This window comes from Rana temporaria, chromosome 2, assembly GCF_905171775.1.
Source record: "Rana temporaria chromosome 2, aRanTem1.1, whole genome shotgun sequence".
NCBI classification, from domain to species: domain Eukaryota; kingdom Metazoa; phylum Chordata; class Amphibia; order Anura; family Ranidae; genus Rana; species Rana temporaria.
This window is the reverse complement of record NC_053490.1, coordinates 261,728,332-261,872,510: the sequence shown is the minus strand read 5'-3', so window position 1 is coordinate 261,872,510 and position 144,179 is coordinate 261,728,332. Positions and strand designations below refer to the sequence as shown.

The following is a 144,179-nucleotide window of genomic DNA, read 5'->3' as shown; positions in this document are numbered from 1 at the left end:
AATGGCTGGTGCTATCTATTCACAAATATCACATCAAACATGCAGCACTACAGAAGGTTTTTCACCTTAATGCATTAAGGTAAAAAACCATGAGGGTTTACAACCCATTTAACCACTAATCAGCCAAGATGCTGCTAAAAATTAGAATCAGGTTATAATTTCTATAACCATAATAATAAGGGCTTAAGTAATAGTCCAAAACAAACGGCTAAGAGGTTATTAAAAATTATCCGAAACTCAGCGCAAAGGTTACAAAATAGAAATTGTGTAAAAAAAATACAATCATGAATCCTACACCCTGTAAATCTATGAATGGGAAGCGGTTTCACATGGGGGCATTAGAAAGAGGAGGGGCCAGCAGTACCAGCTGGGGACCCTAGAAGAGGAGGCTCATAGCCGCTTGTAAGTATAGAGATGTTTGCTATTATTTAATTTTTTTATTTACCTTTACAAACGCTTTAAATAAACAGTGGCTGCTATACTGTAGGTGAAGCCACACTAGCCAGCCATATTTTCTAACCGCCTGCACTGATGCAGGCATTATACCAACATCAGCTGACACCAGGTATTTTTACGGTGGTAGGAGTGGCTAGGAAGTTAGTACAATGTTGGGGATGGAATTGAAACAGACCCTGTCACTTTGCCCTAAACAGGCAAAGTGATGGAGTCTCTTTAGAAACATAGCAGGTAGAGCTGCACAATTAATCGTTAAAAAAATCGCAATCTCAATTCAACCTCCCCTCACAATCATAATGCACCATTTCCATGATTCATGTAACAAGTGCACAGCTGTTCTCTGCTGACAGCTGACAACTGTCAAAAAAAAAAAAGCAGCCGATATTCTGTAAATTTTTGCCCTCTGTCGAAAAGTGGCCACGCATGCGAAGAACGGAAGGGCACTCCAGCTGATTTCCCGATCAGCTGGCGTGATGTACCCATAGCGCATGCGCACATCGTAGGAGACTTTATTCAAGAGATACTATTTCACAGGCACAATTGAATGCTATGCAAAGAGCGGAGGGAGACTGTATTTATCATATTGTGCCTCACTGTTGCGGGGCAGGTTTACAGTGTGCTCAAGGTCCAGTTTTGTCTCTGTTGCAGGGCGGGTTTGGTGTGTTGAACAGTGGGTTTTGCCTGTGTCTAAACAGCGAGGCTCAATCTGACAAATACAGTCCCCCTCAGTTCTTCAATTCTGCCTGTGAAATGGTATCTCCGGTCGAAAAAAGCCTCCTAGGGTTTGTGCATGTGCTATTGTGACATCATGACAGCTGATCGGGAAATCAAATGGAGTGCCCTTCCGTTCTGCACATTCGTCGACAGGCACTATTCGATAAAACACCGGCAAAGTTTACCTCAACATTGCTCAGCGATGAGAGATAAAAAGAAACATTGTATCATTTGGTTCTTTTAGATTAAAGGAATTAACTTTGGTCTGTAAATGAGGGCAGTTTAACTACTTAAAGACTAAACTTTTATCTGACACGCGTTGCTTACAAGTTCAAGTCAGCATTTTTTGCAAGAAAATTACTTAGAACCCCCAAACATATATATATATATATATATATATATATATATATATATATATATATATATATATATATTTTGCAGAGACCCTAGACAATAAAATGGCGGCCATTGCAATATTTTACTTCACACTGTATTTGCGCAGCGGTCTTTCAAAAGCAATTTTTGGGGAAAAAATACACTTCATTAAATAAAAAAACAAAAAACGAAAAAAAAAACAATAGTGTTAGCCAAATTTTCTTGTATAATTTGAAAGATGATGTTACTCCGAGAATCGTGATCTTTATTCTAAGCAAGAAAATAGTGATTCTCATTTTATCCAGAATCATGCAGATCTAGTAGCAGGGTGATGACAGAAACAAACTAAATGATCTATCAAGTCTCTAATTTTTTTCTAAAAAATTGTTGTATAATTTGAAAGATGATGTTACTCCGAGAATCATGATCTTTATTCTAAGCAATAAAATAGTGATTCTCATTTTATCCAGAATCATGCAGATCTAGTAGCAGGGTGATGACAGAAACAAACTTAATGATCTATCAAGTCTCCAATTTTTTGCTAAGATGGTGCCCCCCCCCTGCACCTTGGGGGAAGCAGGGAGAGGCTAACGGAAGCTTCTAGCCTAATGGCACATAAACAGTGTGCCCTGAACAGTGATTGGCATGTCACTACAGCATCCTCCTGTGAATTGTGCTACATATTGATAAGACTTCACCTCTAAACTATATTTTACACCTTAGGTATTTCAATTATTTCCTCCCTAAAGGCTAGATATACAGAATGAAGTTATTCCAGTCTCTCCTGTTTTATCCCTCAGACGTTTCACCATGTTTGTTACCTAGACTAACTCTATTATATTGCAAAAAAGTTTTAACAGCGCTACAGATGTATATGTAACAACTAAACTAACCGAACCGTAGCTTTATCAATATTGATATTAATCAATGATGGTTGAATGAGAGTCTAGATTAGCGCAGGTTCATAATATTCTACAACATCATATATAATTTTGTAAATAGTTATATGTCTTATTGTGCAAGTACTTAAAATTACCAGTGCAAAAAATTCCAGTAAATAAAGTGCAAAACATTTTTGAAATTTAACAATGTATAAATTGTGAAAGATCAAAATTATGTATGAGAAAAAGTAATTAGTAATAATAGTCTACTATATAGATAACAAATAAAGTGTGCAAAAAAACAATATTATATATAGATGACAAAATGTGAAAATAAGCATTTACAAAGTGCTAAAATTGCAATGCAATCATGAAAGTGCTGAAGTTGTGCAAATCTGCAAAATAAAATCACAACTATATACAGCAATGTAACAATATTCAAGCAATTTTTTTAAAAAAATCCCCAAAATAGTGAGTGAAATAGTGAAATGTCTCAATAATGTAAAGGCTTGCCAAGCCACCAAACACCCAGTGTTCAAATAGTGAATCCTTCACCAATCTCACCAAAAGGACCTTAACAGCTGCGATCGTGAGACTTCCAATAAGCTCTGCTGTGCTCCGCTGCGTTCAATCAATCTGATGTATGTCTCGCTATGGAACACATGATCAATGAGGAAGAAAAATGCTTCTTATAGCGCACCACGATTCAGGCAGGCATTCATAAAACAAAAATAGGAAACCCACTCACATATTTCCACTCATAGGTGGCACTGATGGGTGACACTGATAGGCAACACTGATCAGAAGCGCTGGCAGGCATCACTGATGGGCACAGTGTGCCGTCCCTAATGGGCAATAATTGCCATCCCTGGTGGGCTTAAGTGGGTTTGCCTGGTGGTCATGGGTGGGCATCCCCAGGGGGGCTGCACTGATAATCAACCAGTGCAGACCCCCCCCCTTGACAGGAGAGCAGCCAATCGGCTCTCCTCTACTCGCGTCTGTCAGCGCGAGTAGAGGAAAAGCCGATAAACGACTTTTCATTATTACACTGTGATCAGTTGTGATTGGACACAGCTGATCACGTGGTAAAGAGCCTCCATCATTGGATTGGAGATGCGGTGTGTCAGACTGGCACACCACATCGCCGTGCTGTGTGCCCCCATGGGCGCACGATCACGGCTTATCCTGCTGGACATCATATGACACCCAGTCAGGATAACTGAACCACTTCCTGGTCGTCATTCTGCTATAGGCCAGGCTATTGGCCGGGCAGGAAGTGGTTAGTAAACAACCGATAAATCATCAGCTGTCAGCGGGGTTCCCCAGTGGGGATGTCAGCTCAATGTAAAAAAAAAAATGCTGGCAATGAAAAATGAAGAAAAAAAAGTTGTGGTGTCCCCCTCCAAAATCCATACCAGACTCTTATTCAAGCATGAAGCCTGGTAGGTCAGAAAAGGGGGGAGAAAAGCGAGCACCACCCCCCTGAACTGTACCAGGCCACATTCCCACAACATGGGGGGTGCTCTGGGGTAGGGGGGCTCTGCTCCCCAAAGCACCTTGCCCCCATTTTGATGCCCCCTTCCCTTTTCATGACCTGCCAGGCTGCATGCTCACATAAGGGTCTGGTATGGATTTTAAGGGGGACCCCACTGCATTTGTTTTTTACATTTTGGCATATGTTTTCTCCTTAAAAGCCATACCAGACCAATTTTTCACTGCTGGCATTTATTTTTTAACATTCGGCTGTCAGCGAGGAACCTTGCTGACAGCTGATGATGCGGTTGTTAAGAATTCCAGGACCATTAATTTACTACATGCATTTTTTTTTCTTTTTTCTGTATTGACTTTCACTCCTGTTCAAATAATTCATCAATACCCAATGCCGGTTTTTATTACAGAAGTCTGCTGTTCGGCTTAGCCATTTCACATCACAATTGTGTTCTCAGAGTGTATCTGTCAGAGCAGTTTGTACATTTTCAATTAAAAAAAAAGTTCTATATACAACACAAATGTACTTAAAAAAAAAAAAGATAAGGAAAGTTTTTGGTTTAGATGGGGAAATTTTAAACTGCGTAAGGTACTATTTCATGGAATATAAGAGGAACATTCATGACTGTGACAACAGAAATCTGAAAAGCCTAGTAATTGAGTGCCCTCGTGTGGTGTATGAGCAACATCAAACATTGATTTTTGGTGATACAAGTGGATCTAGTCCAAACATTTACAGTAAAAACCTAATCAGTTTGGGGTGAGTGCTACAAATGCATGTATATTGTTTATCAAGTTACATTCTCTTCTTAAAAAAAAAAAGTTACATAGTTCGTCAGGTTGGAAAAGTCCAGCCAGTTCAACCAAAAAAAAAAATTCCCATATACACAATTCCTCACCCACAGTTGATCCAGAGGAAGGCAAAAAAAAAACAGCAAAGCATGATCCAATTTTCTCTAGCAGGGGGGAAAAAATTCCTTCCTGATCCTCAAGAGGCAATCGTGTTTTCCCTGGATCAACTTTACCTATAAATGTTAGTACCCAGTTAAAGTGATATTAAAGGCAGTTCGTTTTGCACAGAATGGCCCTGAATGCCATTTTCTGGGGTCCCCCGGAGGCTCTCTCGGCTTCTCCCAGCATCAGATAACCCCCTCTGAGAAGCGCTCCCCCAATGGGGTTCCCTTGCGGGCGCGCTCCCGTGTCCAGCATTCGGCGTCCATAGCCGCCGAATGCAGGACTCAGCCCTGCCCCCCAGCGCCAACGCTTAATTGAACAGGTTGAGGTTAGAAGCAGGTTGGTTTCTATGCAGAAATGTGACTCATTTACGCTTTAGTAAATAAACCCCATATTGGTCTGGAGCACTGTAGCCTGGAATTTCATTATATGCATCAATGCTGACATCTAGTTTCAATTTAGTGTTACTACAACTTATTCTTGCTATATTTATTAAAGCGGGAGTTCACCCATAAAACATTTTTTTCAAAGAATCCCCTTAGATGGATGCTCGTTTTGTCTAGGGGAATCGGCTAGTTGTTTTAAAATATGAGCTGTACTTACCGTTTTCGCGATGCAGCTTCTCCGTCGCTTCCGGGTATAGGTCTTCGGGAGCGGGCGTTCCTTCTTGATTGACAGTCTTCCGAGAGGCTTCCGACGGTCGCATCCATCCGAACGTCGGTGCGGCTCTATACTGCGCCTGTGCACCGACGTTCGGCTTCTTTCGGAAAATCGTGACGCGATGGATGCGACCGTCGGAAGCATCTCGGAAGACTGTCAATCAAAATAGGAACGCCCAGTCCCGCAGCCCATACCCGGAAGCGACGGAGAAGATGCATCTCGTAAACGGTAAGTACAGCTCATATTTTAAAACAACTAGCCGATTCCCCTAGACAAAACGAGCATCCATCTAAGGGGAAAAAGTATTATGTACGGGTGAACCCCCGCTTTAACCACTTCCGGACCACCGAATGCCGATATACGCTGGCTGTTCGAAGAGGGATATCTTTGTTATGGCAGCAGCTAGCTGGGATGAGGCAGACCAATAAACACTGGCAGGCGTGTGTAAGGCTACATGTACAGTAGTACTCCCCTAGATGTTAACTCTCCTGGCTGCAGAAAAAAAAGCTAAATGTGGCAAAAACGCATGGGAATGTGGTAGCACATTTACCCGTGTTTAGCGCTTGGGTGTTTATTTATTTCATTAGCCAGAGTACTGCCCAAACGCTAAACATGGCTAGCACCTACTGTAGGTGTGTTTGTTCTGCGTTTGTGTTTTTTTGCCAAAACTTTTCTCTCCTGAATGCAGTGTTTCTGTGTGCAGGAGAGGGACGTTTAACTGCCACTAAGCCCTGCTGCTCCTAAACTCTGGTAAAAGCTTAGGCCCAGATTCTCAAAGGGCTTACGACGGCGCAACGCCATGTACGCCGTCGTAAGTCCTAATCTGGGCCATCGTATCTACGCGACTGATTCTTAGAATCAGTTACGCATAGATATCCATTAGATCCGACAGGCGTAAGGCTCTTACGCTGTCTGATCTTAAATACGCGGTCGGCGCAGTGAAGTTACGACATTTACGTTAGGTTTGCGCTGCGTAAAGTTGCCCCAGCTATATGAGGGGCAACCAATGTTAACTATGGCCTTCGTTCCCGCGTCGAAATTAGTAAATTTACGTCGTTTGCGTAAGTCGTCCGTGAATGGGGCTGGACGCCATTTACGTTCACGTCGAAACCAATGACGTCCTTGTGACGTTATTTGGAGCAATGCACCCTGGGATATTATTCAGACGGCGCATGCGCAGTACGTTCGGCACGGGAACGCGCTTAATTTAAATGCTACACGCCCCCTACCCGGCTAATTTGAATTAGGTGGGCTTGCGCCGGGTGATTTACGCTACGCCGCCACAACTTTACAGGCAAGTTCTTTGTGAATAAAGCACTTGCCTGTAAAACTTGCGGCGGCGTAACGTAAATGAGATGCGTTATGCTCGCAGAGTTTTACGCCCATCTACGAGAATATGGGCCTTAGTGTGCATGGACATGTAGGCTTGTATTAACCATACAATACAGGGCATTTTCACTCCCTTCCTGCCCAGACCAATTTTTAGTTTTCAGCGCTGTTGCAATTTGAATGACAATTGCGCGGTCATGCAACACTGTACCCAAATTAGATCTTTATGTTTTTTTCCCCCCACAAATAGAGCTTTCTTTTGGTGGTATTTGATCAGGGCAAAAAAGTTACCAAAAAATAAAAAAACAATACAGCCACCACATCTAATGTTTGGTAAGCTGCATTATATTACATTTTGGGTTTAATATCGCTTTAAATAGATCCCTACCTTCTTTCTCATGTTTCCTCAGTATACTGCCAGCTTTAAAAGCCGGCATAAGGCCGAGAAGATTATTGTCTCTTTACCAGTGGCGTAGCATGTCAGCACCCGGGGCAAGGAAAGTAATTTGTGTCCCCCCCTAACCTGCATAATTTAAGTACTCCCCGAGTCCAGGGCTCAAGTCCTGCGGGAACGCGTGGGAACGGAGTTCCTGCACTTTTTTCACAGCAGGAACGTAGTTCCCTTTGCAGGACTAGAGCAGCCGAGCCGCCCGAGCCAATCCTTCACTAAGTGGCGATGCCCAGCTCGAGTCACTGTCAGGGGCAGGCGAACCTTAGTAATCCTTTATGTTACTGGCTGCTCCCTGTATATGGATTCATCGGGTAGTGTGTGGGTATTCAGCCACTTCCTCGATGCCGCAATGTCTCCTGGGAGCTTTTGTCATTGTTCCCAGGAGACATTGCGGAGGTCTGCCGCGAGTTATCGCGGGATTTAGAAAGAACTTGCTTGCTCCTGGGAACAATGACAAAAGCTCCCAGGAAACATTGCGTCATCGAGGAAGTGACGGAATACCCGCACACTACCCGATGAATCCATATACAGGAAGCGGTCAGTAACATAAAGGTTTACTAAGGTACAGTGGATCGAAAAATAAAAAAAACATGTGGTTTAGTAATTATGCATATGAGCGTATCATTTTTTTTTTGGTGGGGGAGTGGATCTTGGGTGGGAGTTCTCACACTTTTTTCCCCAGGACTTGACCCCTGCCCGAGTCCCTTCAAATACAATAGTAATGACCTACCTGATTCCTATACAAACCACTACACTAACCTACTTGATTTCAACACTGACCAACCTGATTCCTTTACTGACCATTATACACTACACCGACCACTATACTATATTGACCACTATTAGAACTACACTGACCACTATACTGTCCACTACACTTCAAATACCACTATACTGACCACTACACTACACTGACCACTATACTGTCCACTACACTACACTGACCACTACACTACACTGACCACTATACTGTCCACTACACTACACTGAGAACTACACTGTCCACTACAATGAGAACTACACTGACCACTATACTACACTGACTATTATACTGTCCACTACACTACACTGACCACTACACTACACTGTCCACCACATTACACTGAGAACTACACTGACCACTATACAATCCATTACACTACACTGTGAACTACACTGACCACTATACTATACTGTTCACTACACTACACTGAGAACTACACTGACCCAGGGCCGGCCTTTGCGGTGTGCGGGTTGTGCGGTCGCTCAGGGCGCCATAGCAACATGGGCGCCTGACGACATGCACAGACTCCGATGGTCACAGTCAGATTCGGCGGCGCGGCGCCCCCCCCCTGCGTGACTGAATACGACTTAGCGCCGTTAGCGGGCGCCGAGTGGCATGCTTGGTGACAGCCGGGAGGCAGTGGCAGACACACAGCAGGCATGGAGGGTGCAAGTCGCACCCGAGCAAGCCGTCAGCACACCCGGGACCCGGCAGCAATAATCCCCCTTCCCTTTGCAGCGCCGCGGGTCTGATGAGTCTCAGCTGCCTGTGACTGTCTGTCTCAGTCACAGGCAGCCCAGCACAGTGCACTGAGTGCAGCCGCCTCCCCCTTTTCCTGTGCTGTGTGTGTGCAGCACGTGGCTCAGATGATCCTATAGTGTTCGTGTGTGAGGGGGGGGGGGTTCTGCATTGTGGGGGGGTCTGTATTGTGGGGGGGGGGTTCTGCATTGTGGGGGGTCTGTATTGTGTGTGGTTCTGCATTGTGGTGGGGTCTGTATTGTGTGTGTGGGGGGGGGGGGTTCTGCATTGTGGGGGGTCTGTATTGTGTGTGGTTCTGCATTGTGGGGGGTCTGTATTGTGTGGGGGGGTTTCTGCATTGTGGGGGGGTCTGTATTGTGTGGGGGGGGGGGGTTCTGCATTGTGGGGGGTCTGTATTGTGTGTGGTTCTGCATTGTAGGGGGGTCTTTATTGTGTGGGGGGGTTCTGCATTGTGGGGGGGTCTGTATTGTGTGGGGGTCTGCATTGTGGGGGGGTCTGTATTGTGTGTGGTTCTGCATTGTGGGGGGGTCTGTATTGTGTGTGGTTCTGCATTGTGGAGGGGTCTGTATTGTGTGTGTGTGGGGGGGGGGTCTGTATTGTGTGTGGTTCTGCATTGTGGGGGGGGTCTGTATTGTGTGTGTGTGGGGGGGGGGGTTCTGCATTGTGGGGGGGTCTGTATTGTGTGGGGGGGGTTCTGCATTGTGGGGGGGTCTGTATTGTGTGTGGTTCTGCATTGTGGGGGGGTCTGTATTGTGTGTGGGGGGGTTCTGCATTGTGGGGGGGTCTGTATTGTGGGGGGGTCTGTATTGTGTGGGGGGGTTCTGCATTGTGGCGGGGGTCTGTATTGTGTGGGGGGGGTTCTGCATTGTGGGGGGGGGAGGGGTTCTGCATTGTGGGGAGGTCTGTATTGTGTGTGGGGGGGGGGGTTCTGCATTGTGGGGGGATCTGTATTGTGTGTGGGGGGGGTTCTGCATTGTGGGGGGGATCTGTATTGTGTGTGTGGGGGGGGGGGTTCTGCATTGTGGGGGGGTCTGTATTGTGTGTGGGGGGGTTCTGCATTGTGGGGGGGTCTGTATTGTGTGTGGGGGGGTTCTGCATTGTGGGGGGTCTGTATTGTGTGTGGGGGGGGTTCTGCATTGTGGGGGGATCTGTATTGTGTGTGGGGGGGGGGGTTCTGCATTGTGGGGGGGATCTGAATTGTGTGTGGGGGGGGGGGTTCTGCATTGTGGGGGGATCTGTATTGTGTGTGGGGGGGGTTCTGCATTGTGGGGGGATCTGTATTGTGTGGGGGGGTTCTGCATTGTGGGGGGGTCTGTATTGTGTGTGGGGGGTTCTGCATTGTGGGGGGGTCTGTATTGTGGGGGGGTTCTGCATTGTGGGGGGGTCTGTATTGTGTGGGGGGGGTTCTGCATTGTGGGGGGGTCTGTATTGTGTGTGGTTCTGCATTGTGGGGGGGTCTGTATTGTGTGTGTGGGGGGGTTCTGCATTGTGGGGGGGGTCTGTATTGTGTGTGGGGGGGGGTCTGCATTGTGGGGGGGGGTCTGTATTGTGTGTGGGGGGGGGGGGTTCTGCATTGTGGGGGGGGGGTCTGTATTGTGTGGGGGGGGGGGTTCTGCATTGTGGCGGGGGTCTGTATTGTGTGGGGGGGTTCTGCATTGTGGGGGGTCTGTATTGTGGGGGGGAGGGGTTCTGCATTGTGGGGAGGTCTGTATTGTGTGTGGGGGGGGGGGTTCTGCATTGTGGGGGGATCTGTATTGTGTGTGTGGGGGGGTTCTGCATTGTGGGGGGGATCTGTATTGTGTGTGGGGGGGTTCTGCATTGTGGGGGGGTCTGTATTGTGTGTGGGGGGTTCTGCATTGTGGGGGGGTCTGTATTGTGTGTGGGGGGGTTCTGCATTGTGGGGGGTCTGTATTGTGTGTGGGGGGGGTTCTGCATTGTGGGGGGATCTGTATTGTGTGTGGGGGGGGGGTTCTGCATTGTGGGGGGGATCTGTATTGTGTGGGGGGGGGTTCTGCATTGTGGGGGGGTCTGTATTGTGTGTGGGGGGGTTCTGCATTGTGGGGGGGTCTGTATTGTGTGTGGGGGGTTCTGCATTGTGGGGGGGGTCTGTATTGTGTGTGGGGGGGTTCTGCATTGTGGGGGGCGGATTCTGCAGGAATGACAGCGTGGGCGGCTGTCCCTGCCTTGTTAGGAGTCGGAGATCACTGTCACTGGCAGTCTGTGGGTTATTCATTAAGATTGCCGCCGCTCGGCAACAGTGCGGCGGCCATCTTTAAAACTGGACAAAGTTCTGGCAGGCCACAGGCATATTCTGCCGGAAAGACGGCGTGGGCGGCTGTCCTTGCCTTGCTATGAGGAGCTCATATGCCATGCGCACTGAGAAGACAAAGGAGCGTAAGAATCCACAGAAGCAGGCAGCGGATGTAAAAACTTTTTTCTGTAAGTAAATTATTTTTATTTATTTTTTTTTTTTATGGGGCGTGTCCAAGATGGCGACGTGAGCGGTCGCATCCTCCGTGAGCTCCGCCGGCTTCTCGCTACTTACCCGCTTCCAAGCCCTGCAGCCGCCTGATCACCCGCTCGCTACCAGCTGGATGAGGCGGGGGACCCCCCGGGCGCAGTCCGGAAAAGGCAAGAGGCTCAAATTCCCTCCGCAGCCGGAGATATCACCGCCCGCTTCTCCGGCCTTCCACGTGGAGCCGCGCGCCACGCGCTCTTCCCGCATGGCGGCCCAGCCGCCTATGGACGCCTCGGATCCTCGGCCGTCCTGGCTCCCGGAGGTGATGGCGGCTATAGCCACATGCCAGTCCACCCTGACGACGAAAATTGAGGAGGTACAGATGGACGTAGGCCTTATCCGGCAGGATATGGATAAGCTCCGATCCAGGGTCACAGAGACGGAACAGCGCATCGGGCTGCTGGAGGATGACTCTATGGAGCAATCGGCGTCCCTCCGCACCCTCCATACTAAAGTTAAGGCCTTGGAATCCAGGGCGGAGGACGCCGAGAATAGGAACCGGAGAAATAATCTCCGCATCATCGGCCTCCCGGAGGGGGTCGAGGGCAAGGATCCGACGGCCTACGTGGAGGACCTGCTGCGCTCCGTCCTCCCGGACGCGCGCTTCTCCCCCCATTACACCGCAGAGAGAGCGCATCGGGTCCCCCCTAAGCAGGGACCCCCGGGAGCCCCCCCGAGGACATTCATACTGCGGCTGCTTAACTTTAGGGACAGAGACGAAGTCCTCCGCGCGGCCAGGCAGCAGGGGGAGATCCGCTTTGAGAACACCAGGCTGATGTGAAAATGGGGGGGAACTAATGCGCAATTCACCAGGCTGATGATATTCCCCGACTACTCCGTCGAAACCCAGAGGCAGCGCAAGTCCTTCGACCAGGTCAAGGGAGCGATGAGGGCCCGGAACATCAAGTATAGTGTCCTCTTCCCGGCCAGACTCCGAGTGCAGGATGGTGAGTCCCTCCGTTTTTTCAACACCCCGAGGGAGGCCTCTGCCTGGCTTGACACCCTACCTCCGCATGGCTGATGAGGCACCCGTGAGTATTTGCCTTCTCCCTGGATTTGTACTTTGTTCCTCTCGGATGGGATTCCCGGCCCGGTTACCGGTGCCCGGCCTCCCCCCCATGGTTCCCTTTGCCCCCTCCTTGGAGGTCCCCTGTCCGGTGCCCCTCTGACCCTGTCTTTCCCTCCCCGTGTTTCTCGGGGTGAATGACTTCCGTTCCCCAGCCTCACCCTCTATTGACACTGCCCTGGATTCTCTGTTGGGGACCCCTGTACCTGTGGGCTTATTGGGGGGTGGGGATGTTCATCCTTGGGGGATTGCTGGGTGGTTATCCCACCGAGAGACGTTTTTTTGGTTTTTTTTTTTTCTCTCTTTTTTTGTTTTTTCTTTGTAACGTAAAGATTTGTGCCCCTGATTACCTCAGGAGACTGCTCTGGAAAAGCCTTCTCATTTGCAGCGTGATTGTGCCCTTCACCTCGGGGGGGGGGGGTTCCCCCCCTTTTTTTTTTTTCTTTTTCCCCCCCTTTCTGTTTTTGTTTCCCGCTCCTTTTATTTGGGGGGAGGGCTGCAATGGCTGGAATTCACCATCCTGGCACTGGGACATGGAGGATGTCTTTTTGCTCCTTGAACTACTACCCTTCATGTTCTCCTGCCCATTTGCCTGATAATCCCTCTTCGAGAGGCCGGGAGTGGAGGGGCGTCGTGCTCAAGTGGACACCCCCTGGATTGACTGGTGGGCTTAGCCTCGCCGCTTGCACATTTGCCCCCCTTTTTGCAGCCAGCGTGCTGAGTTGGGTTTGGGGAGTGGAAGCTCTTCCTAGTTTTGGGGGAATGAGCGGGGTGGGGGGGGGGACTGTTGCCCTTCACGGGCTGATGTTATTATGGGTATTCGCCCCTTTTATTTCATCATTTTGTTTTTGGTTTTTGTTTTATTTACTGTTCAGATGTTTTATTGACTATATATGGTACAGCTTAAAGTTTAAATTTAGAGTGATTGACTCGTCTCGGGTCCTGGCGGCAGATTCCATGGAGCCCCCCTTCTTTGGTCCGCTAAATTTCCCTCCCGCTGAATACAATGACGGCGCTTAACATTATGTCATGGAACACCAGGGGCCTTAATTCTCCGGTTAAGAGGTCACTGGTGTTCCAATTCATTAGATCTCATGCCCCTCACATTTGCATTCTTCAGGAGACCCACCTTGTGGGCAGTAGAACCTTGGCTCTTAAAAAGCCGTGGGTGGCCAGCCACTATCACTCCACATACTCCACCTTTGCTAGGGGAGTGAGTGTCCTGGTTAATAAATCCCTACCCTTCAAGCTCCTCGACCTGGCGCTGGACCCAGACGGCAGGTATGTGGTCATCAATGCTAGAATCCATTCCCAGACTTGGTCCATTGTCGGTCTCTACCTGCCCCCCCCAGCCTCCCTTGTACTGTTGAACAAGATAACTGCCATCCTTGCTGACTTTGCCTCAGACCACATGATTTTGTTGGGAGATTTCAATATGGCCCCTGAACCGGGCGTGGACAGGATGGCTGGTGTGGGTCCCTCATCCCCGGGACTACTCTCCTGGGCCGAGGCCTATGGCTTGACTGACGTCTGGAGGTGGAAACACCCTCAGGAGCGGGCCTACACCTGTCACTCTGCCTCGCACGCTTCCTTCTCCCGCATAGATTTGGCCTTCGCTGGTCAGTCAGTCCTGTCTAGGGTCAAGGAGGTCAGGATACTTCCCCGGGGAATCTCGGACCATGCCCCCCTGTTGGTGTGCTTGGGTGATGCGGGGAACCCTGCCAGGCTATGGAGACTCTCGAGATTTTGGATCTCGGACCGTGATGTGGAATCTCAATTTACAGGGGTCCTTGACGGTTTCTGGGCCACTAACCCGGCCTCGGCCTCCTTGAATGTGGTCTGGGACGCCTTTAAGGCTTTTGCCAGGGGTCAGTATCAGACCATCATAGCGCGGGTTAGGAGGGAGAGGCGCTCTGCGCTGGTTGCGGCTGAAGATGCCGCTGCGGCGCAGGAGGCGCTTTATGTCCGCTCCCGGGAACCCCAACACTACGTTAGGCTCCAATCCCTGACAACGGAAGTTATGTCCCTTCGTACCTCCCTGACTCAAAAGAAACTGTTAGCCCAATCCCAACGTATATTTGAGCAGGGTGAGAGATCGGGTAGGCTCCTGGCCTGGCTCTCTAGGGAGCGTTCGGGGGGCATGTCTGTCCCCCAGATCGCTGGTTCGGATGGGGGTCTCCTATACACCTCGGAGGAAATTAACCACACCTTTGCTACGTACTATCGTCGCCTCTACGAATCGCAGGTGACCTTTGCGGATGACGAGTTGACCCTTTACCTTGACGAAGTCGATGTCCCTGTTCTGACCAACAAATACAGAGACTCCCTGGACAGACCTATCTCCCTGGACGAAATCCTTACGGCGCTTAAGACTATGCAGCCGGGTAAGACTCCTGGGCCTGACGGTCTCCCTGTTGAACTTTATAAACAATATCCTGACGTACTAGCTACTAGGCTGCGGGAGATGCTGGTGGCGGCTGAACTTTTGGGTTCCCTCCCCGACTCCATGGGCGATGCAGTGATTGTCGTTATCCCGAAACCGGGTAAGGATCCCTCCCGGTGCCCCTCCTACAGGCCCATTTCATTATTAAATGTTGATGCCAAGCTGCTGGCTAAGGTCCTTGCTATTCGGTTGAACACGGTTATCACGGCCCTGGTCCACCCCGATCAAACGGGTTTCATGCCGGGCAGGGGTACTGACATCAATTTGAGAAGACTCTTTTCCCACATAGCCAGGGCGGATGACAGGGGTCGGACACTGGTGGCCTCCCTCGACGCCGAGAAGGCTTTCGACTCGGTCGAGTGGAGGTACCTGTGGGCAGTCCTCGCCAAATTTGGCTTTGGTCCTAGATTCATCTCCTGGGTCCAGCTCCTTTATAAGGCTCCCCGGGCCAGAGTCTGTACCAACGCTTGCCTCTCGGACCCTTTCCCGTTGGAGCGGGGCACGAGGCAGGGCTGCCCCCTCTCTCCGGGGCTCTTTGCACTCGCCATAGAGCCCTTGGCGGCCCTCATTAGGGCAGATGAGGGCATACGGGGAATACGGGTTGGTCCTCTCCATGAAAAAATCTCCCTATATGCTGATGACGCCCTGTTATACTTGGCTGACTCGGCTGACTCCCTAGGTAAAGCCTTGGCCCAGTTTGACCGCTTTGCCGGCTTCTCCGGAGTCCGTATAAACTGGGACAAGTCGGAGCTTTTCTCCCTCCACCCCTCCCCTATCGACTCTAACGCCCGGTCGCAGCTTAGGTGGGTTCAGGAAATCAAGTATCTGGGGATAAAGATTACGGTGGAGTTGGGGGACTTTGTGACGCGTAACCTTCAGCCTCTGATGAAACAGGTCACTGCCAACTTTGCGGCGTGGCGCTCACTCCCTCTGACACCGGTGGGCAGAATTAACCTCCTTAAGATGGTGCTTCTGCCCAAATTTTTGTATTACTTTAGGAACACCCCGGTCCATCTTTGCAGAGCCTTCTTCAAAAAACTTGAGAGTCAGGTGGGGACATTTGTCTGGGCGGGTAGGGCTCCTAGGATAGCTAAAAAAAACCTGTATTTGCCCCTTTCGGGGGGTGGCTTATCGCTCCCGAACTTCCAACTGTACTATTGGGCGGCTGTCCTGGTCACCGTTCGGTGGTGGTTTGCCCAACCCAAACAGAATCCGGCGGTTACGTTGGAGGCCGCCATTCTGGGCTCATATGCCGCCCTGAGCAACCTTGCATTCAGGGGTTGTCGTGCGGCCCTTTCGGTAACGGTCCCGATGAAAACAACGCTTAGGGCCTGGAGGGAGGCTAGGGCAATCTACGCGAGGCCCTCGCAGATCTCCCCGCATCTACCTCTCTGGGGCAACCCCCTGCTACCCCACCTGTACTCCCTTCCTGACCCTTCGGTTTGGGCCAGCAAGGGGATCACTACTCTGAAACATATCGTATCCAACGGCGCTCTTATGACCTTTCGGGAGTTGAGGGACAAATATTCCATCCCTGCACATTGGACATTCAGATACTGCCAACTTAGACATGCGTACACTGCCCAATTTCCGGACACGCTGACGCTCCAATCTGACTCGATCGAGAGACTCTTGACCTCGCGGACCATGGGGCGACCCCTCTCCACCCTTTACCTCTACTTGACAGTTGCATATGACTCCGGGTCGACTCGCTCTTTCGAAAGGTGGAAGGCTGATATACCTGACCTGGATGATGAAAAGTGGGAGGAATGTGTTTCCACGTTCATCCCGTCACTTATAGCAGCTAGGGACAGGTTCATACAGATTAAGTTCCTTCATCAGGCTTATTATACTCCCCAGAGGTTGGCCCGCATCTACCCCCAGAGGGACCCTCTTTGTCCGCGATGCAGGGCTCAGGAGGGCTCGTTTTGGCACATGGTGTGGGCATGCCCCGAGATTCAGATTTACTGGGGCCGGGTGGCTGGGATCCTGGGTTCGGTGTCTCAGCTGCAGGTCCCGATTGACCCCTTGGTTCTCCTTTTGAGCCACCTGGAGGAGACGCAGGGTGACAGGTACTCTAAATTGTTTCTTACCTTCTCCCTCTTCTATGCCAGGAGGGAAATTCTTCTTAAATGGAAGGCAGCTGACCCGCCTACGGTGGAGTCTTGGACCCAGACTATCAACAACGTTCTACCACTTTACAGGATCACTTATGAAAGTAGACAGTGCCCAGCAAAGTTTGACAAGGTGTGGTCTGGATGGATTGATGCCAGGGGTTAAGGTTTGGTTTTGGTCCGAATAATATGCTGTACCTGAATACTTGGTGATGTTTTATGTGATCAGTGACATGTGATTTTCACCCGCTCTGCTTTACGCTCTCCCCCCCTGCCCCTTTCCCCCCCCCCCCCCCCGAGGGGTGCCTGTTTTTATCCTATTCCCACTTCTTTTCCCTCAGGTGACCCTTGGGGGGGCGGGGGCTGAGTATGAATCCTGGTATGAATATATGTCTTCTCCCTTGGGGTTCGGGGGAGGGTTGGCTGGGTGCGGGATATGATGTTTTTCCCCCTGCTATGGTATTACACTTAGTAATTTTATCCTGCTCTAAGTTCCTGAGGCGGTCCTGTAACTTTTCTTTTGTATTTGACTGTACCTATATTTATCTGTGACAATGTAAACCTGCTTTGTTTTCTCAATAAAACATCTCTGTTAAAAAAAAAATATATTTTTTTATAAATGCAGTGTACTGCTTATTTTCTGTTTTTGTATTTTCTTATTTAAATAGGGTGTTTCTTAAAGGAACAGTAAATACAAAAGTTAAAAAATACTTTATTGTAATTATGTTTGATATTTGATAGTAAATTTACAGGTAGTGGTATTATACCATGTGATTTATTTTATATGTGGCGTTATTATACCATGTGATTTATTTTATATGTGGCGTTATTATACCATGTGATTTATTTTATATGTGGCGTTATTATAGCGTGTGATTTATTTTATATGTGGCGTTATTATAGCATGTGATTTATAGTATAGGCAGTGTTATTATAGCGTGTGATATACAGTATAGATGGCGTTATTATGTGAATAAAAGTTGTATTTTTATCATAGCTTGTAATCTGTTTTTTGGGAATGGAAGGCTTTAAATGGAGCCGGTATTGGAGAAAGGTGTGGACACTGAAAGGGCGTGGTTATGGAGGGGCGTGGTTATGGAGGGGTGTGGTTACTGAGGGGCGTGGTCACTAGGGGGCGCTGTAAATCTTTCTTGCACAGGGCGCCTAAAGGCCTAAGGCCGGCCCTGCACTGACCACTATACTGTTCACTACACTGACCACTACATTGCCCACTATACTACACTGTCCATTACACTGACCACTATACTATACTGTCCACTACACTACACTGACCACTATAGTACACTGTACACTACACTGACCGCTTTACTGTCCACTACAATACACTTACCACTATACTGTCCACTACACTGACAACTAAACTGTCCACTACACTGACAACTAAACTGTCCACTACACTGACAACTAAACTGTCCACTACACTGACCACTATACTGTAAACTACGCTGATCACTATACTGTCCACTATACTACACTGACCACTATACTATCCACTACACTAACCACTATACTTTACTGTCCACTACACTAGACTGTACTATGCTGTCCACTATAATACACTGACCACTATACTACACTGACCACTATACTGTCTTGCCTACAGTATTCCTATACTGACACTACATATACGGTGCCTTTCTCTCTTTCCGAGTCCCCCCCACTCCGTGTCCATCCTCACCTTCTTGACCTGCATCGGTCTGGACTCCGGAGGATAAGAGGAGGAGGAGGAAAAGACAGCACCCCAGCGGCTCACACTTTCCAGTGCTTGACTCCACCTCGCTCCGGTCCGGGACTTCAGGAGCAACCGCGATCATAGACAGGACAGCCCCACATGACTCCCATACGCCCAATCACAGGGAGCCAGACACTGAACATGGCAGCCGGAGCGTGGGGGACACAGGAAATTAGAATTAGGAGGAAGCAGCCAGTTGTGACACTACTGGCACAAAATTTTGCCCCTCTAAATGTCACGACCGGGGCCACGCAACCCCCATGCTACACCACTTTCTCTTTATACTTCAAATGACAGTGCCCCTAGCACTCAGCAGGGGCGCCATACGACAGTACAAAGGGCGCTCTGCTCCCTCTCTCTTTCCAGGCTTCTATTAGCAACAGCGCTCCCATTTGGGAATTTAGGCAGCCTGCGGCAGCAGGAGGGTATAAGTAGCGCTGCTTTCCTGCTCCCGTGACCACCTTAGGAGAACTTCCAGCAGTAAGGAGCATCAGTTTGTAGCTCCCCGACATGGACGGGTTACTGCAGCGTCCTATCTTGAAGAGAGAGAGACATGGCGGTGTGGAGTGGCTCAGAAGATGCCTGGAAGAAGATGTTCCCTTCGGGTTCTGCCTGTGTAATTCCCGAGCACACTCAGTCCAACCCTGTGCTTGTTGTAACTGAGTTTATGGAAGCTGGCGCTCCGGCTCCATCTAGTGTCGAAAGTAGCCTTCGGCCGAATGACAGGGGAAAGTGGTTGAAAAGAGAAGATTCTCCCTCTTCTGTTCGAAATACAAAAAATAGGCAGTCACGCTCATGCAAGAAAGCCAGGAGGAATACACCTCGGCCAGCTGCAGCGGCACTTTACTTTACTTTACAATGTCAGTAAGGTGGCCTCACCTGGGCAGAATAGCAGCGTGGAGAGCACTCGTGGTGAGATTTTAAATACTAATTCACTGTCTGAATTGGGTAAAGCAGCTGGTTCTCTAACCAACATGCTTGCGAGTTTGCAGAATGCATATAGTATTGGTACATCTGATAATGCTGTGCCCAGAAAGATGTTGGGATTTGTTCCAAAATCTGGACATCATAGCGAAGGCCTTTCGTCACTTTGGAGGCATCTCTTGGTTTAATTACAATGTGAATATCAGGCAGAAACTTTGCATCCACCCTTCACTTCGTTTTTTCTTAACTTAATGTTGCCACAGACGTACTTTTGAGGAATTTCGTAGAGACTATAATCTGCCACGCACGGCTTACTTCCTTTTACCTACAGATACGCCACACTGCAGCAACGCAGTTTGGCCTTCGTAACATAGTTGTCCAGCTTTCTCGGCTGGAGCGACTACTAACTGACCCCTCGCACACCAAGTTAGTCTCCACATATTATGGGTCTCTCCTGCACACTACGACTCAAAGGCTGAGCAAAGCGGCTGCTAGCTGGAGAGCCGACATCCCTGAACTGACGGAGGAGATCTGGCAGGAGGTTTTGCCCCTGCAGGTGCCCTCTGTCATTTCATCCCGTGACAAGGTAATACAGACCAAACTGTTATATAGATCCTACTTCACACCATGCTTACTGTTCAAACTCAGCAGAATCCCCTCAGCGCTATGCTCCCGATGCGGCGCGGCCGATGGCACGTTCTTTCATATGATGTGGGAGTGTGCTCCGATTAGAAAGTTCTGGTCGGAGGTCACGGCCTTCATTAGCTCACTGACTGAGATACCCAATATATGTAATCCTCTGAGGTGTTTACTGGGCCACATTGATGACGAGACTATATCTAAAAATATGCAAACCTTCCTGCGGATAGTACTGTTCTATGCTAAGAAGTCTATAACCTTCCACTGGAAGTCTCCATCCTTACCTACCATTACCTTTTGGCTCACCACCATCAATCGTGCTATACCGCTGTATAAGATGACATATGAGGCCAGAGGGTGTCCAAAAAAATTCTTGAAGGTCTGGGGCTCTTGGGTTGATTCCGAGAGCACCATACCTCCTGCTCCTTGAACTTTGACTGATGACTGATACCTCTGCCCGTTGAATAGAACTAAGTGAGTAAATTATGGATTCTGTTGTTTTTCTCCCACCTTTCTCTGTGCGTTTTTATGGAGATGCTCAATGTGTACCAGCTACCAAAGTTTTGTAAAATTATGTACCGGGCGATGTTCGCCTAGGATGTGTGTTTGTTGTATTGTCTGTTTTGTATGTACAAAAATTTCAAAATAAAAATGTACCTTTAAAAAAAAATGTTGCCACAGAAAGCCCAATTTCCCCAAAAGGCTCACAATATTATTCAGCCTTCTTTTCGTAAAGGCGCATGTTTCGCCTATAATGGTGCACAGTGCATGTGATCACCTGTAAGTTCCTATTCTGTTTTGCTATCTTTGCTCTGGGTGCGAGGAGTCCTACGATCGATCAGGTAACCAGCAAGACACTAACACGAGTATCATGTAGCAAGATTACATTTTTTATTTTTAGGTTATAGGTTATATTTGTTCGTGCATGGGAGGTACCCCTTCGTGGATCAATTATATTACAGTATGTTTTTTTGGTACAAAATTTGCCTGGAGATAATGTAAAAATGTATATTTGACAGATAAAATAAAAGTTTGCTTAGAGATAATGCGTACAAGACAAATAAAAATATATTTCAACCACATTAGCAGATTCTTAACACATTTGTTTTTTGGTCTTTTTATGTCTATAACTGTTCTGCAAATATTAGCAATTACATTAATACATATTGCAACAATTGTGGTTTACGCGCATCCTGTCTTCTTTTACAGTTCAAACTTAGAACATTTAACTTAAAAGTTAATAAGAGTTCAAGTTAGCAGGCATAATATAAAAAATAATATAAAGCTGATATGATATCATAAAGGGGTAAAGGTAACCCCACTTGTCTATCAATGCAAGTATTTGTAAAAATGTAGATACAAACATGAATGCTCATTCTGCACTGGTGCCCGTCCGGAATTTCGCTGTTTTAAAAAATCTTTCTTTACCACACAACCCCAGTATAGAGATGTCAATGCAAAAGGCCCCAATGCCAGTGATATTATCAAACATGCTGCCATGGTTAGATCTATATCCAGACAGCAGGATGGCAGAGCTCCTTCGTAATGGTTTTCAGGTTGTTTTTCTAGTACCTTCCTTTTCTGGTCAAGGTTGCCTTTTTATTAAAAATGTTACGTTCTGTTCTGTGTCACCCTGAAATAGCCCTTTCTCTCTCTCCCCTCCAGTTCAATAGAGGTTGTTTTGTTACACTTCATAAATCTTCAATTCAGTCAATCTGTCCCCTCATTAGGCCCCCCTCTTCAGGTTATTTATTTGTTTATTCTGATTTGTCTCCTTTAACAAGGTTTCAGTTTTCTACCTTCCTATCATTCTGTTTTAAAAAGCTGAATTTATCTAGCCTACATTATTCATCCCATTCCTTTAGAATAGGGGAGGCTACAGAAGCTAGCCGTTTGGGGTTTCTCCAGATGATTTTAAAAAGTTTGGGCATTGGGATAGCAATAGTTATAGAATTTATGTTCGTCCTGATCTTATCATTAACTCTTTTTTGTTCTAGGTCCAGCTAATCGAGTGGTTTGGATTATTGGCCATTCTTTTATTTTTTGGGCCAAAAGGAGAGCTGCAGCCAGGAGTTATACATTCAACTTAGGTTTGGATAGAAATAAGTTTCAAGTTTTATGGCCATGAGTGAAAGGTTTGAGATGGATGAATCTTAGAGACAATTTAATCTTTCTTTTAAGTCAATGGCCTTCACCAGAGGTTGTAATTATCCATGCCGGGGGCAATGACCTGGGCAGAGTTAGAACATGGGATCTATTGTGTGAAATGAAGAGAGACTTAGTTTCATTTAAGTTGCTGTTTCCATATGCCACCATTGCATTCTCTGAGATGTTGCCTAGACTCCTTTGGATGGCTTCAAGTAATCTCTGTTATTTGGAAAAAATAAGGAAACGTCTCAATAGAACCATTCACAACTTACTAGTTTTATTAGGAGGAATGTCATATTGACATTCTGATCTTGAAGTTTTTTTCTCAGGTTTTATAGGTCAGATTTTGTTCCTTTATCTGATGTTGCTTTAGACATATTTAATTTAGGTCTACAAAACAATGTAGAAAAAGCCACAATGTTGAGGGTCCTCAGCCACGCAGTTCCTGAGTGCCGGTGCCAGTTGGATTGTCATCCAGTCTAGTTATGGATAGGCAAGGTCATATTATTATCTGGAAATTGTTTATGGTTGATCTATGCCTTTAATGCAAGAGCTATTCTGCCGTGATTTGATTCAATAATCATATGAATTGGGTTACCCCTTAAATAAGTGCTGTGGCCAATTAAGCCCATTAAACTTATTTATGTGTCTGTCTCTTTATTTATGTTTATGCTCCGTTGTGCTGTCCCATGACCTATGAACATCCCATGTACTGCATTCTATAAAGTAAAATTACGGTGAATTAAATGTTTGGTTTTATTGGAGAATCAAGCTTTTTGTCAAGGATGCTTATTCAGCAGATGACCTTACTGGCTTGATGGACCGAGGTCTAAAGAAGGTATGTCAATGCATAATGTGGTGCTAGGAACTGAACACAATCAATTTTCAGAAAGCAGTGTGATCAACAGAAATCTCCATATAGTTGTTACATTTTGGGTGACAAATGCCCTTAGTAAGGAAACTCCATGCATGCTTGACACAGAATGTTGGGTTTGTCATTTGTCACACTGCTTTTATATTGATTATATATAACATATGTGTAGCTGACCCCCCAAAAGAGCCACTGGAACCCTGGCCCTAGGGGCAAGCTGTCAAAAGAATCCTCCAGACTCACTGCAGATCACAAAGTAGGGAAAAGTCATTACACTATGGAGCACCGCCTGCTATCATTACTGATTTTCCAGAGATAAGAGGGAATATGTTTTATCTCTCATAAGATAAAATGTAGTCATAGAAAGATGAGAGTCATTCCATCTGATGGCATGAGCTATGAGCTGTATGTGGATACAAAATGGCATTGCCTGTCCTTATAACATCCCTTAAGGACAGACTAAAGGGTTATATAGACCCTACCCATGGCAGTCTTGTTGTCTTTGGACTCGCTGTGATCAGGATGGTGTGCTGGTGTCAGAAACTGTAACTCTGACTTAGCCATCAGAATTGGTCCATATACTGTAACTTTCAATAACTTCTGAGACAAGATCTTTCTTTAACCACTTCGATTTTGTGCTATAGCTAAAGACGGCTACAGCACGGAACCATGCCCCCGCGAGCCTCCTGGGGGCGCTCATCCAGCGTTCTCTGTGATTGCTTTGAACACAGCTGATCACTGATCGCGGTAAAGGGCCAATCACAGTGGCTCTTTATCATGTGATCAGCTGTGTCTAATAGCAGCTGATCACAATGTAAACAGACTTGCCGGTTACCAGCAGTATTTTCTTAATGAGCTGTCACAACGTGAGGAAAGGAGAGCCAGTAACCAGCAAGCGTAACAGGGGACATGTGCACAGATAATCAGGGCACTGATTATCAGTGCCGATCCAGTGCTGCCCATCAGCAAAGGAGAAAAATTACTTCTTTGCTAAGTTTTATAACAGAAACTACATTTTTACAATTTTTTTTGTTTTTGTTTGTTTAGCCCAAAAAATAAACAAAAAAATCCAGTGGTGTTTAAATACCACCAAAAAAATGATAACAATTTCACATAGGTACAGCGTTGCATGACTGCGCAATTATCAAAGTGTTACAGTGCTGAAAGATGAAAATTATCCTGGGCAGAAAGGGGGTGAAAATGTCTGGTATTGAAGTGGTTAAATGCAACAGGGTATCACCATTAAATGAAATTTGGTCAAGGGGAAGAGTCCACAGTGTATAAGTGAGCCTGTTATGAAGAAGGTGGTTACTGACTTTTTTGCTGTGCTTCCACCAATAAGATAAAATAAAACTGCCCAAACAGTAAAGTTTACTTCTGTTCATCTTCCATGCTTATTTTATAGGAAAAAGTCAGTATCTCTGTATATCAGTTTTTTTTTCTTGCTTTTGCAATGACTACATTTGTATACATGTTTGTGTACTGTTCTTCATTTTAGGAATATGAAATAAATGCATTGGCTTTCTGTGTACTAGACACATAATTCATAACTCCTCCTGGGGTGTGTGTACTGTAATTGTATCGCATTATCAATTCCTGTGAACTTGCTGCTCATCTGGAGACTGGATCATGCGGCTGTGCCCTAGTGTTCTCTGTAATTGCAGAAGGTGGCTGACAGAGAAGATTGATTGTCAAACTTATTGCATGCAGATTTGTGTCAGTATGTAAAGTTATCATATCTTCCATAAGCAGGGACATATCTCATTGACAGCAACAGGGATGTGTAGCTGACAAACGGCAGATGGTGACATCTACACTGATCTTGTGTTAGTGTCTGCATGATTGTTTCCTGTCTGGAAAATGTGGGTTCTGGTGATAGTTTGCCAGCTTGCTAGTCAATTTCCATGGACGGACAGATATACTATTCCTATTGTCAGACCTCCCTCGTCCGTGTATTCTCAGTACCCTCTTTCATGATCTAACTTTGCTGCTTGTTTTATTCATTTGCATTGTGCAATTGCTTTTAACACCCACCCCCCCCTTTTTTTTTTTTAACGCTTTGACAGTATTATATACAATGTGTGATTTGTATTGGTTGAACTTGTCCTTACCACTCAAACTTAGCCCAAGTAAAAGAAAATACTTGAAAGCATGAAGACATTGAGGGTTATTTACGAAAGGCAAATCAACTTTGCACTACAAGTGAAAACAGGCCCGGATTTACTCCCTTTGCCGCCCCAAGGCCAGGTCCTTCAATGCCGCCCCTGCCTGCGCAGTACAGGGTGGACATTATCCGCCGTGGGACTTTTCCGGCAGGACACTGAGAAGGGGGTGGGGGTGTTGCTGCCAAAAATGACATTGAGCATTGGGGGGTGCTGCTGCCGAAAATGACATTGAGAACTGGGGGGGGGGGGGGGGGGGGGGGGGGGGGGGGGGGTTGCCGCTTCCAAGAACTATCTCATCTCCTCTTTCCTCTGTTTTTTCTCCTCTCACCATGCGCATGACAGGGGGGAACTCCCAATATGAAAATGAAAGTGAAAGTGTCCTCTCCTCTCAGCCGGAGTGCCGCCCCTGCACCCACTGCCGCCCGAGGCCTGGCCTTGTTTGGAATCTGGCCCTGAGTGCAAAGTGCACTGGAAATTGCACTTGGAAGTGCCGTTGCTGTAGATCTGAGGGGGACATGCAACAACAACAAAAAAAAATCCCCTCGGATTTACAGCAACTGCACTTGCAGTGCAAAGTGGATTTGCCTTTAGTAAATAACCCCCATGTTGTATGTGTTTCCAGACATCTCCATGGCAGCATTCCTATGAGTTGAAGCAGAAGGAAATGTTGTTGGCCATATGTGCTTATTACAGATGGCAAGAATAAATGAGAATATTCACTGCACACGCACAGCAGGCACTATACACAAAAAATAGTTTAGAGAAAATGGAAAGAGTTTTGTTTTTGACAGAAAAGATTTACAAAGTCTCTTCCACCAAAAACAAGCCTTTTGACTTGACTTTATTGAGTGTGCCTTTCACTCCAAAAAGGAAACCTTTTCAACTGGAACATTGACTCTGAAACTACAAGTCATGACCAGTGTCTACCTAGCTGAATCATAGCAATGCATAAAGGATGACAACAACAGCCAATGGGCGGTATATGGTTGCAGGTCAGGTTCACATGTATGAGGTCCGGTGCATTTTTGTTCATCGGTTCAGGTGCGAATCAAGTCCGTATTTTTGCCTGAATTTGCACCTGAACCAGACTTAAACACACACACAGGACCCTTTTGGAATTTGGACTATGGCCGCCCCAGACCTGTGTGAACTGGCTCCATTGAGAGCCAGTAATGCTTGCATTTCATGCGAATTGGATGCTGGGAAAACCGCATCCAATTCGCACATATGTAAACCCATCCTCAGAAGGAATAAGAGAAGGTCATCTATATTGCCCTTTTTCCAAAACAGTAACCAGAAAAATACCGATCAAAAAATGTATTAAAAATGTCCTAATCTTAAAAGTAGCATATTAATGAATGGCTGCACTCTAGGAAAACCAACACGTTATATGAAATCATTTGTACATAACTTTATTTAGAACATTCTCCAATTCTTAAAATAATTATTTTAAGAATTGGAGAATGTTCTAAATAAAGTTATGTACAAATGATTTGATATAACGTGTTGAATTTGTGGTCATTACCCAAGGAAGTACATGAAAAGTCCAAAACCTTACTCGTATTGATTTACCCTCTATCACCCCCCCCCCCCACCACACACACACACACAAGACGTTTTTCCCTGCACTTCAGTGGTCAAAGGCAATGTTATTCAACTCCAGTCCTCAAGTACCCCCCCCCCCCCCCCAACAGGTCATGTTTTCAGGATTTCCCTCAGATGAAATGCCTGTGGTACTTACTAAGACCCCATACACACTATTAGATTTTCTGCAGATTTTTGTCTTCAGATTTACCAAAACCTTATAATATGAGGTTAAACCTTAGGACATGGGTGCCCAACCTTTTGAAGAGTGAGGGCCACTTAAGCGACTTAGTAACCGGTCGCGGGCCACAATCAGTGAAGCGGGTGAAAGACAGGCTCATGTCCACTCTGCATATGGATAGAGGACACAGACACAGCCCACTCTACTCTATGGCCCCTCGCTGCACCTTTGGATCAGTTAGAAAGCAGCTCAGTAACCACTGCCGAACAGATATGCCCATATATACGCTGTGATTTTAATAATAAACTTACCTTTAATACATCTTCTATTCAGGTATCAGCGGCTGTTGTGGCAGCAGGCAAAGGGCATTTGGCATCACTCTGCCTATGACAGGAGCCAGTGCTATACAGGAAGCATCAGCTTATGTGGCTCTGCTGCGCAGCCGCTTGCTTGCCCTACCGCTGGCTTCATTCACAAAACTGATGCTCTGGGATGGCAGATTGCCAAACTATGATCTGGGCTTGCCAACCCACCATCCCAGAGCAGGAGGTCATGGGCCACATCAGAGGGCTCCACGGGCCACATGTGGCCCGCCGGGCCACTGGTTGGGCGCCCCTGCCTTAAGAGTTTCAATTTGTATGCAACAAGGCAAGCCCTTGCACTACATGGTTTTGGTAAATCTGAAGACCAAAATGTGCAGAAAATCTAATAGTGTGTATGGGGCTTAAGGCAGTGAAACTGATCAAATCACCTGTGCAAAACCAATATCGTTTTTTCTCTGGTCGATGCCGATATTTAGAAATCAGGGCGGCCGATGGCCGATTTATGATGCCGATTTTTGCGGCTGATATTTAAATCCAATTGTTCTTTTTTTGTCAGGTATCACTGGTTGCCACTGATTGGCACTGGCAGGTGTCACCGGCAGTTGGTACCGATTGGCACTGGCAGGTTTCACACTGAGACGATTTGTCAGTTTCAGTTACACTATATGTAACTGAATGCAGAGACCAGCTGTCAGAATTCAGCATGTTGGGGGTGGGCGGGACCCTGCAGCTATCAAACACCAGCCAATAATTGGGCTGCTTAAGAAAGTGGGTGGGGGCCACATACACATAGCAGACCGCCCAGATCCCATCCTATTGGCTGGTGTTTGATAGCTGCTGGGTCCCGCCCACCCCTGACATCACGCTGAATTCTGACAGCTCCGCTCTCTGCATTCAGCTGCAAATCAGTTTCACACACTGAGTACAGAGCTGCTCAGTGTGTGGGGAAGGGAGGTAATCGTCCGAATTTGCACATAAATCAGCCAATGCCGATTTCTTAAAAAAGGCCAAATATCGGCCGATATATCGGCTGACCTCTAGGCAGAGCCTTGTAGTCCAGCCATTTCCTCTCCGGATGCATTTACCATATGGCCCTGGTTGCAGCACTCTTTTGGAGAGTGGAAGAGTACCAGTCATGTCTTGCAACAAACCCAGATGGATCAGGTAACCAGTGCCTTGGAAAGACCTAGGTGGCAGTTGAGGAGCAGAACAAGTCCTGCAAACCAGGAAAGCTATTTGGCTATAACAAAGACACCCTAATGTCAGAGTGTTTGTGCTGTCAAATGCCTTCAGTGCCAAGTCTTCGGATAACCCATGCCACAGGTAACCTGGCCACTGGGGTACCTGCTGTCTTGAGGGACTTGAAGTATTTCATCTCTCTCCAAGAAACTGGTCGATAGAGCACCCAGCCAGTTTCCAGACCCCCAACAGTGGGGCACCCAGTAATTTTCCATACCCCAGCGGTGGGGTACTCATTAACATTATTTGATCCTAGTGGCAGGACATCTTGCTGGTTACGTGACTTTGGAAGTAGGGAATGTGGCATGTCCTAAGTCCAAAGATTTTCTCTTTGGCCTTATTCAGCATGTGGATCTCTCATATGGACTTGTATAATGAAGGTTAGTTGAAGCATCCAGAGGCCATTCTTAGAGGGGAGGAACTATCAGGTATGGGATCGCCTGCTTTTGGCACAGTGGTTCCTAGACCTGAAGGAAGTAGTTCCAGTCTCCATCAGCAGGTGTCTCTCAGCCGTCATCTGATGCTGGCTGTTGGGAGGGTATTTAGCCCCCGCTCTATTATTCCATATTGCCACAGGGTTCTGCCTGTGTACCCCTTGTACCTGGCTCCCTGTGACTCTGATCCTTAGCCTTCTCCCACCTGCTTTTACCTGCTTCAATGTACCTTCTCCCTATTGTGGCTTATTTCTTGCTCCTCAGCCTGATATTGCTCTGCTTCGTTTGGTTTATCCAGCTGCCAAGGAAACCGACTGCAGTCATTCAGCAGCAGGGATGGCCAGATCAGCATAGCTACACTTGGGAACCTAAGACCAGACTATATATGATTTAAGCAAGTTTATAAACAGCGAAACTAAATTCATCCAAACATCAGCAAACATTAGGGTACAAGTGAACCAAATTAAAAAACACCTAACAAGCAATCTAACAGAAAGCCTAAATAGAAAACAAACTGGATAAAATAAATGCATACAAAATGGGGAACACCAATAAACAGGGTAATACCGAACTGGGATAAGGAACAAGGGGAGCAGATACAAGGCAGCAGAGTACAGGACAAACGCATGATCAGGAGAAGGGTCATTATAAATTAACAAGCAGTATCTGGTGAGCAGTACAAAACATTGAAGCACAAGGGAAATGTAGAGAAGAAACTAAATACCCTCCCAGCAGCCAGTATCAGATGTAGAATGAATACTAAAATCCGCTGGCTGCTGGGAGACACCCACTGATGGACACCGGAACTACAACCTTCCGCAGTGGCACTAGCAGGTGATCCAGGTCCCGACACCCGCCATCTGCACATAGTTTAGTCTAGCCATTTAGTGTAGGTAGGTTTTACTTTATTGTTCTTTGTTTAGGTTCACTGGGTTTTGTATTTGGTGTATTGGATAGTTGTATGTATTATTGCTTTTGTCACTTGTGTTATCTTCATAATAAAAACATTACTGTTGTTGCAGTGTATGCGGTGTTTGAGCCTAGTGATCTCTGTGCAGGTTCATACATATCTGGTCACGACTTTCACAGAATCCCAGCACAAAAGGTATATTGACACAAGCATGTTTTTAAAGTACATTGTGCAAAATGAGAACCTTGTGTTACAGTGCATCTCAAAAGCATTACACATTACTACATACAGACACCGATAAGGTAACAATCAGCAGATTAATTATTAATAAAACGCTTGTGTGTGAAAAGTATCATGAAGGGACACGGCCAGCATTGTCTGAATGACAACCTGAGCAAGTTCCCCACCAGTACTGCAGGAAAAGGAACAGTGTCTTACTGAATTTGAAATTGGCATAAGTGATTTATCCTCTGAAAAAGGCTAAACTGCCTGCAACCTTAGTCAGAAAATCTGGGAGCACCAATAAGGTCATCCCAACATGCTGCTTGTCGTGTACGATTCGTACAGTTGTATAGCCCAAACCAGCATTATGAGAAGAAATGCAAAAAAAATACTTGTTCATGAGAAGCAAGAGTGGTTTAAAGCTACAGATTAAAAGAGGCTATCTCTCAAACAGCTCCCTGCTTGGAAATTTACAGAATGCAAAGGAATAAGCACATCAAAATTAAAGGGACTACATAACATTTGGACGGAGAAGATGATCCTCTACCAAACAATGGATAGTACAACGAGCAGTGGGGAGCTTTTATACACTGCGACCACTACAAGTCCAGATAAAGGAACTGCCATGTCATTGCTTTTGCAAATGTGTAAGGGCTCTTTCACACGGGCGGCCCGTTCAGGTCCGCCTGCCAGTTTTTTAGGCGGACCTGAACGGGCACTCCGTGCTCCTCTATGGAGCCGCGGATGTCAACGGTGACATGCCCGCTGACATCCGACCCGCTCCGCCAAAGTGTGACGGAGGAAAAACCTACTTTTCCATCCGTCTGGCAGATCGGATCGGGTGAACACGGACAGACGGTCCGTGTTCATCCGATCCCCCCCATAGGGGAGAGCGGAGAAAAGACAGGGCGGTCCCTGCACAGTGTGCGGGGACCGCCCTGTCATCCGCCGGCTCAGCGGGGATCAACGGAGCGATCCCTGCTGAGCAAGCGGAGGTTCACGGGGCGGATAATTACTGATCCGCCCTGTGTGAAAGGGGCCTAAGGCTACTTTCACACTGAGGCGCTGGCGGTAAGGCGCCGCTATTTTTAGCGGCGTTTTACCGTTGTGTTTGCCGCGATTTTCGGCCGCTAGCTTTGCAGGGTTTTAACCCCCGCTAGCGGCCGAAAAAGGGTTAAAAACCTCTTTGCGTTTTGTGGTGGGTTGGAGGCGTGACCCCATTGTTTTTAATGGGCAGGGGCGCTATAGGAGCGGTATTTTTTCCGCTCCTTTTGCGCCTCAAAGATGCGGCTGGTAGGACTTTTTTTGGCGTCCCGCCAGCGCAACGCTCCAGTGTGAAAGCCCTCAGGCTTTCACACTGGATAGAAAGGATCGGCTCTTTCAGGGTGCATTGCAGGTGCTATTTTTAGCGCAACAGCGCCTGCAAAGCGCCTCAATGTTACAAGAGTCAGGAAGTATCTAAAACGGACTCAAGACATTATTGGGTTACATCTGTTAAACATTCGGTACTCCATGTCTAATACGTCTTGTAAAAGAGATCACCTGTGATATGCTGTGTATACTTAATAAAAAAAAAAAAAAAAAAAAAAAACCATTCACAAGCAGAGGGTTCAAGAATATTTTTTTAATGAGGTGTAAATAAAACGCATGTCTTACATAGTTACTCTTGTACAATAAAACATTTCTTTTTTTACAATTAGCTTGTCAGATAACAGCTCAAAAAACGTATCGGAAAGAAACGATTGAAAAACGGGTATTGCATTAACCTGCCTCCAGAATAAAATAATACATCTCAAAGTACCATATTTTGGAACTGTAAAGAAAATGTTAGGAGCACATACACACTTGCATCAGAGTGCCCTTACCATGCGGTATATTTCCTGTGTAGCTATTGCAGTCATTGTTTGTATCTCGCGTCTAACTGGCTTTCAATCAAAACATTTATTTTCACATTAACTTGATACTGTATATGTTTAGAAATGCAGATCACAATAAAAATAAGTGCAGACGGGTCCAAGGTGCAGTCTACCATTCTGGCCATATGAAGGTGCACTGAGCAGGCACTCCTCTTTGAAAGACATTTAGATGTAGTGAGGGAAGTGAAGACCAATGGTCAGAGTGTGGCCATTATGGCTCTACAATCTCATGACTAAGGTCTATCCATTTTTATTTGGTCTTTTGTTTAGGTTTTGTTACATGCAAATCGTATATGTCCGATTGAAAAAGTAAGCCTGAAGACAAGTGGGAGGAAAACCAAGCCATAAGGTATATCAGCCTCAAAAAATAAGAAAATATTTAAGAGAATCCCCATCCAAATGTTTTCAGTTTTGCTGCAAGGAAAAAACAAATGCATAAGGCCCCTTTCACACAAACAGACCAATCGAGTACGCCTGCCATTTTTTTTTTAGTTGGACCCGATCGGACCCTCCATTTTCCTCTATGGAGCGGCTGGGGGAAAAAGAACCCGTGTCCGTTTACACCTGCTGACATACAGTCCAATTTGATCCGCGCCACTAAAACACAGATGGATGGGGATCTGTTCCCCATCCGTCTAGTGGATCAGATCAGATGGCAAGCGTGTATAAGGCGTTCCATTTACATCCGACTGCCTATAGAGGAGAGCGGGCAGTGTCTGTGTTCACTCTGCATAAGCGGAGTGGACACGGACCTGTCATCTACCTGCTGTGAGAATCAGTAGACCGATTCCCTGCTGAACAGCCTCTGCACCATGTGAAGGGTTCCTAAATGGTAGACTCCCAAGAAAGGCTCTCCACGTTTGTTACAGTACATTTTGCTTTGGATGCTTGCTCCTTTTCTTCTTCACCAGGTTGTAACAATTTATATTAACTGAAAAATGCAGTATGTTGGCTTGGGTCCATTTTAAGTTAGCTGAGGGCGAGAACCCCTACTGAACACAATGGGAGGCTGACATCTCCTGCATGTATTCACAGCCGATGCAATCGCAAAATAGAGCATTTACCTGTAACTGAGCGGCCCTTGATGCCAAGTGTCGGAATTTAGGGCTGATCAGTCGTAGGTAATCGCTGCTGGAGCAATTAAATGCGAGCGGTCACCAATAGCTGTGGGGGTGGTCAGCCTTCTGTTGCTTTCAATGATGCTTCCTGCCCACCGCTAATCGCAGGGAAACCCCAACTGGGTCTTTCGTATCTAAATCGCAAAGGGCCCCATTTACAAGGCCTCATTAAGTATGCTTTCCAAAACTAAAACTGGGTCAGGCCTCTTTAAAATGTTTCTCAAGGCATTTTTTATTAAAATAATAAACATGTTATACTCACCTGTGCTGCAAAATAGTTTTACACAGAGCAGCCCTAAACCTCCTCTTCTGGGGTCTCCTGCGTAGATCTTGGCTCCATCTCTTGTGTCTGCCCCCATAGCAAGCCCCTTGTTTTGGAGGCAGACGTGTGTGCCCATAGAAACACACAGCATGGTTTGGCTCCGCCACCACTCTGTGCTCACTGGATTTGATTGACAGCAGCAGGCACCAATGGCTCCTACTGCTTGCCCAATCCTCCTGTGAAAAGGGAAAGACAGGGGAGAAGACCTGCAGATGAGCACAGCGCTGGATCGATACAGGACTCAGTGAAGTGTTGGGGGTGACAGCAAGTGGCAATTTTTTTTTTACCTTAAACAGGGAATGCATTATGGTAACTACTTTAAACAGAACAGACAGGGTAGGGATGAGTCAGTACTCCGCTTCAGCTGTGTGTACATTTCAGTTTAGCACAGCAAGTGGGAGAAATGGATACAAAAGTTCCAACTGTAGGCTTTAAAAAGAAATATATATTTTATATATTACCTGACAAAAATTTTTAAATTAAAAATAAATAAAAAAGTTGAACCTTAAAAAGTGGTTGTAAAGGCAGAAGTTTTTTTTATCTTAATGCATCAAGATAAAAACCCTTCTGTGTGCTGTGAGGTCCATCTAGATCCAGCAGTGTTGCAGGAGTGTCTAGAATGCTCAGGACTCCCCTCCTTATTGACAGACAGCAGTGCAGCGCCATTGGCTCCCACTGCTGTCAAAGTCAATCAGCCAACAAAGAGAGAAAGGGGGGCGGGGCCTGACAGCGGCTCTATGTCTGAATGGACACATGGAGCTGTGGCTTGGGTGCCCTCTTAGCAAGCTGCTTGCTATGGGGTCACTTAACAGGAGGGAAGGGCCAGGAGCACTAAAGAGGGACCTGAGAAGAGGAGGATCTGGGCTGCTCTGTGCAAATCCACTGAAACAGTGCAGAGAAGTATAATATGTTTATCATTTTTAACTAAAAAAAAAAAAAAACAACAAGACACTTTAATAAAAAAAATATATACTACTTTTTTTTCACATGTGGGTTTTTACCAGAATTAACGTAGCCCCTTAAAGACTATAAAATCCTATACAATTCATCATCCCGTTTCGGTGAAGATTTACTAAAAGCTTGTTCTGCAGCTTCCAGGTTTTGCTAGTTTATCATGCACCCGGGTTCCTAGATCAGTCTATCCCCATGCAGCTCATTCTGTTCACAGGGTGGAGAACCACCCTAGAGCTAGGGAGTGTTCTGAAGTCACAGTATGCAGAACCTTCCCTCCCTTACAACAATAATACATTGAAAATTATGGATGCAGAACACCAACCCATAATAAAGCGTTTATATAAAATGTTATTGACAGTGTGCTCCACTGTCCACACAAGAGTGTATGAACATAGCAGAGTGTGCATGTGTTTTAGGATGTGCTCCTATACGTTCTCAGCAAAATGTACAGTAATTCACCTCTCTCTAGCATATGTTAGCCATTTACAATTTAGGTGCCTCTTGTATCCTTATAGCATTAGGAAGAACACAGGAAACATTAAAGACTCTTAAACAGTGATGATATGAATAGCCAGAATAGACAACAACATTGAGTCATATTATCAGTGTTCAAGGCACAATCTTACATTTAGAATGACATATCAACAAAATGCAGCAATGTACAAAGCAGGAATGGAGAAAACTATTTTTCAAATACATTTTAAAGTTTTCCTTAAGAAAATTAGCCATCTGCATAAAATATTTGTTTTTATTAATTAGAATATACTTCATTATGAAAAATGCTGCTGGTAAAGCAACACATGAAGAAAACATTTTTATACTAGTCTTTTCTCATAGAATATGTTTTGAACCTCAAACAATTAAATGCTAATATTAAAAACGGGAACTTAGCCAACTGTGGCAAATAATGTACATTTATTTGAAGTACAAAAATAAAATAGGTAAGAAGATGGAAGATCAACAGCCAACCTTTCAATTGAACTGTGCCTGAGGAAGCCACTCAACAGAACGGAAGGAAGCAAACATCTTTGCTTAATAATTGCGATGAGCTCAAACTTGTATGAACCCACCTGAGCTATCTAACTGGGAAGCGGTCACCGTGCCCCACCAATCATAAGTGGCTGAGGCATTCCCCACGCCTCAGCCACAGGTATGAAAGGGATGTACATATACATGTGGCAGAAGGGCGGGGCATGCCTCAGTCCCATGATTGGCAAGGCACGGTTACAGCGTCCCAGTGGGATAGCTCAGGCGGTTCAGACTAAGATCCAAACTCACCGGAGCTCCCTCTACTTAATAACACAATGCAAAAAACAATCTTGAACAGTACACCACCATAGCAGCCAGTAGACAACCACTATTATTCTGCATTAAACTGATAAAGGCTGATAACTAATTGGTTGGCAGATTTATTTCTGCTTCCATTGATTCAATGAAAGGCTTAGATATGAAAAAGCGTTAACAAGAACAGAAGTTATTGCCCATAGACACCAATCAAAGGTTTGCACTGCAGATATGACAGCTGGAAGCTAAATGGTTGCTAGTGGCAACAAGAAATGTTTTTGTTAGCAGGGTTTCATCCATAAGCCTCTGAGATATTCATCAAAGTCAAGTTACCCAAATTGGAAGATAAATATCAATGAAGCACTTGGGTACAGTCCCTTATAACTGCTCCCTCTGGATAAAGCTGTCAGATACATTAGAAAAGATTGTATGACTGCTACTGTTTTGCTTGAATTAACTTGGGATTGGGACTGAACTTTCCTGCAATATCAAGTCTCCTCTGCTCTTTACCTTTGCTGAAATGGGAATGTCCATTCTAAATCTAAACTATACATTCCTGTTTAGATCAGAATCTGTGCCTGCTCATATCGTATGAGGTTTGAAATATGCATGCATGTCCAATCATTTCCCTATCCCACTGGCCAGCAAGTGTGAAATGTCTGTTCTTTTGTATATTTTTATGGTATGCATTTTGCAAATAACAAAATTGGGTTTCTCAGCATCTGCTAATTACAGAAAAGTCCAGCTCTAGGGCTCTATATGGTTGTTGAAGGTCATTACCATAGAAATATTTAAAAAATGGATGAGTGTAACTTTACTGTTGTAAAACATACAAATGCCCCCTCTATCAGAATGCAGATGCTGCTGCAGTGCCTGGCAGTATTTTATTGCTAGGTGGACCCAAGCCCCAGTTCTGTACAGTTAAAACAGCTCCTTAAAATTTTAAGGTAAGCAGGTACAGAAAATATCTGTTGAATTAGCCAGAAATGCAATGTCCTTGTCACGTTCTGCTGGCCAAATTGAAAGCACAAAAAGATAGTCTCTAAAATTCATAAATTTTGCGAAAGTGTCTTGAATGTCGTTCAGAAATTGTTGCAGAATGCACCAAATTCATGTACCTTCCTAGAACTTGTACTTCAATATGGAGCATTCTTTAGGACGCATGTGAAAGACTTTCAAAGCCTCTCTCTGTACACCAAAAGAAAGTTGGTCCTAATTAGCTCCACTTTCATAAGATATGAACGGTCTGTCAGTATTTTATTTTGAATTTGTTTGCAGGTGTTGCCTCACAATGTCAAAGTGGAGCAAATTAGAACTACCTGGGTTTGGCGCACGAGTCGCTGTCAGAATCAAAACTGTCGCAATTTTTTTTTTAAATTAGGCGCAAGGCGTTAACCAGAGCAATTAACAGAAAAGTGGCGCAGCAGCTTTTTTTTGAATTCCCCCCATTATCTTTATTGTGTCCCATCTATCTATCTATCTATCTATCATGTAACTGAGAACTAAGGCAGACATGTTGGAAGTCCAGCCTGTATAACAGTCATGGCTGCCCCAGGGATACAGTAGAGAAAAGAAAAATTGTAGATAGAAATAAACAGGAAATAAGTTATTTTGCAGGATTTACCCAGTGGAAAAAACAATGGGCACAACATAAATGTGGTGGGAAAAGCAATTCTGAGTTTTATGAAATGTAAAGTTACACCAAGTTTTCTTTTTCACCAACGGTCTGAAAACAACACCCAAGCCTACTAAAAGAGATCAACAAGTAAATTTGTAATCGCACAGCTTTCTGTCTTTGCCATGGCGAACTAAAGCAGTACCTAGGCTGTATGTTGCAAATCCCTTTACAACGGCTAAGAATCAAGGAAGAGGGTCAAACTGCATTGTATGTAATAGCAATATGGCGCTCAGAAACAGCAGCAGCAGAACTGTCTAAAACAAGTTTCAGTTCCTAAAAGGCCTGAAATTTGAAAGCTCATCTTCAGGAAAATTTGCTGCAACTTCTAATACTTTCCCACCCACCCCTTTCGAAACCCATTCACATTTTTTTGAAACCCTTGCCAAGCTTTATTTTTACTCACCTGAATGACCCTCCACAGCACCTTTTTCGGGAGTGAAGACTGGTGATCCAGTTACTACTCCTGAAGTCTTCAAAAAAGCTGTAGGGTACCCACCACCAATGGACAGCCAAATGAAGGTGTCCACATCACCAAACACCAACATGGTAATCCAAAGAAGGATCCTAGCACTCTACAGTAGAGGAGAAAGGAGAAAAAAAAAAAAAAAAAAAAAAAAAAAAAAAAGAAGAAGGACTAGAGACCTGGCCCATCACTTGACCAAAGATTTAGGAGAATATTTAGGGCATTAAAATTTTCTAAAGATTTTGCTTTTTATTTGATCAATGGGACACTTAGCTTCTGCTCTTCTTTGATGTTATTTTGGGGATGCAGAGCCAGGCAAACAGGTAATAGGCAACTTCATAAGTATTAGGTAACTTCTGCAATCCCGATGTGAACATACAGCAAAATTAACTTTCTGCTGGCAATCTCCACACATTGCAGCTCAGACTGCAGTAGTCTGCCCGGCTTACTGGTTCTGTTAAAAAAGATAGTACAAACTTATAGTAACCCCGAGCCATTAAGTTCACTTTATTGGAGTCTGATCACTGAAATGACCATGCAGATAAATTGTTGTTGGCTAGTGTACTTGCATACTGATTTTTTTGTCCAAAACAGTAGGTCCTTGTGTGTATGTCCCCAATCATTTCATTTAAATTCAGACAGAAATATTGTGTGCAGGCAAGGACAAAGACTGGGGTAAACCTGCTTGATCTTGGACATTTGCAGAAGGGATTTAAATTGTTTCACACCGGCTGCCCCATTACCCTGCACCACCAAAACAAACAGATCTTTTCGAGTGTAGGCCATCTGTAGAAGACATCTCACAATGATGAACACATGTTGGGAAAGACCAAATGGAACACTTATAATGGTTGGCCCCTGTCCTGCAGGGTTGGCATTATGCTCGCATGCTAGTCTTGTATAAACCAAATATTTCCCTAGCATTTTTGTAAACCCCTAATAGATACGTATTGCTTACCAAAATATATATATAGATATATATAGATAATGCAAATTTAAGCCATAACTTTAAGGCATTGTGTAAATGAACTGAACGCCACCCCCAACAAATCACAAGTAGGCAGCCAGCTAGAAAGTCTTTTACATGTTTAAGCAGTTTTCGGACACTCCCTGAGAGGCAAGCTCAGCAAGAACATTGTCCAGGTAGTTTGCGTCAGGGAAACCATGTCCAGTTATATTTGAGGTCATTTCTGTCTTGTGATGGATTTCATTCCACACCACAGTGTCAGATTCACCCGTTGTACTTGAAACGCCAATGGTGAATATCAATCGCCTGGCCCAGGCAACCTTTAGAAGCTCTAGTACCTAAAGAAGAAAAGAAAAAAAAGTGATGTGTAATGCGTTAACAAAAGTTACATTTTTACAAACAAACTAGTTGCTATAGTACTATGAGTTTTTCCTGAATCTTTTAGGGATTTCTCATGTAGGGCAGATTATTAGACTAATTCAGCTAAAATGTATATATTTTTGTTTTGCACACCAGACACATTTTACTGAACACAATACAAATATTTTCACCAAGGTAAAGTGGTTGTAAAAGGCAGAAGTTTTTATCTTTATGAATTTGATGCATTAAGATAAAAAAGCCTTCTGTGTGCATCAGCCCCCCACCCCCCCAAAAACGTACCTGAGCCCATCTAGATCCAGTGATGCTGTAGAAGTGTCTCCGCTGCCCAGGACTCCCCTTCTTATTGGCTGAGACAGAAGTGGGGCGCCATTGCCAGCTGCTGCTGCCAATCAAAGTAAGCCAAGGAGAAGAGAGAGGGGGCGGGGCCACAGCTCTGTGTCTGAATGGACACAGGGAGTTGACTCGGCTCGGGTGCTCCCATAGCAAGCTGCTTGCTGTGGGGGCACTTAACAGGAGGGAGAGGCCAGGAGCACTGAAAAGGCACCCGAGAAGAGGAGGATCCAGGTTGCTCTGTGCAAAACCAACTGCAAAGAACAGTCAAGTATAACTTTTTTTTTTTTTAAATAACAAAACAATTAAAAAAAACTTTAGTATCACTTGTTTTTATTAGTTTAGGGTTCCTTTTTTAGTTTATTTTTTATTATTCTCTATTTAATAACATTCATATCCTTTGCAAGCAGTGTGGCTATTTGCTGTTTAGCAGAATTTGTCTAGTATGCAGTATATGGTATTCTTTGGCCATAACACAATGCAGTACAGTTAAACTAAGTAACATTTCAGATTTCTGTGTTGTGCAATTGCTGACAAGCTACTTCAGAGGTTCTTTTTTTTAATCAGACTCTGATGGCTAAACATAACTTCCAGAATTCCCTGTTGACATTACAAAGCCAAATGATGTCACACTCCTCTAATGGATTCTCCATAAACAAGTAAATGAAAAATCCAGCTACAAGAAAGCGACACCTGCTATAAACACTACTGAGTATTACACTGGCTACTGTATTCTTGGAGATTTAAGTGACTAATGAGTGATTCCCATTTATGATCAGCTAAAACGAAGTAGCTAGTGAAACTGATATTTAATATCAATCATCTATTCTCTTATAAGAACCTTACACGGTCACTTTTAAAAGACGTGTAATGTCTCAGACCCTTTTTTAAATTTTATGTAAAAGAATGGCGACTTGGAGTGGTTTTAAGTTATTTAACTGGTAAATGCTATCAATAAGTCACTTTTCTGCAACAGTTCCGTCCCATAATGCAGTGTTTTCAAGCAGCCAGTAGGTGGCACTGTTTATTCAAACTAACTAAAAAAATAAAATAAAAAACAGTTAAATAAATAGATCCAATATAAGCAAACTAAAGACAAATTCCAATAAGCTTTATTTACTGGTCACACAATATAACCTCATAACAGTTATAGAAAAACAGCACATCTCGTTGTGAAATTAAACAGCACATATAGGTTGCTACTCCTTCTCACCAGGTCATGTCATAGCTAAGGAGGCCAAAATCAGAAAAAATTAATAAGTATGCTATGATGCAATGACTTCACTTTTTGTCATATATATATATATATATATATATATATATATATAATTCTTTATATTGAATGCACATTTTCATTCAAAACGCTGCTTTAACACCAACAGATATTAATGTCTACCATGGCAAAACAGCTCATAAAACACTTAAAGGATATGTAAACCCAACGGGGCAGATCCACAAATATCTGCCCCGGCGCAGCGTATCTGAGATACGCTACGCCGGCGTAACTTACTTTTTTTGGTTTGAATCCTGAAAGAATTTGCGCCGTAAGTTATGGCGGCGTAGTGTATCTCTCGCGGCGTCAAATCGGCAAGTAGGGGGGCGTATTTCATTTAAATGAAGCGCGTCCCCGCCCTGAACGAACTGAACATGCGCCGTCCCTAAATTTCCTGCCGTGCATTGCGCTAAATGACGTCGCAAGGACGTCATTGTTTTGACGTGGACGTAAATTACGTCCATCCCGATTCACGGACGACTTACGCAAACACATTTTTTTTTTTTAAATTATACGCGGGAATGACGGCCATACTTAACATTGCGTACGCCACCAAATAGCAGGTTTAACTATACACCGGAAAAAAAAAACTAGAGACGACGTAAAAGAATGCGACGGCCGCTCGTACGTTTGTGGATCGTCGGAAATAGCTAATTTGCTTACTCGACGCGGATTACGATGGGAACGCCACCCAGCGGACGCCGAAGAATTGCATCTTAGATCCGAAGGCGTACGAAGACGTACCCCTGTCGGATCTAACCCAGATGCCGTCGTATCTTGTTTTGAGGATTCAAAACAAAGATACAACGCGGGAAATTTGAAAGTACGACGGCGCATCAGTAGATACGCCGGCGTACTCTCTTTATGGATCTGCCCCAACATTTCATTTATTGCTGCTATGTGGCTGGTGTACTATGTAGTTATATGAAAAGGTATCCTGTTCTTTTTGTATGGTTTCCTTTATGTGAAATCCCTGGTGTTCCTGTCAGTCCCTCTGCTATTAAAAACCGGCATGGCCCTATGTAAACACCTTTCTATGCTGGGAGACTGCGTGCCTTGCCTGCTCCCAGCACAGCCACCGGTGGGGACAGGAAAGCTCCTGATGCATACTTGCAATTGGGAGCTTTCTGAACATTTGGAAGTGAGAGGACATCTCTGCAAATTAAAAGGGAATTCCGTGGGGAGCCCCAGGTCACCAGAACTAGTGTCCCCATGGGAACATTTCCCCTCTCTTATTTTTCTGGGATCAATCAAAATTTGGGATTTTCTTTTACCTTCAATAATAAATGGTAAAGAGACCAAACAGAGAAGGTGAATCTTAACATGGGCACAGAGCGCAAAAAAAACTGACAGGTGTTTTGCCTTTAGATATACTTTAAGGTGGCCACACACTGATGGAAATTTGGCCTGTTCAGCAGGGACCAGACAAATTTCGATCAGTGTGTAGCCATCCCTGCTTGACAGAAGCCACAATAAGAAAGGATAAGCATCTCTTAGGCTTCATGTACACTGCTGCTGGTAAATGGACATTTAGGAGAAGTTGGGTATTTTTTTCAGCTGCCCCTGAACTCTCCTCAATTTTATCAGTACATGTACACAGGGTTGTTTATAGTCATTTCTAGGCAGTTGAGTTTAGAGGCTTTTTTTGGAAAGCAAAAAAAAAAAAATGTGTTCAGGACAGATGTTCAGAGGCATTTGAAAACTCCAAATGCCTGTAAAAGCTGGTAAATGCGTGAAAACGCGGTAACTCATGTTTAGCCGCATTTCGTTTACAGGCATTTTTAATTGGAGATACATTTTGGACTATTTGCAAAAAAAAAATTTCAATCGAAACTCGCAAATGCAGCAAAATGGACGTTTTTAAACGTCGGTTAATATCTGTCAAGTTAAATCATTCAGAAGAGGTTTTAAAACACCCCGTGTACATTAAGTCTACGTTTTGGTGTTGTAGCCACAAACTGAAAGGGGTCTGAAAAGATTCTTCCTCCAGAAATAGCATCAATTCCATTGCTAAACCAGTGAAGTCTAGCAGAACGGTGTCATATTTGGGCCTCATGTACACTGCAGCTAGTAAACGGATGTTTAGGAGCATTTGGGTGTTTTTTTCCAGCAGCCCCTGAACGCTCCTCAATTCCAGAAAACATGTTCTCTCCTGAGGACACTGGTATAAAACTGAGCATGCTGGTAGTAGGCAGGGTTATCCTGTGCTGGTTAACATCTCTCCTGTAGATGGCAGTGTAACACAAAGGATTAGGACTTCCTGTGCTCATCAATGAATTAAAGGGGTTGAAAGGTTTGTTTTTTATTTTCTAAATAGGTTCCTTTAAGCTAGTGTATTGTTAGTTCACTTACCTGTTCCTTCGATTTCTCTTCTAAATGTTTTTTTTCTTTGCCTGAATTTCTCACTTCCTGTTTCTCCTCAGTAAACTTGCCCCCATAATCCGAGCTGTTCTGGCTGGGGGTTAGTCAGCCAGAACAGCTTACTGAGGAGGAACAGTAAGTGAGAAATTTAGACAAAGAAAAAAAAAACATTTAGAAGGGAAATCAGGGGGAAAAGGAAAGTGAACAAACAATGCAATAGCTTAAAGGAACCTATTTAGAAAATAAAAACAAACCTTTACAACCCCTTTAAATTGAAGTATTGTATATCTGTCTACACCAGGGGTCTCAAACTGGCAACCCTCCAGCTGTTGCAAAACTACAAGTCCCATCTTGCCTCTGCCTGTGGGAGTCATGATTGTAACTGTCAGCCTTGCAATGCCTCACGGGACGCCAGATTGAGACACCTGGTCTACACATTTGCTTTTACTTCTATATGTTTTACAGGTCAGTCCAGTAAAGGAAAGTTAGAGCAAGTTATTTGTTCCAGTTATCAGTTTTGAATTTTGTGAGTTAACGTTAATAAATAAAAGTGAAGGACAATATGGGAGACAACATTTTTGGCCTATAAACAAAACAAATATCAATACATTAAAAATAAATACAATTCTTGAAAGTAAAAGCCTTGGACGATTCAAACATGTTAATTTCACTTACCAATCTTCCTCTGTCATTGTCTGGAAGATAACAGTGGCGAGGAAAGCCCCGTGCTGAATAAGGCCTTCCTGGGTTTGGGTGTTCTGGACCCTGCAGAAAGAGGATGTCACCAGATGTAAGAAAGTCTAATTGTGTTATGACATTATCCATTTATCCACTGCAGACCACAGATCAGCCAGTGACCTAGCCCAGGTGTGGGAGCCCATCTTTCACCGGCAGGCTTTGCAGTATTGCTTATGCTCAGTTTCCTTATAGATCTCACTGGAGAAAAGTCTTCTTGCAAGCCCATCGAGCGACTGCTATTGTAATACAAATTATATAGAAACACTGTGCGTCCTGATCTGGGAAAAACAGGAGCACTGTCTGGCAAATGTCCCAAAACCTGGTCCAAATTACCAACTAATCTGTGATCTATACTGTGGTCCATTAAAGGTTTGGCAAAAAAAAAAAGAAGAAGAATAGGGGATATCAGTGTTCTATACATGTATACATAGTTGCCATCAGCCCAAATTTACATTTCCTATGGTCTACAAGAAAGTAAGTTCCACCTTTGCCTGTGCAGAGCTAGGTGATGTCTCTGGAAAGGGCTCCCCATTCCCATCCCTGACCCCATATACTTGGCCCTACCTGTGCTTTATTGCATGTGATGTGTCCTCTTGTGACAGTGCCCTGGCCTAGCAGCCAATTGCTAAGCCTTAGCCCAATCACATGACCAGCAGCGTGGGGTCCCCAACACAGCCAATTTCAGCGCTGGCTGAAGTGACCAAGGAGCTGCAAGGGAGCGCAGGTAAAGTGAGTTTATGGAGAGTTGGGGAGGTCCCTTTGAAGAGACATGGTCACCTTGGCCTGCAGAGGTGAGGTGACGGGGTCTCTAACATATATTTGTTTGCCCAGCTGTGCCAATACCAATTTTGTATTGAAAGCTTTATATACGGTGACACGTTTTTCTCATTGGATGTCATTGCTGCATCATTTACTTGTGAGAATCTTTTTTTTTTTCATTTTATGAGTTTATGTGTGTAATATATGGACACTGAAGCATTAATTGTATTTTGCACATTCATCTAGATATTTTTTATATGTATATAATTTATGATGACCAAGTCATTTCTTAAAAAGGGGTAGCACACTATTTGAGTATACATTATTGTACATTTTGTGTTCAGATGTTTTGGTGCAGTAGCCTTTTTTTCTTATTAAAACACGCAGGTTATTTTGGTTTCTTTAAATATATTTGTGAAAAGCGGACATACAGTCCTGCCTCTAGTTGTCTTACTTATGCTGGCCATACACACACAGAATTACAGCCATTTGCAGACTAAGGGGCAGATCCACAAAGAAATTACGCCGGCGTGGTATGATTGTTTTGAATCCTCAAAACAAGATACAACGGCATCTTGGCTAGATCCGACAGGCGCACGTCTTAGTACGCCATCAGATCTTAGATGCAATTTTTCGGCGGCCGCTAGGTGACGTTTCCGTTGAAATCCGCGTCGAGTATGCAAATTAGCTATTTACGGCGATCCACGAACGTACGTCCGGCGCATTTTTTTACGTCGTTTTCGCTCGGCTTTTTCCGGCGTATAGTTAAAGCTGCTGTTATGAGGCGTAGTCAATGTTAAGTATGGCCGACGTTCCCGCGTACAATTTTGAATTTTCGACGTCGTTTGCGCAAGTCGTTCACGAATAGGAATTTGCGTAGAATGACGTCACCGTCGTAAGCATTGGCTGGATCCGGTTTAATTTTGAGCATGCGCACTGGGATACCCCCAGGGACGGTGCATGCGCAGTTCCAAAAAAACTTTGTTTACGTCTGGTCATAAAACACACCCCCATTAGATCCTTTTGAAATCCGCGCCCTTACGCCGCGCTAGATACACTACGCCACCGTAACTAATGGCGCGGATTAAAAAAAAAAATAATAATAAGTTACGGCGGCGTAGCGTATCTTAGATGTATGTGGATCTGCCCCTAAATGATTATTCATCAGGGCAAAAGCGAATTGACAGAATAATCACATTTACATTATTGTAGTGACCACTGGATAACAATAAAACATATATTGAGTATACAAAACAGAATATTCTTATTGTTTCGATTACAACATACACTTTAGTTGAAAAGGTAATACTTTTAGCATCGGCTCCATCAACATTAGCCGGACCCACAGTCGAAATCGGCAGTAAAGTTGGGTCCCCCAACGGCACGATTGTCGAAAGATCTTTCCGAAAACTACCAGTTTCGGCTGAAATTCTGTGCGTGTATTCCAGCATTAGTCGTGACCAAATACTTTTACAAACGACACAAACTGATAAACTAGGTTCAGATTATTTTATAAGTGGACTCCACCAGCAGAAATGATCAGTGCAGAAAGAATGTACCTGTATTCCTGGATTAATGGTATATATAATGTGGATAGTGCCACAATCTTGATGACCAGGCAACGACTGCGGGATTAAATAGATTTCCATCTTTCCTTTGGGCTGAGTTCCAGTTTTTTCACCATAAATGGTTTTACATGAAGGACACTGCAGACTTCCATCCTGAAGATTACAAGTTCACACAGGACAGTTACTAAATATAAACGTACCAATTATCGTACTCAATACCATACACTGTTTTTATTTTACATTTTTATACAGTTTAAAATTTATTGGAGTAGTCTCAGCAATTTAGTGATTTAGCATTTCTGCTGCAATGCAAAGTGGTGCAATACAGGGGCAATGTTACAGCTATTAGATTGTAAGCTCTTCTGAGCGGGGCCCTCTTAATCCTCTGTATTGTCTCCTTTTTACATTGAAAAGCACTGGGAAAACTGTTGGTGCTATATAAATCATGTATAATAATAATAATAATAATAATAATAATAATAATAATAATATTATTATTAATATTAAATCAATCACAACTGAATATATGAATTCTTTCCCTGATTTTTGCTTAGAAAACTCATTGCATATCAATCATAATAATACCCTTTCCTACTTAACTATTTTTTTTTTACGTGTACAAATCAGGCACAAAAGCATGCGCCCGACTGTTAGTAACTTGTTTAATAGATCTCCCTTAGGGGCCAACTCAATCAACCATTTAAAAAAACGTTATGCAACTATATGTGCTCACATGATCGACAGAATCTATAACCAATCTGAATAAAAAAAAATAAAAAAATTGGCATCCGGAAAAAAAACAAAAAAAACACGGTCTTTGTACCGCTTTTGTGAAAAGCGGTTTGTTCCATGAAAGCAAAGCCGACGACATACAGAACAATGCTTTCTGTTTAGAAATTAACATAAAGCTGTACTTTTGCCTGACACGAAAAACATGCAGACATTACATAGTACACTGTTTTCTCTGAGCACTGGAGACTCTTACCTGACAGAGTAACAATTCCCCTTTATAAGATATCATCTCCCCTGCGAATACCCGATGCTGCCCATTGTCGTGGTGACAGAATGTCACTAAAATAACATTTGCTTTGCTGATCTCCATTTGCTTTAACTATCAATTAATGGAAAACCCTTGTAAACCCTTACTTATACAGTCATGGCCAAAAAAAATTGGCACTCCTGATGTCAGATAATGCACCACTTTGACCATTGTTGCCATTACACATGTTTAGGAATTCTCATGTTTATTTATTTTGTTTGTATTGGTGTGACACAAAAAAGCGTAAGACAAAAAAAAAAAAAAAAACACTAAAATCTTACACATTCCATGCAAAACTACAAAACTGGACTGGACAAAATTATTAGCACCCGAATTTTTGACACAAATCGGCTTTATTGTGCACGAGCGAAAATAAAAGGGGAATTAGCTGAGAGCAAAGTGATGAGAATGGGAAGATCTCCAAGGAGGATATCACAGATGTTGATGGCAGTGCACATTTCTCCAAACTCTCACAGGCGCCTTTTGCTTCAAATACCAGTCACACCAAATGTCCCTTGCCAGCATCAGCAAAGTGCCTTTTCTCCCTGTGTCTAGGGGTTACAACAGCCCAGGAGCATCTTGATTCATAGCATGGCGGCGGCTGATCATTCAGGACACTTCGCAAATGGTGGGGGAAATGTTTTCTCTCGGCTCTGCACCAGTACTGTGTGGGGTGTCTCTCCACCATACACCAGCTCTCCCGCTCCTCATAGATCGCCTGTAATTTCATTAGCACCCGAATTTAATATTTGGTAGCACACCCCTTGGAAAAAATTACTGAAATCAATCGCTTCCTGTAATCATCAATGAGTTTCTTAGACCTGTACCTGTCTACTGGAACTTTGGACCACTCTTCTTTCGACAAACTGCTCCAGGTCTCTCAGATTAGAAGGGTTCCTTTTCTAAACTGCTGTTTGGAGATCTCTCCACAGGTGCGCTATGGGATTTAGCTCTGGACTTATTGCTGGCGGGTTCACTACTCTCCAGTGCTTTGTCTTAAACCATTTCTGGGTGCTTTGTGATGTGTGCTTTGTGTTATTGTCCTGCTGCAAGACCCATGACCTCTGACAGAGAGACAACTTTCCGACACTGGGCCCTACATTGCACTTCAGAATTCTTTGATAGTCTTCAGATTAATGCCATGCACACAGTCAAGACATCCAGTGCCTGAAGCAGCAAAACAACATCAGCGAACCTCCATCATGTTCGATTGTAGAGACTGTATTATTTTCTTTAACCCCTTCACACCCACTACAAATATGCCGCCCCACTGGACTGGGATTTTTCCATGGTGCTGCATATTTCTGTTTGTCAAATTTTTGTTCTCAAATTTCTCTTCCCCATACTCCGTGTTTCACACAGACACACAACAGAAAGGCGAAGTACATTTTTCACCATTTTAACAGGTTTCCGGTGTGATTTCTATATGGACAGCACCTGTTAAAGTGTAAGTAAACCCTTCTATTGTTTTCAGCCAAGGAAGCTGCCATCTTGGCCTCTGTTTAATCTGCAACTGCCATAATGCTGCACATGTGATCCATTATGACACCGGTCATTGGATGGTTTGACAGTTTGGTTGAGAGCACAACCAATGTGACAGCTAGCATTTCCGGCATGCCGGGAATGTTAACTGTTTTTTGAAACTATAAAATAGAAGGGTTTACTTCCGCTTTAACTAATATAGGCGAGTTTAACTACAAATTACAGGAGCATCACAAACTTGGAAAGCAATTATTTCTTACAATTTTGAGAAAATGCCAATAACGTTGTCTAGTCCATTTTTGGAGTTTTGCACAGAATGTGTCAGATTTAGGCTAGGTTTACATCACGATTTTTATATCCGATAATCGGACCGTTAAATCGGATGGAATCGTATATGACAAAATCGTATGTAATCGTATGTCAAAAATGTTCACTAAAAAATCGGATCCTGATTTTAAATAATGTCTGGCTTTCTGGGAAAAAGAAGATTCTTGAAGTTTCTAGCTCGTTCCAGTGTCTAGTGCGCATGCGTATTAAAAAATCGGGTACGATTTATCGGATAAAAACGCACAGTCATCCGATTTATTACGATTTTAGATTGACCACAATATAAAAAAAAAAAAATCGGACACGATTTTAATACGATTTCAAATCAGGACCAAAAATCGTGGTCAAACACGATTTTTGATGCGATTTTAAATCGTATCAAATCTGATGCGGATCAAATCGGATGCACTTGGGGACCTACATTAATGAATGGAAGTGAATGGATACATTTTGCCATAAAGATTTGTACGATTTCAAACCGTGAAATCGTGAGAACAAGTAGGATGATAAAATCGTGGTGTGAATGCACCCTTAGCTTTTTGTTTCTCCACTTTTTTTGTGTCATACCAATACAAACAAAATACATAAACATGAGAAAGCCTAAACATTTGTAATTGCAACAATCTTCTGGGAGAAGTGGTGCATCATCTGACAGAAATGCAGGGGTGCCAATATTTTTGCCATGACTGTACCCAGTGAATTGACTGGCCTCAGGTGATACACAGGGATAAAACAAATCGTCCTACGCCTACATACATTGTACCTATCTGCAGTCTTCTCTTCTCTACATCAGTTCAAACTGATGAATTTATAAAGTTTGTCTGAGCTGTCAGAAAACATTGGGGAGAACTGAAGTTACACTACGAAGAGCTCAATGAGGAGAGCCGATTGGAGGAAAGAGACACATCCTCCTTCAGACAGCACACACAGAAACAGATCCGAGGCTGTCAATCACAGGCTGTATTCTGAAGCTCCCTCCCCATCACCTTGTTTCCCTAGGTGTGACTCGAAATTTCAGGAAACATTTTTAACACAGCCCCCTGGCATAGTACACGGACCCCTGGCATATTACACGGTCCCCTGGCATATTACACGGTCCCCTGGCATATTACACGGTCCCCTGGCATATTACACGGTCCCCTGGCATAGTACACGGTCCCCTGGCATAGTACACGGTCCCCTGGCATAGTACACGGTCCCCTGGCATAGTACACGGTCCCCTGGCATAGTACACCCCTGTACAACATCGCAGCCCCCTTTCATTATAAAGACCCCCCCCTGCACTCCCAGCGCTGGGACAGGGACAGCGCTGCCAGCATACTCTAAAGTGGAGAAAACTTCACACTGTCAGCCCCTTCTCATACACTGTGTCACTCTCATTGTAAAGCAAAGTTCTAAAAATATCTCCATTAACGTTGTTCTCTCTCGTGGACCCGGTCATGTGACTGCTCTCCATTCCTTCATTGACGGGCACATGACCACTCTCCTCCTCCAATCAAAAGCTACACCCAAGGGGAAGGCAGAGCAGGAGGAGAAGAGCAGTCACAACGAGCGGCGTTAATTGGTATGCAGAGGCTTAGATTTACATTAAGAGTTTGCACAGGAGGAGCGGTATATGACAAAGGACTGGCAGTAATGTTTTCTGAACGTCAAAGTTTACTGCCAGCGCTGTCCCATGGCCAGGAGAGGCGGGGTGGGCGGCCCAATTCCCACCCCCTGTTGGTAAAAAACAGATATCGGCGTATAACACGCAGGCATGGTTTACCCTCTATTTTCAGGGGAAAAAAGTGCGTGTTCTACACCGATAAATACGGTAATTGTCTATAATGTGTAACTGCTACACAATACATTTTGTAATTTAAAGCAGGCCTTAAGCTAAAAACGCAAGAGCTGCTTTGTACATCAGCCCCCCTCATCTCAAATTGATGCACGATAGACTTTTCACATCACTGCACTGCGTTTGTGCTGCTGCTGTTTGAAATGGTCAGCATGCTTCATCTTTGGTGGGCCTTTTAAAAAGGGCAACAAAGGGTACAGCCGAGGGAAGAGCGGGCGCACTGGACAGTGTCCATTTTTTAAAAGTCAGCAGCTGCAATATTTGCAGCTGCTGGCTTTTAAAAAAAAAAAAAAATTTAAAAATTTGTCAGAACCTCCGCTTTAACCACTTAAGGACCGCCTAACGCCGATATACGTCGGCACAATGGCACGACTGGGCACAATTGCGTACCTGTACGTGATTGTTAAATGCCCAGCCGTGGGTCGCGGGCGCGCGCCTGTCACCCGGTCCGAAGCTCCCTGACCGCGGCCGCCGGAAATCCCGCGATCGGTCCCTGGAGCTGAAGAATGGGGAGAGGTGTGTGTAAACACACCTTCCCCGTTCTTCACAGTGGCGCTGTCATTGATCGTCTGTTCCCTGATATAGGGAAAGACGATCACTGATGTCACACATCCAGCCCCGCCCTCCTACAGTTAGAAACACATGAGGTCACACTTAACCCCTTCAGCGCCTCTAGTGGTTAACTCCCAAACTGCAATTGTAGTTTTCACAGTAAACACTTTTGCTGTGAAAATTACAATGGTCCCAAAAATGTGTCAAAACAATTATTAATAAAAATACAATAAAACTATCCCCTATTTTGTAAACGCTACAAATTTTGCGCAAACCAATCGATAAACGCTTATTGCGATTTTTTTTTTACAAAAATAGGTAGAATACGTATCGGCCTAAACTGAGGAAAAATTTTTTTTTTTTATATATATATTTTTGGGGGATATTTATTATAGCAAAAAGTAAAAAATATTGCATTTTTTTCTAAATTGTCGCTCCATTTTTGTTTATAGCGCAAAAAATAAAAAACGCAGAGGTGAGAAAATACCACCAAAAAGAAAGCCCTATTTGTGGGAAAAAAAGGACATTGTGATACATTTGCCTATATGTCTCAGTTTACTGCTCCCTGCTAGCCAGGTTATTGATGTGCTAATGTCCCCTCACTATTTCTAAAGGTTAATTGATCTATTGTGTTGTGTGAAGGAGAGCTGGGTTTAAGTGGCTTGTGTTAATTATTCTGATTGCTTCATTGTGGTAATTATCTCTCTCTATGCGGGGTCGAGCGGTCTGGTTGATGTATTCAGTACAGCTAGTGCTCAGCGTCATTGATGTCATTGTCTAAAGAAAATGTGTTTCAGCATCGGCCCCGTCGTGTCTACCTAGTCATCTGTATGGAAGCCCCAGGTTGAGGGGGGCGGAGATTTGTCATTGTAACAGTTTTGGAAATGATATATAAGCTGTGTGTGTTATAACATTAAAGTCTGTGTTGTTCAAGCAGTAAGCTGGTCTCATGTGTGGCTTTCTGGGCGATTCCAGGGATATCCCTCCTCGTGGAATATTGGGGTGATTTTCGTTATGGGAAGAAGGGAACGTTGACGGGGATATCATACCGATACCGTCACAATTGGTTGGTAGCAGTGGGATTTTTCCCTTCTATTCCCCTTCACACCCGGATTCCAAGCAGACACTGGAAGAACTACTGGAAGTTCGTGGAAGGATTGCTAGCAACAAAACCAAGCGGGTCATCATAGCAGAATCAATGGAGCTAGACCAGGAGGACGGGATTGCAGCAACGCCAGCAGTACAAGAGATGGAGACACCAGTGATTCAGGAGGAGGAATCGCCAGCCAACAAGCTAATGAGAGAGAAGCTAGCGTGGTTCGGCCCGAACCCAACGACGGATGTGGTGCTGAAAGTGATGGACCTGTTAGCGAAGGAGGCTAAAGAAATAAGAGACGCGGAGCTACAGAAGGATAAACAAATAAGAGATGCAGAGCTACAGGAGGCTAAAGAAATAAGGGACGCAGAACTACAGAAGGATAAACAAATAAGGGACGCAGAGCTACAGGAGGCTAAAGAAATAAGGGACGCAGAACTACAGAAGGATAAACAAATAAGAGACGCAGAGCTACAGAAGGCTAAAGAAATAAGGGACGCAGAGCTACAGAAGGATAAACAAATAAGGGACGCAGAACTACAGAAGGATAAACAAATAAGGGACGCAGAGCTACAGAAGGATAAACAAATAAGGGACGCAGAACTACAGAAGGATAAACAAATAAGGGACGCAGAACTACAGTTAAAACTGGCAGCAGTCCAACAAGCAGCCGCACATTCTCCAAACAGTGAGTACAGCACAGCAGACGCAAGGAAGATTCCGTTTAGCGCTTTTAAAGCTTTTGATGAAAAGGACTGTGAGATTGATAACTTCCTGGCGGATTTTGAGCGACAATGTAACCTGCACCGAATAGCTAGAGGAGACTGGGTTGCAATATTGTCAGGCAAACTGTCAGGCAAAGCTTCTGATGCTTTCCGGACCGTGCCAGATCAGGATATTCATAGCTACGCCCGGGTTAAAGAAGTGCTCCTGGCTCGTTATGCAGTAACCCCAGAGTCCCACCGACAGAAGTTCAGGGACTCACGCAAAACCACGAAAGACTCTTATGCGGAATGGGCATGCCAATTGTCCCGGTCGGCCTCTAACTGGGCTAACAGCAGCCAGGCCACCACCGCAGAGGACATTTTGCAACTAATGCTCCTGGAGCAATTTTACAATCACATCCAGACGGACGTCAAAGATTGGGTGAGAGATCGCAGGCCCATGACTCTACCAGAGGCCGGGAAGTTGGCGGATGAATATGCAGATACTCGCAAGACGAACCAGGTCACACCACAGGAACAACCTCCACCACAAACGGTGCCCTCACACCCACCAACCGCTAGATACCAACCTCCTAACAGACCGGTGACATCTAGCCCTCGCTATCATCGCCAGGAGGGCAACGAACAATGCTGCTTCCGGTGCAAACAGCTGGGTCACTTCAAGCAGAATTGCCCCATGAATGACAACACCAGGTCAAATTGGTCTCAACCTGGGTACCGCCCACCAGCAGCAGCCCATTGTGTAGACTCGGCTTGGGATCCAAAGGAGCTGGGTCAGGAAGAACCATTGGGCACCCCTTACGAAGCCCTCATGGTACAATCTGTTATTACGGACAACAGGGAACACCATTGTCAGCTGGTCATGGGCGACAGCCCTGAGCCGGAGGGGCCCTGGAGGGAGCTGGGCAGAAAGAGGCACCGCCGGCCACCCTTCAAGAAGAAGAGGTCCTGGAAGCCGTATAACAAGCTGACCTGGGAGGAGAAGAAGCGACTGGAGGAGAGGGAGTCGCAGCGGGCGTCCCAGATGCGTGCCGAGATGTTCGCCAAGGGCCCACCGGTGGCCCCTTACACCACCACCCAGTTCCTGATGATGAAGGACCACGTGGAGAGCCTGCAGGACATGAGCAAGCAGGAGCTGATCCGTGAGTACATAGAGCTGGAGGAGTGCATAAGCCGCATGGAGGAGGAGAACAACCACCTGAGGTCACAGCGGTCTGACCCCCCCAGGCTCCATGAACTGGAGATGGAGCTGGAGAAGCTCCAAGAGGAGAACCGGCGGCTGCGGAGGGAGCAGGGGGTGGCTGACCTTATGGGGCTCCGATTCCCCTCCCCCCCCCCGGACTCTGAGCACCAGTGCTACAGCATTTCAACAAATATAACTTTTTCTTTTTATGAATCTCCTGGGATTGTCACTTCAGAGCCATAACCTGCCCCCTCCCATAGCGGGACACCTAGACGGCGGCGCACAGACCCATTCACTGTCTTCACACTGACTTCTGGTGACTTTGCAGATCGCACAAAGACTTGGGGACTGACCGGCGTGTGATCTGACGACCCGGTGACATACCTGAGTCTGAAGCAGTTGCCAAGGGAGGTCAGTCATGCCAAACGGAGTTAACCTCTGACTAATAGCTCTGAACCCGTCAACCCTACTGGACCAGGGAAGGTCCAACCGGGTTTGCCGGAGCAGGGAGCAAAAGGGGGGCCATTGTGATACATTTGCCTATATGTCTCAGTTTACTGCTCCCTGCTAGCCAGGTTATTGATGTGCTAATGTCCCCTCACTATTTCTAAAGGTTAATTGATCTATTGTGTTGTGTGAAGGAGAGCTGGGTTTAAGTGGCTTGTGTTAATTATTCTGATTGCTTCATTGTGGTAATTATCTCTCTCTATGCGGGGTCGAGCGGTCTGGTTGATGTATTCAGTACAGCTAGTGCTCAGCGTCATTGATGTCATTGTCTAAAGAAAATGTGTTTCAGCATCGGCCCCGTCGTGTCTACCTAGTCATCTGTATGGAAGCCCCAGGGTGAGGGGGGCGGAGATTTGTCATTGTAACAGTTTTGGAAATGATATATAAGCTGTGTGTGTTATAACATTAAAGTCTGTGTTCAAGCAGTAAGCTGGTCTCATGTGTGGCTTTCTGGGCGATTCCAGGGATATCCCTCCTCGTGGAATATTGGGGTGATTTTCGTTATGGGAAGAAGGGAACGTTGACGGGGATATCATACCGATACCGTCACAGACATCAATTTTGTTTATGAGCCACATCGCACGACCGCGCAATTGTCAGTTAAAGCGACGCAGTGCCGAATCGCAAAAAGGGGCCTGGTCCTTTACCTGCATATTGGTCCGGGTCTTAAGTGGTTAAGCCACTGTTTTTATATAATCATCTCTGGTTGGTAATGTTGGGTCCCCCTGTGTGTGTGCGTTTTATAAAAAAATGCCATTCTAAACCTTATTTTCTAGCGCCGCTTATGTGACCAGCTGCTTCTACCCTCTCTCGATCTGACAGCTATAGCGGGAAAGGCCAAGAATCCCCGCTGACATCAGTCGGGAGGAGAGGCGGCCGGTTACGTGATCGCCGCTCTGAAATGAGGTATAGAACGGCTTTTCTTTACAAAACACACAGACACCGGGGCACCTAAGATTATTAACCACAGAGGATTATATGGCAATTTAAAAGTAATTTCAGCAGCAGGAGGAGAGGGGCGGGTATTGTAACTAGCTGACAGGCAGGGCGGGAGGGGGGAAGAGAGAGAGGATAGAGTAGAGAGCGGAGGCACGTAAACTGACCACAATGTCAGGGCTCAGCAGCCATGATAAACTGTGGTCAGTTTACCTTGCGGAGGCCAGAACCAGGCAGGATCAGACAGATATTTCAGGAGATACAGGAGGCAATATTACACAGTACTAGCACTATGCTGTATAACATGCTTTAAAGGAACAGGATCCATTTGGGGGGGGGGGGTGTAACAAAACACCTTAACAATCAGTAAATAGCTGACTGTTAAAGTGGAGCTTCAGTCTCCCCCTCAAAAATTTTCATTCAGCAGCTAAAAATACTGTAGGTCCGGACTTTTAGTATAAGGACACTTGTCCAGGGATCCAGTGATGTCCTCCCCAGAGACAATTCTTCATTTGGCTTTGGGTGCAGGAGCGGGCATCTTAGCTAAGGGAAACCGGCAGTGAAGATTTTCGATCGCACTGCGCTTTGAAAATGGTCCCTATGTCTTCTGGGACCTGTGATGTGTCCCATTAGGCTGCAGGGGAAGGAGGGGGACTGCGGAGATCTGACCAGAAGTGGGAGAAAGTACCTGTCAAAAATCAGGTACCATTTCCCCCAACAAAGTGTCAAATGTGGCAGTAGAAGGGGGGGGGGATGTGGGAGAGAGTTTGGGAACAAACAGAACTTCCACTTTAAGGAGACCCTGATTGTTAAGCTACCTTATCAGCATGTAAACAACCCCCCCCCCCCCCGGTGGTCACCAGTAGCATTAGTCTTCAAGTTTCTGTGACTCTGATCCGGTTTTCTCCACCTCCTCCCCTTAGATTCTGGAAGCCTATGCTGTTCCACTTGCTGTCTCTCCAATGACCCCCCCCCCCCCCCCACCAATCTCCACCGGTGGTATCATTGCACCTGCACAAGAAGGGCGGGAGCATGACCACTACTGGGGAATGCATTATTACTGGTTAAGGATGACAGCGACTATCGGCTCCTTAACAACCACCCGCTGGCGTCCATAACAATGAATAAATAGCTGTCTGTAAAGAAATCGGCACCCAACAGTGTCCTTAACAACCAGCTATTCATGCACATGGGCTGTAACACAACGCATTTAAAATGTGCAATTTTTCTTTGCTTTTAATCATTTGGTTTGTGCCAAAATATTTTTACCCTGTTTGCACACATAAGAAAAAATATTATCTGAAAGAAGTACTAGTAACACTCCACCCTAGGTATGTACAGCTATCCAAAAGTATGTAATTTTTGCACTGTTGCCACCTGCTACCTAGAAGTTATCATGCCTGCAGTGGCAGGTTCTGCTCTGTAAAGTCTAGTACACACGGGGCAGATGTCAGCTTAACTGCCCAACATTCAGCCAATGTGTGTGGAAGCCGGCTGTTCGGCTGGCTTCTGTCGAAGACTCTGGTCTATAAACGGTCTGCCGACCGGCTCTCCATCAGTGCTCTCAGTCAATGGCTGAGAGTGCTGTTCGGAGTGTTCTGGCAGGAGAGCCGCCCTTCCCCCGTCAGAACACAACTCAGCAGGAGAGATATCTGTACTAACATCCAATTGTTAGTACAGCAGCTCCGACCTAAGCTGGCAATTTTTTTTTAATCCAGCATAAAAAAATAAAATAAAAAAAACACAACATGAGTGGTGTGTGTGGCTTTGGTTAATGGGCAGAAAAAGTTTACAGGCAGGCAGCAATTTTGCAGGTGGGTACCACCAATGTACTGATACAGTTAAGAGCAGGCAAGATCCATGACCGTGGCATACAGTATACATAATCTAAAGTGCCTTTGTCCGTAAAGCCCACATCAAAAACAGGGACACTGTTCAGAATTTCCCCAAGTATAGTTAAAAAAAAAAAAATAATCCTTTATGCATTACACTCTTCCAACCTGTTTAACAGGAACCATTATTTAAACAATAGCTTAATGATGGCACACAGAAGTGCAAAACAAAGCACTAGGGAAAAGTGCAGGTCTTTACTGAAAATAAAAGCCAATACCTTGTTCCCATTGCTATACATTTCAAACATACAGAGCTGGTGAAAAATATGGCCACACTTTTTCAGCTTCCCAACAGCAGTAGGCTTGATGGATTTGCTTTCCGAAGTTTCACTGTATCCAGAAGGCGTAGACAATGTCTCCATACAAATAATACAGTCCTGTAAAATAAAAAATAAAAATGTTGCATGCAACATAAAATTCACATTTTCTACACCATGCATTTCGTTGTATGTTATGAAAAGTGCAATCATACTTCTTCTGAAGGCTTCTCAATGGTTTCCACGTATTTCTTCACAACTTGTTCTGGGTCAGTAACTCCTGAGACAAATACATTACAATTATGAAAGGTTAAGAACACAAGGTTTAGAGCAAAAAATATGCATTCCAGGCACATATCATGTGAAAAGTAAGTATATCCTTTGGCAATTGTGGACTTTTTCTTTTTTAACATATATTAACAGAACACTGACAAGGCGCTCCTGAAATTACAAATCTAAATTCAATCAGTGTCTACAGATAAAAGTGCTACTACACCTGAACGAACGCATAAAACTGATATTGAGTCTTCATTCCCATTATTGAAAATGTGGATTTGTCACATTAAAAAAGTACACCCGAACATTTACCACCACTGCAAATCTATGAAATTAGAATCTGGAGTTCCAAATTAGGTGCCAGCGGCTGAAAATTCCTCGGGGAGCACGCAGAATCCATCTTATTTAAACATCAGACATTTAGAACCTGGTGTTCTCTTTGCTGTTGACCTGAGATGTCATTATGCCAAAACCTAAAGATCCTGCTACAGCCCTCAGAAAAAAAAAAAAAAAAGGTTGTGGATGCCTAGGGGTCTGGAAATGGATTTAAAAAGGATTGCCAAATGATGTGAAAAATCACTAATGGTACAGAAAGTAATCTGCAATTGGTGTAGATTTTAAAGGACTGCTAATTTATTCAGGCCTTGGAAACTCATCGTTTGATGCCGAAAGAAAACTCCCAATTTAATCTGCATGGAAGGAAAACAAATAAATAAATAAGAATTTGGACTTACCTGTAAACTCCATATCATTAAGTACAGTATAAGACACAGGCAACATATCCATACACCAAGGTTATAGGTGTGTACCTTCAGGTGATTAAACACTGGCAAGCTTTTGAAGACGCATTCCCCTGGGATGCCTCCCTATAACCACATGCCACTCCTTGAATTTTTTTTGCAGCAAGCAATGCAAAGTAAAGTAAACCAAGGAAAGGACGTCCTGTCCTGTACTGTACTCCAAGATACGGAATTTACAAGTAAAAAAGTCCTTTTATCTTAATCGTACAGTACAGGACACCGGCAACAACTGGGCAACATGACTGGGCCAACCGGCCCAAAAAACAACAGGGGCCAAATAACTCATGTTCAAAGTGCCGTTGTGAGAGCCATTTGACCCAAAAATGCTAGCCATCCGCCAGTAGCTACATGTAGGGACAACTTTGCCGAATTGAGAGAGAATTCTTGACTGGAATTGGGTGAAAGGCATTGCCTAAAAGGAGGCAACCATTAGGCCTAGAACTCTCAGAGCTGCTCACTGTGGGATGTCTCTTGGATCTCAGTTCTCAAGAATAAGCAGTTGGAAAAAGTATTTCCTAATAAGAAAGACTATCACTTGGAATGTGTCCAAAACCAGACCCAACTATTGTAGGTAAAGAGATGCATTTTTTTTTTTAAATCGAGCACCCAGCTAAAAGCCTGGAGCAGTTGAGTTGTCAATTGAAGTGAATATTTGCCAACAACTGACTGGGAAACTAGTCTGTCAGAAGAAGGTCATTTAGACAGCATATGACTTGAATGCCCTGGGTTCTGAGCAGGGCCAGCAGAGGTGCCCAATACCTTGTGAACTCTCGGGGAACAAAGAATAGGTTGAAGGGCAGTGCAACAAACTGGAAGCGAGTTCCATGCAGATAAGCATCTTGGATATCCACTGTCAGGTATTCCCCTTGTCATAGCATTAACTGACCTTGCAGATTCAAGTTTTGGAATTTGAAGGAACCCGGATTTTAGGTTCAAAATAGGGCGAATATCCCTGTGGGCTTTGGTACCATGAAAAGGTTTGAGTAAAAACATTTGAACCTGTCTTGTGGCGGTATTGGCACAAAACACTCCCTGGGACATGAGGTGGTGCAGGGCAAAACCGAAGGGTTAAACTGAGTCTTTGAAGTTGAAGCCTGGGTAGAGTGAACAGGTGCACTGCATTTTGGAAAAATAGTTTTTTTGGAACCTTCCTTTGTGGAATTAAAAACCTTAACTCCAGTGACCTCTCTGATAATTTTGTCAAGTACGTCACCAACAGATGCCTTCCTGGGAAGGGCATACATGTGAGGCACATTTTACAACTTCGACAGCTTTAAGCCATCGTATTCTGCGCATTAAAATGGATATTAGAGCCATTACAGAAATCCGTCTCACGATATGTTCTAGGGCATCCACACAAAAATGCAAAGCCGAAGGCAACTGCAGTAGTTGCACTGTAACCGCAGGATGCTGAAATACATGGTCATGTTAATTGGTCATTGTCCTGGTCCAGTTATCCGCAGTTTGACTTACTGAAGACGGCAGGGTCACCCACAGAAATAGACAGCTTCTTTGCAAACCCTGTTTCTACTGGATAGAGATCAGCAAAGACTGTGGGGGGTAAAAATCCTTTAATAGGTTGCTTTGTACCCAAAAAGGTGCATGGCTTGACGTAGGAGCCTCAGGCTGCACAATGCCAAGGCTCTTTTTGACAGATGCAAAAGAGCTTTTAAAACGTTGGCAAGCATGTGGCGAGAAGTTCTCAATAAAACGGTAGTCTTGGGAATAGAAATCTTCTGCAGCTTCCTGCACTACTGCCTCAATATCCTTTTCATTCCCTTCTGTGTCCTCTAGGACTGGTATTATCAGGATCTAACTCAGCAGACAGATCCCCTGCCGAGAAAAATTGATCCAGTCAATGTGAAAGGGGCCTTAAGATCATATTCTGTCCAAGGATTGTGACAGATGTGGAAAATCCGGCTTTTATTGGTAGGCCACATGTTATGTGCCTGAAAAAGAGCAAGAATTGAAATAGAGCTAGAATTCCCCTTGGGGGCACTCATGGAGTGGAGTGGGGAAAACAGGGTAGGTGTGTCTGGAAGAAGTACGTGGTGACCAAGGTGTAGAGCATCCTGTAACAAATTCTTAAAAAGGATGAGAAGAAACACCCAAGTTCCTTATAAAGTCTCCAGGAACAAGTGGCATTAAAGTGTGCGACCAGCGGTGGGATGCAACACCTGGTCATTTATCTGAGACTGAGCAGTTTACATTTTAATGGCAAATTTGAAGGGTTTGTACTGTGAAGTGACACTAAACTGATGTATGCTGGATGTGATATTTCCACAGTATACTTGCACATTCAGGCACGCTAACTTGCTAGAGTGCCTACTTCCAATAATGCAAAGTCTGCGAGTACAGCGTTTACTCTAGGGATTGACATAGAGGGCAACCATAAAGCTTTAAGTGGTTCTCCATTTATTTTATTTATTTTATTCTGCATACCTTGTGGTGGGTTCTGAATGTTTCAGATGCTCACCCGCCCAGTGATCCAGCGGTGTTTTGCAAAATCCTGTCAGAATTTTGTCCCTGCTTGGCAGAGTGCCATCTTGCCACGTGACATCATCCCAAAGCCAAATGGCTTTCAGGTTTAGCCGACGGGCCTTGGGATAATGCGGCAGTAAACCCGCCCCTCTCCTCCTTTCTCTATGAAGCACTATTCGGAGCCATAGCAGACATAATGCCCATAATTCAGGGGAGGGACAAACCACTTAAGAAAAAATAAAAAGTGTGCTTTAGGTGGGGAGGAGGAGGAGCGGAGAGAATGTCACAATAAGGGTAAAGTTCCTCTTTAAGGGATGTCCTGAATCTTTAGGTTCGTCTTACTAGGAGGTCACATATTGGTCCACTTTAAATCGCAAGCTGTTTCGCCTGCTATAGAGAGGATGACCTGGGGATCGGGCATTTCTCAGTTTGGGCTGTCTTGCTTTTTTGCTTGGCTGACATCTCCCAGCTTGTACGAGTTCTTCCTATGCATCCGTACACGCATGCTCAGTGAGCTGTGTTGGGGACAGTGATAGAGACAGGGACTACTGGGGGGGGGGGGGAGGCAAGCATAGCAGGCAGCCCCTGTTGGGCCTGGTAGAGTAGGACTGTCTGTATCCACTCCCATCAGTGTTCCCAGGTGCCACTCCTCTGTATTCCGGGAAGAGGACGTTTTTTTGCAAGAGAGACTTTGTATGTCTCTTCCATCAAAAAAACACATCCAATTTTCTCACCACAAACCTTATAAACCAAGCTCCAAAAGCAAATTTGTTACATATTCTCTCCTTTTAGGACCTAGTACCATCAGCTGTAAATTACCAATTTTAAATAGCACCTAATGGCCAACGCTCTGCTATTACTGGGTAGATAAAAAAAAACACTGATTAACACCTGCTTCTTATGTCTCTCATAGAAGTCAGAAATCCCATGGTGAGTTTGGTCACCATTTTTTCTCTTAAGACTATAGTGAAGGTGCCACCGACATAGTTGATCAACTCAATTATTTGTTCGCCACAGAGAATCCACCAAGGGATTATCATACTATTGTTTGGCACTACAGCAGCTGCAGTAGTTGAGCTGAACTGGGAATACTGGAGTTTGTGAAAAACACAAGAAGCTAGTATGTAATTCAAATACCAGCAAAAATGCAAACTACAGGTTTAGGTGCAGATGGTGTTTTACCTCCAACTTTCTTTTGTGCCTTCTTGTACAAATGAATGTATTCCTTTGTGAACAGAACACTTTTACAGTAAATGGCTGTATGGATTAAGCCATTTTACACAATACACTAGTGTTCAGATTGCCATGCACTGTATTTCTCTTTGTGGCCTAAATGATTTTAAGTTAGGTTTCTATGATCTCTACAATTACCTTTTTTTCCCCCAAGAAATTCTATAATGTTAAAAGGAAGACGTTTACCCACACTGGTAAACAAAAGCAATTCCTGGATGAAAAAATGAAGGCAATGAGCAATTATGCCATGCAACCCGTATCGCAAGCTTTAATTTTTTCTTTTGAGAGCATACCTTTAACCCTTTTGGCAGCATCAGTTAACTTGACCATACCTGTACAACTAATCAAGATAAATTTCTCATTTAAAAAGAATGTACATAAAAAGGACATGCAGTCGGTGAAGTATTTTTTTTTTTATTATTATTATTATAGGTTTTTTCCCTAAAAAAGCTCTCGGCTTGCATGTGTGTATTACGTCATAGCTGCAATAGCGATCACATGATTGGGAACTAATCAGAGTTGTTCTAAACCATTAACAGGAACCAAAGCGGTCAATGACAGCTGGGTTTGACAGCTGGTAACTGTCAAAAAGAGAATGTTTATTTTTTGTATCCTCAGCACAGGGCACTGTGCTGTGCAATGTTAATATACAGATTGCCGAAGGGAGGGGGTTGAACAGATCTACAACACAGGAGGTAAAGTGACTGCAGTACGGAAAATGATACACCCCACAGTACATTCATATTGCTAGTCTGGCCATATATATAACTTTTTGGGACACCTGTGGCTTTTTTTAGAAAAGCTATACAGATTACGGTAATTAGGCAAGATTGAGCACATTCTAACCAGTAATGGTTATTGCCAAACCTCTGCAAAGCATTAATCGCACTTTTTTCTTTCAGTAGTGAAAAAAAATTTATAAGATGTGCCATAAACTGCTTGATAATTGCATGCCAAAGTGGTGCAGGAATAAGGTAATAAAAAGAAATAAACAAAATTAATATCAAAATATTGTGAGAGGGTCGATAAATCTACCTTTTTTTGGCATTTTCCTCAATTTTCTAACTGAGCTTTTAGAGCGTTTACTGGTCACATGTGGGTTGGAGGGTGGAGGTGCAGAGGTAAGACGTACAGGGAGCCCAGCTGCAGACATCAGAATAGCCGCCATGCCTAGATGTACATCAAGTCCACATGCAAAAAAAATTAAAAAAACAAAGGAAACAATGGGATAGGGTAGGAAACAAAAATTATATTTTAAAAAATAAATAAAAATCCAAATAAAATGGATGGATAAATGCCATACAAAACAATGTATGTGTAAATGTAAAGAAAAATAATAATTAAAAATAATAATAATAATAATAATAATAATAATAAATAAATAAAATAAAAGGAATTGGTTATAAAGGTAAAAAAAATATAAAAAAAAATAAGTGTCGCAACATCTACACCAAATGATTTTCCATTGTTGCTTTTCATGCAGCTGAGGACTAAGAAACAAGGTGCATGCTGTGCACAGACTGCACTGAGCAATTACACAATGGGGGTTATTTACAAAAGGCAAATCCACTTTGCATTACAAGTGCAAACTACAAGTGCAAAGTACGCTTGAAATTGCACTGAAAGTACACTTGGAAGTGCAGTCGCTGTAGATCCGAGGAGGACATGCAAGGAAAATAAAAAACAGCATTTTAGCTTGCACATGATTGGATGATAAAATCAGCAGAACTTCCCCTCATTTCAGATCTACAGCGACTGCACTTCCAAGTGCACTTTTCACTTGTAGTGCAAAGTGAATTTGCCTTTTGTAAAATAACCCCCAATGTTTCTTTAAAATGTGCAGTGGTCACTGAAATACTAGAGAAGGAAAAGGGTCTTTGCAGACAACACAGACGTTTTATCTTTACTTTTATTTTAATTAGCATGTTTATTTTTATTTGCATAGTACTTCAAATAAGAGAGCACTCTCTGGCAGGCCTGTGTTTCGTCAGATTAGACGACCCGTCAGATTTTGTAACTGAAGTGGCGTTCCGTCACGGCCATCTTGGTACACCCCACAGTTGGCCGCAGTAGGGATACACCGAGAAAGAAGGCGGCAGTAGGGATACACCGAGAAAGAAGGCGGCAGTAGGGATACACCGAGAAAGAAGGCGGCAGTAGGGATACACCGAGAAAGAAGGCGGCAGTAGGGATACACCGAGAAAGAAGGCGGCAGTAGGGATACACCGAGAAAGAAGGCGGCAGTAGGGATACACCGAGAAAGAAGGCGGCAGTAGGGATACACCGAGAAAGAAGGCGGCAGTAGGGATACACCGAGAAAGAAGGCGGCAGTAGGGATACACCGAGAAAGAAGGCGGCAGTAGGGATACACCGAGAAAGAAGGCGGCAGTAGGGATACACCGAGAAAGAAGGCGGCAGTAGGGATACACCGAGAAAGAAGGCGGCAGTAGGGATACACCGAGAAAGAAGGCGGCAGTAGGGATACACCGAGAAAGAAGGCGGCAGTAGGGATACACCGAGAAAGAAGGCGGCAGTAGGGATACACCGAGAAAGAAGGCGGCAGTAGGGATACACCGAGAAAGAAGGCGGCAGTAGGGATACACTGAGAAAGAAGGCGGCAGTAGGGATACACCTAGAAGGCGGCAGTAGGGATACACCGAGAAGGCGGCAGTAGGGATACACCTAGAAGGCGGCAGTAGGGATACACCGAGAAGGCGGCAGTAGGGATACACCGAGAAGGCGGCAGTAGGGATACACCGAGAAGGCGGCAGTAGGGATACACCGAGAAGGCGGCAGTAGGGATACACCTAGAAGGCGGCAGTAGGGATACACCGAGAAGGCGGCAGTAGGGATACACCGAGAAGGCGGCAGTAGGGATACACCGAGAAGGCGGCAGTAGGGATACACCGAGAAGGCGGCAGTAGGGATACACCTAGAAGGCGGCAGTAGGGATACACCGAGAAGGCGGCAGTAGGGATACACCGAGAAGGCGGCAGTAGGGATACACCGAGAAGGCGGCAGTAGGGATACACCGAGAAGGCATCTTTTTACACCCAAAGTCTAATTTCACACTTATTTTTACCAGTAAACTGAGTTTATATGGTGACATACAGTATTTAGAAGTCCGTGACACCGTTTTGATGTTGAATTTGAAAAGCAGCGGTGTTCTGTCAGATCAGCAAACCTGTGAGATCAGCAGGCTTTCAACATCAAAACAGTGTCACAGATTTTTAAGATACTGTATTTCACTATACAAGCTCAGTTTACTGGTAAAAATAAGTGTGAAATGCAAAACTCCAGTGGGTGTAAAAAGATGTCCAGTTGCCGCCTTCTGACTATCCTTATTGCGGCCGAGTGCGGGGCGTACCAAGATGGCCGTGACGGAACGTAACTTCCATTACAAAATCTGACGGGTCGCCTAATCTGACAGAACACCTGCACTCAGCCGTGATATTATTAATGACGATTCCTTGCATCAATAAAGTGCAATGTCAAATAGATGGAAGGCCTTTACATTTGGGTATGGATCTTTAAGTGCATCTCTAGTCAAATCTTTAGTAAATTTTGGATAGAGTAGTAAATCATTTAAATCCCCGTTAGGCTTTTTTTTTGTCTTTTTGGTTATCTGTGTTCCATTTGGTAGATTTCTCTTCCATTCCTCTCCAAGACACTACAGGAAGTGAAGTCGCTAAAAAGAAAGTTAGATTAAATCCCCCCTTCGGTCTCATGCACATAGGCACCTGAAGATTTATGATGTCAAATTGAGATGTTCTTCCCTGCCAGGGAGCCACCAGTTGCCGAGTACAGCCACCCAGAGAAATCAATGGCTGTACATAGCTGTGTGCAGTTATGTCAGTAGTTGCATCAACACACATACTTACAGACGTACGACACTGGATGTAGAAAGTCTGCATTAAGTAGCTAGATGTAGACCCACACATCAGCGTACACCTGCTTACAACTATTGGTTTCTATGGGTAGCTGTATACAAAGTGTGTGGTTCTTGGGTGGGCTCATATTTAACATCATGTGGCCCCAGATGACTGTTGTGCACGAGGCCTTCGTCGGTTTTCACTAAAATAGGGATTCTTATTATCCCGTTCTTCTGACAATTCTAAAAGTTTGCATTCAGTATTTACCTTCTGTTCAAGTAATGGACACCAAATAGAGAGGTGGACTCTTCTAAAAATGTTCAATTTAAAATTGTATTATGTTTGATGTTCCTTGTTATAAAACAGTTTAGACATTCCATAATTACTAGGCAAACACAAGCAGACTGAGGCAGATCAAAAAGCAGAAGTGGATGGTAAGCATGCTCCACAGAGGATAGTATGCAATGAGAGAGTACAGTAAGCAAACAAAGAAAACGCATAAAAAACATGCAGAAAGATGTGTGCATATAAACTACGGTAAGTTAACTTACTATGTAGGATAGCTGGGGCTTGAAAATATGAGAATATCACTATGCACATAATACTGGAATAAAAGTACATAGGAAAGTTTCTTTGGAATATTTACCTTTTTAGATTAATGTATGAAAGGTATAACTATACTACCTTATTTAGAACAATTATGGCTATCCTAAAACGGTATCCTTTAATATTTTTAAGACACTAAGGGCCAGATTCACAGCAGAAATACGCCGGCGTATCTTCAAATTTGCCGCGTCGTATCTTGATTTGGAATCCTCAAACCAAGATACGACGGCTTTTGGCATAGATCCGACAGGCGTACGGCTTCGTACGCCTTCGGATCGTAGGTGTAATTCTCCGGCGGCCGCTGGGTGGAGTTTGTGTCGTTTTCCAGCGTCGGGTATGCAAATTAGCCGTTTACAGCGATCCATGAAGGTAGATCCATGTTTGCCGCATTCTCTTACGTCGTCGCTAGTCGGTTTTTCCCGTCGCAATCTTAAGCCTATTTCATGGCTTAGATTTAGACCAGCCATGTTAAAGTATGGCCGTCGTTCCAGCGTCGAATTTCAAATTTTTTTTTTTGCGCAAGACGTCCGGGAATACGAAAGGACGTAACACACGTCGCCGTTCAAAAAACACGTCGGGGCGCCGTAATTTCGCGCAAAGCACGGCGGGAAATTTCCTAACGGAGCATGCGCAGAACGTTCGGCGCGGGAACAAGCCTAATTTAAATGGTACACGCCCCATTTGAATTAGGCGGGCTTACGCCGGACGGCTTTACGCTACGCCGCCGCAAGTTTACAGGCAAGTGCTTTGTGAATCAAGCACTTGCGCCGAAAACTTGCGGCGGCGTAACGTAAAGGGGATACGTTACGCCGCCGTAATTATTCGTAAATCTGGCCCTAAGTATTTCAGTCTACATGATTAAGCCCTTTGCAGTGTTTGCTGGAAGCTTTTTACTTGCACAATAAAACCCCAAAGTACCCACCCCCCCCCCCATGTTGAGGGCATCTGGCCTGGTATGGTCCAGGAAAGGGGGCGGCTGGCTGCGTGCTTGGATAAGGGTCTTGATTTGTGGGGGGGCCCGCACTGTCTATTTTGTTTTTCATTTTGACAGAGGTTCCTAAAATCCATACCAGACTGAAGAGGGATGACGACACCCCATGCCATTTTTTTTTATTTGGCATGGGGTTCCCCTTTAAGATCTTTAGAGCACAAGTCGGATGAGTTAAGATGATGATCCGACTTGCATTCAAATCAATGGGCTTAAATTGTGCCCAAGTCTGACCAAAGTAGTGCAGGAACCTTTTTCAATGGCAGACCAGTTAAGACGGCTCATGTGTTGCACCAGTGTGAACCGGGTCCAAGGGTGCATTCACACCTGCAAATGCACTCCGCCTTGGATTAGATGATGAACCCCAGCAGGAACTCCCACCTTCCCCAGTCTACAACTGGGAGAGTGATTGCACTATACAGACTTCGCTGTAAATCACTGCTGCACTTGTCTACACCTTTACAACTATGGAAACAATTAAATGCACTATATGGGCTGCACTTTTTGGATTTTTTAAAGATTTACATTCACATGCATTTAATATTGGGGGAGCTATTGCAACGCTGAAGGTGGATTTGCTTATTCATTTTATTATTTAGTATAGGCACTATAGCTACAGGGGATTTAACACTTTAGTGAGTGGGGGAGATAATCTTCACATTCCATTAGAGGGCACCGTTTGGAGTCAGGAGACAATTTTTAAACCAAAATCAGCAACTTTTCTTCAAGAAGCATATTTTTTGTGTGCAAGTAGGATGTATTCAGAGTCAGGAGACTAGAGGCAGTAATAGAGTCTTCATCCCGAATGCCACGATATTGCAATTTTCTCACAGGCGTCGGGGACAAGTACAATTGTGAAATTTTTAGCAAAGGACAGTTATGCTTTAAAGTAGATGTAAACCCTAACTGCATGCCATTTAGTTTGCCAAGGCACGGTGCATCACAAACAATTGTCTCTTTTTGAGAGTGCAACATGAGATTTAGGGTACAGAAAGTGTATGGCAGGATTACCAGTTTTTTTTTTTTTTTTAAATAAAAGCTGAAGATTTATAAGAAAAAAAAAAATTACATTAACCACTTCCCGACGGCCGTACGACTATATACGGCCGCCGGGTGGCTCTACTTCTCTGGGAGGCCGTGTTTTTACGGCCGCCCCTTTTCGCGTTCCCCGCGCGCGCAGCGGGGAACTGCTGAGCTGGCCGTGTCCCTTGGACACAGCCAGTCACAGATCGCCGTGAACGGCCAATCGGAGCGGCCGTTTCCTAGGCGATCTGTGCGGCCAATGAGAGATGATCTCATATGTTTACATATGAGATCATCTCTCATTCCCGGCTCTCGCAGACAGCGGTGCTGTCAGGGGAGAGAGGAGACGGATCTGTGTCTCTTGTACATAGGGACACAGATCGGTCACCCCCCCAGTCACCCCCCCTCCCCCACAGTTAGAACACTAATTAGGATACACATTTAACCCCTTCCTCACCCCCTAGTGTTAACCCCTTCCCTGCCAGTCACATTTATACAGTAATTAGTGCATATTTATAGCACTGATTGCAGTATAAATGTGAATGGCGCCAAAAATGTGTCAAAAGTGTCCGATGTGTCCGCCATAACGTCGCAGTCCCAATAAAAAATCGCAGATCGCCGCCATTTCTAGTAAAAAAAATGTTTTATACAGTAATTAGTGCATATTTATAGCACTGATTGCAGTATAAATGTGAATGGCGCCAAAAATGTGTCAAAAGTGTCCGATGTGTCCGCCATAACGTCGCAGTCCCAATAAAAATCGCAGATCGCCGCCATTTCTAGTAAAAAAAAAAATTTATACAGTAATTAGTGCATATTTATAGCACTGATTGCAGTATAAATGTGAATGGCGCCAAAAACGTGTCAAAAGTGTCCGATGTGTCCGCCATAACGTCGCAGTCCCAATAAAAATCGCAGATCGCCGCCATTTCTAGTAAAAAAAAAAAAATAATAATAATAATTCTGTCCCTTATTTTGTAGGCGCTATAACTTTTGCGCAAACCAGTCGCTTATTGCGATTTTTTTTTTTTTTTTTTACTAAAAATATGTAGAATACGTATCGGCCTAGACTGAGGATAAAAAAAAAACGTAAAAAAAAAAAATTGAGCTATTTATTATAGCAACAAGTAAAAATATTTTTTTTTTTTTCAAAATTGTCGCTCTATTTTTGTTTATAGCGCAAAAAATAAAAACCGCAGAGGTGATCAAATACCACCAAAAGAAAGCTCTATTTGTGGGGAAAAAAGGACGTTAATTTTGTTTTCGAGCCACGTCGCACGACCGCGCAATTGTCAGTTAAAGCGACGCAGTGCCGAATCGCAAAAAGTCCTCTGGTCAGGAAGGGGTTTAAGCGCCCAGTAAGGAAGTGGTTAAAGTTTTTGTGAGATTTTAATGATTTGGCTTAATGCACCTTACACATGTTGGTGCACTGCGGTGCCATGCATTTTAAATCGTGTGTTGCGATTACCTACACATTAAAAAAACAAAAACGGAAGTTCCATTTTTGGGTGGAACTTCGCTTTAAGGCAGCCCTAAATAGTAAAATGAGCCGTGGAACCTCAGTCACTTTTTTTTTTACTTTGTGGTCATTGGTTTTAGAGCGTCCCCCCCCCCCCCTACATACAGCCCCATAGAAAATGAGAAGGGGGATACCCCCCAATGGGGTCAATCAACATAACTGACAAAATACACAATTAAATTATCGGGCGAATGATTGTCTTTTTTTTAATGCTAGTCTCCATATCAAGAATTAAGGTTACTAAAGTTACAAATATGTTGTTATTTTCAGATAAAAACTGTACAGATTAAAACAAACAAACAAAAAAAAAAAAAAAAAAAATCGCATGATCCGGTATCGTACGAGAATATTTTTGAGTTTGTTCCTTCTAATAACTTTGGATGAACCGTCGTGATTGACTCTTGAAAAGGTGTGTACTAAACTATCAGATTATTGTACAAATCAATTCAAAAGTGGTATTTTTCGTAGAATTTTCTGAAAAGCAAGAAAATGCTATTCAATCACTTTGCTTGTTCAGGATTATGTTACAGGTTCTTTAGAGAAATCACTCCCTGAGTCAATGACATTCACCCTTGTTGATCTCTCCTGCCACTGTCTGGGGGAGTGCTAGGAAATATCTGGTATTTCTGGGTATAGGGGACTAAGAGCCCATTCACATCTAGGCGACAAAACGCCCGACGCCGGATGCTTGTGCCGCTAGAGGGGAGAATTCCCATTGCTGTCTATGGAGATGGTTCACATCTCAGACGCCGTACGCCTGCAAAAAAGTCCCGGACCCTTTTTTTCAGGCGGCATTGGCGTTCGGCCATACAAAGCAATGGCAAGGCTTTGTAAAAAAAAAAAAAAAAAGTTACACACTCGCGGCAAAATACGCCGCGTACGCGGTGTATCTTGTCGCGGAGGTGTGAATGGAGCCTAAGTGATCTTCTCCCCTTTCTCAAAATATGCAGTACTCAGGCCTGAGTGACCAATCAACAGGCCCAAACAATGTTACACTGACAGAGGAACAAGTCTTTAGACTTAAACCTCGTACACAGGACCAGATTTTCCGACGGGAATGATGACAGGCTGTTGGTGGAAAATCCGACCATTTGTACGCTCCATCAGAAAATTGTTGTCGGATTTTCCACGTACAAATGTTGGATGGCAGGCTGTTGACGGATTTTCTGAGCGTGTGTACAAAAGTCCAAAGTACAAACACGCATGCCCGGAAGCAATGCTCACCAAACACAACATTAGCAGAAGGTGACCAAAGTGTGTCGCCAAGGAGCTGAAAAACGACGTAGTACATAACTACGTTCGTATTTGTTGGTAGACAATTGTGTGCCTTTTGTATGCAACACAAGTTCCTGGCCAACGCCCTTCGGACAAAAATCTGAGGCTTGTCTGCGGAAAATCGGATCGTGTTTACGAGGCTTTAATGTTCCCGCAGGTGAACACTGGGAATTTTAGCACGGAGAACTTATCAGTGGGTGGAGGGGGTGCCCTATTAGGAACCTGTCACTTTGCCTATTCAGGATAAGGAATCTCGTTAACCACTTAAAGCGGGGGTTCACCCTATGAACGCAAAAAAAAATTTTTTTTTTCTTCTACCATAAAATCAGGCATTGTAGCGCGAGCTACAGTATGCCTGTCCCGATTTTTTTACCCCCGTACTCACCTTGTACTCGTACATCGAAGATACCGGGGAATGGGCGTGCCTATGGAGACGGAGGATGATTGACGGCCGGCTCTGGCGCGTCACGCTTCTCCGGAAATAGCCGAAATAGGCTTGGCTCTTCACGGCGCCTGCGCATAGCCTGTGCGCAGGCGCCGTGAAGAGCCGAGACCTACTCCGGCTGTCTTCGGGGAGAGTGACGTGCCAGGGCCGGCCGTCAATCATCCTCCCTCTCCATAGGCACGCCCATTCCCCGCGGGAGCCGAAATCTACAATGTACGATTACAAGGTGAGTCCGGGGTTAAAAAAATCGGGACAGGCATACTGTAGCTCGCGCTACAATGCCTGTCTCGATGGTAAAATCATGTGAGTGAGGGTGAACTACCGCTTTAAGAACCGCCGCACGACTATATACGTCGACAGAATGGCACGGCTGGGCACATGGACGTATATATACACGTCCTCTTTAAGAGCCCAGCCGTGGGTCGTGAGCGCCGCGATCGGGTCACAGGAGCTAAAGAACGGGGAGAGGCGAGTGTAAACAAACCTTCCCCGCTCTTCTCTGTGGCAGTGTCAGTGATCGTCTGTTCCCTGATTTACCAATCGATAAACGCTTATTGCAATTTTTTTTAACAAATATAGGTAGAAGAATACGTAGCGGCCTAAACTGAGGGGAAAAAAAATGTTTTCTATCTCTTTTTGGGGATATTTATTATAGCAAAAAGTAAAAAATATAGATTTTTTTTTCAAAATTGTCGCTCCATTTTTGTTTTTTTAGCAAAAAATAAAAACCGCAGAGGTGATCAAATACCACCAAAAGAAAGCTATTTGTGGGGAAAAAAAGGACGCCAATTTTGTTTGGGAGCCACGTCGCACGACCGCGCAATTGTCAGGTAAATCGATGCAGTGCCGAATCGCAAAAAAAGGGCAAGGTCAAGGGCAGGTTAAGCCTGCATAATGGTCCAGGTCTTAACTGGTTAAGGTCCCCTAAGTGCCCTTTACTCTTTAAAAATAAATGCATTAACTTTTAGTCAAGGTTACAACACTGCATATAAAACCAGTTGCAAGATAGTAGTAGTAGTAGGCCTTATACCTGGCAACAGAACATTTACCACATCAAGACAAAAGCCATGCCAGAGATAACAGGGTGGCACCCAGAAATGTCAGCGAAATCTTAGTGACATCTAACAATAGTTTCAGTCTTTGTTCTAATACAACATAAAAAAGTGGTGAGGCAAGAAACAAAATAATTACAGCCAAAATATGTTGTTTGAATGTCAACACCCTGCTAGTAAAGATTTTAGTCAGAGAAGACCAAAATGGCCTTATAGGATACAGAGATACCCTGTCCCAACGTGAAAACAATGCATTGAAGATAAGGGCCTCAATTCAAAAAGCAAACATATCAGGACAGGATCCTTATTTAAGAAAACAATAATAAGTGGTGGAAATTTTCAGCTTCATCTTGGGGGAAGAAACTGTATAGTTGAGTAGGGAACAGCTTTACAGTGCATGTACATTCCTCATTAAATCTTCTGGACCTCCAAATCTAAGGTACATTTTAAAATACCTTTAGAGGTTTGGGGCGCACAATGAGGCAAATAAAAGGCATGTGGAGATCACGTTTAACATTTATGTTTCAGAACTTTGGGTTGGCTGAAAGGTTTGCTTTAAATCTAATGCTTGATCCTGGTGCTCACCCATCTGGACATTCGCTATTATTTCTAAAATTTCCCATTCAGGTCACAGTCATAACCTGACCCCTCAAAGATCTAAACATGCTCAAGACTGGCCAAATATGCATGTTTGTAGCTATACAGGCACATACACTAATGTTAAAAGTATAACTTAAGGCAAAGCTACTTTTTAGTTTTGAATAGAGTGGAGAGGGATTAGAACACCTGTCAGGTTTTTCTTGCCGTCTCCAATTGTCCAGTTTATGCTTATCATCCAAATTGAAAGAAAACCTCAGCTTTTGGGCTATCCAAAGAAAAGTAAGAGAATAAATCTTCCAATTGGAACACTAGTTCTGGTGACAAATACCTCACTTTACCTCAAGTAACTCCCTTTACCTCAAGTACCTCCCTTTACCTCAAGTACCCCACTTTACCTCAAATACCCCACTTTACCTCAAATACCCCACTTTACCTCAAATACCCCACTTTACCTCAAATACCCCACTTTACCTCAAATACCCCACTTCCTGTTGTGGCTATGGGACAGGAAGTGATCGGAAAACTCCCCAATGAAAAAACAGATGGCAAAAAAAAAAACCTGACAGGTGCTTATAACCCTCCCTTACACTACTATCCAAACTAAAATGGTTTTGTCTTTAGTTCAACTTTCAATACATAAAGTCCACTGACAGATAATATCATACAGCAACATTTTTAATGTCTTTCAGTTAAAATGCTAAAGAAATGCATGGCACAAAAAGGAGAAAAAACACACAGCAGCAACTGGCTAGAAAGCAAGATAAAGGCGTTAGTGAATAATACTGTGTTAGGGGTTAATATGCATTTTCTAAAAGTTATCCAAAGCTGCAGATGCAACAAGCAACAGAGTGTGTCCCATCAAACAATTTGTTTACCCTCCCTGTGCCCTGGCACAGTGAGGATATATTTGGATAGATTTACAACGTATTTCAAGATTTTTGATACTTAACTTGCTGAGGTTGAACTATGCTGATATGAATTGCCTCTCCTGTGATCGGCTGCGAAATGTACATAACAATATACCTGACCGATAACTGGGTGCAGTTTTTAGAAAATGGCTAATGCGTATCTCAGGAGGGCCGTTTATGGTCCGCTGTGGACACTTTTTAAATAATCTCCTCAGACAAGATTCTTTGCCAAGTTTTTGATTTGTGGATAATCACATGGTCTTTGTTATAGCCATCTGTGCTGAACATGTATTTAAACTTTTAGATATTTCAGCATAAAAGATAAAATGAGAAGCAGCCCTACATTTGCTTTTTCATTTGTTAATAGGCAACATCACTCCTTAAGCTCTTTCATGATGTACAATTATTGACATGGCATTGTAGGGGTGAAGATTCATCCCTCAATGATGCATATGAAGTTACTGATACAGTACTTCTAAGAACACGTTTTTCACAGCATTACAAAGAAATGGAGTGAACACTGGCTTTAATTGCAGCGATACAAGGGTGGTGGTCACCTCCAAAGCTGGAAGTTCTTCAAAGCACATATCCATATATGTGAATCATATGGATATTCTTATGAGACTGATTGAAATCTGAGTGGATATTATTCCTCGTACCCAGTCATATTGCTGACATGACAAGCTGTCCCATGAAATACAAGGGAATATCGTCTGTAGATTTGGGATCGGTTTAGGTGTGTCTACCAATATAAATGGGTACTAGGACAAGTGGCTGGCTATTTGGCTGCTTACAACAACAAAAAGATTCTTCTCAAGAGTTGTCAACCAACACATTTTGGGGGTTATGCACACTTCCTATCAGAGCTGCAATCTGCATTAAATAACAGTTATTCCAGTTACACAAAATGTATGAATCTATGCATTTTATAAACATTTAAAAAGATAAATAAAAAATGATATACCATAACAGTAAGGCCGCGTACAGACGAGCATACATGTACGATGAAACCGGTCCGCCGGACCGTTTTCACCGTACATGTATGCCCGGGGATTTCTGTATGGTGGCTGTACTCACCATCATACAGAAATCCGCGCGTAAACAATACGCGGGGCGTGTCCGCGCCGTCGCGGCGACGTGGGCGGCCCTGCCAGTTAAATGCTTCCACGCATTAGTCAAAGTCATTCGACGCATGCGAGGGATGGCGGGCGTTTGGACATGTACGGTAGGTCTGTACAGACGACCGAACATGTCCGAGCGGGCAGGATTTCAGCGGGCTGTTTTAAAACAAGTCCAGAAATATTTGCCCGCTGGGAAAAGGCCCGGCGGGCAAATGTCTGGTGGAATCCTGCCCGCTCGGGCCTACACACGACCGAACATGTCTGCTGAAACTGGTCCGCGGACCAGTTTCAGCAGACATGTTCGGTCATCTGTACGGGGCCTAAAGGAGATCTTTAATTAATAAAGGTAGACTTTTATAAAAACATCATACCGATTTGTTTTGTACTATACAAAAGGCCTACTTTTATTGTTTAGAAGTCTTTTACTTTATTATATAGGGTTATATTTTGTATTATACACTCACCGGCCACTTAATTTTTAGGTACACCTTGCTAGTACTAGCTTGGACCCCCTTTTGCCTTCAAAACTGCCTTAATTCTTTGGGGCATAGATTCAACAAGGTGTGGCAAACATTCCTCAGAGATTTTGGTTCATATTGACATGATGGCATCACACAGTTTCTGCAGATTTGTCAGCTGCACATCCATAATGTGAATCTCCCATTCCTCCACATTCCAAAAGGTGCTCTATTGGATTGAGATGTGGTGATTGTGGAGGCCACTGGAGTACAGTGATCTCATTGTCATGTTTAAGAAACCAGTGGCGGGATGGAAGTAGCCATCAGAAGATGGGTACACTCTAGTCATAAAAAGATGGACATGGTCAGAAACAATACTCAGGTAGGCTGTGGCATTTAAACAATGCTCAACTGGTACCAAGGGGCCCAAAGCGTGCCGAGAAAATATCCCTCACACCATTACACCACCAGCCTAAACCGTTGATACAAGGCGGGATGGATTCATGCTTTCATGTTGTTTACGTCAAACTCTGACCCTATCATCTGAATGTCGCAGCTGAAATCGAGACTCATCAGACCAGGCAAAGTTTTTGCAATCTTTTGGTGAGCCTGTGCAAAATATATCCTCAGGTTCCTGTTCTTAGATGACAGGAGTAACACCTGGTGTGGTCTTCTGCTGTAGCCCATCTGCTTTAAGGTTCGATGTGCTGTGCGCTCAAAGATGGTATTCGGCATACCTTGGTTGTAATGAGTGGTTATTGGAGTTATTTTTGCCTTTCTATCATCTCAAACCCATCTGCCCATAATCCTCTGACATCTACAAGGCATTTTCCTTCTTACACAACCTCCGCTCACTGGATATTTTCTATTTTTCTGACCATTCTCGGTAAATCCTAGAGATGGTTGTGCGTGAAAATTCCAGTAGATCAGCAGTTTTTGAAATACTCAGACCAGACCATCTGGCACCAACAACCATGCCACGTTCAAAGTCACTTAAATCCCCTTTCCTCACCATTGTGATGCTCGGTTTGAATATCTGCAAGATGTTCTCACCACGTATAGATGCATTAAGTTGCTGCCATGTGATTGGCTGATTAGCAATTTGTGTTACTAAGCAATTGAACTGGTGTACCCAATAAAGTGGCCGGTAAGTGTATAAGGGTTTACTGTAATTGAAAATTGGTCTTTTCAACTTTTTTTGCATAGATGTCTATCTCACAAACCACAAATTTCTATTATTTTGCTACACCTACTACAAATTGATATATTTAAAACAGTTATACTATAGATAAATAGTAATACAGTATGAAACTCAATGGACATATTCATCAACTGTGGTAACGTACAATCTTCTGAATGAATTTACATTTTTTTTTACTGTACAATTTAGCCAATATTAGATCTTTGTCCCCAATATCATCATCATAGAACGCATAACACATTTTGTGTAACTAGAACTGCCATTTACAATTTCTGTAACACTGTAGCCCTGAACCCTGCTGGCTTTCAACTCTTGAGAAAACCCTTTTAATGTGACAAAAATAAAAATGCCGTCATCTTTCCACTCCAAAAAATATATAGAAAATGTGACTCTAAAACCCAAGGCAATGGTATATTAAAGATTAACATTTAAAATTATACTTTTTTACCTGCAAAAGCCTGATTCATAGAACTGGACTTCTGAATTTGCACTGGGACTGATGGAATACTTTGAGAAGGGGAAAAGAAAAAGAAGATTAAATAGACCATATAAAAAAGTTCAATATACCATCAAGAAAATAAATATCTTACATTTTATTTTAACATCAATTTTAAAGTGGAACTTGTTTCTGGAGCACCACAAACTGAGAACGTAAATAGACCCATCTATCCATGGCTCCGTGCTACCATTTCCAGCCATGGCCACCAAAATAGAACCCCCCCCCCCCCATTTTGGATAGAGGAAGGGTTATAACATGTGTCAGATTTTTTTTCCTGCCATTTGCATCCCATTGCGGATATTTCCCTTCACTCCCTGTCCCATAGACAGACAAACAGGAAGCGAGAGAAAATTCCTACAAAATTAGGGAATTCCTTGGGTATTGCCTCCCAGGTCACCAGAACTAGTGTTCCCATTGAAAGATTTCCCCACTTTTCAGGGGACAACCCAAAATGTGGGATTTTCTTTTACTTTCAATGATCATGGCAAATGGGACAAATAGAGAGGGTAAATCTCTTTAACAGGGGCACAGACAGCAATATAAACTGACAAGAATTCTAATCCCTCTACACTCAATCCAAAACTAAAAAAATAAAAAGTTTTGCCTTTAGGTATACTTAAAGTGGTTTTAAACCCACATTTTTGACTTTTGCCTACAGGTAAGCCTATATTAAGGCTTACCTGTAGGTATAAAGAATATCTCCTAAACCTGTACGGTTTAGGAGATATTCCCCTCGCAATGCGCCGCTGATTGCAGCGTCGCAGGGGGGGGATCCTCGGCTAAAGGGCCGTGCCGGAATGAAATCTCCCGTGCGCATGCGTGGGAGTGACATATTATAAGAATGTCTAATCTGTAATTTGATGCCTTTTGGAGATTTTCATCTTTCCTTGGCTTCGTTATGCACATTAATACAAATTTTTACCTGGGGTGCCCAAACTTTTGATCCCCACTGTATATATATATATATATATATTACACACACACACACACACACACACACACACAAATTGGACATAATTTCACACAAAAAACTCCAAAAATGGGCTGGTCAAAATTCTTGGCACCCTTTTAATCACTTCTATACCGGGCCCATTTTGGCACTTCTCTCCTACATGCATAAATCATAATTTTTTTGTTAGAAAATTACTCAGAACCCCCAAACACTATATATGTTTTTTTAGCAGACACTCTAGGGAATAAAATGCCGGCCATTGGAACTTTTTATCTCGCACAGTATTTGCGCAATCATTTTTCAAACGCCTTTTTTTTGGGAAAAAAACTGTTTCGTGAATCAAAAAATAACAAAACAGTAAAGTTAGCCCAATTTTTTTGTATAATGTGAAAGATGAAGTTACGCCGAGTAAATAGATACCCAACATGTCACGCTTTAAAATTGCGCACACTCAATGAATGGCGCCAAACGTCAGTACTTAAAAATCTCCATAGGCGTCGTTTATTTTTTTTTTACAAGTTACAAATTTAGAGTAACAGAGGAGGTCTAGTGCTAAAATTGCTGCTGGCGCTCTAACGCACGCGGCGATACCTCACATGTGTGGTTTGAACGGCGTTTACATATGTGGGCGGGACTTGCGTGTGTATTCGCTTCTGAGCGCGAGCTACCGGGGAAAGGGGCGTTTAAAAAAAAAATATGTATTTTATTTTACTCAATTTCTTTTATTTTTACACTTTTTTTGATCACTTTTATTCCTATTACAAGTAATGTAAACATCCCTTGTAATAGGAATGGTTCGTGACAGGTCCTCTTTATGGAGAGATGCGGGGTCAATAAGACCCCACATCTCTCCTCCAGGCTGGAAAGCATTAGATTGTGAAAAAAAATTCACTGATCTAATGCTTTCAGCCGCGATTGCGGTTGTGTTTACATTCCAGGACCTGGGCGTGACGTCATAACATCGCACCCGGGCCACCGACAATCATAGAGATGACTGGTGACCATCGGTTCACCAGTCTACTCTATGGTTTCCATCGGACGCCGGCGGATCGTTTCTCCGGGTCTCTGATGGCAAAGGAGAGCCCGGAGAAGCACCGGATGGCGGCGGGAGGGGGGGCGTCCCCTCCAGCCGCCTATAAGAATGATCAAGCGGTGGAACCGCTGCTATGATCGTTCTTATGGTGCAGGGATTCGCCGGCTGAAGAGATGGATATCTGAATGATGCCTGTGGCTGCAGGCATCTTTTAGATATCCCCACTGAAAGTCCAGGACGTCATATGACGTCCTTGGGCTGGAAGTGGTTAAAAACTTTCAAGCATGTGATGCTTTTTTAAACTCACCTGGGGCAAGCAACAGGTCTCACACCTGAAAGCAGATAAAAAGGAGAGAGACGTTCACTTAGTCTTTGCATTGTGTGTCTGTGTGTGCCACACTATGGACAACAGAAAGAGGAGAAGAGAACTGTCTGAGGACTTGAGAACCAAAATTGTGTAAAAATATCAACAATCTCAAGGTTACAAGTCCATCTCCAGAGATCTAGATTTGCCTTTGTCCACAGTGCGCAACATTATCAAGAAGTTTGCAACCCATGGCACTGTAGCTAATCTCTCTGAGCGTGGACGGAAGAGAACAATTGATGAAAGGTTGCAACGCAGGATAGTCCAGATGGTGGATTAGCAGCCCCAAACAAGTTCCAAAGAAATTCAAGCTGTCCCGCAGGCTCAGGGAGCATCAGTGTCAGCGACAACTATCCGACGACATTTAAATGAAATGAAACGCTATGGCAGGAGACCCAGGAGGACCCCACTGCTGACACAAAGACATAAAAAAGCAAGACTACAGTTTGCCAAAATGTAATTGAGTAAGCCAAAATCCTTCTAGGAAAAAGTATCATGGACAGATGAGACCTAGATAGAGCTTTTTGGTAAAGCACATTATTCTACTGTTTACCGAAAACTAAATGAGGCCTACAAAGAAAAGAACACAGTACCTACAGTGAAATATGGTGGAGGTCCAATGATGTTTTTGGGGTTGCTGCCTCTGGCACTGGGTGCCTTGAATGTGTGCAAGGCATCATGATATCTGAGGATTACCAAAGGATTTTGGGTCACACTGTAGAGCCCAGGGTCAGAAAGCTGGGTTTGCGTCCGAGATCTTGGGTCTTCCAGCAGGACAATGACCCCAAACATACGTCAAAAAGCACCCAGAAATGGATGGCAACAAAGCGTTGGAGAGTTCTAAAGTGGCCAGCAATGAGTCCAGATCTAAATCCCATTGAACACCTGTGGGGAGATCTTAAAATTGCTGTTGGGAAAAGACGCCCTTCCAATTAGAGAGACCTGGAGCAGTTTGCAAAGGAAGAGTGGTCCAAAATTCCGGGTGAGAGGTGTAAGAAGCTTATTGATGGTTATAGAAACGACTGATTTCAGATATTTTTTCCAAAGGGTGAGCAACCCAATATTAAGTTAAGGGTGCCAAGAATTTTGACCAACCCATTTTTGGAGTTGTGTGACATTATGTCCAATTTGCTTTTTTTCCTCCCTTTTTTTGTTTTGTTTCAATACGCACAAAGGGAATAAACATGTGTACAGCAAAACATGTGTTACTGCAAAACTTTTCTGTGAGAAATACTTGGATTTTCTGGAAAAATTTCTGGGGTGCCAACAATTTCGGCCATGACTGTATATACATACATACATACATACATACATACACACACACACAATACCTGTGTTTACAGTAAGAATTGCACTAGTCTCATTATATATTATATGCATACAAAACATGTAAAAGATAGAGCATCAGTTACCCGATTCCATTGGCAGAAGGACCAGGAAGTTGCAATGGCGCAGCGGGTGGTACCCATGTGCTATTAAGCTTTGGTGCCGACTTTGCACTGGTCATGGTAGGTTTGGGATATGGTAAATACCCAACACTGTTCATGGTTGTTCGGCCACCGCTCTGGTAATTTGAGGCTGTAGGCAGATTGATCATGGAATGTCGATACCGATGCATAGGCCCTCCGTGGCTGTTTGCCAGACACTGGTGACAAGCACATGCCGTTGCCTTATGTGCAGGACCTGCCTTTGGAGTTGTAGGATAAGGTGTACCAACGGTCCGTTGAACACGTCGTTTATATCCAGTGACCTGATTTATTTGTACAAGTGATTGAAAGTCAATAAGGTAGGGGAGTCCAACTGCTCCAAGGTCTACAGAGGGGTTTTTATTACTAAACTTCTCCTCAAGGATGATGCTGATGTGTGTTTCATAAGCTGTCCAACATCCATCATCATTAATCCACTCCCAGAAAATGCCCTTAGCTGGAGCAGAGTCTAATAGGCAGAGGATTTTTCTGATATATCGCATGGTTCCTAAGAAAAAACAAACAAAGTGATTAGCAAAAGCATATCCTTCTGATAAATGACTGAAGCTACGAGTACATAACAGTGTAAAGTGTGGAGGATGTGTGCAAGAGCTTCTGCTACAACACTCAAGACAAGCGTTTGATTAACAAGCTCAGAGAGTCTATATAAAAGTGTCATTAAACCCACATCGTTCAAATTTAAAATAAAATGCTGTATTACATGCTGTTCATGCTCGGTATTCTGCATAAAACCCGATTTATCCTGTTATTCTCCATCACCCCCTCCTGTCCATGTCCCCACTGCAGTTGGGGATTTTGCAGAGCAGTGTTGACACTAGCGCATATGCTCAATTTCAAGTGTATTTCTACCTTGAGCATTTCCTTCCTATGACATCTGAGCAACCCATGTGACTATAGAGTCACATGCGAGCGTATACAGTGTAATAAAGGACAACCCACTCCCTCCCTCCTCCTCCTCAATTCCCACTAAAACACAAGGGGGGGGGGGGATATTACATAGATCAATGTATGTAGGTATGATTAATGCATTAATCATTGCAGTGATGGATGGCAGGTTGTCTATCATTCAGGAAACGCCAGGTAATGATGGCATCATTCTCAGCATCAGTCTCCAGCCCAGAGCAGCTGGAAGATTCATCCCTCCCGGTGTGTTGTTGAATAGTTTCCCATTGTTGGTGTCAGTGGGAGGAATAGTGCCCCATCATTGGTATCAATGTGAGCAAAAGTGCCCCATCACTGCTGTCAGTTGGAAGAATAGCGTCTCATATCAGTGAGAGGAATAGTGCCCCAAGGGCCAGATAACAGCAGACACAGGGCCACATCTGGCCTGGGGCCGCAGTATGACAGGTCACAGCATTAAGCTGGATCAACATGGGCAAGCTCAAAGGGAGATGGTACAGTTCTCCCTGCTGTTTTTTGTATTTTCAGGTCCGCGCCATCCCTGGGCAGCAACAGCCGTGGGATTGGCTAGCTGGGAGGAGCTCCTGATTGGCCAAATCGTCGCCTGAGTATCCCGCGCTGTGGGAGTTTATAAAATGATCCAGGCGCGGCGGGTCAGCAGTCCGTTCCAGTCAGCGGAGCAGCGCCCAACCCCCCCCCCTTTTTTTTCTTCTTAAGTCATGTTGTTGTCCAAACAGGGGAGTAGTCGTCCACCAGTTAATTCCTTGTTAATACATATCTTAGCCAAGATGGCTTAATTAATTATTTATTTATTTTATCTTAATAATTTTGTAAACCCCCCTTTATGGATGACACCTTGGCCATATAAATTCCAAATTAATAAATAAGTGTTGGATTATATTTTGTGTTGTGTATTTATTTTAAATACCTTTGTGCTAGCCCACTGCCCTAGGTTATCATATACACTTCAATCTGTTAAAGAACAGCTCTCAGGACCAAAGTTAGATAACAAATACATCACCTCAAAGTAGGAAGGCTCCAATGCTAAACTAAAGGGTGTCTAAGCCCAAGAACAAATATGTAATATATTGAAGCTTACAAGTCAGTCAATAGTGGTGGAAGCTGCATGAGTGAGGAAGGCAAGTTTGAAGTCCAGCATGGGTGACAACCATAGCTGTCCCCAAAGATACATGAAAATGACAACCATAGCTGTCCCCATAGAGCAGTGATGGCGAACCTTGGCACCCCAGATGTTTTGGAACTACATTTCCCACAATGCTCAAGAACTCTGCAGTGTATTGGTGCTCAACTTTTGGTCCCCCAGTTGTTGCAAAACTACAAGTTCCATCAGGCAATATATATATATCTCTATCTTTCCATCAATTTTTTTATATAGCTGCACGTTTAATCATTTAAAAAAAAAAAAATGCAATCTCGATTTAACCTCCCCTCACAATCTTAATCCAGCATTTCCACAATTCATGTAACAAGTGTAAAGCCGTTCTCTGTTCAGATCTGTTTAACATTTGCTGGCTTTTTTTTTTATCAGAATTGCTCAGTGCTGAGTGACAACTATAAACATTGTATCATTTGGTTCTTTTATATCAAAAGGGATGAACTTTGGTCTGTAAATGAGGTCAGTTTAACCACCCCACGTACATTTACTGCGGCAGGGCAGCCCTTAAGCGCAAAATCACGTACCTGTATGTGATCGCTGTTGTCAGCTCAGGGGTGCACGTGCTGCTGGGATTTGACACAGCGGGAGCCAATCTGCGCTTCGGGCCCCTGCCCGGACCCGCCGATCATTCAGAGGAGAGGCAGAACGGTGGTCTGTCTATGTAAACAAGGCAAACCTTCGCTCTATAAGGGAGGAAATTGGAGATTTTGTGTTTATGCCAAGCAGAAACACAGATCTCTGTTTTCCTCCAGTGTCAGCATTCCCAGTGTCATTTTTAAAGTGACAGTGCATTTTTTTGTAGCACTGATCACTGTATTGGTGTATATGGACGCTTTTATTGGATGTTTTTTTATAGCAGAAAGTAAAAAAAAATTGTCAGTCTTTTTTTGTTGAAATCACAAAAGATAAAAACCACAGAGGTGATCAAATAGCACCAAAAGAAAGTTCTATTTATGGAAACGAAAGGGCATACATTTTGTTTGGGTGCAGCGCCACAGACCGTGCAATTGTCAGTTAAAGCAACGCAGCGCCGTATCGCAAAAAGTGGCCTGTTCATGAAGGGGGTGAAACGTTCCAGGGCTGAAACTACTCATTATGGGGCGTGCATAGGGAGGGACAGCAGTGACGGTTCATAGTGTTGGGCTGTGCAGGACTACATAGTTGTCTAGTTCAGGGCTCGACAAATCCCGGGCGCCAGGTCGCCATGGCGACTAGAAATAGGGTCGTGGCGACTTGGCTTGGAAGGGGGGCAATCTGGTGGTGAGCCGTTGGTATTACAAGTTATTACCACCAGATGTGTAAGTTGGCGCCATCTGGTGGTGGCCGTTGGTATTACAAGTTAAGCATTACAAGTTAAACAGCAATTCTAATGTCATTTTTCACTATTTTCACTGCCATCTTCTTCCCTCTAATTAGAACCCCCAAACATTATATATATTTTTTATCCTAACACCCTAGAGAATAAAATGGCGATCGTTGCAATACTTTCTGTCACGCCGTATTTGCGCAGCGGTCTTACAAGCGCACTTTTTTGGGAAAAAAATTACACTTTTTTTAATTAAAAAATAAGACAACAGTAAAGTTATCCCCATTTTTTTTTTAATACTATGAAAGATAATGTTACGCCGAGTAAATTCATACCCAACATGTCACGCTTCAAAATTGCATCCGCTCGTGGAATGCCGACAAACTTTTACCCTTTAAAATCTTCATAGGCGACGTTTAAAAAAATCTACAGGTTGCATGTTTTGAGTTACAGAGGAGGGCTAGATTTATTGCTCTCGCTCTACCAATCGCGGTGATACCTCACATGTGTGGATTGAACACCGCTTACATATGCGGTCGCTGCTCACGTATGTGTTCGCTTCTGCGCGCAAGCTCGTCGGGACGGGGCGCGTTTTTCCTAACTTTTTTAGCTGGCTCCTAGATTCCAAGCAAATTTGTCAACCCCTGGTCTAGTTTTTAGGTCGATTTTCTTTCTCCTTCATTCTTTTCCCCTATTACTGGTCGCACTACTCCTGTTTAGATCTCCAGCTGGCATTATTATACTGTACAGCCAAGCCCACTCTCTGTAATATGGTTTGTAAAATCGTAATGTTCTGCTTCTTGATTTTTATCCATTTGATCATGGATGGAATGTTATTGATTTGTACATTGTGTAACTCTCTAGTGTGTTCATTACTGCAACACCCTGTCTTTCTGTATTTATACAAATTTTTCATTAAAAAATAAAGTTACATAATTGCAGATCTGTAAGATAAAGATCTGTCAACTGAAGCCCTGCTGTCGGTAACATTTACCTGCTTGAAGAAAAGCAAGAATCATGAGAAATCTCCAGGCTAGATAAGAGAACCCTCATTTCATTTATATACAGTAACTGGCAGCACAGAAAAAAAAAGATAACATCATATGAAGGGTTGCATAATGCATAAGCTGTAAAACACAAAACGCCAGCAGACTACAGCAAATTCGAACAGTTTAAAGCGGAGGTTCTGTGGGAAAACGTTTTTTTTTTTTTAAGACAAATCTGCTGCTGTTCCTATACTAATTATTTTACTCACTAGTGCCGTTCTTGCAGCCGCCAGGATCCTCGTTTCCAAGAAAATAATATTTTATAAAATATTATGATGGACATTGCCATCTTAATTGTGGGCTGAAGCGATCCTGTACCCTTTTCCGGGATGCGGCGAATGCTGATCTCCCAGCATTCACCGCGTAATCCCGCGCATGCGCAGTGTTGACGGCGAGCCGCGCCGTCAACACTGCACAGTTACCATCACAACGGCGGGCGGCGTCCTGAAAAGGACACGCCCCGCTGTGTCCATCACACTAGTGCTTCTCTATCAGCGCTTTGCGAGTCACGTGACCCACCTCCCGCGTCACGTGACTGCCCAGCTAGCGCGAGACCAGACGCCTAGCTATTTCTGAGGATGTGCTGTGATTGGCCTGAACGTCACTCCCTGGACACCATACAATCTGCTCCCACAATGCACAGAGCGGTCGGGGAAAAGAGCAACACGCCCACTCCCCGTAGGGATGAATACCCGGAAGTGGAGCAGATTAGAGGTAAGGGAGCATCGTGGACAAAAAATGTAAACAACATCAATCTTTAATGGCCTGAAGTGTATAAATGCAGTAAACTTCGTTTTGAGGGTGAACCTCCGCTTTAAGCAGAATGTAATTTAATAAGTCATAGTATAAACTGTCCTCTGCATTTCTAGAATAGATAAACACAAAAAAAAAAAAACGTTTATGCCGAGTTTAGATGCCAATTAGGAACCCCAAGTTTAAAGTCTGAACAAAGCTGTAGCTAGTTTTGCTGGCATATCTTCAGTTTTAATACTCCAGAAATGCAGATGCAAGACAGGATTACCCAGTGTTGTTTGAGCAATGGTTCATGCCAGTTAGCCTCTCAGCTGACTCAGCTTCTTTTATAAAACAGCTGAGACAATCTGTGTACTATTCCCAGGGCTAATCCTTCACATTTACGTCTCTGATGGATGAAGCTCATAGCAGTTCATGGTGCTGGCTCACATTAGAGGGAAAAAAAAAAAAAATCAGTTTGAATAGATTTTTTCTGTATGTTCTACATGCCCCATTCTACTTTCTTCAATACTTTCCTATACGTACTTTATGATAAACTTTCAATACTTTTTACATAAAAAATAAATAAAAAAAAAAAAACATACTTATCTTTATGACATGTAAAAAGGTCAACAAAATGTAAATTAAAAGGAGACAGTTATTAAAAAAACAAAACAAAAAAAAAACACGTACAATGGGTATAGAAAAGAATCACCCCCTTTAAAATAATCACATTTTGTTGCTTTACAACCTGAAATGAAGACACACTGGGGGTTATTTACTAGGGTTGTCCCGATACCACTTTTTTAAGACAGAGTACAAGTACCGATACTTCTCCCCTCCCCCCCAAGTACTCGCCGATACTTTTATTTAATCTTATGTGAAAGTGGCACATGTGTCAGTTTAATTTTTTTTTTTTTTTTTTCACAATGCTTTCTTCCCTTGGAGGGATGTGGGGACAGTGCCAGTGTGTTTTTTTTGTGTTATTATTTTTTTACAATTTTTTTTTATTGCAAATGTTTTATTTAATTTTTATCAGCCCTGTTGGGGGGCTATGGTAAGATATCAGGGGTCTTAACAGACCCCTGACATCTCCCATTTGACACAGATTCCCCAGTCCCTTTCTCAGCAGCCTCCGCTGCACTGAAAATGAAAGGAGAGAAGACAGCGGCTTCTCTTCATTCATTAACTGAGACATCGTAATCACAGGAGGTTACAATGTTTCAGTTATGTGAATGGACAGAGTCAGTGATCACTGACTCTGTCGATTCAGAAAACGAAGGAGCCGGGTTTACTGGCTCCTACCTCCGCTTTCCATCCTGAGGTACCAAGGGGGACGGTAGAAGAGAGGGGGACAGATGCACGGAGGGGGACACGGAGGAGAGAGGGGGACAAGGAGCATCATGGAGGGGGACAGATGCACGGAGGGGGGACACAGACAGATGCACGGACGGAGACATGGAAGAGAGAGGGGGACAGATGCACAGAGCGGGACACGGAGAAGCATGGAGGGGGACCCGGACAGATGCACGGAGGGGGACACGAAAGAGAGAGGGGGATAGATGCATGGTGGGGGACACGTAGCAGCATGGAGATGGAAGGATGGGGACTGGAGAGGCATAGTCAGCGGTGATCGTGTGTGGGAGAGAAGCACCGATCACCGCTGAAAGCCACGACGGGGGTTTGAGAGAGAGGACCGGTGTAGGGCTGTAAAAAAAAAAAATCTATACAGGGTGATCAGTGATTGTAACTCCTCCACAGCACTAATCACCCCGACTGCCCAGGTATTGGGTGAAGCATCAGAGCATTTGCCCAAGTACAGGTACTCGGGCAAATGCTTGGTATCGGTACCGATACTAGTATCGGGACAACCCTATTATTTACTAAAGGCAAATCCACTTTGCACTACAAGTGCAAACTACAAATGCAAAGTGCACTTGAAATTGCACTTGGAAGTGCAGTCGCTGCAAATCTGAGGGGAAGATGTGAAATGAGGGGAAGCTCTGCTGATTTTATCATCCAATCATGTCCAAGCTAAAATGCTGTTTATTTTTCTTGCATGCCCCCCTTCGGATCTACAGCGACTGAACTTCCAGTGCAATTTTAAGTGCACTTTGCACTTGTAGTGCAAAGTGGATTTGCCTTTCGTAAATAACCCCCACCATTTTTGTTTTATCCGGCTGTATTTACTTGTGCAACTTAGAACATCCAAGTGAAAGATAGGACACCAACATGTCAGAAAAAAAAAAAATTCAAAAAGAGAATCACCAAGTTGGAAAAAGGATCACCCCCTTGTGTCAGTATTTTGTTGAACCACCTTTTGCTTTAAAATTACAGCCTTTAGTCTGTTGGGAGATGTCTCTCCTAACTTTGCACATCTAGACTTTGCAATATTTGCCCACTCTTCATTTCAGAACTGCTCAAGTTCAGTTAAATTTGATGGTGACCATTTGTAGACTGCAGTCTTCAAGTCATTCCACAGATTTTCAATGGGGTTTAGGTCTGGATTCCAATTATGGCTTGCAAGGACATTCAGAGCCAGACAACTAGCACTAGTTGGGGGAGTGTCAGACTGTCAGTTGGTGCGCTCGAGGGACACAGAAATGAGTACTGGGAAAGCCTGCTGCGGTATGGCCGACTTCAATGAGACAGTGTAGCTGTCAAATTCTGCCTCCAATGTCGGGGATGGGCGGGCCAATCAGGTGTCCCACCCCCTTCATCAGGCAAACTGTCTCCCCAAACACAGAGTGCCTCCTTGACCCAGCCCACCACAGAGGGGAACCCTGCTCCTCCTCCCTTCTCGGACCATTAAAGCAGCACCCTGCCGTCCTCGACTCCACCCACCATCCTGCCCCTCCCTGACCCCACCCACCAGAGGGGAATCCTGCTCCTTCTCCTCCCTTCACCGAATCACAGAGCGGCAACCTGCCTGTCATCCTGACTCCGCCCACCACAGAGCAGTGGTCACCTGGTGACACGCAGGGTCCGGTGATATCGGTGTGAAGAGGGTGGACGCCGGGGTCCCCAGATGGGCCAAGAGTAGTTTGATGATGGTCTGGAGGCCCCCCCCCCCATGATGCAGAGCCAGATCCTCCCTCTGTAGTCTCTGAACCCCAGGTGCTGGCAGCGGTGGAGTATGCTGTGAGGGGGAACATCATCACTAAAGTCAGGAGATCGAGAGAGAGCTGTAGAGGGTAAGTGGCTGCAACTACCAGCATGACAGGGGGGACTACAACTACCGGGGGGACTACAACTACCAGCATGACACGCTGTAAATTAGAAATATTGTACTTTTTCATTCTTGAGTAGGTGAGTAAATTGGGGCAATCTCAAAGGGGCCCCATAGCATCACTATGCCCAGGGGCCCATGATGCTATTAAGATGGCCCTGAGCACATTCACCTTTTTCTCCTTCAACCACTGTGTGGTAAACTTTCCTGTGTGCTTAGGGTCATTGTCAGGTTGGAAGGTAAACTTTCTGGCAGAGGGCAGCAGATTTTCCTCAAGAATTTGACGGTATTTTACCACCTCCCTTTTTCCTTCTATCCTTACAAGTGCTGGAGTCCCTGCCGCATAGAAACACCCCCATAACAGGATATTACCACCTCCAGGCCTTACTGTAGGAATGGTGTTATTTAGATTGATTTCTGCCAAACATATCTTTTTCTGCCAAATGAATACATTTTAGTCTCATCTGACCATGACACCATTTTCCATGTAGCCTCAGAATCTTCTAGGTACGTTTTGGCAAATCTCAGTGGTGACTAAATGTGGCCCTTCTTGAGTAGCTTTTTTCGTGCAACCCTCCCATACAAGCCACATTTGTGGAGAATTTGTGATATTGTTGTCACATGCACACAATGACCACTCTTAGGCCCCGTACACACGAGGAGACATGTCCGATGAAAACGGTCCGCGGACCGTTTTCATCGGACATGTCTCCTGGGAGCTTTTGGTTCTGATGTGTGTACACACCATCAGACCAAAATCCCCGCGGACAGAGAACGCGGTGACGTAGAAGACACCGACGTTCTTAAACACGGAAGTGCAATGCTTCCACGCAGGGATTTCGGGACGCTGGTTACACATCATAACCAGCGGACATGTCCGACGGACATGTTTCCAGCGGACAAGTTTCTTAGCATGCTAAGAAACTTTTGTCCGCTGGAAACCTGTCCGCTAGGCCGTACACACGGTCAGACATGTCCGCGGAACAGTTTCAGCGGACATGTTCGACCGTGTGTACGCCGCCTTAGTCATAAATTCCTGCAACTGCTTTAGAGGTGCTGTAGGTCTCTTGGTAGCTTCTGACTCTTTTCCTCCTGGCTCTTCCATGTAGTTTGGAGAGATGTCCCGATCCAGGGAGGGTCTGTGTTGTACCAAATGCCTTAAATTTCTTATTTTCTTATTAAGAGACTTCACTGTGCTTCTAGGCATTGATAAAGCCTTTGAGATTTTTTTTGTATCCAGCTCTTGACTTGTGCCTGTCCTCAACTTTATCCCAGAGATCTTTTGACATTGTCTTACAACCAATATTTGATTTAGTTGTACTATCAGAGACACACATGCTCCAGGAAAGCTCCTTTCATGCCGAGCTAATCAAAATGACCACATCTGATCACAGTTGAAAGTCAAATGGCTCTGTGTGCTATTGAGAAGGTGATTAGCAACACCTAAATTAGTTTACAATACATTTTTAGGAGGGGGTGATCCTCTTTCCAACTCATTGATTCAATTTTAGATTTTTTTTTCCCCTGACATGTTGGGGTTATATCTTAAGGGGGGAGAATCTTTTCTATACCCACTGTACAATGTAGGTCAATGTTATACTTAAGCCAATCCCCAACCTTTGCCATTGTGGGCCAACAGATATGAGTGCCCTAACTATCTGGCAGCGCCAGATGACTGATAAATGTCCAACCGTGCACTCACTCGGAATTAGAAGGTCCACACAAGTCATAACTCTGCCCCGGATCACCAAGTAAATTTGTCATCAAATAAGACCAGGAATAGACATGTTATGTTAAAATATAGATTGTGTCATTTTATTTTTAGCCCATTATTAAGCTGTCAACAGAAGAAACTTAAACATGCCTTTAGGCTGCTAAATTGGACTAGACTTGCTCTTGTATACAGCCTTGTTTATACCTGCACTAAGCCCTAAGTTGGTATCGAATGTGAAAAAAAGCTTGAGTCAGGCAGAAGGAAAGCTCTCACGTAGAGACCCTGTCACTTAAAATAGAACTAGAGGCAAAACTTTTATTTTTTGGATAGTGTCAGTGAGTTATAACCCCTGTCAGCTTTTTTCACCATCCGTGTCTCATTGGGGAGATTTCCCCGTCCCATAGCCAAAACAAGAAGTGAGAGGAAATCCCTGCAAATTAAGGGGAATTCCTTGGGGGCCCCCCAGATCAGCAGAACTAGTGTTCCCATTGAAAGATCTCCCCTCTATTACTATTCTGGGGACAACCCAAAATGTATGATTTTCTATTCTCACTCTCCATAATAGGTAAAAAGGACAAAGGGGGAGGTCGTTTTCCTCAATGGCATAGACGGGGGGGGGAGACTAATTACATTTCCACTTTGTCTAAAACTACAAAAAATGTAGTTATACATTTTTAAAAGAATTGCCTGAAAAGCACATAAATATCAATTATTTATAAAGGTTTACTTGCTGTGTGCCTTTAAACTTGCTAGAAAATTTCACTAGTTTAGGAGAGTCAATTCCTGAACAAATCCCACGTTATAATTTGTTTACAGTAAATTGCAGTCTGTGCTGGCCCAGTATCTTCATCCTTTTTATGTAGCTGCAGGAGAGCTGGTAAAGGGGAATACATACATATAGATAGCCAGCAACAGCCTCTGAACTTTTGGAAGTCCATAGAATGGAGACTTTAAAAGAAGTATGGGTTTGGGCTTTTTTTAGATTAATACTTACCTAGGTGGATGCAGCATGGATCCGACTCTGCATCTGTCCCTCGGCTCCTCTACTCTGAGAACCGAGCGATCAAACACCAACGATTACTCGGATCTGACAGCTCCCCGAGCAGAGAGCTGCAGACCGTCAGTCACAGCTCTCTTCTCCCTCCTCGTTCATTGGAGCGCTGAGCTGTAGAGGCGGAGGGGAGCGGGAGCGACAGTCTCAACCTCTTAGCGGATCCAGACTCTGTGGTGGGGAATAATCTGCACTCCTGTGAAGATTACATAAAAACACACTAGAAAGCAGACACACTAGAGAAAAAAAATTGTGGTAGTTCCAATTTTTTATGTCATGTGATATTACCGCAAAGGAACAGGAAACAAAAATTTCAGTAAACTCATTAAAAGTTTATTTTATGGGGCACACACATGCAATAAATTACCTAATATCTTCAGTAAAATCGAAAAACACCATGGTTGCATCAAGTAAATAGATACCAAACATGTCAAAGCTTAAATTTACGTGCCAAAAACTTCAGTACCCTATATTTTCCATAGGCGATGCTTTAAAAGCCTTCTATAGGTCAATTTAGCGTTACAAAGGAGGTATGGTGCTAAAATTATTGTTCTCATTCCGCCGTGCGCGGCGTTCTGCAACATGTACATCGCAAGTAAAGTTTTCAGGCATAGGTGCCCCGCCGCGTGCGTTTGTTCATGCATATATATGTGGGGGGTGCCTCAATTAAATTATTGGGGGGGGCTTATGTGCGTGGGTTTAACTTAAAATTTTTTACAATGAAAAAAAAAAAAATCACATAGGGGACAAAAAGACCCTGCAGGTCTCCTATGTCCTCCACTAAATGTAATGCAATGTCCATAGCACTGCATTACATTCTTTCCCAGTCTTGATGGCTGGGGAAACTGTCAACGGGGATGCGGAATGTAGAATGATTCAAATTTACTGGCTTATTTAGTAACGGAAAATGCACAAAGTACAGTAATCGACCCCAAGCACCATAATTCATATTTTACTGCAGTTTGCTGCGCCTTTTTTTTTTTACAAAAGAAATTATCAGGGCTGAGTTTTGAGCAGCACCTACATAACTGGAATCTTGCACAGTAATTTAATACTATTATTTATTTGTAAAATGTTAACTTGCCATGCAACCTCTGTGCCCAGCTGCAGTCTTCTCCCCTCTTTCTCTCTCTTCACACAAGGACTGACAAGCAGCAGTAGGAGCCATTGGCTCCTGCTGCTGTCAGTCAAATTCAGTGAGGAAAGAGTGGAGGGCAGGGCAGGGCTGAGCCGACCTGTCCGTCAGTAGTCACACCAAGCCTGGCTGGGGATCAAGCGGCTTGCTATGGTGGCAGACACAAAAAGTAGAGGAGCCAAGAGCGCCGGCAGGAGACCCCAAAAGACGAGGTTTGGGGCCAGAGACCACATTGCACAGTATAGGTATGTATAACATTCGTTTTAGAAAAAAAAATAAGCTTTTAGAACCACTTTAACATGTTCCCAACCGGCTCACGCAGATATACTGCAGCAGAATGGCTCTCCTGGGTGAAATCCCATATTATATATGCACACACAGAGGGCTTGACAAATTTGCATGGAATCTAGGAGCCAGCTAAAAAAGTTAGGAGCCAAAAACGCGCCCCGTCCCCATGCCACGAGCGGGCGCAATTTTTAAGCGTGACATGTTGGGTATCATTTTACGCGGCGTAACATTATCTTTCACAATATATAAAAAAATTGTGCAAAATTTATTGTTGTCTTATTTTTTAATTAAAAAAGTGATTTTTTTTCCAAAAAAAGTGCGCTTGTAAGACCGCTGCACAAATACGATGTGACAAAAAGTATTGCAATGACTGCCATTTTATTCTCTAGGGTGTTAGAAAAAAATATATATAATGTTTGTGGGTTTTAAGTAATTTTCTAGCAAAAAAAACTGTTTTAGTCTCGTAAACACCGAATCTGAAAAACAAGCCCGGTGGGAAAGAGGTGAAGTGGTTAAACGGACCTAATTTACAGACCGGAGTTCATTCCTTTGATCTAAAGAACAAAATGTTACAATGTTTATAGTAAGCTCAGTGGCTGAGAAATGTTAAACTTGGCAGACTGCCCGTTTTTTGTTTTTTTTTTGACAGGTGTCGGCTTGAGCAGAGAACTCTGCATTTTATCAGGAAAATGCTTTGTTAAAGCAGAGTTCCACCTGGGAAAAAAATAACTAAAAAATTAAAAGTCAGCAGCTACAACTACTGTAGCTGCTGACTTTTGATACAAGGACACTTACCTGTCCAGGGAGCCAAAGCCCCTCGGCTCCGGGTACAGGCATCCTTACTAAGGGAAACAAGAAGTGAAACCTTGCGGCGTCACTGCCTGTTTCCTACTGCGCATGTGTGAATCGCGCTAGACTCTCTGAATGGTCCCTGTCTTTTTTTGACAGGTATCTGCTTCCCCCTGAAAGGTGTTAAATGTGAATCCGATCTGTGAAAGTTTCAATTTTCTGGGTGGAACTCTGCTTTAAAATCGCAAGGGGGAAAGAATTCACAATCTCGATTCGGAGTGATTATTCGTGCAGCTCTACCTCACGTGTGGTTTGAACACCACTTACATAGGTGGGCGCGACTTACGTATGTGTTCGCTTCTGTGCACAGAGGGATGGGGCGGTTTACATTTTTTTTGGGGCCAACAGCATGGACCTACCATTCCCCCCGCCCCTCCGCTAGGGCCAATGAGTGCCGACATCTACCTGGACGCAGGAGCTGCTTGACTAAAAATTTTCCAACAGGCTCTTTCAACAAAAGTCGACCGTACAACTGACTTATGGTAAACAGGGCTGTGCAGTATTTTGGCCAGCTTTATAGTAGCGGTTGGGAAGGAGTTAGTACCCATGGACATCAGACCTGCAGTTTCAGCAGTGTTGGAAGTGGATCCGTGTGGTACCTACCAACACCCATGGCAGAGCTCTGTCAAGTCACTGTATAAAAGGAACTCCAGCCAAATCACTAAATAAACAGTAGAAACACATACAAATGATCTGTGTTAACAGCTAGTGATTTATCATTCCGATTAACATAACTCTGTAAAAACAATGGATGTTATCTCAGAGTAAGCAGCTTCTTGCATCACCTTTATGGATCATGAATGATTATCACCCTACTTGTGTGGTACTTCCTGCTAAACCCATAATCCTATTGTAGACAGAAAGTAACCATGACACAATACACAAGGGACCATAAGTTGCCTGCTCGTAACATACTGGCAAGTGAAAACCTGTGCAAGGCTAGGCTTCCCCCACGTGCAAGCGCTTGTTCTTGGAACAAGTTACTCAAGTAACGAGCAGTGCAATTTTGAAGTCAAGAAGTGGTGCGTCCCACACTTAGAAGTCTGGAAAGGCAGGTGGCCACGTCAAGTGACAGCAGGCACCTTCTGGCATCTGACGTACAATGTCACTTTTCTGCCTATGACAGTAAAGGATTTGTTATCATGTCCTCCTCTATACAAAACCCATTATAATGAGATCGCTAGGTAATGTAATAGAGCCCGATTGACTAAAGAGGTTAACATCTAAAAAGATTCAGTCTGATTTTCCCAGACCATGGGAGGATGTATACCGCTTCAGGCTCCATGCACACTAGCATTGTTTTTTATTTATTTTTTAAGCCCCTAGAAGCCATTAGTATTTTTTTTGCTATCCTATGTGTCCATGCACAGTACTTTAAGCTGTTAGCGTTTTTTTTGAGCTTCAGCATCTTGCATCAGAAAAATAAATAAAATGATTTTGTGGCGTTTCTTGGAGCTCTTTACCAGCAGAAACACTCCTAAATGCCGCTAGACGTTCCTGATGTTTTCAAGCTTTTTTTTCCGAAGCGGTATTCCGGGTATAGTAAATGGATTTATCCTCATATTGACTTCAGAGCTACATTTGTGTTGCTGTCTGTGGCCCGTTCAGAAGATTTCGCCTCACTTTCTTGTCCCTGTGATAATTGGATTTAGAAAATTTTGGCTTGCTGTGGATTGGTGATGACGCTTTATAGTGGAGGTACCTTTTTCCCCCATAATAACCCTTCCTAGGGGTAGATTTCCTCTCACTTCCTGTTGTCTCCCTCTGTTTGCAAGTAGGAGTCGTTTGTAAGTCGAAGGTTTGTAACCCGGGGACCGCCTATGATTACAATGAGCATAGCAGGGCCATTTGATACTGGTCACCCTTCTGTGCTAGCCATTAGAACTGTAAATATCTATGCAAAATGTAAACCACAGGAATTTACACCATTTTTCTAGTGCTCTTGTTAGACAATACATAATGAGAAAAGACCTCACCCAGGTCACACGCATTTGAACTCAACTTCCCAGGAAGTCTCTGTCACGATTTAAGTGATCCCCTCTTACATAAAGCCAGTTCCTGGCTGACAAGAAAAGCTCAACTAGTGATTCTTTATTTTTTTTAATGTTTAACGTGATAACATCAAGAGCAATTGGATTGCACCAAAAAAACAGCAATGTTGAGAAGCATGCTTGTAGATTTTAATAGTGTGTGTGTATTTATATATATATATATATATATATATATATATATATATATATATATATATATATATATATATATATATATATATTTATTCACATTCACATGGGGTGGGGATGGCCTGGATCTGGGTACCCGGCCTATAGCAAAATGTCAGCTGGGCATTGGTTCAGTTATCCTGACTGGGTGGCCTATGACGTCCATCAGGATAAGCCGAAGGGCGCGCAGCATGGCGATCAACACCGATCTCGGTAAAGAGCCTCCGACGGAGCATCCGTGTCCAATCAAAAGAAGCGCCATTTATCGGCTTTTCCTCACTCGCATCTGACAGATGCGAGTAGAGAGCAGATTGTAAGCTCTCCTGACAGGGGTCTGTGCCGATTGTTTATCAGTGCAGCCCCCCACGGATGCCCACCCAGGACCATCAGGGATGCCCAACAAAGGATGCCCACCAGGTATGCCACCCTGGACCACCAGGGATGTCAGTGCCCAGGCAGATGCCAATCAGTGCCCATCAGCAATGCGTGCCAGTGATGCCGCCCAGTGCCGCCTATCAGTCCCATAAGTATCCATCAGTGGCCACCTATGAGTGCCCATCAGTGCTGCATATCAGTGGCACCTCATCAGTTCCCGCCAGTGCAGCTTAATCAGCGGCCATCAGTGAAGGAGAAGACATACTTATTTACAAAATGCTATAACAGAAACAAAGAAAAACATTTATTTTTTCAAAATTTTCGGTCTTTTTTTATTTCTTTAGCAAAAAATAAAAACCACAGAGGTGATCAAATACCACAAAAAGAAAGCTCTATTTGTGGGAACGAAATTATAAAAAATGTGTTCCGGTACAGTGTAGCATGGCCACGCAATTGTCATTTAAGTGACAGCCCTAAAAGCTGACAAATTGGCATGGGCAGGAAGGGGGGAAAGCGCCCGGTATTAAAGTGGTTAAAGAGGGCTTCAAGATTCCGATAAGCACAGAGTCGACGTCGTCGTCGCTCAGCCTCTCCCTTTCCTTACCTGCCCGGATAAGCTGATGACTCATCGGTTGTTAAGGACGCAGTGGCCGGCTTCACGGATCTCTCCTTAGCAACCAGCTAAATACAGTGGAGGAAGAAAAAACACAAATCGCGGCAAAAACGCAGTACTTGCAGTTTGGATGCGGGCCCATTGAAGTCTATTACATGCAAAACGCTGTATTTTGCGGGAAACAAGAGGCACAAAAATGCATTTATGTGAACGTGTGCCATAGGAACCCATGTTAAAATGCATCAAAAAAAACGCATTAGTGTGAATGGAGCCTAAAACCAAAGAAAAAAAAAAAAACTAAAAAGAAATTTGAAAAGCAGCTACTCATATGTAGCCAGCATTCTATTGCCGTGACACAATGACCTTATTACCCCATTTTTTTTTTGTTGCCATGGCAAGCTAGACCTTTTTACTGCAGTCATTGGAATGCCTGTGTTACGCGTAGCTATAAGGGCCAAGAGCTGCCTTACGCCATCAACATCATAAAGCAAGAAATCAGAAGTAATAAACACGATTTACATATTTAATGGCTTCAACATAGAAATAGGGGCAATGGGCATAAAACAAAAAAAAAAAATAAGTGCAAAAACACTTCAATCCTTAAAACCAATTAAACCACAAATAAAAAAAAAGGTGCTTCAATATAATAACATCCTTGTCAAGAATCAGTTACATTAAAGGGTCACTAAAGGAATTTTTTTTTTTAGCTAAATAGCTTCCTTTACCTTACTGCAGTCCTTGTTTCATGTCCTCATTGTTAGTTTTTGCTTTCATGTTGCTGTAAATCCTCTCTGTTCTGGACACTTCCTGGTTGCCTGTTTCCTGATAACCACAGTACTGGGAGATTTCTCACGGTGGTCACTAATCAAGGAGCTGTGTGTAAAACGAAACTGGATTGGTGCTGAGGAGTTTTAGACAAAGTATCACTGCTCTCTATTGGCTGACTGCCCTCTAGTGGCTCTCTGTACATCAGAGAACCAGCAAACAACAGCAAAAACGAAACTACACTGCAGGCACATTATATGATTGTTTTTTTATCTATTTTTAATCATTTTTAAAAGGAATCAGTTAACTATTATGTCTCTATGCCCTGTAAACAGTCATTTCAGCTAAAAAAAAAAATTCCTTTAGTGACCCTTTAATGTAAACAGATTATGTGATCAATATAAAAAAAAAAACATACAAAAATATGTGAAAGTCCAAAAATGTTTTTGTGATTGGGCACTTCATTCCATTGAAAAACGGTGGTCCCAAATGCCTGGCGTGTCCTTGGTGTCAGAGGATCACACAGCCTCCACTCTGCCCATAGTTACAAGCACACAGACGTTCATATGTGGGTGTACATGTATAGTAGCTGCTCTGACATCATAGTCACATCCTGGCTTCTTCAGCTCAATGTAGATCTGCGAGGATCAGAGTGTCAGCGAGCCAGATAAGAAGTCTTTGAAATAGTCCCAGTGACTAAGCACATCAGATGACTATTTGGGTGCAAAAAATAAGAAGTCCCTGGGAGCCGATAGGCGCGTTACGCTGCCATCTGCCAAAGCTGCGATTACAGCTGCTCCCAGGGGCGTCTGGCATTTTTCTTTCCGGCCTCTAAACTCCCCTGCATGTTAGCCTAAAGTCAGAGAATGCAAAATCAGTCTCACTTATATATAGAAACCAATCAGCTTGCAGGTTTTATTGCCAAAAATGTAATTGGACAAGCTGAGGTTAGTAGACGATTGGGTTCTCTGCAGAAGCGAGACTGATCTTGCACTCTCCAATTTTAGTAAATAAACCCATATGTGTCCATGCACACAGAGGGAGATTTACTAAACTTGGAGCACTCACAATCTTGTGCAGCTGTGCGTAGTAGCCAATCAGCTTCTAACTTCAGCTTGTTCAATTAAGTTTTGCCAATAAAACCTGGAAGTTGATTGGTTACTATGCAGAGCTGCGCCAGGTTCTGTGTGCACCAAGTTTAGTAAATCTACCCCACAGGCTGTAAAGCGGAGTTCCAACCATAAATGGAGTTTCCGCTGATCGAATTCCTCCCCCCCCTCCGATGCCACATTTGGCACCTTTCAGAGCAGATACCTGTCAAATCCCACTTTGGGGGAAAGATGGCGGTTTCTCTTAGTAATGATGCCAGCGCCTGCACTCGGAGCCGAGGGACGGGTTGGCTTCGGGGGAGGACATCACTGGCTCCCAGGACAGGTAAGTGTTCTTATATTAAAAGTCAGCAGCTACAGTAATTGTAGGTGCCGACTTAATTTTTTTACCCAGGCGGGACTCCGCTTTAAACACCCCATAATTTACCCCCTTGACCAGGCGTTTTTTGTGATACGGTACCGAGTTGCTTTAACTGACAATTGTGCGGTTGCATGACGTGGTACCCAAACAAAAGCGATGTCCTTTTCCCCCCCCCCTCACAAATATAGCTTTCTTTTGGTGGCATTTGATCACCTCTGCATTTTGTCCCCTGCGCTATAAACAAAAGAACAGCGAAAATTTTGAAAAAAAAAAAAAAAAAAAAACACCACACAATATTTTTTACTTTTTGCTATAATAAATATCCCAAATAAAATTATTCATTAGTTTAGGTCAATATGTATTCTTTTTTTACCAAAAATATCGCAATAAGCGTATATTGATTGGTTTGCGCAAAAGTTACAGCAAGTTTTGCATTAGCGTCTTCCAGCATTTTTCAGCAAAACTATACTCCCACAAAAGCTTATGGCTCAAAAACGCCAAATAGTCTTGATTTTTCAGAGTTAGAGCGTTTTTCCAGCTGAAAAACTCCTCTTCAAAGCCACTAGTTCTGTGCTTTTTTTTTCCCCCCTGCCCAAAAAATGCTGAAAAAAGTCTAAAGCCATAAACAGCAGATGTAAAAACGTCCGGTGTGCATGAGGCCTTAATAATGCTTTTATTGATTCATTTAATCGGTTACAGATTTAAGAGGTCATTTGTCTTGCTTATCTTTGAGCCATATCAGGAACGTTTGAGCGTTTTAAAGTGATACACAGAGATGAAACAAATCCTCCTAAGTTGTACTTGTTTATCTACCCTCTCTTCTGAAGATCCATTCAAGTCCAGAATTGACACATCATTTCTGAGCTTCCAGAGGCAGGGGGCAGGAATCTGATCTCACACACTGCACAGCTCATAGCGGAAAGCGGAGTATAATCTGAGATTTGAGTGGAGAGAAAGAACACCTCCCTCAACCTAGCACACAGGAAACATGCAAAGCTGCTGCTATCAATCACAGGCTGTGTGCTGCAACTCTCCTCCCCAGACCTTTCCAATCTCTTGGAATGGATGCAGTCTGTCAGAAATGACTCTGGCAGATAACAGAGGAACCAGAGTGCAGACAGAAATCACATTCATCCCAGTGGATTGAGACAAGTACAAAGTATAGAAGGATATGCTTTGTTTGTTTTTCATGTTTTACAACCTCAATAACACTATTCAAATTTTAGTGGATTTTCCTGCTTGTTGGGGCAAAATTAGATGGATTCAAAAGATAAGAGGTACCCATGAACAAATAACATCCAGTGTACTGCAAATCTGCGTTCACAATGGACACACAAAGATGGTGGCATTTATGCAATGGATACAATGATTACTTTGGATGAGCAGATAATGTATGAATGAACCCATGTCATTCCCCTTTCCAGCTGTCATCACTCTTCTTCTGCTCAGCTACTTGGCCTGGTAGAAAATATTGCATCCTGTTATTCTCATCAGTTTCCTGGGAAGAGCCGACTGTCTATCCGTTTTAATGCGATTAAGTACACACATTGCAAAGCTGTATACACACACAACTTGATGTCAACGTAAACAATGTTTTTAACAGCCATTGTAAAACTTAAATAGACTAAAGTTTACAATGCATTGACGTAAAGCAACATTTCAAGTATGTTAAACTTTACCCCTTTGCAAGGATCATTGAAAGTACAGCTGTCGCTCATTGCTAGAAATAAAAAAAAAAAAAAAAAAAAAAAACACACACACACAAGGGAGGAAGCCCAACTTATCTGTCAGAAAAAAAAAAAAAAGGGGAAAAAACAAAAAAACAAACAAGGAAAAAAAAAAAAAAAAAAAAAAAAAAAAAGAAGGAGGTGTATGTTAAAAAACGGATCTTCACTGTAATCTAAGCACCACAAACCAAAAACACTACCGAATCCACTTTTAATATTCAAATCAAACTCCCCCATCCATGTCTCCATGCTTTATTTTGTTGAGAAATCACTTAAAAAAAAAAAAATAACCAAAAGCATTTCTGGCCTTGGCCATCTTGAGTAAGGGCAAATGATTCATGTAGCTTTTACTTCCTGGAATTCATCTGCCCTTAGCTCAGGCATGCATGTAGGAGGGTGTGCTCATCTGAGAAAATCCCTCCTCCTCCCCTCCCCTGCTGAAGACTCCTGGGATGCAGATCATCATTTGCCTAGGCAAGAAACCAGGAAAAACAAACAATAAAAAGTGCAAATAGGCAGCATGTGTGTTGAAAAACACTCAGTGGTTCAAATAGGATATGCGTTTCTTTCTATTTTCTAATGCTAGCAGCATGAGGATTAAAAATAATCAATGCTGATTGGGAGAGTGCAACCACAGGCCGGATTAATTCCACCCTCCTTGCCTGCAAAGATTCTTCACTAAGAAGGATAGCGTGTAATAGCCCCCAATCCCCACGCCTTAACTGCTGCTGGTGTATAAAAACCAATGCAAAATGACATCAATGGAAAGACACACTCTGGAAGGAAAAGCCATCTTTTGGTCCCAGGATATGTACCCCGAGATCGTAAACTGCAATGAAATAAGGTCATGCTGGAACAGAAAGGCTTCCCTTGTCCTACAGCTGAATGAATGAATGACTTGTATAGCGCTACACATGCGAACTGAATCGCCTCTAGGCGCTTTTTGAAGTCAGTGTGTTCCTGGCTGGTGCGGTAATTTTACCCCGTAGGATCTTGACACGCTTGGGACACACAGTCGTACACACATATATACTGGGCCAATTTGGCCAGGATCCAATTAACCTACCAGCATGTCTTTGGAGTGTGGGAGGAAACCGGAGTATCCGGAGGAAACCCACGCAGACACAGGGAGAACATGCAAACTCCAAGCAGATGGTGTCATGGTCAGGATTCGAACCAGCGACCCTTTTGCTGCTAGGTGAAAGTGATAACCACTACACCACTGTGCTGCCCCCAGCTACTATTCTTTCTCAAAAGATCATCCAGTCAAGTTCTTGGCCTCCACGATCTGGTCCTAGTAGGGTCAGACAGGCCAAGCCACACATAAATGGGCAACGTTACTCTTTATTATTGGGCAAAAAAAAAATGGTGGGTTATAAACATAAACAGCTCCTCCAGAGAGGAGAGATGAGTGTAATCTGAGATCTGAGTGAAGGGTAAGGACACACCAACTCCACCCAGCACACAGGAGAACATGTACTGCCAAGGCTCTTTTGATCCTACTTCTTTTGTGAGTTGCAAGAGTGCACTTTGTTCTGCACGCCAGTGATCCATATTCAGCCGACAGCGGGCTAAAGTTATTATCCCTGTAAACTTGTGGGACCGATAAGACACCTGGGCTGTTATAGGCCATGGCTTCTGGACAAGGTAATTCGGCTGTCTGAGGGTTGTAGTGGGACAGTTATTTTTATTACTATACAGGATTTATATAGCACCAGCAATTCTCAGCAGAAGACAAGAGGATCCCTTTTTGTGAGAGCTTACAAGGATTCTCCAATGGGGCACAAGAAAAAAAAAAAAAACATGCAGACACATGCAATTCACTAGGTCACTGTAGTACTTAAAGCCAAGTTCCACCAAATTTTTTTTTTAAAGTCAGCAGCTACAAATACTGCAGCTGCTGACACTCACCTGTCCTGGGTGCCCATGATGCCAGCACCCAAAGCCGATCTGTGCCCCCGGGTGGAGGCGCCACCATCATCAGTAAGGGAATCGGGAAGTGAAGCCTTGCGGCTTCAAAGCCTGGTTCCCTACTGTGCATGTGCAATCCCACTGGTCCCTGCTGTCTTCTGGGATCTGTGTATCTCCCAGAAGACAGCGGGGGGGGGGGGGGACTGAGGAGGCACCGGACGTGGTGTGACAGAGAGGGGGGGAGGATTTCCGAAAAGCAGAAGTTCCATTTTTGGGTGGAACTCCGCTTTAAAGGGTCACTAAAGGATTTTTTTTTTTAGCTAAATAGCTTCCTTTACCTTACTGCAGTACTGGTTTCATGTCCTTATTGTTTGTTTTTGCTTTGAAGTTGCTGTAATTCTGCTGTGATCTTCACACTTCCTGGTTGTCTTTTTCCTTATAACCACAGTACTGGGAGCTTTTCACTGTAGGTCTAAGCTGTCATTACTGTGTGTCTAAAACTTAACAGAACCAATCAGATTAATTTTAAAAACAAAACACTGCCCTGCATTTGTTTGTTTTTGTTCTGTGTCTCTCTCTAGTTCACAGGAACATGAAACCAGTTTAAAAGTGAAACTAACCTGCAGGCACTTTATAGGATTGATTTTTATCTATCTGTAATCATTTTTAAAAGGAATCAGTTACTTTTATGTCTCTATACCCTGTAAACAGTCATTTCAGCTAAAACATTTTTTTTCCTTTAGTGATCCTTTAAGTGTCACTTGGTGCAGGCCATAGTGCCAGGACAAGGTCAACCAGGGGTCAACTGGACACACATCTATAAAATTATTGTTATCCTTTGGATCAGGGGTGTCAAACTCAAATTTCATTGTGGGCCACATCAGCATTATGGTTGCCTTCAAAGGGCCAGTTGTATCTGTATGACTAGATGTCCAGAGCACCCCCACCCCCTTTACATCAAGGGTCAAGAGCACACGACCTTCAGCAGTAGAGTCCCCCGATCTCCTTTACACCACAGTGCACTCCCTTGCCTTGTGCTGCTGCTGGGAGTGAAGCTGGGAAGCAGAAATCACAGGGTCTGGAAGAGGACCAGAGGAGGGCTGGGGATAGCTCCCAGAGTCTGTTAAATGTGGGGACCTGGGAAGGTGGAGATGAGGGGTGCTACAGCTGTACAGAGAGGTGCAGGATCTAGAGAAGATGTTCCATCCTCTCTGCTGCCGAATGCTAAAGGGGCAGAAAAAAAGCCTCTCTCTGCAGCTGCATGGAAAAGAGCAGGATCTGGTAGAGGAGTTCTATCCTCCTCTGCTGAGACAATGTGCAAGCGAACACAAGGGGGGGGGGGGGGTGCCGCAGCAGAGGTGTGAGGGCTACATGAAACAGCCTAGCAGGCCTTGTGTTTGACACATGTGATTTAGAAGATTCGGCTTGTCCAAAAATTCCTACAACTGAAATAAATAGTTGTACTTTCCTAATTTCCAACACAATTTGAATACTTTTTTTTTTAGCTTTAGAGAAGTCATAGTGGGATACTGGTAGAGACGAATGAAATAAAAGCATAAAGCCTGACTGTTCCCTGCTGTTTTAGATGCTTTTCTGAGATTAAAAAGTGCACACATTGCTTGGATATTTCAATCAGATGCTGCAAAGGGGATTAATGTCTGCTTTAAGATTCTGCTTCCAGATGGTCGGGACTGTATTAAAATATCTTCCATTTTTTTTTATAAATTAATCTTTACGAGTGTTGATTTTATAGTAACCACAATAAGAATCTCAGGGAGATTAAGTTTATTCACCTATATATTTTTCATTTTTTTCTCCATGTGTATAGGCGATGCTGACATGACAAAAGTTAATCCCCATCCCCCAATTCCACCCAGTACTAGCCAGTCCCAAAGTCACTTTTCATGACATCCATTGACACATGACCCTCCGCAGTGCCTCTTCCGGTAATAAAGACTGGTTGCCCACTACTGACCGCCAACCGCTCCTTATGTCAGTGTCCCCCCCCCCCTCAAGGTTAAAAGGACCCTGCAAGGAACCTTGAAAACCCCTATGATAAGACAATTTTGCCAGCTAATGGAAAGCACCAACGTGATTAAAATAATTGATGTGGGTCCTACAAGGAGGACCATCCCACATGGCGGACCGGAAGAGTAGGGGCCTTGACTTTCAATTTTTTTTTTATTGCAGACCTTCACGCTTAAAATGTCGTTTCTGTTATTTGCCGCTTGCTGTGGGGGCACTCAACAGGAGGTAGGGGCAAGGAGCACAGAATAGGGACCCGAGAAGAGAAGGATCAGGGCTGCCCTGTGCAAAACCACTACACATGGCAGGCAAGTATAACATTTATTTATTTTTCTATAAAAATAATAAACACAAGACTTTACAATCACTTTAATATTACTTTAAGATTAATGGGCAAGATAACCCACCAAGTTAACAGGCTCAGAAAAGTAACAGCCTTCACGGTCCCCAATCTGCACTTGCCAGAGGTGGTTAAGTGCTGGTTCACACTTTGTACAGTGATTTCACAATTCAAAAATCGCACAAGTCGCACCCCATTGCCAGCAATGGAACCGTTCACATCGGTGCACCTCAAATCGTAGCGACTTTAAAAAAAAAAGAATTCTGCACTACGTTTTGGGGATTTTGTTGAGACTTGCATAGACTTTTGTAAAATGAAGTTGCAAGCTGCAATGAAATCGAAGGTCCAGATTGCACTGATCTGCGGCACTGAGATGCGATTTCAAAGCTGCACTGGTGTGTACCCTGGCTTAACACCAAAAAAAAAATCGGACGGTCCGGAAAAACATTAACTCTAAATTGGGGGTACTGTTTTCAATTGTACCCATGCCAAGCCGACCTGAAGAATGGCAAAAAAATAAATAAATTGATAACAAATTTCATGCAGTACAGCAACACAAATAAAAAAAAAAAAAAAAATTATATATATATATATATATATATATATATATATATATATATATATATATATATATATATATATATATATATATATATATATATATATATATATATATATTTTTTTTTTTGTGTTCAGAGTTTCAATACTTCTGCAGTAGCTCAGTTAGGTTGTCTCCAGACATATACATGTCATAAGAAGATGAAAATACCAGAAAGTCCCTTGAGAATTGCAGTGAACAACGCCTCAACAACTACAGGATCACATTCCAAGTAATGATAGGCATGTCCATGTAGAAGAAAGGCAGGCACCGCACACCCAGGTTTCCCTTCCACTTCTAACCCTTGCTTGTACACTCAAACAGAACAGGCTCAGGGTGGAAAAAGGAAGAAAAACAATTGGATAATTGTATGCAAAAGCCACGTGCATTCTGAACAGTTCAAGCCCTCTATGAAAACTGTAAAAACTTTGAAAGGGGCTTATTTATAAGAAAAAAGTGGAACAGAAGTGGTCTTGTTGACATGGACTGATCAGGTTTCCTTTTTTACTCAAGTGAAAAAATTACCACTCTTATGGTTGCCATTAGAGCTGCACGATTAATTGCTAAAAATTGAGATCTTGTTTCAACCTCCCTCATGATCTTAAACCAGCATTTCCACGATTCATGTTCTCTGATCACAGCTGTAAAAAAAAAAAAAAAAAAAAAAAAACACACACCACCACAGCCGGAAACATTTTCACAACATTGCTTAGCGCCGAGATAAAAAAAAAAAAAAACATTGGGGGTTATTTACGAAAGGCAAATCCACTCTGCACTACAAGTTCAAAGTGCACTTGGAATTGCACTGAAAGTGCACTTGGAAATGCAGTCGCTGTAGATCCGAGGGGGACATGCAAGGAAAATAAAAAACAGCATTTTAGCTTGCACATGATTGGATGATAAAATCAGCAGAGCTTTCCCTCATTTCAGATCTACCCCTCAGATTTACAGCGACTGCACTTCCAAGTGCACTTTGCACTTGAGGTGCAAAGTGGATTTGCCTTTCGTAAATAACCCCCATTGTATCATTCGGTTCTTTATAGACCAAAGGAATGAACTTCAGTCTACAAATGAGGTCAGTTTAACCACTTAGAGTCTAAGCCTTTTTCTGACACTTGTTGCTTACAAGTTAAAAATCTGTATTTTTTGCTAGAAAAATACGTAAAACCCCCAAACATTTATTTATATATTTAGCAGAGACCCTAGAGAATAAGATGGCGATTGTTGCAATATTTTATGTCACATTGTATTTGGGCAGCCTTCATTTAAATGTAATTTTTTGGAAAATAATACACTTAAATGAATAAAATAAACAGTAAAGTTAGCCCAATTTTTTTATATAATGTGAAAGTTGATGTTACGCCGAGAATCGTGATTTTTATTCTAAGCAAAAAAATTGTGATTCTCTTTTTCATCCAAAATTGTGCAGCTCTAGTTGCATTCAGGGCCCCTCATCTGTCCCTGTAACCACGCGGATGTGAGGTCATAGGTGTACAGCCATTTCATCTGGCACCCGGTCATTGATCTGTAAATGCTGCTGGCTGCGTTGGTACACCTACACTTGCGGTGTATGCCTGATGCATTATTAGTACAGATTAATGATTGCCATTTCATGGCTAAATACATTTACTAGGACAAAACTACCCTCAGATAATAGGACAATAATAGTACATGAAAGCTGACATCGCGTTTCCCAGTATACAAAATGTGTATGGATACAGTCATCTATTCCTATACTTTGCAAACTAAACACGAGTTTATTACACATACTGTCCCTTTATAGGTAGTGAGGAGAGCAGACTGTGCTGGTTTCATATTGTGTAGACACAGGAATTCCCCATGATTATATTGACACAACAGTTCAAATACTCAGCTTTGTTCAGGGGAATTTGATGCTATATTTAATGAGAAGATGAGAGAGTACAGTTTTGCTTAGTTACCGCAGTTGAAGTGAAATGCAATGCACTGAGGCACCAATAACAAAAAAAAGGTTACCGGCAGGCAGGAAGAGACTAAGAACCTCAGTCAGTCATGCATGCCTAACCAATAAGCTTGACAAAAACCCAAACTCTGTGCAGGGAAACACAGATTTTGTTTTTACTGTGTTGCTGTACAACTCCCTGGATTCACGCCACAAAATCTATAGAAATATGTTGTACATGCCATTCTCTTCAACTCTTCATACTGTGCAGTACATTCTATACTCCACACTGCACCTGTATACTGTGCTGTACACAACTCCACACAGCACTTCACTCAACATTCTATTCTTCTCCACACTTGTACACTGTATTGTACATTCTATACCTCCTCTCACCATGCATACCTTCTATACTGTGCTCATCTCTACTCTGCACACCGTGCTGTACATTCTATACTGTGCGCATGTCTACTCTGCACACCGTGCTGTACATTCTATACTGTGCGCATGTCTACTCTGCACACCGTGCTGTACATTCTATACTCTGCACACCGTGCTGTACATTCTATACTGTGCGCACCGTGCTGTACATTCTATACTGTGTGCACGTCTACTCTGCACACCGTGCTGTACATTCTATACTGTGCGCATGTCTACTCTGCACACCGTGCTGTACATTCTATACTGTGCGCATGTCTACTCTGCACACCGTGCTGTACATTCTATACTGTGCGCATGTCTACTCTGCACACCGTGCTGTACATTCTATACTCTGCACACCGTGCTGTACATTCTATACTGTGCGCACCGTGCTGTACATTCTATACTGTGTGCACGTCTACTCTGCACACCGTGCTGTACATTCTATACTGTGCGCATGTCTACTCTGCACACCGTGCTGTACATTCTATACTGTGCGCATGTCTACTCTGCACACCGTGCTGTACATTATATACTGTGCGCATGTCTACTCTGCACACCGTGCTGTACATTATATACTGTGCGCATGTCTACTCTGCAGACCGTGCTGTACATTATATACTGTGCGCATGTCTACTCTGCACACCGTGCTGTACATTCTATACTGTGCGCATGTCTACTCTGCAGACCGTGCTGTACATTATATACTGTGCGCATGTCTACTCTGCACACCGTGCTGTACATTCTATACTGTGCGCATGTCTACTCTGCACACCGTGCTGTACATTATATACTGTGCGCATGTCTACTCTGCAGACCGTGCTGTACATTATATACTGTGCGCATGTCTACTCTGCACACCGTGCTGTACATTCTATACTGTGCGCATGTCTACTCTGCACACCGTGCTGTACATTCTATACTGTGCGCATGTCTACTCTGCACACCGTGCTGTACATTATATACTGTGCGCATGTCTACTCTGCACACCGTGCTGTACATTATATACTGTGCGCATGTCTACTCTGCAGACCGTGCTGTACATTATATACTGTGCGCATGTCTACTCTGCACACCGTGCTGTACATTCTATACTGTGCGCATGTCTACTCTGCAGACCGTGCTGTACATTATATACTGTGTGCATGTCTACTCTGCACACCGTGCTGTACATTCTATACTGTGCGCACCGTGCTGTACATTATATACTGTGTGCATGTCTACTCTGCACACCGTGCTGTACATTCTATACTGTGCACATGTCTACTCTGCACACCGTGCTGTACATTCTATACTGTGCGCACCGTGCTGTACATTCTATACTGTGCGCACCGTGCTGTACATTCTATACTGTGCGCATGTCTACTCTGCACACCGTGCTGTACATTATATACTGTGCGCATGTCTACTCTGCACACCGTGCTGTACATTATAAACTGTGCGCATGTCTACTCTGCACACCGTGCTGTACATTCTATACTGTGTGCATGTCTACTCTGCACACCGTGCTGTACATTCTATACTGTGCGCATGTCTACCTGCACACCGTGCTGTACATTCTATACTGTGTGCATGTCTACTCTGCACACCGTGCTGTACATTCTATACTGTGTGCATGTCTACTCTGCACACCGTGCTGTACATTCTATACTGTGCGCATGTCTACTCTGCACACCGTGCTGTACATTCTATACTGTGTGCATGTCTACTCTGCACACCGTGCTGTACATTATATACTGTGCGCATGTCTACTCTGCACACCGTGCTGTACATTATATACTGTGCGCATGTCTACTCTGCACACCGTGCTGTACATTATAAACTGTGCGCATGTCTACTCTGCACACCGTGCTGTACATTCTATACTGTGCGCATGTCTACTCTGCACACCGTGCTGTACATTATATACTGTGCGCATGTCTACTCTGCACACCGTGCTGTACATTATATACTGTGCGCATGTCTACTCTGCAGACCGTGCTGTACATTATATACTGTGCGCATGTCTACTCTGCACACCGTGCTGTACATTCTATACTGTGCGCATGTCTACTCTGCAGACCGTGCTGTACATTATATACCGTGTGCATGTCTACTCTGCACACCGTGCTGTACATTCTATACTGTGCGCACCGTGCTGTACATTATATACTGTGTGCATGTCTACTCTGCACACCGTGCTGTACATTCTATACTGTGCACATGTCTACTCTGCACACCGTGCTGTACATTCTATACTGTGCGCACCGTGCTGTACATTCTATACTGTGCGCACCGTGCTGTACATTCTATACTGTGCGCATGTCTACTCTGCACACCGTGCTGTACATTATATACTGTGCGCATGTCTACTCTGCACACCGTGCTGTACATTATAAACTGTGCGCATGTCTACTCTGCACACCGTGCTGTACATTCTATACTGTGTGCATGTCTACTCTGCACACCGTGCTGTACATTCTATACTGTGCGCATGTCTACCTGCACACCGTGCTGTACATTCTATACTGTGTGCATGTCTACTCTGCACACCGTGCTGTACATTCTATACTGTGTGCATGTCTACTCTGCACACCGTGCTGTACATTCTATACTGTGCGCATGTCTACTCTGCACACCGTGCTGTACATTCTATACTGTGTGCATGTCTACTCTGCACACCGTGCTGTACATTATATACTGTGCGCATGTCTACTCTGCACACCGTGCTGTACATTATATACTGTGCGCATGTCTACTCTGCACACCGTGCTGTACATTATAAACTGTGCGCATGTCTACTCTGCACACCGTGCTGTACATTCTATACTGTGTGCATGTCTACTCTGCACACCGTGCTGTACATTCTATACTGTGCGCATGTCTACCTGCACACCGTGCTGTACATTCTATACTGTGTGCATGTCTACTCTGCACACCGTGCTGTACATTCTATACTGTGTGCATGTCTACTCTGCACACCGTGCTGTACATTCTATACTGTGCGCATGTCTACTCTGCACACCGTGCTGTACATTCTATACTGTGTGCATGTCTACTCTGCACACCGTGCTGTACATTCTATACTGTGCGCATGTCTACTCTGCACACCGTGCTGTACATTCTATACTGTGTGCATGTCTACTCTGCACACCGTGCTGTACATTCTATACTGTGCGCATGTCTACTCTGCACACCGTGCTGTACATTCTATACTGTGTGCATGTCTACTCTGCACACCGTGCTGTACATTATATACTGTGCGCATGTCTACTCTGCACACCGTGCTGTACATTCTATACTGTGTGCATGTCTACTCTGCACACCGTGCTGTACATTCTATACTGTGTGTAGGGCTGCAACTAACGATTATTTTCATAATCGATTAGTTGGTCGATTAATCGACTAATCGAATAATCTTAAAAAAAAAAAAAAAAAAAAAAAAAAAAAAAGTGTGGTGTACAATTTAGTTAATATGTAAATAAAAAAAAAGGCAATTTATTCTTAAATATCCATATGCAATGGTAAATATAAATAACCAACTACAGTAATTGTAATGCATTCTATTACCTCCACTTTCTCTGGGTTCAGATGCTGATCTTCCCTGCACAGAGTCTTTAAAGTTTTTTTCTTTTAAACAAACTTGTTCTACTTACCTGCTCTGTGTAATGGTTTTGTACAGAGCATCCCAGATCCGCCACTTCTGGGGTCCCTCACCGATGCTTCTGGCTCCTCCTGCCTTCAGAGTGCCTCAATAGCAAGCTGCAAAGTATAGTATAGAGCGCCCGCTATAGCAAGGTTTAAAAAAAAAAAAAAACTTCTGCCTTTAGAACCACTCACTTCCTGCCCAGGACTACATGTCCCATGAGGCATTGCTCCTCACACTTGCACATTCACAAATTCTCAGACACCTAGTGACATGTATGTATGGATGGTGTACTGAGCTGTATGTGTGCTGCACTGTATTTCCCAATATGAAAACGAGTAATGTATTCTATATGCAGGCCAACTAATCAATTGGCCGATTAATCGATTATGAAAATAGTTGACAACCATTTTCATAATCGATTAGTTGTCGATTAATCGATTCGTTGTTTCAGCCCTAACTGTGTGCATGTCTACTCTGCACACCGTGCTGTACATTCTATACTGTGCGCATATCTACTCTGCACACCGTGCTGTACATGTGCATTCGATCCTGTATGTGGCTTCACTTTGTACATTGTGTTGTGCATTCTTTACTGTATACAGCTCCACACTATACACTGTGTTGTACATTCTTTACTGCACACAATACACGGGGCTGTACACTCTATGAACACCTCTCCACACTGTGGTGTTCTTTCTATTCTGCACATTGTACACCATACTGTACACTCAGGGGTGTCCAAACTTTTTTCAAAAAGGGCCAGATTTGATGAAGCGAACATGCGTGTGGGCCGATCATTTTGCATGACATTCTTTGAACCAATAAAATGTGTTCTAAGCGTGTACTAATACATTGCCCAACAAGAATTCTCTTGCCTTTGTGGCTGTGAGTGAAGAGATGAGCTCAGGCTTATTATTTGGATATACCGTATTTATTGGCATATAACACTCACTTTAAGAGGGAAATTTCAGGAAGAAAACTTAAAATTTCAAATAAAGAACTGTGAAGCAAAATAAGGATCAGTGCCCATCTGCAGACCCCCAATTGCCAGGAATGCACTCCCCACCATTGCCAGGAATGCAGCACCCACCATTGCCAGGAATGCAGCCTGATTGATGCCCATCCATCTGCAGCCTTGGAGGGGACAGGAAGGGAGGCAGAACGAGCGCCAAAGATTACCTACAGGAGAATCTCCTGTTTACATGGCGGCCTCTTTAATAGAAAGTCCTGCCTCCTTTGATGGACAGAACAGTCGTTCAATTGCAGCACAGGAGATGGGACTTAATATTACAGAGGCCACCCGTAAACAGGAAATTCTCCTCCTGTATGTACGGCACTCGTCCTGCCTCCTCCAAGGCAGCTAGCATACATATATTTTGTGGCCTTGGCGCTGGGAGATTGTCGGGGGCTACAAAAGATATACATGTCCAAATAACCAGGTGGGCCGTTCAAAATCGTAACGCGGGTCGCGAGTGGTCCACGGGCCGGACTTTGGACATGCCTGCTCTATATACTGACCACCTCTACACACTGGTGTACCTTGTGCAGTATGTTCAATACTCCATTTAACGCTACAGACTTTGTACGTAATATACACCACACTTCTCAGTCATATAATATGATATTGCTATGAGGAAAGCTACGGCTGAAACGCATTAGCGTCATGTAGATTGTACACTGCTATTGGCCTAAATACATTTTTTCTAAGCAGAAGCTTTTGGTTGCTGGCAATTTCTTCTACCATGGATTCACAGTGAACTCTACAGCCAGTGCACCAACTCCACGCATCCTTTCTTGTATAATACGATATCCTGCCACTGTCAACTGGCCCCCCTTCACACTCACCAGACATCAGATTTCATGCATTCTCATAAATGCTTTGTTACTTTTTTTCCATTTCTAATTTTTAAAAACGACCGCACTACAGTTTCTGTGAATAAAAGAATCTATGAATGGAGGACAGACAGATGATCGATAGGTCTGCCCCATCTACTCATAGCTAGCGTTTCATTCATAGAAGCTGTAATGCCTCGTACTCACGACCGGTTTTCCCCCCCGATGAGAAAACTGCCATTTTTTAGATTGGTCGGGAAAACCGGTCGTGTGTATGCTCAATAGCAGTTTACCCGACGAGAAAAAACTGCCGGAAAAATATTCGAACCTGTTCTATTTTTTCCCGTCAGTCTTTTTCTCATCGCGAAAACCGCTCGTGTGTATCCTTTTCCGAGGGGGAAAAAAACACACATGCTCAGAATCAAGTATGTGACGGGAGCGCTCGTTCTGGTAAAACTAGCGTTCGTAATGGAGATAGCAAATTTGTCACGCTGTAACGGACTGAAAAGCACAAGACTGAAAAGCACGAATCGTCTCTCAAACTTTTACTAACACAAGGATCAGCAAAAGCAGCCCAAAGGGTGGCGCCATTTGAATGGAACGTCCCCTTTATAGTGCTGTCTTACGTGTTGGACGTTAACGCGCTTTGGTCGAGTGTTTTTTTGACTGAACGTGTGTATGCAAGGCAGGCTTGAGAGGAATCACGTCGGGTTTTGGCATGTCAGGAAAACCAGTCGTGTGTACAGGGCATAAGACTGCTGGTGGTATCCCTTCATAATCATGGTGGTTTTCTCATGGTGAATTTGGATTGAAGATAAATCACACTGTGGATTTTTTTTCGCATTATTGATTTAGGCAGTTTGCTGCTTTGACTGATACATGATTGGAATTATTATTGGATTTATTGAGTGAACATTATCACCACAAAATCACACGTATTGTTTTGAAACCAATCTTTTTACGTTTTTTCTTTTGAGTGCATTTTATGACATTTAGTAGCACAGGATGCTTTTGGTCAGTATTGCATCCTCCCTAGTATAGGTTTCCTTTATTCGGCAAAGCTAATAATAAAATAAATTCTGTATTTATAAAGATACACAGCAATGTCCAGTTTTCAACTGGCTCAGATCTAGTTAGTTAAAGCTCTCAATATATTTTTTAAAGTGCTGTATAAGTTGAATTTATTATAACCATGGGTGCTGCTTTCCCAGCTAAAATACTGCAAAATCTGGCCTGGGGCAGAGTAACATAAGCTGGGGTCAAGGGAAGGACATATGTACAGCTATCTACACATGCCTCATCGGTTTTTGTTTTTTTTACTATTCAGGGAAAAAAAGGTCAACCTGCTTTTGAAAGAAAACATGCACCTGGTAGGGACAACTCATGCAGTGTATAACCATTACCAGTTACAAGACTGCACTGCATATCCCAGGTATAAAAGTATTAGAATTAGTCTGTGCCAATCTCTAACACTAGATCTGCAATGTTTTGAATACCGCACTTTCGGCCTTGCAAAAAAAAAAAAAAATCGAAAATTACTGAGCCACCCAACCTAACACAACAATGACCCTTGTGACTACTATTAGCTACCCCAATACAGCTGTGCTCTTTAGTGGATGCCATTGTTGCCCACAGTGTCAACAAAAACACTGCAAATAGCACAGACATTTATCTTTTTACATTTAAAGGGGTTGTAAAGGTTCGTGTTTTTCCACCTTAACTACTTGAGACCTGGGCCATTGACAGATGGCCACAAGGCAGGGCTGTGGAGTCGGTAGATAAATGTTCCGACTCCTCAGTTTTATGTACTTCCGACTCCCCGACTCCTCTGTATTAATATGCAAATGTATTTTATACATTCCTTGAGTGAAAGAAACGCAACCTACCACAGGACTACTGGCTGGGAAGCCAACAGTCTACTGTATTGCACAGTTTAAGCAAAAGACAAACACAATGAAAACAATCAAGTGGCTGGATAGTAGCAGCAGGCATAAACATCAGGAACAGGATCTTTACCAGTTCAAAAATACAAACCACATTATTTGGTTGTTTTAGAACAAAAACAAAGCTTATCTATAATGAACCAAAAACAAAATCTGTAAAACCTAGAAATAGTTTATATTAATCTTGAAATGTAGTTATAGGCTTAGCAAATGCAAATCAATTCAATGTAGAGTTCTAAGGAAGAGAATTGCCTCTGCCAGATCCTCTTTCATAGAGGCTCTTAAGTCAGACTTTATTATTTTTAGGGCTGAAAATAATCTTTCGACACTGACTTGGGTGGGTGGCATTGCAGTAACTATTCTGGCCACATCACTAACGATCTCTGGATAAACAAGGATGGCTTCTTCAACAGTAAGTTTTGATGAGCGATCATACTTTTCAACTTCTTTTAGTGCTTTATAAAACTCCTGTTGGAATTTTTTTATTTGGACACTTACTGGTTCTCTAACATGCATTCCCTGTAAAAGCAGAACACATCACTATGGAAAGTATAAGTATTGCAGCTCCTAATTGTGCGTTGCGTGCCATATAGTGAAGCACATGAAAAGCATGCTTCTTCACGGTCACTTAACGTGTTCGTTTTGCGGTTACGTGAGGCACTGCATGCATTGGTCTTTATTCTTACAGTAGAGAAGTCATTAATTATAACTTTTTGTGAATTGGGACATTTAAACTTGCTTTTTTTTTTTTTTTATTACAATCTAAATTTAGTAGGAGTCGGAGTCGGAGTCGGTGCATTGTTTGCCGACTCCAGGTACCCAAAATTTCCCCCGACTCCGACTCCTCGACTCCGACTCCACAGCCCTGCCACAAGGTGGCTCTCTTTTTACGGCCTCGGCTCCTCCGGCCACTGGGGGGCGCACGCGTGCCCGGCGCGTCACTGAGATGCTGATGCGTGTGCCTGGCACCTGCGATGTCCACCAGGTACCTGCGATCGGCCATTACACAGCCAAGGACATGGATCTCTGTGTGTAAACGCAGAGATCCACGTCCTGTCAGGGATAGGAGACCGATGGTGTGTCCCTTGTACATAGGGACACAGATCGGCCACCTCCCCCAGTCACTCCCCTCCCCCCACAGTAAGAATCACTCCCAGGGAACACATTTAACCCCTTCCTCACCCCCTAGTGTTAACCCCTTCCCTGCCAGTCACATTTATACAGTAATCAGTGCATATTTTTAGCACTGTTTGCTGTACAAGTGTGAATGATCCCAAAAATGCGTCAAAAGTGTCCACCACAATATCGCAGTCCTGACAAAATTTTGCAGCTAACCGCCATTACTAGTAAAAATAAAAAATAAAAGTCATAATCCTATCCCCTATTTTGTAGGCGCGATAACTTTTGCGCAAACCAATTTTTTTACCAAAAATATGTAGAAGAATACGCATCAGCCTAAACTGAGAAAAAAAAAAACTGGGATATTTATTATAGCAAAAAATAGTGTTTTTTTTCAAAATTGTCGCTATTTTTTTGTTTATAGCGCAAAAAATTTAAACCGCAGAGGTGATCAAATACCGCCAAAAGAAAGCTCTATTTATGAAAAAAAAACACGTCAATTTTGTTTGGGAGCCACGTCGAACGATGGTTTAAAGCGGGACAGTGGCGCAAGCTGAAATATCGCCTGGGCAGGATGGGGGTATATGTGCCCAGTAAGCAAGTGTTTAATGCATCCTATAAAAGGTGAAAAAACACCTGCCAGTCACCGGCTCCCCAGCTCCCCCTGTTTTACTTACCTGAGCCAGTTCACCTGCTCTGCATGTCCCCGGCGTCCTCTTCTCCATGGAGTCTCGGCGTTGATTGAATAGATTGATGGCAGCGGGAGCCAATTGCTGCACTGCTGTCAATCAAATCCAATGACCCGGGCACCAGGGGGCGGGGCCGAGTTATACACTCAGCGTCTATGGACGCCGACTGTATGACACAAAGGTAAGCCCCCCCATGAGAGAGCTTGCCAGAGGGGGTTATCTATTGCCGGGAAGAGCCGCCGTGGTACCCCAAAAGAGGATGTTCGGGCCACTCTGCAAAAAAAACTGCATAGTGGGAGGCAAGTAGGACATGTTTGTTATTTTTATTTTTTAAATACCTGAACCTTTACAACCACTTTAAAGTGTTACAAAACCGAGTAATATGAAAAAAATAATTAATGAAAATGCAATAAAACTATCCCCTACTTTGTAAACGCTATAAATTTTGCGCAAACCAACCGATAAACGCTTATTGCGATTTTCTTTACCAAAAATAGGTAGAAGAATACGTATCGGCCTAAACTGAGGAAAAAAAAAAAACGTTTTAAATATTTTTTGGGGATATTTATTATAGCAAAAAGTAAAAAATATTGCATTTTTTTCAAAATTGTTGCTCTATTTTGGTTTATAGCGCAAAAAATAAAAACCGCAGAGGTGATCAAATACCACCAAAAGAAAGCTCTATTTGTGGGGGAAAAAAGGACGTCAATTTTGTATGGGAGCCACGTCGCACGACCGCGCAATTGTCAGTTAAAGCGATGCAGTGCCGAATCGCAAAACCTGCCAGGGTCCTTTAGCTGCATTTTGGTCCGGGTCTTAAGTGGTTAAAAGGAAAAGGGGCTTGTGGAACAAAGTCAAGTTGGACCAAGTGCTGCTCAGCCATTCACAGGGAGCTTTGTATTCCATTATTGGATACAAAGCTTCCTCTGACTGGCCAAGGAGCAGACACAAGAGGATGACCTCTTGATCTTCAACTCAGCCAAATCAAAAGGCAGCTTTGTATTCATTTAGAAAATACAAAAACTCCCTGTGAATGCATGAGCAGCACACCGGATTTGATTTGGATCTGGAAGTTCCCAAGTTTGCCTGTAAAAGCCCCCTGTGCAGAAACCTTACTAAGCGGGGTGCACAAGTCAAACTGGGACTTTTGAGTCTATATAGATTGAAATGTTGTCCTTTTTCAAGGAGTGTAAATTGCATTTATTTTTTCCCACATACTCCCCTGCCACATATATACACTTATCCCAGAGTTTAAAGGGGTTGTTTTTTATTTTCTAAATAGGTTCCTTTAAGCTAGTGCATTGTTGGTTCACTTACCTTTTCCTTCCATTTCTTTTCTAAAATGTTTTTTTTTTATTTGTCTGAATTTCTCACTTCCTGTACCTCTTCAGTAAGCTGTTCTGACTGACTAACCCCCAGCCAAAACAGCTCAGAGGATGGGGGCAAGCTTACTGAATAGCTTACTGAGGAGAAACAGGAAGTGATAAATTCAGACAAAGAAAAAAAGCATTTAGAAGGGAAAACGAAGGAAAAGGTAAGTGAACTGACAATGCACTAGCTTAAAGGAACTTATTTAGAAAATAAAAAAACTAACCTTTACAACCCCTTTAACTAACTAATGCTTGGAAAGCTTTGGCATACAAAGATTTGTCAGTGCGCCTGAACCATCCTAGGACAGCCAACACTTCATCAGTGCTGAAATGCGGACCTATAAGGAACTCTATTTAGGGGGTCAGGTTATGCATCGATTATCCAGGATCAGGTGTTCAATGCGCTAAAATGTTCACAGGAATGACTGCTGTGGGCTAGGAACTACCATGGCCGGGATCGCCACTCATTTGCATATATGGTCAGCTTTGAAACATTTGCACCATTTAAATGCCTTACTGCAGCTGAGCGTCTCATCACTACTGTGCTTGAAGTCTTCTGTAGACATCAGCGGGTTTTACGCCTTCATTCACAAGAAACTTCATCACCACACGCTGTTCTATGCACGCACTAACACTGTTGTCTGCCATCTTGATTAACAGTCTTTGGAATGGCCCGCAACATGTGTGCTGCCTATCAGCAATAGGGCACACTTGCCACTGCATGTAGTACCACCACGCTAGCGTCACTTTTTATACCTGTAAAATTAAAAAAGTCCTGGTTTGACTTGAGGCCCCTCGTACCTCCTCACCAACAGCCCATGCCAACCTTTCCTTATTTCCACCACAGCTCCATTTAGCTTCTAGAAGAAAAGGAACTGAACTATATTAAACTCTGCCAGAAGTCCCCTTTCACACTTATACGACTTGTCTCACAATTTTGTACGACTAAGTAGTGCCGACTTCAAAGTAGTCCCTGCACTACTTCCATGCGAGTTTATGTCCATAGACCTTAATGTTAAAAAAACGTCAAGTAGCATCCAAATCGTACCTGAATAATATAGACATGATTTCAGTACAACTTTGTAAGCACAAGCAGCTTTTTGACCCTTGTCCCACCCAATCCTTTCAGCATAGTAGCCCCTCCCAAGCACATGTTTCCACCACACATTCACTTCCTGGTTATTCCCTCAGGAACAATGTGCTCCAAACAGGTAAAAAAAAAAAAAAAAAAACACATTTTGTGCACGAAGATCATTATAGAGGACCCAAAATGTACCCTTATCTTTATGATTGGCAATGATGGAATGTACCCAATATCAACGTCTTCTCCGCCTCTCCTTCATCATGCACTGCTACTGCAGCAATGACAACTGTGGTGGTGTATTGTCACATTCTGCTGCCTATCGTAGAATGCTGCGGAAGTCACGTGGCGGACAACTGCAAATGCGATGCGTTCCACAGGATTTACGACACGAGAGAGAGAGAAACAACTAGGGCAATAAAAGGAATTGCCTCACACCATGTACGTTTTCATTGGTTAATGCCAAAGTTGTGGCAAAGTCGAAGTTGTACTGATCCCAAATCGCTGCAAAATCGTGGCAAAATTGCGGTTGCAAAAATCGCACGACTTTGAAGTTGTATAAGTGTGAAAGGGGCCTAAAAGAAACACACACACACACACACACACACACACACACACTGTTGAGGACACTTGCCACCCAATGTGGGCTAACCATCAAGCACCAGCACAGTCACATGTGAGGAAGGGGGCGAGTGACAGCCAATAAAATACTTGTAAATGCCAGATATTCTCTTATTTCCTGACAGCTGAACAGAGCAGGCAGGAGCAACGGAAAGAGGAGTATGTGCTGCAGGGGTGGGTGGCAAAAAGAAAAAAAGAAGAAAAGTAGCCCGTTGCCTTGCCCTAAATGGGAAAAGCAAAGATTTGCTTTAAAGCGGGAGTTCACCCATTTATTACATTTTTGCCCTTGTCCCCTTAGATTCCTGCTCGTTCGGTCTAGGGGAATCGGCTATTTGTATTAAAATATGATCCGTACTTACCCGTTTTCGAGATGCATCTTCTTCCGTCGCTTCCGGGTATGGGTCTTCGGGAGCGGGCGTTCCTTCTTGATTGACAGTCTTCCGAGAGGCTTCCGACGGTCGCATCCATCGCGTCACTAGTAGCCGAAAGAAGCCGAACGTCGGTGCGGCTCTATACTGCGCCTGCGCACCGACGTTCGGCTTCTTTCGGAAAATCGTGACGCGATGGATGCGACCGTCGGAAGCCTGTCAATCAAGAAGGAACGCCCATTCCCGCAGCCCATACCTGGAAGCGACGGAGAGGATGCATCTCGTAAACGGGTAAGTACTGCTCATATTTTAAAACAAATAGCCGATTCCCCTAGACAAAACAAGCAGGAATCTAAGGCTAAAAAGTGCCCTCTAAGGGTGAACCCCCGCTTTAAGGACCAACAGCAAAAATACATCTTAATAGGAATCACGATTATCACAAAAAATAAAATATGTAAAAGGAAATGAAGTAAAAATAAATGGCATAGACTCACCTGTGTCTTGTCGAAACTGTGCCAAAGTTGCAATGTCTATTATGTACGGAGCTAATTTAGGGTCAACTTGTCCAAGGGAGATACTCCTACTGTTCGCAAGAGCCCGAGTAGTCTTCTGCTGCTGATGGGATTGCATACATTGCTCTATATAATTGCTCACTTGACTACTGTATGGCCGCCACTTGCCAAGTTCATCTTGCCATTCCCAAACAGCTACAGCCATAGATGCAGGGTTCCACTGACTAGCCATCGTAGGAGGTCCTAATGGACCTGTGGCTCCTCCACTTTGAGGTGGACCAGCTGCCATTCTTTAGGGTTCCAATCAATTTTTCGCTATATGAAAATCTGTTATCAGTCAAAATGCCCCTTCATGAGTACTGCAGATTCCTTTCTGTACCATCTTTCTGTGAAAAAAAAACATTAATTACATTAAATGACATAACTGCAAAAATAAACCATGCAACACCTGGGTTCACCATTTTCACAATTATTGCTAGTACATAGCTCATACCATCGAGCAGCCTTTTTCAACCAGGGTGTCCAGGCACCCTGGGGTGCCTTCAGATTTCTTCAGGGGTCCCTGTCAAAATTTCTAATAATTTCCCAAAAACCAGAGGATGGATCAAGATTGCCTTTTAGTTACAGAAAGCCACAAGTTTTCATTGTGCACCACAACCTTCTATTCGCTGGCCTCCTATCGACCAATGACATTGGTTGGTGAAGACCGGGACCCCCCCCCCCCAGCAGAAGACGTCGAAGAAGCCCGGGGGGGCGCTCGTAAAAGAGCTAAAGAAGAAAGCGCCCCCCCCCCCAGCGGAAGAAAAACAGACGGCGGTGAAGACCGGCCCGGGACCCCCCGCAGAAGACGCTGAAGAAGCCCGGGGCCCTCGCTCGTAAAAGAGCTTAAAAGAAGAAAGCGGGGGCCCCGGCAGAACACCCTCCCCATACTTATTCACCTAAGGTGGGGGGCCGGGAGCTGGGGGCCCCCTTATTAACCACTTGCCGCCCACCAATGACATATTGACGTCGGCAAAGTGGTTGTAGAATCCTGACTGGACGTCATATGACATCCTTAGGATTTTGAGCCGCTGCGCACCCCCGGGGGCGCGCATAGCTGCAATCGTTGTTGCAGGGTGTCAGTCTGACACCCCGCAACACCGATCAAGGTAAAGAGTCTCTCACGGAGACTCTTTACCACGTGATCAGCCGTGTCCAATCACGGCTCATCACGATGTAAACAAGAAAGACGCGAGTAGAGGAGAGCCGATCGGCTGCTCCTGTGACAGGAGGGGGTTTGTGCTGATCGATTATCAGCACAGCCCCCCCCCCCCCCCGAGGATGCCCACTGGGCCACCAGGGATGCCCACTAGACCTCCAGGAATGCCCACTAGACCTCCAGGAATGCCCACTAGACCTCCAGGAATGCAAAAAAAAAAAAAGAAGGTACGCCACCCTAGACCACCAGGGATGAGAAGGACACATAAAATGGATGCCAATCAGTGCCGCAATGGATGCCAATCAGTGCCCACAATGGGCATCACTGATTGGCAGGCATTGATTGGCATCCATTAGTAAAACACATACGATAGTGCCCATCTATGCCCATCCGTGCCGCCCAGTGCCCATCCGTGCCGCCCATCAGTGCCCATCAGTGCCGCATATTAGTGCCCATCAATGCCACCACATCAGTGCCACCTTATCAGTGCCCGTCAGTGCAGTTCCATCAGTGCCCATCAGTGAAGGAGAAAACGTACGTATTTACAATGTTTTATAACAGAAACAAAAAAAAAAATTCGATCATTTTTTTTGCAGAAAATTAAATATCCCAGAGGTGATCAAATACCACCAAAATAAAGCTCTTTTTGTGGGTACAAAATTATAAAAATTTTGGGTACAGTGTTGTATGACCGCGCAATTGTCATTCAAAGTGCAACAGTGCTGAAAGCTAAAAATTGGTCTGGGCGGGAAGGTGTATAAGTGCCCTGTATGGAAGTGGTTAAAAGGGGGCTCCCGGATTCCGATAAGCCCCGCGCCCACAGACCCCGATAACCAACGGCCAGGGTTGTCGGGAAGAGGCCCTGTCCTCATCAACATGGGGACAGGGTGCTTTGGGGTGGGAGGGCCACAGGGCGCCCCCTGCCACAAAACACTTACTGCCCCATGTTGAGGGCATGCAGCCTGGCACGATTAAGGGGGGGGGGGGCGCTCGCTCGTCCCCACCCCCTTTCCTGACCGGCTGGGCTGCGTGCTCGAATACGGGTCTGGTATGGATTTTGGGGGGCATTTGGGCATTGTGTGCTTCTAGCTGCAGTAAAATCCGCAGCTAAAAGCACCATTCTATCCGACCGTGTGAAAGGGGTCTAAGTGCCGATAGGCAAGTTGTTAAATACCAAAGGAAAGTTTCATTTGTGAAAAAAAAAAAAAAAAAAGGAAGGACAAATTTCATTTGGGTACAGCATCGCAGGACCGCCCAATTTTTGGTTAAAGAAACACAGTGCTGTATCTAAAAATAAAAAAAATGCCTGGTCATAAAGGGGATAAAACCTTCCGAGGCTGAAGTGGTTACTAATGTTCAGTCAGATTGTAGCGTGTATGGTGAGCATTAGATGTTACTTGTGGGTGTGATATTGGAATGTACATTTCTTAGCTCTGCATGCAGATCTCTCTTATTTCTAGTAATGCTATTCTCTGAATAAACAGTTCTCTGACAACGCTCTTGGTGATAAAACAGTCCTATACAATGTACAAAGAAATCACAATCTCGACACTTTTTCATTACCAATAAAAGACTTCTTTTCCTATTGAAAACATCATAAACAGTGTTTGGAAATAGACATTTTTAGAAGAACGTTTGGGCAGATATCATCAGTTCTAGAAAGGAAGCATATTGTCCATTTCGGGAAATACGTTCTTCAATTAAAAGGAAGCAGCTTTCCAAAGTTGCCAAGTCTGCAACCCTCATGAAACATCCTTGCTTCTCCTGCCAACAATCCTCGGGCAATTCATATTGCTGTACATTGCTGCTATCTATTAAACAACATCTAACACCAGATCCTTTTATCACGTACTGGCCTAATAAAAAACAAACTACAATAGGTCTGCTTACCATGTTTCTGATAAAGGATTTGAACTGGTCCTACAATATAAGACGCATGCATTGCTTATTTTAAGGTGGGTCGTGTGTCTGTATCCCTTTGACATCCAAGGAAGCAGTGTTTGTCAGTTATTATTAGGGGAGTGATAACTTCCTAAGTATGGCCTAATGACAATGGATACGGGACCTCAAAGGTGGGGCATGACATCACTGCGGATGCTTACAACTGTCTTGGATAGAGCAGGAAAGATTTGGGACCTCTGCTGGATTTATTTCTCTTCGTCTGGGTCCCTTCAATCCATGTCCTGGAGATATAGTAAGCAGTAAAAAGAAATGATGGGACATCTGAGAGCCATCATTGAAATCAGGTCCCCTTGGGAAGGTCTTCCCTGTTTGGGTGGCAACTATAAAGTTTTGGCTTTTCAGTCACTTTCTGTCTTGGTGACCGTAGTCTCTATGCCAAAGAGACGGTGACTCCACCAGTGGAGAAGTTGATGGCAATAAAAAATCCTGGTACTAATGAAAATGCATATCCACTGAACTCTCTCTTTAGGTTATGAATAGGGAAGGGTTAGAGTCTGTTTTGTTTTTTGCCATCTACTCACCCACTGGGGAAATTCACTCTATTTGTCTTAGAGACCACTGTAACCAGGGCCAAGAGTGATACAAAATTCAAAATGTTACAGTTGCCACCAAAACAGGAGGCGAGTTGACATTTTCCAATGGGGACAGCAATTTCAGCAACATACTTTACCAAAGTCTCCTAACTGCGGCCCGGGGGCCGAATGTGGCCCTATGCTTGCTTTATCTGGCCCTTGGTGCATTATTCCCCCCACTGTCAGCAACCATAGTTCCTGCCACTCTATTCCTCCTCCTGATACCAGTGATGGGGGCACCATTCCACCCCCCGACACCAGCGATGAGAGGGCGCCTTTCCACCCGCCGACACCAGCAATGAGGGGGCGCCTTTCCACCCGCCGACACCAGCGATGAGGGGGCGCCTTTCCACCCGCCGACACCAGCGATGAGGGGGCGCCTTTCCACCCGCCGACACCAGCGATGAGGGGGCGCCTTTCCACCCGCCGACACCAGCGATGAGGGGGCGCCTTTCCACCCGCCGACACCAGCGATGAGGGGGCGCCATTCCTCCCGCCGACAATGGGGCACCATTCATCCCACCAACGATGGGGCACCATTCATCCCACCGACGATGGGGCACCATTCATCCCACCGACGATGGGGCACCATTCATCCCACCGACGCCAACGATGGGGCACCATTCATCCCACCAGCGCCAACGATGGGGCACCATTCATCCCACCGACGCCAACGATGGGGCACCATTCATCCCACCGACGCCAACGATGGGGCACCATTCATCCATACAATACCAAAGATGGGGAACTGTTTACTCCCTCACTGGCTACAGTCGAACCACCCTGAATTTCGAAGGACAGTAAACTGGCCCTTTGTTTAGAAAGTTTGGAGACCCCTGCTTTTCAGAGTTACTTTGTCACTTTATAGAACTTGCTGCTTACTTTTTGCAGGGTTTTACAAATAAGGAGTCCAATGGGACCAAGACAGAAAAAAATAACAAAAAAGGAAATCCAGCAGGGGTTTTAACCATTCCCTGCTCAATCCATACCTGGATATAAAGTATATGTGTAGTATTCTGGAGGCTATCATTCCTGGTCTCTGGTGGCCTCTGCATTCAGAGTCACTGATCTAAAACTAGCATGCAGCAAATTAAATGTAGGATAGGATGACACACCTGCAGCTCTGCAAGCCTTGTTGTTTGTTGGTACAGCAGCCCATTCATTTGACTAGGCTTCTGTGCCTTCAGAAACGCAGGGAAAAGGTCCCTGCAGCATTTTGGAAATCGCAGCCCGCACAGGAAGCGCAAGTACGGTATGGTTCCCAGTGCGTACTGCATGGCATTAGGAACAATGGCACCCAGCGCGCTTTTCGGTAAGGGTGGCTGCGGCTGCAAGAACAGCTGTGGACCCACAGCAGGAACCACAGGCAAAGATGTGAACCTAGCCTTAGAGAAATGTCAGAAGATCAGTATCACTAAAGAGGTCAGCAATGGTGTATTTTCAGTTACAACAAAAATCTACGAGCCCACCATTTCCTTTACAGCTTGCTCTCATTCTTTTGCACGATATGCAAAGTTCTAAAAAAAAAAAAACACACACACACACTATAAAACAAAACCCCTAGAGAGCTCACATGGAAACTGAGACAAATAGGTGGTTGTGATACCACCGCCAGGCCTGTAATAGTGAAAAAGCTGCACAAATGATACGCTTACTATCCATATAGACTTTAATATATGAAATGCTATTTCCTCTCTGGAAGCCGGATTCTGTAGTGATTTTTTTTTTTTATGTTTTACATTTGTATTTTTTTTAACCAGTTAAGCCCCGGACCAATATGCAGCCTAAAGACCCAAGGTGTTTTTACAGTTCGGGACTGCGTCGCTTTAACAGACAATTGCGCGGTCGTGCGACGTGGCTCCCAAACAAAATTGGCGTCCTTTTTTCCCCACAAATAGAGCTTTCTTTTGGTGGTATTTGATCACATCTGCGGTTTTTATTTTTTGCGCTATAAACAAAAATAGAGCGACAATTTTGAAAAAAATGCAATATTTTTTACTTTTTGCTGTAATAAATATCCCCCAAAAACATATATAAAAACATTTTTTTTTCCTCAGTTTAGGCCGATACGTATTCTTCTACCTATTTTTAGTAAAAAAAAATCGCAATAAGCGTTTATCGATTGGTTTGCGCAAAATTTATAGCGTTTACAAAATAGGGGATAGTTTTATTGCATTTTTATTAATTTTTTTTTTTTTACTACTAATGGCGGCGATCAGCGATTTTTTTCGTGACTGCGACATTATGGCGGACACTTCGGACAATTTTGACACATTTTTGGGACCATTGTCATTTTCACAGCAAAAAATGCATTTAAATTGCATTCTTTATTGTGAAAATGACAGTTGCAGTTTGGGAGTTAACCACAGGTGGCGCTGTAGGAGTTAGGGTGCACCTAGTATGTGTTTACAACTGTAGGGGGGTGTGGCTGTAGGAATGACGTCATCGATCGTGTCTTCCCTATAAAGGGAATGACGCGATCGATGCGCCGACACAGTGAAGCACGGGGAAGCCGTGTTTACACACGGCTCTCCCCGTTCTTCAGCTCCGGGGAGCGATCGCGACGGAGCGGCTATAAACAAATAGCCGCGCCGTGGTCCCGGATCGCTCCCCGAGCGGACCCGACCTCCGCATTTAGCGGGGGGGGGGGGGCCCGATCGGACCCCCCACCCGCTAATAGGCGAGGACGTACATGTACGCCCATGTGCCTGTACGTGCCATATTGTGGACGTATATGTACATGCGGGGGTCGGGAACTGGTTAAATTATTTTTTTTAGGAGCCCCATTAGGAGGATTTGGTGAAATATCAGAGGTCTAAACAGAGGGAATCTCTGCACCACCCAGGCACACCCATGCTACTTACATTAAAGTGTGCTGCATCTCTAGCTGTTGCAGCGTTTGTTGGAACTTTTATTCAGCCAGCACTCCCCTGTCGGTGCTAAACATGCAGCACTGAGACTTAAATTAGGGATGAAGTACAGGTTTGAGCCTAGGTTCACACTGCTGCGAATTCAAAATCGCGGTAAAATGCGCGATTTTACCGCGATTTTGCGGCCGCGATTTTGCGACATGTCAAATCGCATCTCAAATCGTTCCAAATCGTACCCAGTGTGAACCAGGGCTCAAAGGAGGTCTCTTGCTCAGCACCGGCTCCATTAACAAAAAAAAGCTTTATATTCTTGCCACTGAATAGGTGTTCTGTGATTGGTAGATGCAGACAAATGTCATGATCCTCCTCCAATCACAGAATTCCCTGACGTGAGGGAAACCCCTTTTTAGATTTTCCCTCCATGGCCTATTGCACACGGTACTGACATTTGAGCATCTGCTTTTTTTGGACAAAATGTCATTTTTTCATCCGCGTGCACCGGCGTAAAATACTGCCCGGAAACAGAGATTTTTCTATTTTTTTAGAAAGTAAAAAAAAAAAAATGAAAAATTGTACTGAGCTTTTTCAAGCTCCAGTGAGAAAGAAGCCTGTTGGAGTTCTGTTGGGGGATCTTTCACTTTCACTCTTGGTGATAACGGAAAATAGAGAGGGGGAATCTCCCTACCGTGGACACAGACAGCACTAAAAACTGACAGCCGTTCTCATCCCTCTCTACTCTTTCCAAAAAATGTTAGGTGCACTTTCACACCTGTCATTTCTGAACTTGCATGGTTTGCCGATTCCTAGCAGATGCAACCAGGCCTTGGCTGATGTCAGATGGGGGACCCTGCTACTGATCTGACAAAAGTACCAGCGGCAGGTTCACCTGCTTCACCTGTAGCTAAAACAGCGAGGATTACCCTCCCATCGCTAGCGATCAAGACTGTGTAAGTTTGGGCCAGCGACTGCATCTGTCTACAGAGAATGTGATTGTATAAGGACAGACAGGCAGCACAACTAAAGCCTCTTATCCTTTACAGACAAGGAAGATGACATCTTAGCCTCTCTAGTTCTGGGAGGGGGTCCTTGGATGTTCTTCTAGAAACCCGCCCCCTGGGCACACTCTTGGGACACAAATGATCACAGATCGTGGTATAGGGGCCAATCACAGCGGTCCATTACCATGTGATCAGCTGTGTCCATTCACAGCTGATAACATGTAAACAGACTTGCTGGTCATTGGCAGTCCTGTCCTCATGTGCTGTCAGTGTGAGGAAAGGAGAGCCGATAACTGGCAAGACTCTCATACATTCTTTACACTGATCATCAGCGCAGCCTCATCAGCCCCCCAATCAGCGCAGCCTCATCAGCCCCCCAATCAGCGCAGCCTCATCAGCCCCCCAATCAGCCCCCCCCCCCAACATCAGCGCAGCCTCATCAGCCCCCCCCAATCAGCGCAGCCTCATCAGCCCCCCCCCAACCAGCGCAGCCTCATCAGCCCCCCCCCCCCAACCAGCGCAGCCTCATCAGCCCCCCCCCCCCAACCAGCGCAGCCTCATCAGCCCCCCCCCCCCCAACCAGCGCAGCCTCATCAGCCCCCCCCCCCCAACCAGCGCAGCCTCATCAGCCCCCCCCCCCCAACCAGCGCAGCCTCATCAGCCCCCCCCCCCCCAACCAGCGCAGCCCCATCAGCCCCCCCCCCCCCCAACCAGCGCAGCCTCATCAGCCCCCCCCCCCCCCAACCAGCGCAGCCTCATCAGCCCCCCCCCCAACCAGCGCAGCCTCATCAGCCCCCCAACCAGCGCAGCCTCATCAGCCCCCCCCCCCAACCAGCGCAGCCTCATCAGCCCCCCCCCCCCAACCAGCGCAGCCTCATCAGCCCCCCCCCCCAACCAGCGCAGCCTCATCAGCCCCCCCCCCCCCAACCAGCGCAGCCTCATCAGCCCCCCCCCCCCCAACCAGCGCAGCCTCATCAGCCCCCCCCCCCAACCAGCGCAGCCTCATCAGCCCCCCCCCCCCAACCAGCGCAGCCTCATCAGCCCCCCCCCCCCAACCAGCGCAGCCTCATCAGCCCCCCCCCCCAACCAGCGCAGCCTCATCAGCCCCCCCCCCCCAACCAGCGCAGCCTCATCAGCCCCCCCCCCCAACCAGCGCAGCCTCATCAGCCAACCCCCCCCAACCAGCGCAGCCTCATCAGCCCCCCCCCCCCCAACCAGCGCAGCCTCATCAGCCCCCCCCCCCCCAACCAGCGCAGCCTCATCAGCCCCCCCCCCCCAACCAGCGCAGCCTCATCAGCCCCCCCCCCCCCAACCAGCGCAGCCTCATCAGCCCCCCCCCCCCCAACCAGCGCAGCCTCATCAGCCCCCCCCCCCAACCAGCGCAGCCTCATCAGCCCCCCCCCCCCCAACCAGCGCAGCCTCATCAGCCCCCCCCCCCCCCAACCAGCGCAGCCTCATCAGCCCCCCCCCCCCAACCAGCGCAGCCTCATCAGCCCCCCCCCCCCAACCAGCGCAGCCTCATCAGCCCCCCCCCCCAACCAGCGCAGCCTCATCAGCCCCCCCCCCAACCAGCGCAGCCTCATCAGCCCCCCCCCCCCAACCAGCGCAGCCTCATCAGCCCCCCCCCCCCCAACCAGCGCAGCCTCATCAGCCCCCCCCCCCAACCAGCGCAGCCTCATCAGCCCCCCCCCCCAACCAGCGCAGCCTCATCAGCCCCCCCCCCAACCAGCGCAGCCTCATCAGCCCCCCCCCCAACCAGCGCAGCCTCATCAGCCCCCCCCCCCAACCAGCGCAGCCTCATCAGCCCCCCCCCCAACCAGCGCAGCCTCATCAGCCCCCCCCCCCCCAACCAGCGCAGCCTCATCAGCCCCCCCCCCCAACCAGCGCAGCCTCATCAGCCCCCCCCCCCAACCAGCGCAGCCTCATCAGCCCCCCCCCCCCCAACCAACGCAGCCTCATCAGCCCCCCCCCCCCAACCAGCGCAGCCTCATCAGCCCCCCCCCCCAACCAGCGCAGCCTCATCAGCCCCCCCCCAACCAGCGCAGCCTCATCAGCCCCCCCCCCCCCAACCAGCGCAGCCTCATCAGCCCCCCCCCCCCCAACCAGCGCAGCCTCATCAGCCCCCCCCCCCCCAACCAGCGCAGCCTCATCAGCCCCCCCCCCCCAACCAGCGCAGCCTCATCAGCCCCCCCCCCCAACCAGCGCAGCCTCGTCAGCCCCCCCCCAACCAGCGCAGCCTCATCAGCCCCCCCCCCAACCAGCGCAGCCTCATCAGCCCCCCCCCCCATCAGCGCAGCCTCATCAGCCCCCCCCCCCAACCAGCGCAGCCTCATCAGCCCCCCCCCCCCAACCAACGCAGCCTCATCAGCCCCCCCCCCCCCAACCAACGCAGCCTCATCAGCCCCCCCCCCCCAACCAGCGCAGCCTCATCAGCCCCCCCCCCCCAACCAGCGCAGCCTCATCAGCCCCCCCCCCCAACCAGCGCAGCCTCATCAGCCCCCCCCCCCCCAACCAGCGCAGCCTCATCAGCCCCCCCCCCCCAACCAGCGCAGCCTCATCAGCCCCCCCCCCCCCAACCAGCGCAGCCTCATCAGCCCCCCCCCCCCAACCAGCGCAGCCTCATCAGCCCCCCCCCCCAACCAGCGCAGCCTCGTCAGCCCCCCCCCAACCAGCGCAGCCTCATCAGCCCCCCCCCCAACCAGCGCAGCCTCATCAGCCCCCCCCCCCATCAGCGCAGAAGAAAAATTACTAAATTTGCATAATTTTATATCACAAACTAGGAATACCTTTTCTTTTCTAAACTTTCAGTCTCGTTAGCCCCGATTCTCCTCTTCTGGTGTCCCCCCCCGCTGGCAATCCTGCCCCCAATTGCCCCTGCTATTAGGGGCTCTCGCATGGGCACGCTCCTAATCCGGGCTCTGTGTCTCCACTGCCAATGGTTCCCATTGCTGTCTGGATCTCCAGTGAGGAAAGCAAGAGACTGCTCTTGTGCACAGCACTGGATCGAGATCGGGTTCAGGTAAGTATAAGGGGGGCTGCTGATCACAGCAAGTTTTTTTTTTTTTTTAACCTTTAGGGCCCTTTCACATGGGGCGGATCAGTAATGATCTGCCTCCGTGCATCCATAAGCTCAGTGGGGATCGCTCCGTATATCCCTGCTGAGCCGGCGGATGACAGGGCGGTCCCCGAACACTGTTCAGGGACCGCCCTGTCTTTTCTACGCTCTCCCCAATGGGGGGGATCAGATGAACACGGACCGTGGGTCCGTGTTCATCCGATCCGATGACAGAAGAAAAAATAGGGTATTCTTCCGTCCGCAAAATCGGATCTTTGCGGAGGCGGGTGAACCACATAGGGACCAATGTATGTCCCTTTTTCATTTGCAAACGGATGGATGAAAAAGCGGACATACGGTCCGCACGTGTGAAAGGGGCCTAATGCATTAAGATATGAGGACCTTACTTTAGAACCCCTTTAAACTAGGTTTGATCTGAAAGTACTGCACATGTGATCAGCTATGACATTAGTCATTTGATGACTTGACAGTTCAGCTGAGAGCACAGGCAACTGTGACGGTTATCATTCAAACCATGTCTCGAGTGTCGTTGTTTTGAAACTAAAGACAGATGGGTTTAGTTCCCCTTTAAGTACTCCTGCCGCTGGGGAAATGGCCCTTCTGACATCAGCGTTCTGGTATTACAAAAAAAGCATTTCTGAACACTCCCAGGATCATGATCCTTTGTAAACAATGTGAATCAGCACTCCCCTCCATACATAGAGATTTGTATGGAAATAACAAGGATCAGCGCTTCCACACAGCCTGCCAGAGGTGAATGACTACATCTCCCCATCATACAACCTTGTACATTCTACAACACTGTCACCTCCATCCCAACATGTCATCACCTGCCACACTGTGTACTATATAGGTGTGTGTGTGTGTGTGTGTGTGTAAGGAGTGGCAGCAAGAGCTCCTAGGAGACTCATGTACTCATCACACACTACTCAGCTCCTTATACTTCACCCCAAGGCAAGTCCTGCTACAACCCGATCACTACCATAACACCACACATATCATGGGACAGCCACAAAGTAAGCTGGACACTGGAGCAACTGTGCAATCACATTCTAGCTTTCATGTTCAACATTCAACTGAGCAAGCGGAAGCGAGGAGCTGATTGGTTACCACGCACAAGTGCCCCCCCCCCCCCCGTCTTGTGTCAGACGATGGTAAACAGAGAAGTCATCGGGTGACAGATGAGATTGTACACAGACAGACCCAGCGATCAGAGTACTTACCTGAGCTGGGTGTTCCCTGCGTGTGATCACACTACTGTGCCGGCCTCCGGCTCTCCGCACTCTGCCAGCTGTGTACGATCTACTCTGAGCTCCCTCCCCGTGATGTCACCGAGCTACGGGCTCTCCGCAGGATCAAACTTCCCAAAACACAGGCTTCGCCTTTCTCACTCACACTGCACACTGCACACTGTGCTGTACTCTACACATACTGTACTCTGCACACTGTGCTGTAACTCTTTTTTGCTGCACTGAAATCTGGACGCAAGCGTGTTCACACCCATGTGATCGGATTCAGCCAATCATACTGAGTTTTGCGAACCGTTTTTTGGGGTGTCTTTAACTTAACATTGACACCCGCAGCGGTTCACATGAATGGAGTGCCATTGTGATGTGGTGCGGGAAATGCCCAGGAATCGCTGCAAATTATTATTATTATTATTATTATTATTATTATTATTATACAGGATTTATAAAGGCCCCAACAGTTTGCGCAGCGCTTTACAACATGAGGGCAGAGAGTACAGTTACAATACAATTCAATACAGGAGGGATCAAAGGGTCCAGTTCGTTAGAACTTACAAGGAGATTCTGCACCGGGACTAAGGCCACTTTCACGCTGAGGCGTTTTCTAGGCGTCTTTGCGCTAAAAATATTGCCTGAAAACTGCCTCTTCTGCAGCTCCAGTGTGCGGAGCGGTGTGCTTGCAGGATGTGAAAAATAGTCTGCAATCAGCATCTTTGGGGCAATGCGGGAGCGCTGTATGAGATCAATGCCCAGCGCTGCCGGGGGTTAAAAGCGCCCCACTAGCCGCTGAAACTACGGTAAAGCTAACGCGGCCAGCGCCTCAGTGTGAAAGTGCCGTTAAAGTGCTTGTTACCCCAACACTTCATATTCCAGACAGTGACTGCTTGTACCATGTACGAGTATGGGAATGTATCCTATTCTCTTTGTATTGCTTCCTTTGTATGAAATCCCTGGTGATCCTGCCAGTCCCTCTGCTTTCCTATTAAAACGGCTGTATACCCGCAGAAAAAAAAAAAACCTGATGGGCACTAATAGACCGCACTGCTGGAGGGCACCGATGGGCCGCACTGATTGACACTGATAGGTGCACTGATGAGGAGGCACCGAGGGGCACTGATGGGCAGCACTGATGAGAAGGCACTGATAGGCAGCACTGATGAGGGGGCACTGATAGGCAGCACTAAAGGGCACTGGTAGGCGGCACTAATGAGAAGGCACTGATAGGCTGCACTGATGAGGAGGCACTGATAGGCAGCACTAAAGGGCACTGGTAGGCGGACTGATGAGGAGGCACTGATAGGCAGCACTGATAGGGAAAAGGGGAATAGCCACTCCAGGTGCGAACCCAGATGAATATCCTCCGTTGCAGACAACTCAGGTGCAGGCAATGCACTTAGCAAAGCAGGAACAAAAATTGTCTCTGGACAGTCGCATTCTGAACAAATTGTAGCCTTTATCAAAAGAAGGACAGCACTACAAGTCACAGCAAAGTAAAATAAAAACCTGACTACTGACGCGTTTCGCACTGAAACTAGTACTTAGTCATAGCTAAACTATAAGCTTTAGCAATGACTAAGCACTAGATTCAGTGCGAAATGCGTCAGTAGTCGGGTTTTTATTTTATTTTGCTGTGACTTGTAGTGCTGTCCTTCTTTTAATAAAGCCTACAATTTGTTCAGAGTGCGGCTGTCCAGAGACAATTTTTGTTCTGATAGGCAGCACTGATGAGGAGGCACTGATAGGCGGCACTAAAGGGCACTGATAGGTGGCACTGATGGGGAGGCATTGATAGGCAGCACTGAGGGGTACTGATAGGCAGCACTGGTAATCAGGACACTGTCACACTTGCCAGTTACCGGCTTTTCTTTCCTCACACTGTGATAGCGTGTGAGGAAAGTACTGCCAATAACCAGCAAGTCTGTTTACATTGTGATCAGCTGTGATTGGACACAGCTCATCACATGATAAAGGGCCACTGTGATTGACATTTTATCGCAATCTGTGATCAGCTTTTCCTCCGAAGACACAGCGTTCACAGAGTGTGCCGGATGCGCACCCCAGGGAGTGTGGTTTTCGGGAGGACGTCCCTTTACACCCCACTGGAACAACATAGCCGCGCTGTAGCCATCCTTTGGCTATAGCACAGTTGGGGGGGGGGTGCCACACCAGGGGGGGGGGGGGGGTTGCAAACAAGCAGAGATTCTGCTTTTGGGTGGAGCTCCGCTTTAAGTATAAAACAAAAATGTTGGCTGCTATATGGTTGCTGCGTTCCTTTGTGTTTTTATTTAGTTTTTTTACTTTTCGTTTCGCTTTGGACAACAATATCGCTAATCAGGGGAGAGGGTAGTGTTAGATGTACTAGCAAATTTTGATGGACAAAATAAATCTGAACTCCAGGTAACACCATTTAGGCAGTTATAGCAACATTGTTTTTTTTTGGAGGTTACCTAAAGCGGAGTTCCACTTAAGAATGGAACTTCCACTTATATGCTTCCTCCCCCCTCCGGGGGCACATTTGGCACTTTTCAGGGGGGACCCGTTTTTGACTGGCCCCCTTCCCCATTTCCGGGAGACGGACCGCGGCCCGATCTCTTGGAGGTTCAGCCAATTAGAAAGGGCAGCGTGCTTCACGCATGCGCAGTAGGGAACCAGCACTGCCTGGTTCCCTTACCAGGAATGGCGACGGCAGGCCCTAAGAACCAATCCGAAGATCGCCTGGGGTGCCGACATCAAAGGATCCCTGGAGAGGCAAGTGCCCTAATATTAAAAGTCAGCAGCTACAGTATTTGTAGCTGCTGACTTTTAATTGTTTTCACCCAGGCTGGAACGCTTAACAACAAAAAGGCTGATAAGTCTAAGCACCCCTATCAGTGGTAAATGGTTTGTCTCATCCCTCCAACTGCCACTTTGTCTGGACAGCCTGGTCTGTAAAACTAAGTTGAGCAACAACAGACTTGTGCCCTCTACACACGGTCGGAATTTCCGAAGGAAAAAGTCCGATGGGAGCTTTTCATTGGAAATTCCGATCGTCTGTATGCCCCATCTGACTTTTTCTGTCCGAAATTCCGACGAACTTAGATAGAGAACATGTTCTCAATTTTCCGATGGAAAATCAGTTCGTCTGTATGCAATTCCGATGCACTAAAAACCACAAATGCTCAGAATCAAGTACAAGACTGGAGCGCTAGGTCTGGTAAAACCGTTGGTGGCGCCGTTGGAATTGAACTTCTGTTTTATACTGCCATCGTAGTGTCAGAGGTGTATTTAGGTTTAGTGCTGCCCTAGGCCTGACTAAACTCGCGCACCCCCTAATTTAAATATGACACACCCCTTCCTGGCAAGGTCATGCCCCTTTCTGTTTAAGACCCGCCCTAAAAAAATTAGTGAGGACACTAGTTCTGAGGGCCGGTTGGGGGGGGCAATGAATTCCCTTAATTTGCATAGATTTCCTCTCACTTCCTGTTCCATGCCAATGGTGCAGCAGAACCCCCCCCCTCCCCCCCACAGTTGCAGAATGCCGGCCGCCTGCATACCAGAAGCAGTGCGGACGCTTTATGGGGGTGCTAGACTAATTTGCCTCTCAGCCCAGTCTGCCCCATAAGACTGCCGCTACACTAACAGTGTAGCGTAAGCCGGCGGGGACTCTTTCCGTGCTGCCCCCCCCTGCAAAGTGCTGCCCTAGGCCTGGGCCTTGTTGGCCTAGGCCAGGATACAGCGCTGCGTAGTGTTGTACATCACCGCGTTTTTGACGGTCGGAATTTGGTGTGACAGTGTGTATGCAAGACAGCTTGAGCGGAATTCCATCGGAAAAACCATCCGAGTTTATTCCAACCGGTCGTGTGTACAGGGCATTACTGGCCTAAAAGAAAAACAAACTACTGCAACCATCACATCTGAGACCCCTTTCACACTGGGGCCGCAGCCGCATCAGCGATAAAGCGTTACTCATTCTAGCGGCGACTCACCGCTGTTTAGCGCTTTAGTGCCGCCTTTTGGCCGATGTCGGGGTGCTTTTAATCCCAAAAAAGGGGTTAAAAACTACCATTTTCCAGCGCTTACAAAGCGCTGCCCATTCATACCAACAGGCAGGGGCATTTTGGGAGGGCTCCCAACCCACCCCAAAGATGCTGCAGGACTTTTTTTCCCGTCCCGCAAGCGCACCGCCCCAATGTGAAAAGACACACTGGAATGACTGGAAAGCAGTTTTCAGGCGCTTATCAGAGATTATTTCTAGCACTAAAGCGCCTGAAAAGCACCCAGTGTGAAAGAGGTCTAAGGATTGGTACGCTGCAATATAATATATATTTGTTTTAGAGTTTAATACCTCTTTAAGGTAAGCGCCGCAATAACTGGAAATATGTGCTCAGCAGAATCACACTACTCTTTCCTTTTACATTTCCTGTGTCTGTCACCGCTCCCCCTCCCCCTCCCCCTAGGCCTATTATTCAGTGGGTGCCCCCCTCCTGCTAATGCTTGTGGATCAGATTAGATTGTCAGCTTACTTTGTTCTCATCTTGTGGAATTTTATTTACTAAAAGGAGAAAATCGACATTTGCTTTCTTATTAAAAGTGCACCTGTGTACAGTGGTCTAGTGGTGTGCGTGTGTGGCCCCCAGTAACAGTCTGTTGTGCCCCCCCCCCCCCCCCCCCAGCTATTTACAGTAACTATACTGAAAACTCAGACAGTTGTCATTTACTGTATATACACCCAATTTCTGCCTCTACTTGTTATCAAATACCAATGACTTTTTTTCCTTAAAAGATTTCATGATGATTTATCATTGAGGAATCCTGATCTAAATAACAATTACCTATACATTTCTATAGTGTGTTTGTGTCTGTTTCAGTCTGTCTTTTGCTCCACTAGCATTATGTGTATTAAATGCTTGTGCTGCTCTCTAGTGGCCAACTCATATATTGTAGGTGAAGATTTCACACATTCACCCAAATGCTCGCTGACAAGTTACTGTACAGTATGTTTGTTGTATGCTTGTACAGTATTGGTAAATGTGTTCAATTAGTGTAATGTTGTCATGGCTAATCAATTTGCACATTAACCACTTTAGCTCTGAAAGATTTGCCCCCCCCCCCTTCATGACCAGGCCATTTTTTGCAGTACGGCACTGCATTATTTTAACCACTTAAGCCCCGGACCATTTTGTTGCTAAATGCCCAGGCCAGGTTTTGCGATTCGGCACTGCGTCACTTTAACTGACAATTGCGCGGTCGTGCGACGTGGCTCCCAAACAAAATTGGAATCCTTTTTTTCCCCACAAATAGAGCTTTCTTTTGGTGATATTTGATCACCTCTGCGGTTTTTATTTTTTGCGCTATAAACAAAAATAGAGCGACAATTTTGAAAAAAATTCAATATTTTTTACTTTTTGCTATAATAAATATCCCCCAAAAACATATATAAACATTTTTTTTTTCCTCAGTTTAGGCCGATACGTATTGTTCTACCTATTTTTGGTAAAAAAAATCGCAATAAGCGTTTATTGATTGGTTTGCGCAAAATTTATAGCGTTTACAAAATAGGGGATAGTTTTATTGCATTTTTATAATTTTTTTTTGTTTTACTACTAATGGCGGCGATCAGCGATTTTTTCGTGACTGCGACATTATGGCGGACACTTCGGACAATTTTGACACATTTTTGGGACCATTGTCATTTTCACAGCAAAAAATGCATTTAAATTGCATTCTTTATTGTGAAAATGACAGTTGCAGTTTGGGAGTTAACCACAGGGGGCGCTGTAGGAGTTAGGGTTCACCTAGTGTGTGTTTACAACTGATGGGGGGGTGTGGCTGTAGGACTGACGTCATCGATCGAGTCTCCCTATAAAAGGGATCACTCGATCGATGCAGCCGCCACAGTGAAGCACGGGGAAGCCGTGTTTACATACGGCTCTCCCCGTTCTTCAGCTCCAGGGAGCGATCGCGATGGGGCGGCTATAAACGAATAGCCGCGCCATCGTCCCGGATCGCTCCCTGCGGGTATCCGACCGCCGCATGTAGCGCGGGGGGGGGGTCCCGATCGGACCCCCGACCCGCGGAAAGGCAGGGACGTACAGGTACGCCAATGTGCCTGTACGTGCCATTCTGTGGATGTACATGCGGCAGGCATTAACCGGTTAACTGATAATTGCACGGTTGTGTGATGCTGTACCCAAATAAAATTGATGACCATTTTTCCCCACAAACAGAGCTTTCTTTTTTTGGTATTTGATCACCCCTGCATTATTTTGTACTTTCTGCTATAAGTCATATTCCTTTAAAAAAAAGAAAAAAAAATCAGTTTAGGCCAATATGTATCCTGCTGAATATTTTTGGTAGAAACAAAATCCCAGCAAGCCTATATTGATTGGTTTGCGGAAACGTTACGGCATCTACAAACTATTGGATATATTTATGGAATTCTTTTTTTTTTTTGTTCTTTTTTTTTTTACTAGTAATGGTGGTGATATTGCGGCGGTCAGATCTGGCACTAGCTATCGCTTTTCCCGCTTTTTTTTAAATCACTGACACTAATACAGTGATCCTTGCTAAAAATATGTGTAGCAGTACCCCCGTAGGGGCTGCTGATAGTTGTGGTTCGTCTGTCACCCTGCCCAGCCCTGCACACAATCTTTAGTCACTCCACAGACAGAAAACAGTCCATGCACTTTGTTTTTGTTGTTTTTATTGGGGAATTAAACTTGGATGAGGATTTGAGAATTATGGGATACCCAGTAGATTTTAAGAGAACAATGTTGGGCTATGAAATATATACACTCTACAACTTCTTCTCTTCCTCCAGCACATCCTAGTGCCAGATGTCAACGTGGCTACTGATCCCAGCACCACATCTTCAGGCCCTGCCAGCCCTCCTGGCTGCAGCTGCCTCTCTCCTCTGCCCATGCCACCACAGTCCACTCCACTGGCTCTGCACCCATCCTAGACTGTACTCTCCCAGTCCTCTAAGGCTTGCCTCCCTAGTCCTCCTGACTGTGTGAAAACTCACCAGCCCTCCAGCTGCACTCTGTGGTACTCCTGGAGGAATTGCCCAGCAGTGTTCTCCCGCTGTCCTCTCTTGCTCTTCTTGTACCTCCTGGTCAGGACTGGAGTTCTCCCTCAAAGGCCAAAATAGCCTAACACTCCATCTCCATCTTCCACCCGATACCAACTCCTCCCCAGGTGGACTGACCCTAAATATTTGAGGAGGCCTGCCCCCTCCCAATCCAAGTTGGGGATTGGTCAGGGCCCTCAGAATACTCCAGGCAGCTCCACCTCTCCTCTCCTCCTTCCTTTCTGGATATTCCGACATGTTCTGGAAAGAAGTGGGAGGTCTCAGTGATGCTTCCTGTGAGTCACCCAGCTCTCCCTAACTTACTCAAACCCTGACCCAGAAGAAAAACACACCCAGGCTTGGCTGCCAGCCAAGCCTGGAAATTTACCTACTCTGACAAAACTCTGTACACCTCCTAGTACCACCAGAGGGTGCTACACTCACCCCCACATCCCTACTAATATGCAGCTAGTCCCTTAGCTGGGAAATTTTCAAAAATTGGCTTCTGGGCCCAGGTGCATGTGCATCCCATAAAGATATAGTTTTGGAATGGGGAAGGGAAAAAATTTGGACGAGGCTATGCACAAATAAATATCAGTATAACAAAATATAGACATTTGGTTTTGTACAATATATACACATTCCTAACTACAGATCCCATAGCTAACACACAACAACACTGTAGATCATGGGCCAGAGCACTCCTCCCCCCTTTAAAGCAGGGTGACCAGACATCCCCGATTTCCGATGACAGTCACTCTGGGCACTGTCCCTGGACCAAGTCTGTCCCGATTTTGTCCCCGGATTGGATTTGAACAGGGGCTGGGGCAATTTTAAAGACAGTCAGTGAAGAATTAAAAAAAAAAAATCTGAATTACCCCCCCCCCCCCCGCTCCGCCGCTCCTACTAGCGTAGCGTATTTTTTTTTTCCATTATCTGTGCCCCTTTCTGATGATTTTGTGCTGGTCGGAGTGAAGGGACTATTTCAGGTGCATGCCCATTCAGCTCCGCTCGCATGTTCTTCTGCCTTGGCTTAAGTCCCGGCCACCTGTCTGCCTGCTTATCTTCTTGCCTTACCTGGAGGAGTGATCCTCCCCCGCTCCCCACCCAGTAGTAGCCGGGCCCCGGAGAGTAAGACTTGACAGGCTGTGAGGCGGGAGCGGCGCCGATGGAGAATTGCTGATTACCGCCATTACTAGTTAAAAAAAAAAACATGTCACCGGATTTCATTTTAAAAATCTGGTCACCTTAGGTGGGTAGTATGTACAGGAGAGGAGTGCAGAGTGTATGGTGGGGGCTAGTATGCACAGAAGAGCAGTGCAGAGTGTATGGTGGGGGGAGGGGTATTGGAGAAAGGAGGAAGAGGAGTGCAAGACCACCTCCTGATAGTCTGTCAGCCACTGCTATACCACCTTGGTGGTGGGGCACTCTGAAGGATGTAAGGGGACACTCTGGAGGCACTAAGGGGGCACCCTGGAAGTTGTAAGTGGGATGTAAGGGGGCACTCTGGCAGTACTAACTTAGACAGAGCCCCCTTACATCCTCCAGGGTGCCCCCTTAGTGCCTCCTTACATCCTCTGGAGTGCCCCTTACATTCTCCTCCTGAGTGCCCCTTTACATCCGCCTCCAGAGTGCCCTCTTACATCCTCCTCCAGCGTGCCCCCTTACATCCGCCTTCAGAGTACCCCCTTACATCCGTCTCCAGAGTGCTCCCTTACATCCGTCTCCAGA

The 144,179-nt window shown here is 44.7% G+C and overlaps 1 protein-coding gene across 2 annotated transcripts; it reads right to left on the bottom strand.

Moving 5' to 3' along the window:
- Positions 1-38,322: 38,322 nt before the first annotated feature.
- On the bottom strand, positions 38,323-135,504 carry DTX2 (deltex E3 ubiquitin ligase 2). Of its 2 annotated transcripts, XM_040336865.1 has the most exons (10): positions 135,377-135,504; positions 123,460-123,863; positions 82,428-82,989; positions 78,616-78,674; positions 64,135-64,269; positions 58,525-58,589; positions 58,271-58,429; positions 46,468-46,629; positions 44,087-44,176; positions 38,323-39,404 (listed from the first exon to the last, which is right to left on the bottom strand). In XM_040336865.1, exons 2-10 carry the CDS (start codon positions 123,764-123,766, stop codon positions 39,180-39,182), a joined length of 1,764 nt encoding a protein of 587 aa, XP_040192799.1. In that variant the 5' UTR covers positions 123,767-123,863; positions 135,377-135,504; the 3' UTR covers positions 38,323-39,179. The 2 variants fall into 2 exon arrangements, with proteins under 2 accessions (XP_040192799.1, XP_040192800.1); XM_040336866.1 differs by lacking the exon at positions 64,135-64,269.
- Positions 135,505-144,179: the final 8,675 nt, after the last annotated feature.

Excerpts from the sequence above, each read along its gene's own strand:
- DTX2 (XM_040336865.1), bottom strand. The coding sequence starts at position 123,766 with ATGGCAGCTGGTCCACCTCAAAGTGGAGGAGCCACAGGTCCATTAGGA. Across the intron at positions 58,430-58,524 it reads TTGAGAAGCCTTCAGAAGAA|GACTGTATTATTTGTATGGA; the intron begins GTATGATTGCAC and ends TTTATTTTACAG. Across the intron at positions 39,405-44,086 it reads ACAATGACAGAGGAAGATTG|GTACTAGAGCTTCTAAAGGT; the intron begins GTAAGTGAAATT and ends TTTCTTCTTTAG.